At 38.3% G+C, this 122531-nt stretch overlaps 6 protein-coding genes across 11 annotated transcripts; 3 read left to right on the top strand and 3 right to left on the bottom strand.

Annotated features, from left to right (window-relative positions):
- Nucleotides 1-25362: 25362 nt before the first annotated feature.
- shisa9b (shisa family member 9b) lies at nucleotides 25363-41866 on the bottom strand. The gene is made up of 4 exons (XM_039824968.1): nucleotides 41051-41866; nucleotides 37913-38019; nucleotides 28843-28983; nucleotides 25363-26546 (listed from the first exon to the last, which is right to left on the bottom strand). Exons 1-4 carry the CDS (start codon nucleotides 41554-41556, stop codon nucleotides 26164-26166), a joined length of 1137 nt encoding a protein of 378 aa, XP_039680902.1. The 5' UTR covers nucleotides 41557-41866; the 3' UTR covers nucleotides 25363-26163.
- Nucleotides 41867-45004: 3138 nt separating this feature from the next.
- mrtfbb (myocardin related transcription factor Bb) lies at nucleotides 45005-89837 on the top strand. Of its 4 annotated transcripts, XM_039824966.1 has the most exons (15): nucleotides 45005-45073; nucleotides 75795-75904; nucleotides 79338-79403; nucleotides 81270-81325; nucleotides 81425-81500; nucleotides 81756-81917; nucleotides 83211-83386; nucleotides 83728-83874; nucleotides 84805-85052; nucleotides 85382-85514; nucleotides 85629-86534; nucleotides 87272-87382; nucleotides 87593-87718; nucleotides 87816-87876; nucleotides 87989-89837. In XM_039824966.1, the coding sequence occupies exons 2-15, from the start codon at nucleotides 75808-75810 to the stop codon at nucleotides 88462-88464; spliced, it is 2841 nt and encodes a 946-aa protein (XP_039680900.1). In that variant the 5' UTR covers nucleotides 45005-45073; nucleotides 75795-75807; the 3' UTR covers nucleotides 88465-89837. The 4 variants fall into 4 exon arrangements, with proteins under 4 accessions (XP_039680900.1, XP_039680901.1, XP_039680899.1 ...); XM_039824967.1 differs by lacking the exon at nucleotides 45005-45073 and having other exon boundaries at nucleotides 75678-75889; XM_039824965.1 differs by lacking the exon at nucleotides 45005-45073 and having other exon boundaries at nucleotides 75678-75904.
- Nucleotides 89838-94537: 4700 nt separating this feature from the next.
- Nucleotides 94538-97038, bottom strand: snrnp25 (small nuclear ribonucleoprotein 25). Its single transcript, XM_039825114.1, has 5 exons — nucleotides 96574-97038; nucleotides 95554-95644; nucleotides 95341-95446; nucleotides 94974-95048; nucleotides 94538-94886 (listed from the first exon to the last, which is right to left on the bottom strand). Exons 1-5 carry the CDS (start codon nucleotides 96781-96783, stop codon nucleotides 94829-94831), a joined length of 540 nt encoding a protein of 179 aa, XP_039681048.1. The 5' UTR covers nucleotides 96784-97038; the 3' UTR covers nucleotides 94538-94828.
- A 206-nt stretch (nucleotides 97039-97244) lies between these two features.
- On the top strand, nucleotides 97245-99300 carry polr3k (polymerase (RNA) III (DNA directed) polypeptide K). The gene is made up of 3 exons (XM_039825115.1): nucleotides 97245-97511; nucleotides 97676-97763; nucleotides 98903-99300. Exons 1-3 carry the CDS (start codon nucleotides 97401-97403, stop codon nucleotides 99028-99030), a joined length of 327 nt encoding a protein of 108 aa, XP_039681049.1. The 5' UTR covers nucleotides 97245-97400; the 3' UTR covers nucleotides 99031-99300.
- A 1-nt stretch (nucleotide 99301) lies between these two features.
- Nucleotides 99302-104950, bottom strand: cdip1 (cell death-inducing p53 target 1). 2 transcript variants are annotated; one of them, XM_039825113.1, is made up of 6 exons: nucleotides 104793-104929; nucleotides 104090-104144; nucleotides 102954-103103; nucleotides 102327-102464; nucleotides 101880-102156; nucleotides 99302-101040 (listed from the first exon to the last, which is right to left on the bottom strand). In XM_039825113.1, exons 3-6 carry the CDS (start codon nucleotides 103027-103029, stop codon nucleotides 100929-100931), a joined length of 603 nt encoding a protein of 200 aa, XP_039681047.1. In that variant the 5' UTR covers nucleotides 103030-103103; nucleotides 104090-104144; nucleotides 104793-104929; the 3' UTR covers nucleotides 99302-100928. The 2 variants fall into 2 exon arrangements, with proteins under 2 accessions (XP_039681047.1, XP_039681046.1); XM_039825112.1 differs by lacking the exon at nucleotides 104090-104144 and having other exon boundaries at nucleotides 104793-104950.
- Nucleotides 104951-109076: 4126 nt separating this feature from the next.
- On the top strand, nucleotides 109077-119874 carry mgrn1b (mahogunin, ring finger 1b). 2 transcript variants are annotated; one of them, XM_039825357.1, is made up of 17 exons: nucleotides 109077-109431; nucleotides 111033-111151; nucleotides 111313-111401; nucleotides 111505-111651; nucleotides 112385-112502; nucleotides 112686-112752; nucleotides 112963-113006; nucleotides 113097-113144; nucleotides 114108-114176; nucleotides 114280-114439; nucleotides 114579-114688; nucleotides 115387-115601; nucleotides 116069-116180; nucleotides 116264-116309; nucleotides 116414-116518; nucleotides 117534-117579; nucleotides 117845-119874. In XM_039825357.1, the coding sequence occupies exons 1-16, from the start codon at nucleotides 109344-109346 to the stop codon at nucleotides 117572-117574; spliced, it is 1578 nt and encodes a 525-aa protein (XP_039681291.1). In that variant the 5' UTR covers nucleotides 109077-109343; the 3' UTR covers nucleotides 117575-117579; nucleotides 117845-119874. The 2 variants fall into 2 exon arrangements, with proteins under 2 accessions (XP_039681291.1, XP_039681290.1); XM_039825356.1 differs by lacking the exon at nucleotides 117534-117579.
- The last annotated feature ends 2657 nt before the right edge of the window (nucleotides 119875-122531 follow it).

Raw genomic sequence — 122531 nt, 5'->3', positions numbered from 1 at the left:
TATGGTAAAGAGATTAGATGAACCCAGTGCACTAGACCTTTGACTGAATTTAAGACTTTTTCTGTTTTCTTCTCTTTTCTTTACCTTTTTAACAAGTGTATTTGACATGGGTAATCTGAGGCAAAATTGTATTTCACTTGTTACCTCAAACATGGAAGTGTATACCTCCTATTAAATATTGTTGGAGATTTAACCATCCACCTGCCATACCTACTTGTTAAATTTAGATAAAACCAACTGTACGCACCTTTCTGCACAATGACATCTGTATGTAAGAGACTTCATAAAAAACAGTGCCATTTCTGTTTCATACACGTATTTGACAGTGCATGATGAGGTCAGTTCCACAAGTCCATTTCCTAATCACATCTATGATTGCAATGCCTAACTTTCTGTTTACCCTTTTTCTTGGTATCTGGGTTCTTTTAGACAACCATGAACTGGTCATGCTCTAAAGGACAACCAAATCCAGATAACAGATGGGTGCTTGCACATGAATTTCATTGCTTGACTTGCTAACACTGGATTCATAACACTATAAAGAAATGTTGAACATATCCTGTTAGTTTGTAATGTCTGTCACTCAAATCTGATCCTCTTCTGCAGTGAATAAGTAGGCAAAATGTAATCAGGTAGGCAGGATACGTGCTATCTTACCTCATGTACAGTAGTTGCCTAGGGTTACACTCACTAGATATACTGGAAATCTCTTTCTAATTGCTTTGTTTTTATATAAAAAGTGATGGTTATGGATCCCATCAGTGTATAGGTTTAAATCTAAAATTCTATATTTTTAGATGCGTAAGTAATGTTTAATTAAATACATTTATATTCAATAATAAATGTGGCACAAATTTGGACAGTACAGTGATTCTCAAATATCCTCTGTATTCCATTAGCATTCATTTGAATATTTTTGTGATTAAACACATTTATGTCACATACCAAAAATAAATACATGTCATATTTATTTTTAATGGCATGTGAATAGTGAAAAAATGTGTCCTCACTGAAACCTTTTTTTTAATATGCACATGTCCTACCAACCATTGCAACCAGTCAATCTCCATTTCACTGATCATGAAGAAAATTGTGATGTACAACATTCTGAGGAAATGGAGGACACTAATGCATTCTAATTTGTATTTCTCTTGCCAGTAGAGAGCACTGCTGGTCTGTTGTCACATTTAGGCCCAGAAGCTTGGTATGCTCTTTACCTTCTAAAAGAATCGCTTTGTTTAATGGTAAATTAGAGTATAACCAGAAGTAATAAACAGATGATTTTAAACAGATCATAAACTGAACTTCAGTATTGTTGAGCTGCTCCTCTCATATTTCTTGATGACTTTGGGCAATGCATATACTGAAGGCTGCAATATGTCAACAATTGAAACAAAGTTTGCCTGTTAAATAAAATTATTTAACAAATAGGGAAATAAAACACTGCAGTTTTTACTGCTGCTTCCGTCAAAAAACTGCCATACCGAATGGCTGCCATAGTGAGTTGTTTCCTGATTGTTCCTCCCCTGACAAACACCTCTAATTGGCTCATTCCCTGGCACTCAATCAGGCACCAAGGTTTCCAGGTTTGTCAGTTGCTGTTGGCTTCCTGAGTGGAGGAGAAGAGTCATAATAGTGAGCGGCAGAGCCTGCCGCTGTGCCTGTAAATGTTTGACTTGGCTGAGCCTTGCTTCTGGAAGGATAATTTTCTCAAATAATTCTGGATACATTTGTGCCTCCTCAGCAGTGAAGAACAGGCCTGAAAGGCATGATGTCAATCTAAATTGGATGGAGGCATGCTGATCAGTGTAAAAACCCATCATGACGTCTCCTTCGCTCTACTGCTCTGCAAATGTCAAGAGAACTATTGACATTAAATGCCAAGGAAGCCTTGTACAAACTTTTAAAATCCAGGTTAATGCGTTTGCTGCTGTTAGGTGTGATTAAACCTGTGGTATGCAATTTATTTTTGGCATTGTTGGGCAAAAAATCCATATTATTCTTTCGGCACATAATAATAATTCAAGTGTTCTGAGAGAAAATGAGACTTCTGCATCTCCTCTTAGCTCTTTTCCGGCTTTAGATAATCTAGCCTTGACGGGAGACTGTGGACAGTCGCATGTCATTTCAGAGAGAGAGCGTTCCTATTGGCTGTGTGCATGGATTGCCTTAGAGCAGGAGAGGAAGAGCTGCAGGAAGAGGTCTCACTCTAATTCTTTTTGCATTCTACCCACTGCGGTTTTTAATCACCTACTGCATCGCTTTTGTGTTGAAAGACATGCTATCGTTATTCGCCTAAGAAATTTGTCTCACAGCCAGGTAGAACACGTGATAAATACATGAAGTATAATAATAATAACCCTTCAACAAGTGTTTGACATATCATGCTAACAAACAAACAAGCAAATGGGTGGATGTTTAAATTTGTCGAGTTGACCTATTAAAAGTAGGCTTAAATCACTCAGACATTATCGCCTTTATTATGTTTTTATGTTATGTTTGTTTGAGTGTTTGTCTAGGCTGCTATCGAAGTACAGTTTACGATCAATGACGTCACATGCTGTTTTGCAGTCAAATTGGTATATCGAATTGATTTGAGACATTTTAAGGTGTATCCATTCATTTTCGCACAGAGGGCCTAATTTACTAACACTAGCGCAGTTTGCGCTGCGTCTGTTTATGCGAGTTCGGTAATAGCGCATGCTATGCTTCCACATTTTGCGTAGTATTTATCAACCCTGACACCCATCAGGCAATCAGTGTCTTTCTCCGCCCACTATAATGTAAATTGCGCTGTAGCAAAGCGGTACATGTGCTATGATATGGCTGAGTGCAGACTGCGATATTCCCACTGCTGATGCTATGACTGTTTGAAATGATCCTGATGCCAATATTTGTAATGTAGCGAGGAGTTTAACAACTGCTGGAATGGGATGTGAACGCTGAGTGGGAGATTCAATTTCATCTTTGATTTCTTCCAGTAACTCTATATTGCATGGCTGCTTAATCTGTAACGCTAAATGATGTTGTGTTCACTGACAAAGTGTGATTCTTGTGTTAAAAATATTTTCAGCCTCGCCTATGTCTTCGTCTTGCTCAAATTACTGTTGCCATTTCACCAGCGGCATAAAGGTCTATGAGGAAACTCGATTGCGGCTGGTTTAGACCTGCTTTTAAGAGGCGGAGAATTTCCCCCGCAGAAAAGAGGCGCGCTCTTACTGACAGTCTTTGTAAATACCACGGAATATATAATTAGGTGCACTTTGCGCTTATTCTCCCACCTTTTGGGTGCAACTCCCACTTTCCCCACGACCCTCCCACGAACGCATATTGAAAGCGCAACTTGTCTCTTCTCGCTCATGTGGCAGACAATCTGCGATTTTACCCAAGTGCGCCCTGTTTGTAAATAGCCCGCATCGGTTACGTCCGTCTTTGCGAGCAATTAGCGCCTGGAAACAGGCGCAAACGGCTTGATAAATCTAGCCCTGAATCGCACAACATTCAAGCAGACATTTGCGAACAAAGTTTTGCTAGACAAAATGGATCGCACCATCTACCAATTCATTATTTATTAGGCCAATAACGTTTCCCTCAGCGTTTATCGCATAAGCCGTATATCGATCAAGATAAAATCCGATTGGACCGAACGTTGTTCCTTTGAGTCGATATTCATGAAATTCAATCGAATTTTACTGTTTCCACAAGGCATTTTTCATTCAATATCACTTAATTCAGATAAAAACGTGTGGATGGAAACATAGCTAGTGAGATAAACCATTACTAAAAAGATCCGCTGAGGTATTACCTATGTATTTTTGTAAAGGATAGACAGCCAAACACCACAGGGCAATCCTAAGTGAACATCGGATAAGAAAATAAAAGCCAGAAGCTGCATGCAGCAAACTGAACGTCGGGATGAACTAGGTCTTTAATCGACAAAACCATAAAGCAACAGATTACTCCTCCTGGGCTGGTGCACCGGGCCTCTGGATGTGCATAATGTTTGACCCTCCTGGTGGTCTTATCTGTTGCACATAACATGGTTCATAGTGGTGCATACAGCCACAGGGGACAGCTGAAGGAAGTACTTTTCTTTTCCCTGCTTTGTTTAACCATAACCCTGTCTTAGTGAGATGTGTGGGGCCTATTAAGGGATGGAGCTCTTTTCTTATTATATCTGCTATTAACCAAGTGGAGACGCTTAATTGATTTAAGTTGTTTTCTTTGTCTTTACAGCTTAAAGTGAGAGCAATCAAGCTTCCACAACCACGCTGAACAGGTTAAATATGAATGTTTTCTTGTCTCACATACACCGACTTTACTTTGCATTGAATGGCAGGCTCAGTCAATACTGCCATCCACTGGCAGACTGTTGGACTGTTTCACCTTCACAGTCATTTAAAAAAAAGAGAAACCTGTCTTGGTTGCGAAAGACTGCTTTAAAACAGGGTTGTCCAGTGTCCTTTCACCCATCGAGGTGATGGTGGTTCAGCGCTGCTCTGAACCCTTCTGCTCAGCCCTTTGACAGCCAAAGACCCTGACACCCCTGCAGTGGCTATTAATAACACTCAGAGCTCCCAGTCAACTCGCTGCTTTTCTAGGAGGAGAGAGAATCCGTTGGCTTTGTCTCGATAACTGGGAACTCAGCCACTGTTTCTTAAATTGATTGTGATCATTGTGACCAGAGCAAATCAATGCAGCTGATGCCCCAATTAGGCATTTTGAATTTCAGTTAGATGTGTGAGCCACATGAAACCAAATCATGTTTGATACTTTACACTCAAACACGAAAGTCTATGGTTAACAATTTTAAAAACGCTTCTGAAATATACAGTATTTTAACTTGATGCTAACCTGAAAACATCGTGACGTTGAAAAGGCTCAGTGTATGTGGTGATGATGCTTTGTATTTACATTTGTTTACATCCACATCAAGGACTATTACTGCCACTGTTCATCGCATCCCCAACCGGCACCGTCAGACACCGCCTACCAAGAGCCTGGGTCTGTCCAAGGTTTCTTCCCAAGAGAGAGTTTTTCCTCGCCACTGTCACACTGCTTGCTCTTGAGGGAATTACTGGAATTGTTGGGGCTTTGTAAATCATAGAGTGGTCTAGACCTACTCTATCTGTAAAGTGTCTCGAGATAACTCGTGTTATGATTTGATACTATAAATAAAATTGAATTGAATTATGTCTTTAAGAATTAAGATACTTCAAATTACAGAATTTAAAAATCAATTTTGTCTGTTTCCTTACATTTCAAAAGGGGAAAGAGGCTTTCTGGATTTAGAATCTTTGGAGCTTGCATCTTAGAGGGTTGAAAAAGGGCGTTAGCAGTTCTTATAGTAATTTAATAAAAGAGCTTTGTAGTTTTTGCACTTTCAATTTTTTTTTATATTTAGTTGAATATTAAATGCTTTCCTTATTTCTAAGATTGTATTTTGTGACTGTGCGGTAGTTTATGTTTATGTAACATTTTTTGTGGCCTTTTATTCTAAAATGTATGTGATTTCAATGTTGCATCCTTTAATGGCTGACCTTTTATGCACATAGTTCTCATTGGATAATTGACAAAGATTCAGCCATTTTGTAGGATATACAGTATATACACATATATTAGGTGTTTTCTATCCATTCTATAAAACGCCCTAATTAAGGCTCTGTGAAAGGTTTTCTTTAAGTGGATAGTGACCATATTTAGTTGACTGTCAAAGGAAAATCTTTTTCCTTATTTAGCTTAATTCAACCTCTATGGAAACACTTTAATTTTTTTCTTTATCGTCCTGTCCTGTGAAGGTGTGCCTAGCAGATTCACCAACATGGATGAAATGTTTGACTTTGGTGAATAGCCTTGAACTCACCCAGACAATATCTGCTTCTAAGGCCTGGAAGAGGACAGGTAAGAAAGAGGCACTTCATGCACTCAAACAAACACCAAAGTCCATCTGAATTAGTTGCCAGGCTTTGAATCAAGGACGAGACCTGGATACCATTGAAAGAAAGAAAGAAAGTAATGCAGCTTATGAATCCCAGGAGAAACTTAGAAAATCCATAGCCTCTTTTAGGACTCTCATTTATTTAATGTTACATGGCCTTAGCATGACAAGCAATCATTTTAATTGAAGAACACAAAGTGTTTTTTTATTTATTTATTCTGCTCTTTACCTGTACTTTTTTGATTGTTTTTTTTATATATCATCATGTGAGAAAATGGTTGGCTTAAATAAAGGCTGACAAGTACAAGGCTACATTCTTATGTTGAGATGCTTTTTAATAGTACTGTGTATAGATGCCTTGCACTTCATCTGAGTGTCATTTTGTAAGGTGAGTATTTCATTTTCCTGTGCAGCTGTGTCCAAGTGAAGGAGTGATCCAATTTTGGAGGAAGTGTCATCCGCATCTTCATATATCTGGGCCAAACAGGAAATGCATATATACATATTAACAGGCTCAGCTGAGGCAAAGTCAGAAAAGCTTCTGTCAAAGCCTGATGACATATTGCATTGTGTAATGTGAGGTGTCAAGCTAGTCTGCCTCTTTGCCATGATGCAGAAGTTTTGAATACATGGTTTGAAAATAGAGCAAATCCTGGTGTTGCAGCTTAGCTGGCAGCAGTTGTAGCTTGAGTTGCATGTAAAATGTAGCCACAGACCTGATGTCTATTTTCTCTTCTTTTATTTTATAAATATGCTCATTCTGCATATCAGATAGTCATGATCCCTAAATCCAGGAGTGACTGCTTGTTTTCTATCTGTCCATATTTTGTATGTTTAGAAATCTTGAATCACTCCTTGATATCAGGAGACGGCTCCCTAAATCACACCCAAACATATTCTGTACTCAGCCGCTGCACATGAGCGTGGACCAGCATGTTTTTGTGCTTAATATCAGTTCTCCAAATGAGCGCGAAATAGCCGCTTTTAAAGTAAGAATTGTAAGAATCGAGTGTAATCTTCTTTGTGACCTTTCAAACAAAGTCCTTGATATTTATCTTTATCCCTTTTGTGGCTTTTCAGTGGAAGGAAGTGTTAGCTGTGTCCCTTTTGTTGTGTCCCTTTTTGTCCTCATATATTGAAAATGCATAACTAATGGTAAAATTATAAAAAAGTATGAAAACTCAGCCACATCTACCATATCAGTGGACTTATCAAACTGGAGTGAGAAAAACACGTGGGACTATCCTTCAGTTGATCCGTTACTTCGCATTTCTGTGTCAAGTTTTCTGGATAAATGAGTATCCCTGACAGTAGGCATTATTTTACTCTTATTTCTTGCAATCCCCAAACAATGAGTGGGCTGCAGTGATACAAAAAAAATATTTCTTAAATGTCTGTTTTTTCATCTGCTGCAAAAATGGACTGCAACTAGCTGGGATTTTAGTTTTCATAGCCCACAAGTGGGATTTAAGCATGGTTCTGCAGTGTTTCCCATAGATTAGAAAGCAAATTGTGGCTGGGGGGTCGGAGGTTGCGTAACAATAAAGTATCAAAAGGAGGAGGATCACGCTGTTGGATTCTGTCCTCTCCTACTTTAATGCCTAACAAATCTATCTCTTTTTCTCCCTGACCCTATCTTTCACTGGTTGAAGCCTGAAAATATTGTAAACAAATTAATAACATAACTAATTACACTGGTCGGACTGTTGAGCTCTGTTTCAGATTGATACCTCCAGTTCAGGCTGGTCCTCATCCTCAACACGTGCCTTTTTTAGTTGTGGAAAATACTTTTCAATACTCATCTGGACATTATTATTATTATTATTATTATTATTATTATTATATGACAACATTATTTATAATACGTTTATTTGATTCACAGCTGCTACATATAGTGTTTTGACCTCGACAACCCAACTGCATTTTAGATTCTAGTTAACTTTCTAAAGCAGGCACAATCGCTTGTTTGCTAAGAGTCGGGTCGGTGATTGTGAATGTGTGATTGTGTAAAGGTGTTCACGAGATAGATCCCAACCTTTCGTGAACTTGTGAATTTCGCCAGCCTTCTTCTCTCCTTTATGGAGACAGATGCTGTGTGCACGGTGGGCTCAATGGTGTTTTAAGCCTCCAACGTCGCCTTCCAGGCAGCTAACCCTCACCTTAACCCTAACTATAACCATTGCCACGCTGCCTGGAAGGTGACGTTGGGGGCTAAAAACACCGCACGGTGGGAGGGGTGTGTGTGTGTTGTGTTTTTTTTGTTTTTTTTTTTTTTTTTTTTTTTTGTGTGTGTGTGTGTGTGTGTGTGTGTGTGTGTGTGTGTGTGTGTGTGTGTGTGTGACATGAATAACGCAATGTGCGTAGTGTTGATAGTGCGGCGCACTGCCACACATTAGTCTATGTGTGGGAAACTCATATCCACATAGCAAGCTGCAAATGCTAAATTAGGCTTGACCATACTAGGCATGTTAGTCAACGCATTCTCCTCCTTGCAATGTGCACTTGTCATGTCATACTGCTGACAGCTTCTGGGTTTGGAATTTCCACTTGCAATAGTCTTGATGCCAAGGTCTATGTGCAAATATTAAAATGGCTCCTAATTTTGTGCCTTGTGTCCTAAACTATATTTTAGCATTACAGCATTTCTTTGGAGAAGAATGAGTGCATTCACCACACTTTACAAGTTCCCAAAAATCTAGTTTATCCAGGTCAATTCTGCCCCCTGACCATTTCATCCCCAATGTACTGTGATCTGTTCTTGTGGAAGAAAAGGACACTGACTATTAAGGGCAACTGCCAGCAAAAAGCACCTTTTCAATCACGTTTTCAGACGTTTGAGCAGCATTTTTTGGGAAACTTGTTTTTCTATGTAGCTTAGTGAAAGTTATGTTCATCTTTTATGTTTTTAGATCATTCAAGGGCAACATGCAAATGCTAAACAATTTCGATACGATACCAGTATCGGTATCCCGCTCTGCCTAAAACGCTGGTACGGTATCGGAATACTGGTTTATGCACCGATCCGATACCACGTAATAAGCCCTAAAAAATCTACGTTAAAGTATTTATTTATGTTCTTTTCATTAAAACTATAAAAGAAAGTTCTGGGCATTCCTTGTTTGCGTTTGTTCATGTTTCACAAAGAGTTTAACCTGAGCCAGACCGACAACAAAGAAAGAAATATATCACATCCATACAGAGATAGTAGTATAAGATGTTAAAAATATGAAATATATATCACTGGTATGGATGTTTGTCGGCCGATACAATTCAGGTCGAATTGGTATCGGAAGCAAAAGTGGTATCGACCATCTCTAGCTAAAGCACAGCGGTACATGTCATGCAAATTATTTAGTTATTGTTGCAGTTCATGTTACATAGATGTAAAACCCAATTCCACAAAACGCTTTAATCTAAAATGAACAAAGCATTTGTCAAGTGCATCTTAGGTAAGCAGGCAAGGTGATGAAAATGGTTATGTGTTATCAGCCTATAGCCCAGGGCTCCTGCTCCACATTTAGGGTAGTAGAGTGAATAAATGTGGATAGAACTGTAGGTCAATAATGAAAAATAACGTTGTACCTTTGGGATTAGGGGAATATTTTGATAATTCCTTTTCTTAGACAGGAATTGTAACATAATATCACTTTGACAAGGTTTTATTCTAAAGTTCTAGAGTCCTTGTTTGGTGATGGACTTTTCTCATAACTTATGAAGAGACTTCACAAACCACAACACAGGCCATCATATTCACTAAAATTGCCCTCCCTTCAGCATTATTTAAATATTTCATAACTGGGCCTCAGCAGCTGAACAAAGCCACATATTTTTCTACTACAGCTCCCCAAACAAAGACAGTTTTAGGACTACTTGTGAGGGAGCAACAACTTTAGAAACTTCTGAAAGCTCAAGGAGGATGTTCAAGTTATAAGAAGGGCCTTAACACACAGTCTTCTTTTTTGTCAGATTTACTTTTCTTTAGATCATGTCGCTCCACAATCTGAATTCACTATAGACGATGGATAAATGAATTATTAACTACTCCAACAGTAGTTTCACTGCAGAAGAGCTCATTTTGGCTGACAACATTGTCCTGTTCCTGCCGTTTGAATACTGCCAACTGTGATGTTATTCCTCTGGGGATATATGTATGAGGCTGCTTCATCATCTTATTTTATTTGGGCTGTAATCATCACCGTTATGTTGCCCTCCTGACTGAGAATGGTTTAATGCAACTCGCTTCTGTCTGTGAGTTTATTGTAGGGGGATATAGCTTTCTCTTTTATATAGGTCAGTCGCATGCAGTAAAACACTTTCGTCACGTTTTAACACTTAGGTAGAAAGATATTTAACATTTTTGATGGTGGTAGGGGCCAGAAATGTTGTCACACAATAACAGTAAAAAGATTCATAGTTCCTCTTTTAACTAGAATATATTACACAATATTAACCTAGTAATGGTGACTTTTTCTCTGTGCATTTTATGAGCGGTCTTGCTGGCAATTATTGAATTGTATTTTAAAATGCGTTTACCTTTGATGTGTCATAGATGTTTATAAACTTGTAAATCAGTGGTGTCCAAACTAATCATGCCAGGAGCCACAAAAGTGTATAGTCCCCGGCCATGAGCCTTTTTATTTAAGAGACTATTGTAATGGGTAAATTTGAAGAACTTTGTGCTAAAAACTGGAATCTGTATTAAATAGATGATTGTATCACTATTAAACCTCACTCACCAGCGTTGCTGCTTTTATCACACACTATTGAAAAGAAGTCAAATGCACATGCTTTGCCTGCAGTTTGATCCTTCAGATCTGTGATTCGCTGTGCATCTATGTTCCTTGCGAGACTGATATAGTTAAGTTCTTGCTGCTTTTCTGGGCAGATAACAGCAGTGAGATACTCCTTTTATAAAGTCACGCTCTGCAAATGGTTTTCCATAATGGGCTATAAATTGAGCCCTTGTTATATTTTGCAGTGTGGTTGACCCGAAAAAAAAATTTTTTTTTTTTTTTTTTTCGTCTTTTTTTTTTTGCGGGCTACGTATTGATTAAACTCAAAAAAAAATAAAAAAAAAAAATTTTTAATTAAAAAAAAAAATTTTAAAAAAAAAAAAAAAAAAATATATAAAAAAAAAAAAAAAAAAAATAAAAAAAAAAAAATAATAATTTTATTAATTAAAAAAAAAAAAAAAATAAAAAAAAAATAAAAATAAAAAAAATTTATTAAAAAAAAAAAAGATAAAAAAAAAAAAAATAAAAAAAAAAAAAAAAAAAAAAAAAAAAAAAATATTAATAAAAAAAAAAAAAAAAAAAAATAAAAAAAAAAAAAAAAATTTAAAAAAAAAATAAAAAAAAATAAAAAAAATAAAAAAAAAAATAAATTAAAAAAAAAAAAAAAAAAAAAAAAAAAAAAAAAAAAAAAAAAAAAAAAAAAAAAAAAAAAAAAAAAAAAAATAAAAAAAAAAAAAAATTAATATAAAAAAATTTATAAAAAATAATTAAAAGAAAAAAATAAAAATAAAAATATATTTAAAAGAGCTTTTGAGAGGCTCACAAAGCAAAGGTGAGAGGCCACTTATGGAATGGATGTGAAAGAAAGAAATGAGATAAAAAGGTGCAGCCAGTCTGAAAGGACAGAGAGACCAAAAATTACAAGCTGAATCTGTGCCTTGAATGACATCATTCATGGCATAGGAAGAAGAGACTGGCAAGAGAATGAAAGGAGAATTAAACAATACATTATGACCTTTTTTTTTTGTCCATCCAGGGCCCAGTTGTTCAAAAGTAATCTGAGCGGATTTCGTCTTTCGGATTGGATGAAATCTATCAAAAGAAAAAAAAGATTCTGAAATCTTGGTCCTGATCTGGATCAAATCGTCAGTATGTGTTGTTCAAAACTTTTCAGAAGGATTGGGATACCTTTTGATCCATTAAATCTGGATAATCCTGATCCCAGCATAAGGGTGGATTCAGGGTGGATTTCAGGAACAAAATGTAATAAAACTGTAACATTTCTAAAATAAGACAACATTCGTATCATGTATTATACAGTATTAATATGTTGCCCCAGATTTGATTCAATGATAAAGTAGACACTAAGCCTTTCAGAACTGTTAAGTAAAATAAATGAGTTTGTCCCTATAAAACAATCCCCCAAACAGTTGTCAATATCACACAAAATAATATATTTATTCTAACTGTCACTGTCAATAATCATCACTGTATATTAATTATCAACAATGATACAACCATCATAGATGAACCAGTGAAAAGTAGTTTCTAACAATTCCATCCCGTATTGCACGTCCAGTCAGTCCTTCATTCTGAGAGAACGCCGGAGTTTGGTTTGTGTCTTCAACAGGTTCAGGTGCATCATAAACATCATCACAGAGAGTAACATTGCGCCTGGTAGCAGCGATGTTGTGCAGGACAATACAGGCCGGTATTATGTGGTGGTGACCCCATGCTGGCTATTCTACCTGTTGTACTTTACATAGCTGATATCTTAACATTATGATATGTACTGTAGGCTACTTTAGAACCCTGGTAATCTGGATTTCGTAATCTTGAAAAATTGTTATCTGGATAAAGGTGATCCAATCTAATTTTCTTTTAAAAACTGGCACAAAAGTAACATGGATTACCTGATCCTGGATATCTAAACATGAGATTTCCAGATCTGGATAATTCTGATCCAGATAAAACTTGTTGAACAACTGGGCCCAGGAGTCTGTATCTGTCAGTTTGCTTGTTGTACTGATATTGATAAAACCAAACGTTTGCAAAGTGCTGAATAGAAATTGGTAGTAAAACACACGTTAAAAATAAACCATATTAACTACAATATAATAGGCCACTGCAGCTCTTTTTCAAGTCACTGATATTTTTGGAATAGTTTGGGATACACTTTCATTTTCTTGTGACCCAAAAGGTTCTTAAACAGGTATTTAACAATCACTGTGGTATATTAAACCAAACTGGATTTACATTTCATCAGCTTGCTCTCTGCCATCACTCACCCTTTCAATGATTTGTTGATTAACTGTGGTCAAACTAAGAGCGCTGCTCTCCACAGTATCTGTAACCAGCATCTGACTCATCAGAGTTCATTTTCAGTTTCAAGCTCCAGCTGTTAAGTATTCTGTAGAGGTGCTCCCCTTGCAGCATTTTCTGTAATCATTTCATATTTACATTTACTCTCATCTTCCTTATTTGGAGGATTTCTACTTGTTGTGTGTTCCAGCAGTTAGCGCCTGAAGAACTTACTGATAGAGACTTGTGTAACAATGTTGGCAATAAGATGTACTGAAAACTCAATTGAAAACTTAATCATGTCTGCTGATGTCTGATGGTGGGACCTAAAGCCACATCGGAAAAGAGAGTTGGGAAATAAAATGGTTACTGTAGACCCATGACCCTCCTCACTTAGCTGTTTAATAAGAATTTGAGACACTTAAGCAATTTCCCTACTAATTAAGATAGTGGCCTAGCCATCTCAAACAGTCAAAGCTTGCTCTTGGCTTTTAGGACTAACTGACATTACTCCTGGTTCATCAAAGGTAATTCTCACAATAACTAACAGTACAATAACATTGTTTTGTGATAATGAAAAAAAATGTGTCAAGCTTCATACTATTTAATAAGTCTTCCCTTAAAGGTGCAATATGTAATACTGACAGCTAGTGTTTAAAATAGTTACTGCAGTACAAATTCAAAATACTGGAGAGAGTCGTCTCCCCCGCCCCCTCCTCCACAGACTCGAAGTTCACGGAGGTTTCCAGGCTGAGACCGGAGCATCCACAACAATGTTGCCTTGTCTCACATAGCCGGACATTACTTAGCAGCACAGCGGAGTAGCTAACATTAGATACTGGCTATATTGACAGTCATAAATGCCCGTGTTCAAGCAGAGCTCTCTACCCGACTGACAGGCACACTTCTTCGGCTTAGAATTACGGTGAGAGCTGCTAAAAATAACAATAGGCTACCTTGCGGTCCTCTACACCCAACTGAACACACTTTATTGGCTTAGAGTTACGGCAACAATCGCTAAACACTCTGCAAACTCACAGTCCTCTCTTCCCGATTTACAGCCCCCCTCTTTTGGCTTCAAATAACACACCGTTGTCGGCTACGACCGCTGAACAGGCTACATGTTGTAAACAGACTTGGCCCGCTTGCTTGGTCCTCCGGTAACGTTAGCAGTTAGGCACCCGGAAGGGGGACAAACGGGTCTGTTGTCCCGGCCCAGTAGGGGCCCAGAACTGGGCCCTCATTAAATTATGGAAGAATTAAAAATCTTTTTTTTAAATAGGCCTATTTGTGGAAAAAAATATGTAGCATAATATTTGAATTACATAAAAGCGTTTTATTTGTTTTCTTCCTAATTGTCCTGGAAATGGTGGTCAAGAACCCCCCCACCCCCAACATAAAAATGGTTTGGCCTCTGATCAAAATTTGATATTGTCACTTGATTTGAAGTTCAGTACGCTCAAAATGTCCGGTCAGCACAAGTCCGGAGCTCGGAAAAGGAAAGAAAAGAGAAGAAGAAAATAGAGGCCTTAGAGATTTTCTAAACAAATATTTAAAAAAAAGTGGTGACGGTGAAGCTGGAACTGTCAACGTAGAGCAAGGTAAGAAACAGCGCAGCCAACGTTTACGAGCCTTGTAACGTAACAGGCCAGCTCTCATGTTAACGTCCATTAGCTCGTATAAAAGCCTGACACAACACGTTCTTTGACAGAAACAGTTGAGTTTGGTAGCTCCATCAGTAAGGATGAGACAGAGAGAGATCCAGCTGCAGTCAGGTGACAGAGAGAGTGATGCGGGAGGGGCCCGCTGCCCCGCAACGGAGGGACAGAGTCAGGCTACCGGTGAGAGAGAAGAGAGAGAGATAGAGAGAGAGTGATGCGGGGGGGCTCGCTGCCCTGTCGGAGAGTCTGAGCAGGATGGATCAGAGACTGATTACACACTTAATTTCAGTGAGAGATGTGAGGAGAGGAAGAGCAAGGGAAAAGGAGAGATCTGGCCGCGAGGGGGGGGCCCATCTAAGATCTCGTCCCGGGCCCAGGCAAGACTGTCAGCTGGCCTGGCAGTTAGGGTTAGCATGGCGGCGTTAGCCAGGACCAGTCGGGATCACTTTACTGGCTGTGTCTCAATTGTTTTTGCGTTTTCCTGTGTAGCCGTGATAAATTAGCCTGAAGCTAATGCTTACCTGTTCAGGAGGAAATTAGCCAACTCTGCATCCTTTTGCGCTCTAAGCTGTCTCCATCTTTCAAATACATCTCCAATATTTACCCGGGGTTTGTTGCGTCTCTGTTTTAGGTCTCTGTTCGTTTGTTTGCTGCTTTCATGGCTCTACTAATGTTACAGCTATAGCGCGCTGGGTTTACGTTTTTACAGGTATATCTTGTAACCCGGCCTTGCTGGGAAACTGGGCAGTTGATAACAACACACAGACCAAAACACAAATAGAAATTCCGTCAAGTAACGGAAAGTTCAAAAGTAGAAAATACTGGCATTAGCATTGTCGTCAGAAAAGATAGTATTTCAACTTAGCATGTTTCCTTAATATCTGATGACACATTGGGGTCATTTTTTGATTTATTACAGTAAATATATTACATTTAAATTGGAATTAAAATTCAATGAAACGGAATAACCCATGGTTGTGAAAATTGTTTCTCTTATTGTCTCTTAATTAAACACAAACTTTATAGCATACAATTGAGGCATTAGTTAAAATGCTCTAAACAAGTGACAGCACCTCTGAGAAAGCCAGCAGCCTCTGATGACCTCTGCATTTTACATTGTATGCAACAAGAATATTTACTATTTACTAGCAAAGAGAAATTAAGCAAAGAAAAAAGCAATATAGTTAAAATGGGACGGGTGAGGAGATATATGCATAATGTGCTTTGATGTGATATATAATTTGTTGACTTGTTGAACTTGAAAATTACATTTGTACCTTGAGAATTCCCTGTGGAATTCCTAATATTTATTTGTGAGCTCTTTTAGAGAGGCAGTGTGATTTCACAAATGGAGCAGGAAATAGTGAAATGTAGGTTCAACCATAACTTAAATTTGAAGGAATACAATGACCTAAGATTTAAGGGGACAATAAGAATAATGCAAGTTGTATTAATATGGTAAATTATGGTAAATTAATAATAATAATAATAATAATAATAATAATGATGATGACGATGATGATGATAATAATGATAATAATGATAATAAATAAATGATGGTAAATATTTCAGCCCAAGTTGTTACAAACTCTATACAAGTGAGAGTTTTGCAGTGATAATACTGTGAAGGTAATCAAAGACTTTAACTCAGGAAGACAGACCCTATCCTAAAATAACAACTTTTCTTCCTGCTTAGAGCAGGAGGGAAGACTTCCTAGAGTCTTTGTCTGCTGTGGAGGCCTTTCTCTGAGGAGCTGCACTTTCCTAATCTCTGTGTGCCTCATTTCAGAAACTCTTAGATTTTGCTCCAAGCTGCTTCGCTTGCTTTTGTAGCATTACAGTGATCTGGGCTATGTTACTCTGCACTGATTTTGAGAATGGATTAATTTGGAGCATTGGCAGCCTATTCTGGCCCTGCTGGTGTCTATTAATGTGAAGTCAATTGCTCCCTTATTAACAATCTAGTTTTACTGCAGTACAGTGGAAATTAGGACCATTGATGTCTTCTTTCCTTTCAAAATGAACATAGTTCCCTGTAGAATTTAGTTTTGTAGTATTTAATTCTTTTTCTTTTCATAAGAAAGGATACACCAGCATAACAGTGTTTGTAGATTGAAGTATGTGTTCATTTTGTTTCTAGTGTGAGTGCATGAAAAGTATCAGTCTTTCAAACACAGACAGACCTCTACCCCTCTTTGGAATCTTAGCTCACAGATAAATACTGAATTCAAATGTAACATATCTTATATTATCATTATTATTATATTATTTCCAGACACACCAGTTACATCTAACTGAAGAATATCATGACTGCACTCAGAGCTGTTGCTTCCAGGACACCCTGTATCTTGTATCTACACAACAGGACTTTTCCAGTAAAATGCTGAAATGTCCCTCATTATCTCAGATGATACTCACATTTTGTGTAGTGTTTCCCACAGATTAGAAAGCAATTTGTGGCGGTATACACTGGTCGGACTGTTCAGCTCTGATACCTCCGGTTCAGGCTAGTCCTTATCCTCAACACGTGCCTTTTTCAGTCGCGGAAAATACTTTTCAATACTCTGATTTAATTTAATAATCTGGATTGAAGCAGCAAACATTCAGTGTAAGAGTAAAAAATGACAACATTATTTATAATACGTTTATTTGATTCACAGCTGCTACATATAGTGTTTTGACCTTGACAACCCAACTGCATTTTTACCGCAAATTTGCGACTAGTTAACTTTCTAAAGCAGGCACAATCGCTTGTTTGCTAAGAGTCGGGTCGGTGATTGTGTAAAGGTCTTCACGAAATAGATCCCAACCTTTCGTGAACTTGTTAATTTCGCCAGCCTTCTTCTCTCCTTTATGGAGACAGATGCTGTGTGTGTGTGTGTGTGTGTGTGTGTGTGTGTGTGTGTGTGTGTGTGTGTGTGTGTGTGTGTGTGTGTGTGTGTGTGTGTGTGTGTGTGTGTGTGTGTGTGTGTGTGTGTGTGTGTGTGTGTGTGTGTGTGTGTGTGTGTGTGTGTGTGTGTGATGGATGTTTTAAGAGAACGGTGTATGTATGTGAGCGAGACACAAGTGACAGAGACGGAGGAGAGCAGGGAAAGGAAATGCAGCGGAACATGTTTTAAATAGCGTTAAAAAAAAACATTAACGCAATGTGCGGCGGCCGATGTTGATAGTGCAGCGCACCACCACACATTAGTCTATGTGTGGGAAACACTGTAGTGGGGAAGTTAGTACTTGTTTTTTCATAAGCAGCAGTTTATGAGGAATGCCTTTGTAGCAGGAACTGCAGCCTGTGACGTTCCAGTTTCTCATGGCCGCAACTAAGAAATCTAGACAGCATGTCATTCAAACCTTCTCACAGGGATCCTATTTTTATTGCAGTCATGGAAAAAACTTGACATAGTCTTTCTATGTTGAGTGCATGGATGAAATAAATGTATAACTGCTTGTGAATTCTTGAGTCAGAACCTAAATCACAATCCACATTTTATGGTCTAATTATGTTAAAACCACCCTGAGCCCCTAAGTGGGTCTGTTTCAAACCAGCAGAACCAGATGTTCTATTAGCCTGTTGTTGGTGAGATAGATGGATGGATGGATGGATGGATAGATAGATAGATAGATAGATAGATAGATAGATAGATAGATAGATAGATAGATAGATAGATAGATAGATAGATAGATAGATAGATAGATAGATAGATTTTTATTGATCCCAAAAAATGGGAAATAACAGTTTTGCAGCAGCAAAATATCAGACACAGCACACATATGGAGTATACATTAAATAATAGGAAACAATATACATGAAATAATAATTAAATACTACACAAGCAATATTTAAAATATATACAATTTGGAAATAAAATGTACAACCGTTTCAATAGCTATAGATAAACTTAATGTGCAAGTTGGGGAGCAAAAATTTACAACTGTTTCACTAGTAACGATAGGATGTAGATAAACCTATTGTGCAAGGTGCATTCAGTGCAGTGATTTATATGAGTCTTATCTCACACTCAGTGATGAAGCGTTAAAAAGTTTAATTGCCTGTGGTAGGAATGATTTCCTGTAGTGACGCTATGTGTGTAAAGTGTTTGTGTGTGTGTGTGTGTGTGTGTGTGTGTGTGTGTGTGTGTGTGTGTGTGTGTGTGTGTGTGTGTGTGTGTGTGTTGTTGTGCGCTGCTGCGCGTGTGGATGCATTATATGAGGAAAATAAGCGATATGTGATAACGTTGTTGAATATCGTGATAATTACTTGCGATACTTAAACAGATATATTAAAGTGTACTCAGTTCTGCCTTTCTGCTGCTTTTAGTATACTGCTAATGATTTACAAGTAGGGATGCACCGAATCCAGGGTTTGGATTCGGCCAAATATTGGGCTTTTTGACGGGGTTCGGTTTCTGACGAACCTTAGAATTTTTTCCACCAAACCCTACTCGGCTGCTGCTCGTTAGCTAACGTTAGCTTTCTAATTTCACCCACCCAACATGCCTTCTGTAGTGGAATAGCTTCGAATGACGACCAAAAACGCTTGTCTTTTACTGTGAACATTTACTGTTCAATATGTTGGAGTTTTACACACAAGAAAGTGAACAACTTAAACTTGACGGACATGTTTTGCATCTAGCGTCTCACGTTCATCTCAGTAAGCTAGCAAGAGTACACAACAGACAAATTCCATGTAGGCTACTTAAAAATAAAAGCACTAAATTACTGTTAAACAAATAAGGTTGTGTACCTTTTCACATATCAGCTGTAAATCAAGTACTGTAAATAATGTAAATCCATGGAATGCCAAATATATTTCAATCGGAAGAGAAACGTGAATGAACGGTCACAGATGTGTGATATTTAAGTCTTGGTAGAAAGTATTTTCGCGCTAAGACTCTACATTTGTAACTGAGGGGCGCCTGCCCTGAGCAGCCGCAAGATATATCCCCCCATGGAGTCCAGTCTGGTGGTGGTGGTGGCTGATGATTCTGATGAGGCTGATGGAGCTCAACTGCAACAGCCGTGACATACATAAAACACATACACATAACACATAACTGCAGCGTGAATGTACTAAAGGCAGAGAGAAATCATATTTAAATAGAGGCAGCAGCAGTATGATAGGCTAACAATGTAGGTATGTCACTGAGCTATTGGATAGATCAGATCAGCTGACGTGACCAGCTTATGAGAACAGCTGATAAGATAATTGACTGCCCCGGACAGGATTGTTAGAAATAATGAGTGAGCATGTGTGTGAAGATTGAGAAATAAAGAAGGCCTAAGCATGCAAAAGTATAGTCTTCCTGACTGAACTTGTGCTATAGCTTCATACTGTACATACTGGTTCTTCAATAATTGAAGGAAAATGTTAATTTTTAATGTGTACCCTACAATGAAGATAAACCAGGGAGAAAAACTCACCGGGGAACCACAGCTGTATTGTGGAGCAGAAGAGATGTCCAAAGGATCCTGGGGCTATGGACAATGTCTTGTGTAAAGTTACACTGTTGCGCTTCTTTTTAATGTAAATTATTGCTTTTTGAAAAGCAGAAATCTGTTCCAACACATTTTAGAAACTTTTATATTAGCAAATCAATAAATGAAATGAACATGAGGTGCCAGGAAGTTGTCCACTCCCAGAAGACTCTGAATTAAAACATGTTGCACACTTAATTTTTTACTCCACTGCATTTGTTTCCCCCTGTATTGGCTCTTTGTTAGTTCATGTGAACAGTACAATCATGCCTTATTTCATGTTTGAAAAAGCACACCACTTTTTTATGTCATTGCTTCAGGATTACGATTTTTCACTCACAAGGACTATATCTGTGGCCCTCTGTCTGAATTAGGTTATTGTGCTGATTTAATTTCCAGAGGGAACCACCCTGGTGGTAGGAAACATCATTTGCTAATTAACAAGAATGTCTCCTGGCGTTTTCAAGAAAATGACAGTGCTCCCAGAGGCTTGTTAAAAGTGAAGTTCTGAGAGAAAGCACAGCTGTAATCTATAGTAACAGGTCCACCTTTGGATTGAATTCTCAAACAAGTGCAAAAGTAGAGTGACAAGCAAAGTGATTCAAATATGCCCTCAGTCAATGGTGTATTGTTCTAAACAACTGAGCTGCCTGACCCCACGGTCCAGGTGCTTCAGCTTTTCAGGTGATTCATTCCTGGTTATTGGCTGTGTAACTACAACAGAAGAATTGAATTGGTCATTAAGTGTGTGTGAATGTGTGCAAATTTGCAAAAATGCAAGAGCAATGCTACTTTCCAAATGAAAAATGTCCTTTCCTATGGTTCAAGTGTTTCAAGAATGTTTCCATTTTTCTCCAAAAACATGTATTTGAAATCCAAATGTCCAATTGAAGGTGAGGTTGTAGCCTGCTAGTGTTATTGTGTTACTGCACTTGAACAACCTGTACAACATGTTGGTGTATGAAAAGTTGTCTTTTTTTCCACTTTACTGAGTTTGTAACACTAAACATCAGGGTCAAGATTACATCTCTAAATATGCATCATAACACAAACATGTAACTACAGTACATGTTTGTGTTAAGCTGCATCTTGCTGCTAAGAATAACAACTACATTGTCTAGTTTCATGTTCAAATTACCACAGAGAGATGATTTTACATGAATTAACCAGGTAACTACGACAAATAGTCAAGGCTTAAGAAAGTCTGGAGAAGACACAGAGTTGTTAAAAATACTTTTAATGTAGACAATGACACTTCACTTCTTACAGCTGGAGCACACTAAAACAGAATGTCCCATAAACTGTAGTATATTATACAGAAGAGGTCCTTTGGCCGCACTCAAGTGCTCTTCCATGTGTTCATGATACCATCTGTGTGGTGCTGAGGGGGCAGCCAATAGAGCAAGTTACAAATTTGTTTTTGTGATTACATGCATCTTCTTTCTTCTTTTTTTGCTGCTGGCACACTAAACCCTACTATCAGCCTAATGTTTCTTTTCCTTTTAGTTAAAAAACAACAACAGGTAAATCAGTTGAACAAACCAATTACAAAATGCTAAAAGCCATAGTAGCTTTACTGACATTGTTTACCTTTCAGCTGGACAGGTAAATGGAGTCCACTAACACTGTGCTACAGTTGCCATTGACTAGTTTCTGTGTACAGGGTATGCTACACTCGGATGGTATATCTAATATATGAAAATAAGACGACATCGTTGGCGTTCCCTAACTTGCAGAAACCTTAAATCACCGTAAAAGGCAGTCATAGAGGTTTTCCACATTTAGAAAATGTTTCATGAACTTTGTACTTTTCCAGACTGCACTGAAATTATATAAAAATACCACAATAAAACGGAATCACTGGTTCAACTATAATGTAATTTACTCCAACAAATTCAGGACACTGGTGACACAGGGATTATATTTTACTGCACAAACAATGTATGGAAAACATTTAAATGCTCAGTGATTTTCCAATAACTGCATGGAGGATGTGAACTGTCAATCACAGAAGTTGTGAATATATTTAACAGGTCATAAACATTCAATGGTAGTCGACTATACAACATTGTTTGCATGAATACAAATATCAGCTGAATTAATAGTCAAGTTTGAATAGTGTGAATAACAGATTTCTTATAATGGTGAAACAGTTGATTAAGTGATAGAACAGTTTGGTGCACTAGATCTACATATTTTGGAAAACAGTGCATAAAGTTGATTGGAAGTGTTGGAATATTAATAGCTACGATTTGGACTTGAGAATACATAAATACACCCCACTTCCCACTTGTGTATCAGCTATGAGTGCAGCCTTGTCCTCGGCTGCTTGAAATAGTCAACCGCATGAGTAAGACTTGCAGGCAGGTGTGAACATCTTTTTACAGTATATTGCTGGCTGGGAAATCAGTGAAACAAATAATCAATTGCACTAGAGAACCGTATTTATTAAAAACATTTGCCAAGTGTGGCATGAATGTCCTTTTTCAATGAGTTCTTGGTAAGGTGCTTTAGCTGAGATCAGAAGTGGTGACCAATATTAAAACATCTGTTTAATAGTTAACTAAAATACCACAACAGCAGATAAATATTGTCATGTAGTAAGTTGCTAGGGTCAATCAAACAAAAAACTGTTTATATGTATTTAGTTGACCCATTTATTTGAGTAGTAATAGTAACAGGCAAATAAAAAAAACAATGTTTACATTATTTCTGACAAGTGTATTAACTGTTAACCTCCAACAATGGACACGTCAACTGCTGTATCACTAGTTTCAGACTGTCCAGTCCAGATACTTTCAATAAATGTGAGCTTTGGAATTAAATCGTATACATTTTTAGTAAAGCTGAGAGTTTAAATATCGTCACACTGAAAATTACTTTATTTGTTGGCATAATGGATAACTAAGATCAATCACAGTCATAATACTGGGACTTCATCTACAGTATATTCTATGATAACCATACACATGCTGGTACTGATGAGAGGCACTATTACACCAATACAACACTGGTTCAACACTCTACTGCTACTTTTCCTATTAATCATGGAAATGTATGTATCAGTAGGATGTCTGTTGGCAGTGACTTGGTTTGAATGCATTTAGAAGGTTTCCTTCAAAATGAGACATCTTTGAAAAGTGGCATTACATTCACAAAATTTAAATGGACTTTTTAATGGATTTAAAGTAATTTTGGTCAACAGTAACACTTTCACAGACTTCAGATTATTCTATATTTCAGAAATACTGAATGATAGACTTAGCTTATAAATCTCTTCAAAATGAATGCAGCGCAGAGCATTTTGGAAACAAACCTGAATAACTTACATTTGGACAACATGTATGTCATATAGTCTTTTTCTTAAATGAATACAGTTATTAATTCAGTGATAGTCATGGCCATCGGCCATGGCCAATTGTGTGTGATCAACTGATATCACTCATGTTTTTTAGTTGGACTTTAGACATTTTGAATGGCAATAAAAATGTAAGTAATATTTTGGAGTTAGATTATAATTTAGAGATTAGGGTCTTAATTTTTAGCTGATAAATCAACTTTAACAAAGTGTGCTTTAAGATCTCAAAACATCAGTTATCCTCATTTAATTGTAACTGTGTTCTTCCTGAAAAACATTTGTGATATACTGAGGACGACTAGATCTTCCATTTTAAATAAATAAATACACAAACAAAATAGCTAGAATTTGGGCTGGCTAAAACTATTCAGGTAATTTATCTTAAATGTCCTGTATCATTCCTGAGTACTGCACTTGATCCAACACCTACATAGCAGTGCCCCCCCTTTTAAATATTAACAGTATACTGTATATAAATTGTCCAGTAAAGCATTTCATCAATAGCCAATTAATCACAGGCCACTCAACCTTGATTAGATACATAAGGAAGGTTTTCTCATTTAGACAAAGTTGATTTAAAATAGAAATGTGCCACTTTTTATGTGGATGATCAGTGTTGATGATAAATTTAGGTTGTATTGAAACAATTTCTCAGTGCGTGCTATATTGACCAAGAATACTGCAGTTCGCAGCTGCAAAATCTGTTCTTCCTGAATCCCATGACGTGACAGTGATGTAGTTGGAGGCAAGGAAGAACTACAGGCTATTTCAGCTTGGATTTTGCCTCCAGGTAGCCAAGGGACGTACTCTAGATGTTGCTTAAAAACAGAACTTCTCTCTTCTCTTTGCTTGTATTGCAAACTTATTGCTACATTTCCAACAGTGAAAATGGTATTCGAAAATATGATTGCAAAGGATGTTATGAACAAGGATACATTTTACAGTGTTTTTGCTATCTCTGATATTCAGCCGTATTTATTTGAGCCACAGTATACGGCCGAAGAAATGCAGTGGAGAGAGGTAGAGATGCGGGGACCCTCCAGAACCTGAGCTGCTGCCAACCGCGTGGGCACTTTTTGTTGGATGCTGTCTCAGACACCAACCCAGTGAGAGCCTGTGTGTGTTACTATGCTATGCAAGTTTTACTCCTCACTTGAGGTGTGCTCGAGATTTCTTCAGGATTCCGTAGATAAACTGGAAAAGACAACAAAGACCAGCACGGTCGAGAGGGCAGATGACCATTAGTCAGTCCCTCCAGGAATTCGCGATTGCAACAATTCACGCAAATTCAACCAATCCCTGTGAATTCGGTGCGACTCACAATTTTGAGCAATCGCAACTTTACGGCAAATTTGTTTCCCATGACTTCAACCAATCACAGCAGTCCCACGTGCCGGACTTTGCGTCAGTGTGTGATGCTGAGAGCCCCAAGCGGGAGTGAGAACGGGTTGAATTTCCTTGTTTCTGATATGAAGACGAGACGTGTGTGACTCGAACATCTCACATTTACCAACAAAACATACAGCGAAAGACATTTCAGACCGTCCTGCCAACTTTTATATATTTTAACATCAATACACTGTACACTGTAATGATTTTTCACTCTAAAGTCGCTGAAAGCTGCTGCTGTTTCAATCTTGTCGGCTATCTGCAGGTGGCGGGGCTGCTCAGTTCCCCCCGCGACTGATGCACGCACACACACACAACACACGGTGGATGCAGGAAAAAACAGAGATGTACAGGATGACCTAAATTGAGGACAGCTACGCTTGTTATTAAGTGCAATGATAATTTAAAGTTCAATAAGTAACGTCAAGCAATTTACAAGCGGTTTATATTTGATTAATTCAATAAATTATTATTTTTTGTCGTAATAATAAAAAATAATTAAATTGATTAGTTGAGTGAGTAGTTTCATAACCTAACGTTATTGTAAGCTATTTTGTTGAATTGCCAATTAGTGAAATGCTGAGTGAATTTAAGTTGGGCTTTTATTGAGAAAGGTAAAAATGGAAGTAGTAAAGCTGTAATGCGCTGCCGTTGACAATGTGGAAAATAAAGAATTGTTGCCGTCTTGGTTTACGCTAGTTCGGACTACGGAGCCTCTGTTTTTTTTATTACCTGCCAAAGTAAAGGCACAACTTGGCTACACTATGTTTTGGCTGGGCGTCAGTAGCATGCACACAATGCATCCTGGTACATGTAGGCACTGCCGACACGGCCCCATGAGCAGAAGAACTCAGCTTTCTCGGTCAACATAGCACACACAGGAATTGACTACATTTACCATCAACACTAATTAGACAAGGTGGAAAATGTTCCTTTTAACAGAAATGATATACTATACTTAAATGTCAAGGTCCATTGATATCTCAGTAAATACTGACAACAGTACTGTAAGTGTCACATGTCTCACCACTATTATATATGAGTTATGTAACTTTTGTTTTAGCAGTTGGATTATTATTATGAATATCAATGACAGCATATTCATCACTGTGCCCTCCTGAGAAACAGTGATTGATACTGAGTTCTTTTACAGTACACTTCACCTTTACGTGGCAACTTAAATGCTGCCCATCACATGCACAACTGCACATACTATAGTCCATGCTGATTTCTTACAACACCACCTACAGTCAGCAGCGACTGCCTTCCCTAAATGCAGACTGCTTTTAAGCCTGGTGCTTAGACAGTCCCTCATACTGTCACTTCTGTCTTGCTGTTGGTGACAAAGTATGGTTGTGGGGGCATGTAGCGAGTGGTGTGCAGCTCCTTCTCTATGATGCAGAGTTTCTTTTGGCCATAGCTCTGTCGGAGTCCCAGCATGTCCTTGCTCTCCCAGGATCTTAGCCGCCCCGGGCTGGCAGCAGTGTTGGAGCTGTAGGACAGCAGCTGGGAGCTGTGGCTCTTGGGGCTTTTGTACTTGTGTCCATTCTGCTTTGCAGACAGCTGTCTAGGTGGGCTGTAAGGATTACTCGGCTCTGGCTCCATATCCACAGCTTCCATGGGAAGGCTGCCCTTGGATGTCATCTCAATCACTTGCCGCCGGTGGCTGTAGAAGCTGTCATTAGCTTTCTCTGCTAACAAATACAGATAAACACATGATAGTTCTTTGTCATGTTTCCCTTCATTGGTCATTGCATTGTGTCCTCCCTTTCCTCTTATTTGTGAAATAAGTATCTAACCCGTTTCAACTCCATCACTCAAAGAATCGGAATCGAGAATCGATAAGATTCTCGATTCCGATAATAGTGTTCACTAAATTGTGGTAGCTTCAAACTATATATCTATGGCTTCACACAACCAGAACATGCTTAAATATTATATATATAATATTACGTAAAATTACATTTAATATAAAAAATGCAAATATATTGTGTGAGAGGTCAGTTAATAATTATACTCCAATTTCACTGAATATTTGTTGATATTCCAGTTTACAAAATTATTTTAGAACAACACTGGGAACTCAGTAAGGCTGAGGTGGTATGCCAGTAGATCACTGCACACAACATCTTGTCTTTTGGTATTTGTCTTGCCATAATCAGCTGCTGTAATTTGCTAAAAAAACAACAACATTGCAGTGGGATTTTATGTCTCCAATCAGGTGCTACAATGTATGAAAACAGTATTCACTTGAGCACTAATTAAGCCGGAGCACACCATGCTCCAGTATTAGTATTTTCTAACATTTTAGAATTTTTTTACCAGATGACCATTAATGTGGTCTCTTCATCAGCAGCAAACTGTGGCTGCGCTCTGGGTCTCACTTCATGGTACAGGAAAGAGATGTAGTGATGCATATCCTTTACAGTAGCTACTTCAGCAAAACCCTAATCAGTGCGGGTAGATGAACACATATATTAGGACCACAGAGGCTCACATGGCTCACCGTGTACAGTATAGTTGCATCTAATCACCACTCCCCAACTCATTTATGTTTTGATTGCTCCTGATTGTCTCCTGTCCCCAGTCTCATTAGCTAAGATTTGCTCTATTTTTATTTTCCCTCGTGATCAGTTTTTTTGACGGTTGTGTGAATCACAAAGAGAGTGAGCTGTTTTATGTGATTGGACATACTACACGCATGCTGATAGCTGTCATCCCTTCCATGGCCACAGCTAATTGATTAATCTATAAAAAGACTCCCGTTTCACTGTGCTAAATAGCATCAAATACAGATCCACAAATACCTTCACTCCACACTTTGATTCTCACATTTATTTCATTTCTTTTTTCTCTGCAAACTTTCAAAAGTTATGCACACAGGCAGAGATGATGGTTGGCCAAAATCAAGGTCAGTTAAATGTAAGACTATTTGTTCTTTGAAATGGCACTGTGATGATTATTTTTGCAACAGAAATCAACATGAAAAGCAGTGGAATATCAATTACTTCACTTTTCACTTTAAGTGAGTTTTAAAAGTAAACTGATAATAAATGTGTTAGGATTTTATATTAAAAAAGGGACCTCTACATTTTGGAGGTGTGCCTGAACATATGTGCTCCACTCCACCGTAACATCACCTGTTGGCTGTTACCAGTTTTTTAATATCAGCTCACAAAACACATACTATTTCCATAATGCACATAAAAGGGGTACTTATTTTACACTACACTTTCCATTTCATTTTATGATTTGCAGGAATGTATTTTTATTGACGTACTTTACAAACAGGCTTTTGAAAAATCATTTAGCATCATCTTGATGAGTGATACTATTTTGGTATTTTCTGTTATTTCTTGTTTCAAATGCCCAGGCATTTATCCTGGCACTTGCTGCAGACTTTCCAAAATTAGCACATGAGAAGGACAACAAACTTGCTTCTATAAATAAACTTTCAGTTCCCCTCTCTGTTGGCAATGATGGACCATGGATTAACTGACAACGATTTCTGTCAGCCAGAGATTTGATGGAGATTCAAACCAACTGGGTTCCTATTTAAAGAAAAATATAATTTTGTGTTGTGTAAATAGGATTCTTGCTGCATCTGAAGTAGATAAATAAAAGACTGAAAAATGGCCAAAGCAATATTGTCTTATATCATTTTAATGCCAAGCTATAAAGAGAGAGATGCACTTATAACTGCAGCTAGCAGAACATTTTAATATCGTGTTTTTTGTCTGTTGAGACAATCAATGTTTTACTCAAAATTAACCACATTTAATTTTACAGGGATTCCATAAAACATTATAAAACTTTTCAGTATAGATTTTTTCCTCATTAACGTATAAATCTAATGATTACTCAGATTAGAGATGATGTTGATCATGGTTCACTCAATTAAACCTTGACACTTCTCTTTACATGATGCAGGGTAACCCTGATTAGTATGTTTTATTTATAGAGGATGTACTTAATCAGATCAAACCTTACCCACAGCCTTGAGCGTGGCATACTTGTTGAGATCCTTGACAGGCGTCTGTTGTTCATAGGGGCTGGTAATGTGTCCCACAGCCGGGTAAAGCTGTGTTATCAAAGTTGATGCTTGAGCCACGTTGTTTATGTGGTTGCTATCTAAAGGAGGGAAAACACAAGTCGTTAATGCAAAAATTCAGTGTTTCTGTTGTTTGCAGCGACAAATTCCCTTTAATCGCTGAGGTAATATGTTCAAATTTGTATATGACCATTTGCGTTAGCTAATACAAGATGTGATGAATTATTTATTGTTTGTTTAAATAAATGATTAAAAAAATACAATTATTCATTTCAACTTGGTTTTCTCTAATGGCGTTTTTCCATTACATGGTACCTGCTCGACTCGCCTCGACTCTACTCACCATTTTTGGTGGGTTTTTTTGCTGCCTCCAGCTTTTGAAACAAAATTTGTCTTCTGGCTATGGCAACAGAGTAAAAAAACAACACACCTTCGACGTTCTGTGTGTGTGTGTCGCGTTAGGTCACGGCAGTTTCCTGCGGCGTCGCTATGACGACCAGCCATTGAGCCTCAGGCATGAGGCGGTACTAAATCTGCAATAGAAAATGGAGGACGGGGCACAGCGGTCGAGCCGAGTAGAGTAGAGTAGAGCAGGTACCATGTCATGGAAAAACACCATAATGGACTGTTACGTTATCCCAGGATATAAATCAGCTTGATGGATGGATGTGAAGATAGAATTGTAGAATAGTAGTGTCACTTTCCCTTAAGTAGGCTTTTCTGGGGACCCAGCTGGAGTGTCATGACTGCTCTTTGTGAAACTGTACTAATCCTACAGTAGACATCTGGTAAATTAAGGGGTGCACAGCAAAGAGACTGGCCCCCTGCCTTCTGGCACGACCGAGCAAACAGATGTTCAGTGTCTTATCTTGAGGAGATTATTGGAACTAACAATTCACAGGAAGACTGCTGCATATGTGTTATATATATCTGAGAGATACATGTTGATAGACCAATAGTTGATGCGGATAGCTTTTATCATTAAAGGACAAATCCGGCGCAAAATGAACCTAGGGGTTAATAACACGTGTACCAAGTCGACCGTTCTCTGGGATATGTTTCCATGCTTATCGAATGTGACCAGTTTTATCGCAAACCGCTTATTAGCTTATAACGCTAGTTGTCGGGGCAAGGGTAAAGTAAAAAGAAATCGCTATTTCTATACCACTAACAAGGCTCAAAGTAGGACCACACTTCAATGGTAGCATAATGAGGGTCACTACATGTAAACCGAAGCATTGAAATTTGTAGGTGTACAGACAGTTTATTAAAAAGATTTGTTTAAGTTTAGAAAGACAGTACCGTTCACGTATACAGGCTGGCGCCATCGTGGGAAAAGAGTCACGACCAGTCGAACGATGTACGCCATGCTTGAGCTACGTTACTGGTTACTGGTTGCATGGCATTCGTCGTTCGACTGGTCGTGACTGTAGCGATTTCTTTTTACTTTACCCTCTGCCCCAACGACTAGCGTTATAAGCTAATTAGCGGTTTGTGATAAGACTGGTCACATTCGATTAGCATGAAAACATATCCCAGAGAACGGTCGACTCGGTTCACGTGTTATTAACCCCTAGGTTCATTTTGCTCCGGATTTGTCCTTTAATTACTTACTCCTTTAAAACTTGTCCTCTTACAAAATCACGATGATGGTTATTTTAAATGTAATCAGGTTGTGAAATCACACTCATTCTGTTGATGTTAATTGTTTCCTTTTAATTTAACCTGACTCAGAGGAGTTATAAACTACTGTATGTCCAGCACCAATAACTTGAATATGAACATAAAAGATGTCCATCAACTCATCACAGCCATTGTTAATGGTTCAAGTTTACAGACTTTAAATTTTGAGTCTACTAGTTCTTGGTCTAGAATGTGTCTGGTAAAAACAGATCATTAATACAGAAAATAGGTTAATTAGGCTCTTATTCCCAACTGGTCAGCAAGAAACTTTATTACTGTGCTAATTAATTTGGAAAGTCTCAAATTATCAATGCTGTCTCATGAAATGATGCAGAGGACAGCTTTGACAATTATTTCACTCCACCACACCTCAAGGAGGTAATGTTATGAGTAAGATCAGATTTTGAGGTAATTTAAGGTGCTACTGTGTTCTTCTTATGATAAGGCTGTATTTATAACAAACTCTTGAAGGCCTTATTATCAACTGAAGTTGAGAAAAACAGCACAGCACTTTCACGTCGTGTACAGATAAGATATTAAACTCAGTGATGGATTTGTCTTCATAAACCCTCATTGAATCTTTTAAAAATGCTTTACTAACAAAAGTAACCAAATTCGCAAAAAATGTAACAGGAAATATCTGCATCGAATCTATTGGTGTTACCTTGTCAGGTTCCTTTCTGGGCTTGTTGACCTGTTTCAGTTTCATACAATACATCGTAAGTGGGCCATGCACACAGGCTCTCATTCAATGTGATCTTGTTCAAGCTAAAAGTCAAATTAGATGTGCTTTCATCTAACCAGGATAATACATGGTTAACACTGCTTTTAAGGAAATCTGGAGTACATACAGTATGTTTGTTAAAAACCAAACAATAAAACATATGGATCAAATGTAGTGTTCTTTCAGATGAGCTCATTAAACCATGGAAAACAATGTATAAATAGGGAGATTAGCCATTAGCATTGTTTGTGGTCACCATTGCACTTATCTTTTTATGGCCTTTAATCGACAGGATAGCTTGAAGACAGGAAATGGGTGAGAGAAGGGGGGGGACATGCAGCAAAGGTCCGCGGGTCGGAATCAAACCCGGGCCGCTGCCAAGGACTCAGCTTACATGGGGTGCACATTCTACTGGGTGAGCCAGAGGTCGCACCCCATTGCACTTATCTGATAATACAGTCAAGGTCAGGGTATCCCATTAAATGCAGAAGCCATGCCACCGAAAGTAAATCATTTAAAATATTATTAATGTACACTGAATGCTTTAGACCAGAGATATTCAACAGGGGGTCTGTGACCCCTAGGTGGTCCTTAAAGTAAGTGCAGGGGGCCTGCCAAATTATGTCTAAAATGTTTTTGAAAGTTTCTTTTTTCAAAAATTCAAATATGTCTGAAAATATACAATAATATGAATCCAACCTATTATTAGGAAAGATAATTTGGCCTTTTTGTGAAAAAAAAATTTAACTTAATTTGCACATTGAAGATAAGCTTATTATAGGTAAAGTAGCCATATGGTAGCCATAGAGGTACGCTTAAGGATTCACTGTGCCTTCCACATGTATTTTTAACATTAAAACATGATATATATGTACAGTAGTAGGTGGTCCCTTCTCTGTCTCTCTTTCAGCTAGGGGGTCCTCGGCCTAAAAAACGTTGAAGACCCTTGCTTTAGCTAAACTATTTCTCTCAATATTGTCAAAAACATTTATTTTTAGTTTAGTTTGAATGTCTCCAGGTCTCAATTTTCCTCTATGTATAGGCTAGTCTAAGATTTCACTGCAGTTAATAAATAAGGACAGTGCTTTTGTGAACATCTGGTGCAACTTTGCTATTTTCAGGATGCCAAACTCAATTTAAACTGAAGTGCTGATATGTACTTTTTTATCTACCTCTTTAGTGTTTATCTGACTGCGTGTTGACAGAGTGTCATTGTGCTTTACTGTTGTCAAAGTCACAGCTTTTATGTCAGCTGCTGGAAAAAAGTAGGACACTTCTGGAGACTTGTAAGGTTAAAGACTCCATGGTTGTTGCGGGAAATAAGCGAGTTAACACTTCAGACACAGACACCACCCTGGAACTCCTAAAAGATTTAAGAGTATTTTGGGAGCTGTATGCCCCAAAATAAATGGTACATGGAGAAGGGCATTCTTATTTACAGGCAGCCTACTTTCAAGTTAGTGATGAAAATATTCTTTTATCTCCGAGTCAATGGACCTTTTTCACAGCAGACATTTTTGACTTGTCATAGTAGAAAAAGCACAGCTGAAATTGATAACCTTAACGATGGCTCAATTCCATCAAGTGTCCCAGTAAGCTGTTTCAGTGAGTCAGCATGAACAATACCAGGGCCTCTCCTAAGTGGAATGCAGCCATCATTAATGGTTTTGAATAAACCTGTGCTTTTCCTACTGTGACATGTCAACATGTCTGCCGTGAAAAAGGTCTATATCTTTCCATTTCTGTCAGACTCCTGAAACTCAAACACTACATTCAAATTGTATGTGTGCATTATTCATTGTTTTCAGTTGATCTAAGTTATACTTAAACATATGTACATTGTTTGATAAAACATATTTTCAGACACATAAATTAACCTAATTATTAATTAAGTAAGAATAATTGATTTACATCATTTGTGGACAAGCTTTTATGTGAAAAAAAATCTAAATGTATAAAACATATTTCAAAGTGTGCACATAAAATACTTTATTTTTGTGGTGATGCCATTATTATAAAGCAATTAGAGTACAGAGTTCATTATTAAGTTGATTACTTTCAGGGACGGACTGACAATCTGTGCGTTCTGGAAAAGTCCAGAACGGCCGTCCAACCAACGGCCGTCGGCACAAAAAAGTCTATTAAAGTGATATTAACAGCCAACAGCAGGGGGCGCAAATACAATCACTTATATGCTACGTGTAAAAATAAAACTGAAGAAGAAGAGTCGGCCTACATCATTATACGTGAGTTAATTTCACATCAGCATTACTGGTAAGTGCGAGGAGCAGGAAACTTATAGGCTGCCTTTATCCCTATCTTAGCGAATTGCATGTTGTCAGCTCAACATGAGTGTGCATCATGATTATGTAAATGATCGTGCCATTTAGTGCTGTCAAACTTAACGTATTTAATAATTTCTGTTAGGTTAATTTGAAACATTAAACGCGTTAGAAATGAATCGCGGGTTGACCACGATTTCACTTGGTTGTATATGAGAGGTTGTAGTGAGCTCAGTTTTGCTGCTAGGATGAAGACTGGTATTAAATTAAACGGGAAAACATCAGGCATACATTGGTACCACTCTAAACGTGCTAACAAACAGGGAAGGGGGCTAAATAATTCACCAAATGTAACCACAAGTTTAACCAAAAACTCCTAGCTTGCACTTTCTGTCTGTCTTCCATCAGAGTGCAGTTTTTCCTTGTCTTTCATATTTGCGTTTACTATTGTGGAACTGGCAAAGACCTGGTGGTTGGTTGTGAAAGCTTCACAGACAACATTGATAGGGCCTAGTCATTTTCATCATTTCACAGCCTTAATATGAATCAAAAGTGTAATATGGCATTGAGAAAATATTAAATAGGTTATTCAATGCTAATTCTTTAACACAAAGTAACACATGTTATATACATTTATATTTGAATAGTTATAGTATATAATAACTAACACACTCAGTGTAGTTTTGGTATAGGCCTACAATATATCTAATCCCCATGTTAAGGTACAGCAAGTAGCCTACTTTATCTCTGAAAGTGTTGTCAGTAATACTCTGTACTGTTTACAAGTTTGTGTAATGTGGGGTTTCTGTAGCCAGTGACATTTCATTATTTGTATTTTATTTTCAATGCAGATGTATTGTACATTTTTTGTTTTTATTTGAAGGCTGAGGCTTCATTAATAAACACAACGCCATCATCATTTGAGATGTTACTTGCTGTGAATACCTTGTCTGATAGGCTACAGTATTGTGGCATAGTATCAGGACATCCTGGCTAGTGTCTGTCGCGCACGACTACGGGCAAATGGCCGGATGATGGGCCTATTTGAGAGAAAGTCCAGGGCTGTTTTTTAGCCCCAGTCTGTCCCTGATTACTTTGAAAGAGTAATTCATGCTGTTTGAAAATACGGTAATAGTTTGTTAACATAAAATTAACAAGTTCATACAGCATGTCATTCTTCTTCTTTAATTGTAATGACCACAGACACATTTCCTGACCAGTGTCAGATTTTTTACCCAAACAGCATTAAAAGTATCATAAGAAAGATGAGAATATGAATTCTAAATTAACCCGTATTTGTTTATATAAGAGGAATAATGACTTATACACATATTTCTTCACACAGGTCCCCACATTAAAGTGAGGGGACAAATTACGTTTGCACACTTGGTAAAATGTTAAACTATTGAAATAATAAGTTGAATTGGTCAGTAAAGTGAAAATGGAAGGTAAAAATCTAATTTTAACATAGTCACTTTCTCATTTCACAAACTATCAGTAGTGAAATAGTCTATATTGACGACGTCTCATTTAAGGGATAGTTCCGGTTCCGCCGGATGCCCCTCATTTTCGGGCCGGATGTCCCTTACCTTCCGCTTTCTAAACTCTGGTCGATTCGGGACACATCCTCCGAGCTAGAACTGACAATCAAAATTATATTTATCTCTTTTTTTTGAGTAAAATTCTCATCACACACTCCACAGCCATTTTATTCCAGAGCTCGCCTCCCTACGTGCACATGTTGCACCAAAACAAGTTCCTTCCCGAGGCTATTTTGCAGAGGCACCGTTGCTGCATCTGGCACTTGGCTCCGCCCAAGACGATTGTGATTGGTTTAAAGAAATGCCAATAAAAAGAGCATGTTTTTCTCCTGTCCAGGAATGCTGTGTGGACTAGCCAGACCTTCCTCCGCAGCGCTGTGCAAATAGGTCTGGCAATGCGAGACTAGGAGTGAAACAACTCCTGTGTCTCCATCCAAAAAAATGTCAGGCTCTCTTTATTGTCAGTTTGTAATTATCTCCTTAAAGATTTGAGGCTTCATTATACAGTTCAGAGTACAGTATATGGCAGGTGGAAAATAGAACCATAGGCAGACTCTACGTTTGGTAGCAATTTCTCAGCTGCTGTCAGAGGTAATGCTGCTGAAATACATTTCTATCTGGCAGTGAGGAAATGGACTGTCACAGAGACCTTGTTCTCTCTGGTTGACTGCCTGGAGTAAAAAGAGGCCACACTTCACAATTACCCCATGTGTGCACATGGCCAGCAGGACATGAACATGATAGTACTGGTAGCCAAAGTAGAAGCCCATCTCACAAAAACTGTAACACTGGTGTCTTGAGGAGAATGAGAGCTCATAGACCAGTCAAACAGATTTTTGTTATCTTTGACAGGCAATAACATACAGTGACTAATATAGCAAGGGCATAGTCACACCTGCCACTAGAAAGCACATCTGGGGAGGACAAGTACAGGACGGATCCATGTGGCAAGAAATATCACCTCACCCCTTGTAACCTTGTAAGGATTGCTGTCAAGAAAACTACAATCATCCCTGTGCTGTCACCAACTCTATTACCCAGAACCCCTCCCATACATCCCTGTAAGATACAGCAGCCAGCACATTGTGCCCTGTCTCTCCATGTCCAAGGTCACCAAACAATTGAAAGCTACATCATTCTTTTCTTCAGTGTAGTAATATATGAATTAAATAGCAAATTTTCAACTTGAATAAAACATAAATCTTTTAACATTTATACTGTAAAAGTGCTTGTCTAAGGTGTTTCACAGCAACTAGTGCAGCCCATCAACTGGGAGTTATCCATCATACAAAAGTAATCTTCTAAAATTATAATACTGTACATAGTATACCAAAGATAGCATACAGTATCTCTTTCAGAAGATCAGTCCTAACGTGTTGGCTGTTTTTTAATGAAATGACAATTATTCTGTGAGGAGGCAAGGTAGGAAAGAAAGCGCTCTGATTTTAGAATGATTAATTATTATCATGTCAGTGCTGACACCTTACCTCAGCTCATTTTAGGGAGTAAAAAAAATAAGCTCAGTTAAAACAAAAATTACAGCTAGCTCTTAAAATAGAATGTCTGAGGTTAGTTATGTTTTGAAGTTTAAATTGCATTTCTCACTTCAGTAATATTTATAGTAAATGTGATAGGATGGTAAAATGTCAATACAAAGTTGAAAGGTGACATAAAGCACAGCCTTGTGGCAGTAATGGTAAAAGATCACATTTAGGTTTAAGTTAAACAGCACATGTAGAAAACTGTCAGTCTGTCTTTACTGCCTGGAAATTTAGGGTTTAAGATCATTTATGCTTGTAATTTTGCAAAATCTGAGATTTGTTTTGCATGTAGACATTGTGGATTGCATTTTCTTGATTTGTAATAAAAGTTTGCATTTATTTAAATTATAAAATTACATTTAAATTAATTACAGACAGTCGGTTCATTAAAAATGCTTAAATATTTGCGCCACTAAAGCCTGGCTATGTATGATGAGGTCATTTGAAATAGGCAGTCATCTGCCATGTACAGTGTGCCAACAACAGGCCGGTTTTCATTCCAACCACAGATTACACCAGGTGTTTTCACTAATTAGCAAACCTTCCAAACTACTCAGCAAAATCACCTCCTAAACTCATTGATATTGATTTGCATCTGCACTCAAATGTGACATTTTGAGAAGCATCTAGAATACGGGATATCAGTAGATCACTTAATGTAAATTATTAATTTTCTAATTCTTTTTATACTGGAACTGAAGACTAAATCATAACCTGGCTCAATTAATTATTTTGTTGATTCGTTGGCCTCTAACTTCAACTGTACAGAATGTAAGGTGTAATTCTTACTTATTCTTCACTATACAGCATTGTATACCTAATCAGTAGTTTATCCTCAATTTAGCCAAATAACTTAGCATATTTTAAAACTTTTTTTTTTGTAATATGAGATGCCATTTCCCATAATTATACAGCTTGCGGGGTGATCTTTATTGACTGGAGCTGTCAAGGCAGTAAGCAGGTTAGCATTAATAAGAAATCTTTTCTGTCGGTGCACATCTGTGTGGGTGTGTGTTGGTGTTGATGACCTACAGAATGAGCATGGAATATAATGTGTGAGGCCATTGCATACAGTAAGTATTGGCTAAGAAGCAGAGCTCTAGGTTGTCGGTGGTAATTAGTGTATATAGTGATTGCTGAGGGCATGACTAATTGCTTCACCAGCAGGATTGTGGAGGGGGGGGCTTTTTTGTAGGTATATTGCTAAGTGTTGTTGTGCTGCTGATGTCAGTACTTACGGAGACTGTTAACTGTGACTCTGGTTTGTATGTTCTCATAGTGCTGGCCAAGTCCAATGTCGTCCGTATGTTCTGAGGCAGGATGGCGGATAACATGTGCAAGAGCTCTGGAAAGATGAAGAACAATCTCAGAGAGGACATTTTTCAGTAAAAAACAAGTACAGATTAAGTGCGGGCCATCAGTGCAACTAGTCCTCCTAAAAGACAAATTAAAGTGTTTGTCTGTGTCCCATGAAATAACCCATGTGACAGTTTGAAAAACAAATGATAGGAGCATATTTTATCTGCCACCTCAAAGTCTACACAGGTTATGTATTTGGTTAAGGTTGGAGAAAGATTATCTTCATAGTAAACAAAAATCAGGAGACAGGAACACAAACTGCGGCAGGCCCAGACCGGACCGGGAAATCCTCCAGTACTCCCGATGGCCTATCCAGTCAATTGGCCTGGAGTGTCAGACCAGTGTTAACCCTTAAAGGACCACGGGACCGTTTGCGATTATGGTGTAGGGTATATGAATATGTGTGCATATTTGGATGCACACATTTGGATGTGGATCCCTGGAGTTGCATAAATTGGGTTTGACTGGAAAGCTAAGACTCCTGTGTATCATGTTAGTCCTCATAGTAGCCATTTCATTGTTGTGAATCATTTAAAATGACCTGTTGTGAACTCTAGGATTAACCCAGCTTCATGAATTTTTGTCTCATGTCAAAGTCACATGCTTTATAAGGCAATCCATGATTTAAATAGTTTAACATTTAAGCAGAAAAGTCTGAGATATCCTTGACCTTATAGTATGGGTCAAACTCAAAAAACTGGATCCTAAATTTCTTGCTACTAAATAGTCTTTCTTTAGACCCTTTCTGCCTCATAAATCACCATATCTGTCATTCTCCGCATCTGAAGTTATTAACGCAGAGTTTCTGTTAAAAACGTCTCTACCCCAATTCGACATAGCCCGCATGACATCACCATGACATCACCATGACATCATCGCAGTTATTTTCTCAAACTGGACACATCTTCCTCCAAAGCCACAGACAACATTATACAACTGTTTTTGAAGGCTTTCAGAGTGTCACTTCTCATAAATGCCCCTTAAAAGTTTGACCCTGTCGACTTGCCTGCACTCGCACAAAAATTCATATTGAAACCGTGTTCTTTTCTTTGGTAAGAGAGGTCAGGGGACATAATTAATAAAACGTTTCTCATACCAGAGGGGTTGCTAACTAGTGGCTATTGGTAGGACTGTCACAGCAATGGTGGTTGGACAACTGAGCGAAGCGTGGTATTCAGATGAGGTTGACTACCAAGTGAGTTGGGCCAGCCACTGTAGTTAAACCTGAGCAGATACAATGATGATATAAGGCTGGGTCATGCTTCATTTGCTTGCGGGATTGTAGGATTTAAAGGCAGCTTACTGTACGTCAGGTTAGGGTGTCGCTTGTCAGAGGGCTCAGTAGATTTATGACGGCACAGCCTGATACCCACTGCAGGGCCTAATGATGGGTCAAAACATCATTTAACATGAATACTGGGCTTCCATCACACATTGTACTTCGCAGCACCACACCCAACAGGGAATTACTGGAATTGTTGGGTCTTTGTAAATTATAGAGTGTGGTCTAGACCTACTCTATCTGTAAAGTGTCCTCTTGTTATGATTTGATACTATAAATAAAATTGAATTGAACCCAATTGGTTGTGGGTGACCAAAAGTGTGCTATGTCGCACCTTTAGCTACACTCACCCAACAGTGTTGTCAGAGTGTACCGATCCAAACCCTGAGTACACTTCTAGTGCACTGCAAAAATAAGACTTTGAACTGGTTTTTCTTTCAATCCACAGAGAACAGCTGCAGCAAGTCATGTTTATCTGAAATTACTTTCTCAAACTCTAAGTGCTGACTCACTGAGATAAATAGTTAAGATATAGTTAAGATAGTTAAGTTTTTTTTTTTTTTTAGGCTGCATACAGTAATACATTTCAGGACTTAAGTTGATTATGATAGCTATTGTCAGTATGTCCTAAGGCCTGTTAACTTCAAAATCATTTTTGGCTTAAGTTCAGCACCATCCAGTTACTGTGTAATTAACTTTTGTCACAGGTGTCAGCTCAGATTCAAGTAACATTGTCTATATTAAAAACTCTATGCTGCTTCGGAATCCACCTTATCTAAATTACAGTGTACAAGTTAACTGATTATGGTACAGTGTCAACAACACAACACAACACAACAGTCTGTGAACACAACATGCATCTGTTTTGAAGGAGGAGAACTAGCTGGTTCTTTCACAGAAAATCAATGACAAGGCAGTGCCTCCTCAGGCAGACATTGTTAAGCCTAAAATCAGTCACTTGAGGAGAGAGTAATAAGCCTCTCTGCGTGCATATGTGTGATGTGTTTAAGGAACTTTGTGTACTAACTATCTGCAAGTGTTAGATGCTCACAAACACGTCTGCCATATGCAATTTTGTGCAATTCTTTAACATTTTTGCATATATTTTAAACCAAAAGTCAGCACATGGCGCCTTTTTAACAAACTATATATATTGTATATGTTAGTGATACATTACAGAATTTAATTTGCAGAAAAAAAAATATATCTTTACCAAAACAGTGCAACAGTGGCCCTTATGCTTGGTTTCAATTGTAACATGCTGAAGATAAATAGACATATTAATTGCCCAGCCCAAACTAGAATGTAACCATTTTTGGTGTTAACCATCTTCACTTTCTGAATTATATTTGGACAAAAAAAAAAAGGCGCACCTGTAACACATGTCACAACATCACTGGCAATAGTCTGACAATTTTAAGTTAAAGTCACAGGCCAAGGACAATGCAATAAACATAAACAGCACACTTTTGTCTGTTACACTGACTAAAATGTGCTTGTGACTTACTGTTAGGCAGACAGGATGTGCAACGATGCTAAGTGTCATCAAACTTGTCTCCAACTGGAGGAAATTGATGTTAAACTGAAATGTGTTACAACTGAATCCATCACTCTACGTGCAGTTAAACTTCTTTTTCATGGTGTTAGTTGTATATACTAAACAACGTGTTACTTTGTGACTTGTTTTTGATCAAATTGTTTTGCACACACGATCATTGGTCAAATGATGACCTACCTTGACATATTTTCGCGGTGCGGACGGTGCATCTTTTCCAAACCCAGCTTGGTGAAAATTCCTATCAGTGCCATTATGGCCACGACCCCGCATATGACATACACAATGATGTTGGTTTTATCCTTCGCGGTGTCCAGCGACACGTCCACTTTTGGTGGTCTTCCTGTCATCACCCACGGCGGGGTGTCGTAGTTTTTACAGGTGGTCTGGTCCAGCCGGGAGCTTTTAAACGCGCAGCAGAACCTGAAGCCACAGGTGCCGCAGCAGTACAGGTAGCTGCCCGTCCTGCACACGAACGGCGGATCCCACTGGCCCATCACGTCGTAGTAGCCGCGGCACTTGTCCTCAATGTGCGGGCTCTCCGTGACTCCGCTATCCCCTTCCTTTGAGTCGTTAAACCCGGTCACCAGCATGAAGTCGTCGACGGTCTGACCCGGCTCGCCCTCCGCGTTGCACACCATAACTTTCACCAGAAGGTAACCGAGGAGCAGCTCAGTGCCCCGCATCGTTGCTCACTTTTTTCCCCGCTCTTGACGCCCTGAGAAGCTAAGCCCGGACGCATCTTCCGAAGAGACGAGACACAGCCATGCGTAAATTTATTTAGGCTGATTCCAACTTCCATGCGTAAAAGCACAGTGTGCCCCTGTACTGTTCACTCCTTGGAAAACGAACGGTTTTGTGAAAAGGTATGTTATAGTTCAGGCTCTTTCCAAAGGGCAGTCTACTTTAGTAAATAGTTGGAGAGGTGTAGCATCACTACAGCGGTGCACCTGTCTGTACTGGAGGGTGTCAGACGCCTCTGAGGCTGCTTCACTCCACAGAGCCCGTCACACACACACACACAAGAGAGAGAGAGAGAGAGAGAGAGAGAGAATCATGGGGGGAGAGAGAGAGAGAGAGCTCTAGTAGCTCTAATTACAACACTTACATGCAGCCATTATTGTGTTGAGTCTTAAAATTAGTTGCAATCCTTCATCGAGAGTCACTTCTAAATTGATTGAAGGGGCTTTAATAAAGGCACTAGCAATAACTTACATTATTTATTTCAATTGTTATATCTTTAAACATGTTAACATGTACATGGGAGTAAAGAAATACACAATGTAATTTAAAGAGTTAATGATTGTGTTTTTGAAATAATTATGGCTGTGAATTTCACTAATGGCACACATGAGTAATGAATAAGCATTGTTTGTATATATATATCTTAGAATATATTTTGCTTGAGAAAATGATTTCTGTCCATTCAAATGTCCTTATAGGTACATAGAAAAACATCTTAAAAACTCTTTGCCACATTATATTCATGCTTTCAAGATGACCAACCTTTCTGATGATTTTTGTGTCCCCCTGCCCTTTCAACACTTTTTGATCAATGACAAATTTATCTCATTTTACAAGTTGTCACTTCCTAGAATTAAAAGTTTTAATTCAAGCTGTAACCCTTCTGTTAAATATCACCTCTCCCACACAGTTGTAACACAAGTGATATCTAAGCAAACCCACAACAAGAATAGGTCTGTAGAGGATGAATCTTTGCAATTCTTTAGAAGGGTCAAATCAAATATCCAGAACATAAGCATAAAATACAGGATTATATTATGATGTGTGTGGACACACAGTATGGCAACTCATGATAGCCACTGCATGGCGTTCAAAAACCTGTGTTGGTCAAATTTAACATAAATGTACTCTCGCCCTGGTCTGAATAGATGACACATACTACACCAACTGGTACAACTGCTCACAGGCTTTGAATCTTGTTGTTTTAGGAAGTAAAATACAGCCCGAATATTATAACTGCTGTTAGGATGTTTCTATGTAACCATTATGATCTGGATTAGAGTTCGATTAACCTTACAATTGTCGTCTAAAATGTACAGTAATCATATGCAGAGCATTTTATTCCAGTGTTGTTTTTATTTCATGTGTCAACCATGCACCCTCAGCCATTAATTATTGGTCATTTACAAACAGTAACAGATGATGAAGGGGCCTTGACAAGCACGGATCTGCAAAAAAAAGCTAGTTGGCTATTTATTTTTAGAGAAACCTTTTTATCTAAAATTATGATTAGTTGAGGAAGGCTCTCCATCTGCCACTTGAGAAATCTCACTCTTTTTTTTCTTTGATGTTGAATTGTCTTAGCCATGGGAGGCTACTTTTATTTACAATCGTCAGGGGAGTTTTTGCTTGTCTTGTCTTTGTGCTTCTTAAAAGATATTTATAAATAGTTTGCACAGCACCCAACAAAGAAACTTCAGAGTTCCTTTAAAGTGAAAACACTTCAGCTTTATTAGGACCAGAGAAACACCAGACGATGTAATTTCATTTCAGTGTTCGATCAGGAAATGGTGAATAACTGCCAAGTGAAACAAACACATTAATGCTTTGTTGCTGTTTATACCCTCCACCAGTTGGTATGCTCACTGTGGAGCTGCTTAGTGTCATTGACACCCTCTGAAACAATGTTGATGAGTCACTATTTTAATATTATGATGAGTCATACAGTGAAGTTAACAAAACCTTTGTTCTTTGCAGCTTCATCATGTGGATGTTGTTTTTGTTATACACCCTTACACAAAAACAACAAAAAACAGACTTGAAAAATGGTCCCAATAATCTTTCATCTTATTTTCAACTCCACTTGAAAAGATTTACTTGGCATGGCGCACCAATAAAAATTACCAGCACTGAAATAAAAGGGCTGTAGCTGCTGGGGTCATGTTTTTGAAACAGGAACAGGTGACATATTTCTGCAGGACTCTTCTAAAACTACAGTAATCAAATGTACAGGCATAAAGTTCAGCCTCTTGCGCGACAGGGTTGCCGCATGACAACGGCATGACTCTTGCAGGTACACCTTTGCCAAACTTTTAGTGGTGCAAGTCATTCTATGCCATGCTTTGGGTGGGAGCAGGTGGGCAGGCGAGAGTGTTGTAATTCTGCTCAGACAGGGAGAGAGCCTGATTAACTGCTCACACAGAGGGGAGTTTATGAGTAATCCCTCTGTTACATTTGAGCAATGCAACTGTCACCTGGATCGGCTCAGGCCTGAGACTGTTCCACTGTGTTGGAAAAGAAATCCATAAACCACCTCTATGGATACTGTGACATCAGTGTCTTAGGATAACTTTTCTTCTACATTGAAGAAAATGTAAAAACATAAATATGTTATGGTCTTCTTGACCAAAAATATTTAAATAAGAAATCCCAATTATCATGGTGCATTTAATATATTTAATTACATACACAATTTTCTAAGAGGCAAGATATACAGTATACACCTTTTAAGATTGCTAAAGATGATGCATTTTTTCTCTATTATATTCTTTAGTCCAGTCAAAACAAAAATTAAAAAAATAAATGAGCAGTAAATCGCATTTACATCCAGTGTTATCAGCAGTGTGACAGTATGCTAAAGTGGTTTTGATGCTGCTTCTTAAAAGTGGAAAAAAGCTGCATATTTATACTTAAGCTTTTCTGTGACAACGGTTTTGATCTATACTTGAACTGCTCCTGTTACATCTGTTCCATCCAGTCTAGTCCAATCCTGCTCATTAGGGCTCTATAGTTATCTGTTCTTTTGAAGCAACTGCTTCTACATGTCATTTTAACATTAAGGGGAATCAGATTTCAAAAGTGTGCTTTCCAGAATAAGATTTTCACTGGACAAAATCCACATTTGCTTCCTTCAATATTAATACCCAATCCTGCTGTACAAGAGATAACTAGTAGTTATTTGATTGCTGAGTACAGCACCATGATGTTTCCAACAAAGATCAAAGTAGTAATAAAATAAGTACATGTTATAAATCCATAGATAACCACATTAATCCTTTAATTAAAGAAAACATCAAAATCCAACAAAAATACAGTGTATTAATATTTACAAATATAGACATATACTGTACAAATATTAGCGTTCTTTTCTTTTCAATTCTTTTGTTACAGTGTTACGGCCTCTGCTCACAGCTGGAGGAGTGATTCATGACGCCGTGGCTTGAAGCTCTCCGCTTCAAGGTGAGACACAAACAAATGAACATAACCTTCTGAATTGACATGCTCAACTTTGTGGTTTCTTTTTTCTCTTGATACTGCATGTACTGCTATGAGACAACAAGATAAATACTATTATGAATAGAGAGGAATAATACTTTGTTGTCAAGCCAGAGAAAAAGCTACAGTCTTCTTGCACAGGACTGATTTAAGACAGTAGGGTGGATTACATCAACTTTATCACATTACTAAAATGTTGTCATCAAAATGAGGCTGCAACCACCAGAGACTCCAGACTGTGCCCGGCCAAGCCTCCTGTAAAACCACAAATCCACAATTTGTTGTATGGATTAAACAAACAAGATATAACATGTTAATTAGTGAGCTGTATTTTGTTGGGGCAGAGGCAGGCTAACTTTTTCCACTTTGTATACTAGGCTAACCTAATATAATAATGTATCAATCTTCTCAGCTAACTCTCGGAAAGAAGTGAATAAGCGAATCCCCCCAAAATGTCAAACTATTCCTTCAAATCTTAACAGTGTGGAGCTCTTTATTGAATTGATCAAAATAAATGGTATTTTGGTTAGGCAGATGCTCGCTCCAGAGTTTACTTACTGCTAAAGCATGCAATGACTTATGTATCTCCAGTGCACCTGCTTTCAGCAGCATGATAATAGTAAGAGCAAAACATCTGAAGGTTTACCTCAATCATCGAGGAGCTATAACATCTAAAGAAAAATCACTGGACAAATATTTTAGATATTTAGCAGTTAATCTGAAAGGCTTCTTCGGTTCATTGTGGGGAATATTATCAGTATTTATCCCCATGATGCAACCACATAGTTAAAGGGGCTGTACTCAACATTCAGATCATTAACATTAGCAGTCAACAAATATTTGCTATGTAAAGATACAGCGCTCAGCATAAGAGAATACACCCATGCTAAAGTTGACTTAAAAGAGGAATAAAAAATCATCTTTTGGAAATTGATCATGCCTTAATTAAAAAAATGAGGAAAATCCAACCTTTAAGGACACCAATTTTCTTTGTGAATGAATGTATCATAAATAAATAAATGTTCTTCCTTAAAATACAGGGGCATAAGTAAGTACACCCCTATGTTAAATTCCCATAGAGGCAGGCAGATTTTTATTTTTAAGGCCAGTTATTTCATGGATCCAAGATACTCTGCATCCTGATAGAGTTCCCTTGGCCTTTGGAATTAAAATAGCCCATGCCAATCTCTAGTTATGGTGAAGGGTATGTGATGATGTGGGGCTATTTTAATTGGCCACGATCCCGCATATTTCCAAAAGATTTTTTTATTCCTCTTTTTAGTCAACTAGCATGGGTGTATTCACTTATGCTGAGCACTGTGGAGTAAGCCTTGGTTAATTGCCAGTGTGCTTGTGTTAATTTTACTTTTGTCCTAGTTACAGCAGATACTAGGGTTAATATGGAAAACATAGTGAAAAAAATGACACCCAACTACAGTATTCTGTATAAACTTTGAGGGCTGCACCATAGTGCAGCTGACAGTTTGTCACTGTATGAGACCAGGGGTTGGGAGTACCTCCAAAAACCAGACCAGTTTCACACCATGCGACTGGTTTTATTAATGTAGGATGACAGTGAAGAATTGGCCTGGAAGATGGAGCGACACACTTTTCCATTACTATAGATAGCTGAGAACACTGAGACTAAAACTGGTGAGATATTCAACATCTCAAACACATCAAGCTGAGCCTTTAAGTAATTTGTAGTCAAAGTAGGCCAGTCAGTGGTGACTGTTCGTTAGTGTTCAATCGCTGCTTCTCAGCGTCTGACATTTTTTCTGTTAAATCTTCTTGTTCATTTTCCAGGCTGAGGAGTGCAGAGTGTTGTCATGGTAACATAATATAGCCAGGATGACCATGAGTGAGACAGACCTGATAGCACACTGTCCTGTGTAAAGTATTTCATGACCCGACACTACAGCTGCAGGATATTACTTTGAGATTTCCTACATATGAAAAAGATGCTGAAGTGAGACAGTAGTATGAGCTTCAAGGTCACTACTCTATTGGAAACTGGCTTTTTGAAGATTGTCATTGCCCTGAGATGTCTTTTTAATAAATGTAAATGTTGCTCAAGCTGTTAAATGTGAATTTGGCAGAGCAGCATAATTCTGAGCTTGGGTCGTCTTCACTGAAGTCACTGCTGTCAAAGAAAAAGCAAAAATGCTCATTTCTTTTTTTTGTTTCCAATGTTTCTTCTGAAAATGTAGTTCAAGCTGGCTGATGAAATGCATAATTTGGTTTTTGTGTAGACCAAACCAATCAATAGATGGACTGGCAGCTCACAATGGTCCAAAGCATTTTTCAGATTTATCACTGATAGCTTTCTGTGGTCGAACCTTTGAAATTGAGCGTGTGAAATCTTTTAGAGAAGTCTTCTCAAAGCAGGAAGAAGCTGATTAGTTCAGTGCCCAGCTCAAGGGTTTAAGATGAAGTGAACTTTTGTGTTTAGATGATGCACATTCTTAGGAGGAACTTTTGAAAATGTACTCATATTGCAGGAGTAGCACAGAACTTAGTTTTGAAGATTTTAATGCATGTTGTCATGAGCAGATTAGTGTTCAACCTCTCATGATGTTTCAGATGCTGTAATTGTTATATTTTTTTCTGCAGCTCTTTTAAGATTTAATTGTCTGACAAACCCAAACACATTGGTCACTCTCAGCCCCATACATGTAGACAGGCTGCTCTGTCTAACAAGAAAAAAAAAAAATTCAAAACAGAAACAGTTGAACTGCTTATTATTCTGACAACGACAATAGAGAAAGACTTCATAATATCTGACTCCTCTATAGCTGGAAATAGTCACCGGAAAAACTTCAAACTCTTTCTGAGTTTAAAGTTGTTGTTAAAAAGAACATGAGGAGTTATTTTTCTAAAAATGGCTATTTTAGAAACATGTCTCTTCTCCTCTCCTCTCTTCATTTATGTAATGTTTTGTCTGTAGGTCAGTGTATTTCTGCTATTGTGGTCAAGTCTCTACTTAGAAAAGACATCTCTGATGCCAACAGGACAAGTCTGAATCACACTAAAAATAACAGTGGAGCATATTGACCGAGAGCTGGGCAGAAAATACTCATTGATCACATATCAATCATCATGTTGAATTTCTCCTTTTAACCCTTAACAAATTAGACTTTACAGACATTTGAATCTAATTTATTTAAATATACACTATACAGCGTACTTATTGTGAATGTCTTTTAGTAGCATTGATGCAGAAATAAATTAAATAAATTGTGCATAATTAAAATCTGAGAAAACAGAAGCTGGAACCACAAAAGGTTAGCACTACTTGAATCTACTGTTATATTTAGGTGCAAAAAGTACAACATCTCAGACAAACAATACATGCAATGTATGATATATGATGCATCAGGATCAAACATGTAGTAAACTGTTGCACCTAAAGTCTAAAAGACAAAAAGAGTCCACAAAACAATAAAACACAAAAAATTAGGATACTTTACTTCAGCAAAAATAAAAGAGAAATAATAATATAATAAAAATAATAATATAATACACAAAAATCCAAATAAGGCTGATGCTATGGTTGTGGGGAATCTGACGTTCTGGTCTAAAGATCATTTTAAAGGGCTGCTACTACACACACAGGGCAGCTGATGAAGTGCAAATGCCTAGTGGAATATAACAGAGATAATTCTATTAGTCTCCTAATCTTCTCGCAAAATGCAAGATTCATCAGCTACCCAGCATTTGTCATAGAAAAACCCTTGAAGAAATGTGCGTGTCTGTTGAAAGTCAGGTCATCCTGATCCACAGAGAGCAGTGGAAGCAGTGACGCCTGGCAGTACCTAACAGCCCATACAGGACCCCATCAGAGGCTCCTTTCATTTCCCTCAGTCAGCTGCAGAGCAACACGGTGGCCAGTATCATGCCAAAGTCTCCAGTGGAATGCCAGGCTCATTATAGCGGGATGAGAGTTCACTTCTGCTCTAACTATGTGAGCTTCACAGGAGATAATGAGCCTCCTGACCACTGGGAGTAAATGCTTGTCTGGCTGCTTCAGTCTGTCTACGTCTAGCAGGGGAGTTTTACTCCTTGCTGTTTTTCTTACGCTCTCCTGAATTCCATCATCATACTTTGTGATGCATGTCAACTTGCAAATCACCCTTAACTTGCTAGTTTCATAGCTTTCACATTTGTGTTGAATATGTCGTATGTACTGTACGTATGTTAAATATAATACCGTGATTGCATGTTATTTGATTACAGCGTAGTTTGACTAAAAGCAAACATTTGACATTTTGGGAATTGTGCGTTTTCACTTTCAGACAGGGAGTTAGATGAGAAGATTGATGCCACACTTCTGAATATCTGTCCATTAAATATGAGACTAGGACAGCCTGCATCTGGTCAGTTTAGCTTAGCATAAATACTGAAAACAGGAAAACAGCTAACCTGGCTGTGGAGTCTCACTGTCTTAACAAAATTGGCCTTCTAGCACCTAAAAAGCTCACTACTAATGTTTGTTTAAAAACCGAAGTGTAACAATTGACAAGTCGCTGTTTTACTGTACAGTTGGTTATGTGCCGGATAATTTCTTGGCTCCGAGCAGCTGCCAGGCAACCAGCAGAGACTCAAGGAAGTTTGTCGCAACCAGGCAATAGTCAAGCACATACATAACAACCTGTAAAACGGCGAATTGTTGTTATCACACTTTGTTTTTTGTACGAATTAAACAAACAAGATCTAACATGTTAATTAGTGAGCTTTAGAGGTGCTGCTAGGTGGATTTTGTTAGCTTTCCTATAGTTTCCTATGCTAAGCTGGCTGTAGCTTCATATGTAACGGATATATGTGCGATTGGTTTATCTTCTAATCTAACTCTCTGCCAGAAAGTGAATAAAAAGTGTAGCCAAAATTTTAAACTATTCCTTTCAACACTTGAAATGTTCACTCCAAGGAAGGAACTTGCATGTCAATAAAAAAAAAAGAAAAGATATTTAAATTCAAGGATTGCACTGCTACTTTTAGTGAAGAATTCTTTTTTTTTTTTAGATCGTTTTTTTTACAGGGAGAGATATGATGGGAATCACTGTCTGGATTCAAACCTGTGACATCAATGTAACTACATGGTATACAGCTTAAACCACTAACCCAGGATACCCTGCTGACACTTATTTGAAAGTTCAGCAGAACAAAACGATGTACAATCGTAGCTTTACTGTGGAGACTTTTTCTTCCATTTCAAGAATCACCGCTGTAGGTGGTTATTTTCAGATGTCATTGAGTATTCACCTTGCCTTTCTAAAACACTCTTGCTGAAGGCGATGCATTATGTGTGAGAGACCCAGATATGTGGGTCTGTGGGGGGGCCGTAATGCTTTTGGTGCTGGGAACATTAGCTGCTCGGAGGGGAAAAAAAACTGTGGACCTGCCACAGCAGAGATATCCAGAATTGGGCTGCCAGCCTTGGCACACATCCCAGAGAATTGTGACTTAACTTTAGCAATAATTTTTGAATGTCTGTCCAGTCCGCTCCCAGGTGAGCCAACCCACAAAACACCCATTACTATGTTTACAGAGCTTGTGGCTTCTTTGATTATTTTTAGCGGCTTTCAAAGCACAAGCGTAAGAGGCAAAGTCATACTCGAAACATTTTGATACGAATAGAAAACAATTGTCACAAAAAAACAGGCACTGTGTTGCTTAAGGGACAGAGATGTTTATTAAGTGATAATAAACTCATAACTTTCATATGAACAATAATAGTCCAAACGTTAAAGGCTACATTATTTCAGAACTAAATCTCATCAGCAAAAAACATAGAAATATGTTATAATTCTATTAATAAAATAATAATAAAAAAATTGACTACTGTTTAAGGACAGGAGATAAACATTGTTAATGTTTAAATAATCTATAAGTAGAAGTTCCCTTTAACACAGAACATTTAATATTTGCTCATTTCACTGTCGTTGGCTTCTGCTAGTTCACTGTGTTGATAATGTGACCTTGACTGGTGTCCTTTAAGAGTCTACTGTGTGCTGTTCAGGAGAAGTGGAGACCTCAGTCTAGAAAAGTGAAGAGGACATCGGTAAGAGCTTTAGCTGCATGGCTCTCCTGTGCAATGTAATATGAAACACTATTCGATTAGGCCTATTTTCAGCCCACACATTTCGCTGGAGCAAAGCTGATCTCCCTAACATGCACTCTGGATGGATTGGCAGGAGTGACACATACACATACATACACACACACACACACACACACACACACACACACACACACACATTTTCTAAATTTGACCTTTTGAGGGAAAGTCTCAGGTCTGCCCATCCTCATCTGCAATGATTATGTGAAAGCATTCCGTTACATTAACACACAATGAGCTGATACATCAGCTCATTGTGTGTTAATGTGACGGAATGTTTTCTGTCAGTCTCCTTAGTTTGCGTAATTCGTGGAATAGCAGTTTGAAGGCAATCATCAGATAAAAATTGTCACTAATTTCGCAGATTTGTCTTTCGTAATTCAAGAATGTACGTTGTCATGTTGAGTTACAATATGTTAACTTGTTTTAATGAGCTGGTGGTGCTGCCACAACATTTGTGACTATTTTGACAACATGATCAAGCTGCCCAATTTGTGTGAGGGCCAGAAGACTTTTCCATTTACGACAAATTGTGCTTTTATTCGCCTGAGCTTCTGTCAAAGCTGTATGTTACCACAGCTAGGATGGACATTTATTGCTGCTGTTCACTTTCTTTCTGCAAATTTACTTTCCCCAAGTCGTATATCTCTCCACGCTGTTCCGTCTGTCCAATATTTTCACAGCTTTATTGCTTAAGTCGTTTGGTGGAGCAGAATTGAAACTGACAACTGTCTCCATCACAGCTATACATTTTATGTTTATGGAACTTGTTTTCTGACAGCCTCAGATATTTATTTGACATCACACTCAAACAACACATGCAGATTTAAAAAGCTAGTGATCAAGTATGAGTCTTTCTGTGTTGTTGTATTATTGGCATTTATACCCACAGAGTCCACTGTCTCCTTGTTCACTGAAATATGAAAACTTGAATTACAAATTCACAATACATTTTTATCTTTTTAAGTATCTACTCTATTACAGTATGTAACAAAAAGTCACGTACTAGAGGATGTCTATTTTTTTTACCATATGATGACAAATATATTATGTATTGATAGTGATGGTTAATATTGGTTAGTATTATAGTTGTGATTATCTGGAATCAGCTAGACGGGTCTAAAAAGTAACAAACTGAAGCCTCATTGCAGAACTTGAAGAATAATTTACACACTTTGAAAAGTGAACTCAAATCTGGGTCAGTCCATCTTTGCTGGACAAAACTGCAGCACACTGTCATTTGATGTGTTTGTAATTAGAGCTTAAACAAAGGTAAATTAATGGAATAGTAAATCAATAAATAATAACTAGCAACTATTTTGATAAATGATTCACCGTTGAGAGGTGGAATACCTTTTAGGAAAACATATTGGGTTCTGGGAAATTGTAATTGATTTTTTTCATAATTTTCAGATATTTTATACACAAAATGATTCAATAAAGAAAAGAATTGCCAACTTAATTGATAATAAAAATATAGGTTAGTTGCAGATCTACTTTTAATTACAGTTGTTTGTGTTGATTTTAATATACTGTTGTACCCAGGGCTCCTCGGAAAGCGGTATTGACAATGATTATACTGACTAGTCAATTAAATTCAATTAAATACAAACTACCGGTGAGCAAAAGCAAATAACTCAGAAAAGTTCTTGTAATTTGACAAATACCCCCAAATAGCTTCTTGATTACAATGTGAGTTAGTCCTTTTGTGTCAAAGTTGGGTTATTATGGAAACACTAATGGACAACTACAAACTAAATGCTATAGATGGAAAAAAAAATGAAAAGGCTAATGAGCTTTTCAGCTACAGTACCCAGGGGGATTTCATATCAACTCTTCAACTGTTATCTATTTAAAACAAATGTCATGCTTCTCCAGATGATAGGGCTCAGAAGCATTTGTGGCTCCAGTGAAATTTTTGCCAGATGACAGTGTCCCACATCTCAAATTGTTCTGACATTTATATTCAGTGAGAGTCCAGTCGAGGCTGGGTTATTTGTATGGGCTTTAATCACTGCTGCGGACTCCGACTTAACTGCAGTCACACTGAGAGAGCAACATACTGTTTGGAAAAGAAATGACTTATGAGTAATTAAGTTACTCCTTTAATTAGGATTGGTCGGCTACTCTTAAAACTAAATTCACAATATGCCTCCTATCCTATCTGACATGTAATACTAATCAGTCATACTGCATTCATAACTTTTGTCATTACATGTTTATTAGGTGCATGGAAAAAACACTTGTGTCTTTCTACATTTCTTATTGAATTCTTAGTGATATTTCTTACTAAAATAAGACAAAGGAAATTGAGCACTTGGGCTTATGAGATAATTGTTAAGAGAAAATGTGAGAGCATACCTTTGGACAAAGCAACAGGACAAATGATTGCAGTATTAGTTGAAAGGTTTACCAGTATATGTTTGAGGATAAGGTTTATTGCACTTGCATATGTGTCCAACCTACTGCAACCATATTTGACAGCTCGCTCTCTACGGTCATTTTACAGTATGTATGTAAATCTACTGACTGTTCCACACACCCGGCTTAAGACCTGTGGCGATCATCTTTCGAGTCAGTAGCACCAAGACTGTGGCATGCTCTGCCTTCTCCCTTATGTTCTGCTGATTCTGTGGACTCTTTTAAAAATCAGTTAAAGACCTACCTTTTTAAACAGGCTTTTGGTTGACCTGTCTGCACTTTATTCTTTATGTATAAACTGTGTATTGTGTTTTTATGTATCATCTTGTATTTATGTTTCATGGAAAGCACTTTGTGATTTTTTTTATCTGTGATAAGCGCTCTATAAATACATTTTACTTACTTACTTGTTGCCTGATGCAACAAGCAAGTAAAGAGTTGATTTCAAATTAATATAGTGCATTTATTTTTACAGTTTATGATTTCCCATCAGAACTCCAGATTCCCTCCACCAAGGACTTTATGTTTTCAGTTCTGTTTACTTATTTCTTTGTTTGCAGGACACCAAAAAAACAAAACTGAATTTGATGTTTTTCAAGGAATTTTAATGAACATTTAGGCCTCCGACCAAAGAACAAGTTTAGTCTTAGTCAAATTCAAGTTCTTTACAAAATAATGTTTCACAAATTTAGCAAATTCCATATTTTTAGGCATTGAGAAGTTATTTGTATGTTTTAGATTTTGTCATATTTTCCATTTGGTGGCCAAATTCTTATGACCTTTGTGCAACAAAATTTGAATGACAGACATATGAACTCTAAGCATTATTATTATTAACAGCTGAACATCTAACGCTTATACCCTCACTTTCATTTTTAAACTCTGCTGGGCCCCCAGGTAATCATGATGCCCCAAGCAGCCCCTTAATTAGATTTATTGAGACACTCAAGGACGCAGAAAGTTGTACAGATTCATTACTTGGGCTTTGTGTTTGATGTAGTGAAGCAGCAAAGTCTGCTAAGAGGAACCCCTCTAAAAGACAAGAGTCACACTGACTTAAATACAGTACTTCAGTGAAACTTTTATTCATCCTCTTAGAAATGAGTGAAATAAATGTAAATTTACCAACCATTGTTTTAATATAGTTGGACATTTGGGAACAGATAACATCCTGCAGAATCATGATGGATTCACTCGCAACGATTTGCCTCCAAGGGAGATAATCACTGACTAATATTATCACACTCTTGTAGCTTCATACTTAGCTCTATATTTGGACAGATCTGACGGAGGGCACATGGACTGAGAAGATTTTAAAATTATCACTGTGTAGTACTGAAGCAACACTTCAGATATCATTTTAACTTCCCAGATTCAAAGGAGCCAAGTGACAAGCTGCAACAAGCTTACCTCCACTGCCCCCTTGTGTCTGAGATTAAATTCAGGCTAGTATCTGGTTCCTACTTTAAAAGGATAAGTAGGTAAAGTATAAAGTTTTAATAATTGAATCTTATATCATCATTTGTCTATGCAAAGCAGCTTTAAGGTTAGAGGTAAAGATTTTTTTTTTAATAATTGCTTGAGATTTACTTGAGGAAGATTAGATTCTTAAAAGCCAAACTGGACTATATTAAAATATAACTACACAAAAGTTTTATTGTCACACTATCAATCCTCCACTTATATACTCAGCCTTCCAGTCTGCTAATTCCATCTGTGAAACCTCTTCAGAAATCCTCTGTGAAAGAGCAAGGTGTTTGTTATACATAATGAAAAGTATAATTACAGTATTTGGTGTTGTGACATATTTGTACTCCTAATCCATTGCCTGTTTTTAATAGATTGTGTCTTAGATGTAAAGAAATCTACTTGGTCCCCTACTGCTAGTGCAATTAATTTGGTGTGCAGACTGTCTGGCAGCCCATCTTGGCTAGACTTGCCAGTTTGAACATTAGATTATACTTGTGCAGAAGTTTGGAGTGCAGTTTGGCCAACATGCTACGTAGACAGAAACGCCACAGCTGGTAATTTATGCTAGTGGTGTGCAATACTGCAAAATTTGGTATCGATCCGACACCAAGTAAATACAGGGCCAGTATCACCGATACAGATACGATACCGATACTGATACTTTTTTAATAATTAAGGTGGATTCATCATCAAATTGCTAAATCTGAATGAATTGTCATGACCTTTAAGTGGTTCTGTGATTTTTCCTTTGGATTATTAATAAGTTAAAGCGCCCATATTATGCTCATTTTCAGGTTCATAACTGTATTTTAATGTTGTACCAGAATAGGTTTACATGGTTTAATTTTCAAAAAACACCATATTGTTGTTGTACTGCACAGCTCTCTCTCACTGCTGCAGATCCTCTTTTCACCTGGTTTCTGTTTTAGCTACAGAGTGAGACCTCTTTTCATCTTCTTCTTCACTACTATCTTTGATTGCACTCGCACATGCGCAGTAGCTCAGATGTAGAGCATGTCAGCTAGCTAACTCTAGAGACCGTAAAAGAAAGCTGTTTCTTCAACTTTGGTCAGTTACAAGGCAGGATTAGCTGGGAGACTTCTAAATGAGGGCGCACATGTAAGTAGTTCTTTTGTAGATTATGGTGAACTTGTGTGTGTTGTAGCAGTGCTTTGCTATTGAGAACGACGTAGCATGCTAGCGTTAGCGTTAGCCGCCAAGAACCGCCCTTCAATAGCTACTATTGGCTGGGCGTCCATGCTTACGCAAAGTAACGTAACCTGATTTGTTCAGGTCATATCCCGACCAATCGGCTATCCTAACCTTAACCACTCAAGGTCAAATGCCTAACCCCAACCAATTGGGATTCGTAATTTTGCTGCCGGGCCTGACTGGTGTCTTGCTTGTTTGTCCGGCACCACTGAGTCATGTGACAGTACAACATCAAATCACAAGAGGGGGGGGGAGCATAGACATTATATAGAATGGACCAACAGATCCCGTTGCTCTGGACGGAGACCAGTGAAGGATATTAGAAGCACTTTCCGGTGAGCGCTGAGCGTTACTCCGCAGCCTCCAACTGAGCTTGAAGACGTAGATGTGACGTGAGCAACCTGTCTGAAAGTTGGAAGTCTTCTGGTAACTGTGCCAAGAGAAATCTCAATCATTCCGAATCTTGCGGAGACGGAGAGCGTAGGTATATGTAAGGAGATAAGGAGATAACATAAGCACAGGCTCATTATTGCTAACTAACATGCTAGTTAACATTAGTAATTAAAGGTCCCATGGCATGAAAATTTCACTTTATGAGGTTTTTTAACATTAATATGAGTTCCCCCAGCCTGCCTATGGTCCCCCAGTGGCTAGAAATTGTGATAGGTGTAAACCGAGCCCTGGGTATCCTGCTCGGCCTTTGAGAAAATGAAAGCTCAGATGGGCCAATCTGGAATCTTGCTCCTTATGAGGTCATAAGGACCAAGGTTACCTCCCCTTTCTCTGCTTTGACCACCCAGAGAATTTGGCCCACCCATTAGAAAGAGAGACATCATGGCTTTCAAACGAGCAAAGTGGCAGTTGGTCAAGGCCACACCCCCAACATCCACCTTGCAACCCCCCCTCTCTCCTCCTCAATAGCTACAGACACAGAAATGGCACATACTAAGGAAAGCTCATTGTGGGACTGACTCTAGTGGCTGTAATTTTGCACCAAGGCTGAATTATGGGAAAGAGACTTCAGATACAGTATTAGGGGATCACTAAGGTCTATATAAAAGCATCCAAAGAGCACCATGTCATGGGACCTTTAAACTTAAACAGTTAATATAAGTCGAAACTGCCTGCGAGCTTCTCCTGTATTATATGGTAATTCCTCTACTATGCGACAGAAAGTTGCGTGGTTATGACACAATCGTTAACCTATTTTTACAAAAATGTCTGCTACGGAGCCATAACATGAGATACAAGGTAATGCAGCCTTTTATACATTGTTGTGTTTCTCTAGAAATAAACAATGGACAAATAGAGTCTTTAAACACTTCAGATGTAAAGTTATTCGCTGTCAAAATGAATGGCAGTCAATGGGATGCTAACGGGGGGTGAGCGCTTGTTAACATCAAAATGGCGCCATAAGAGCTACGCTAGCCAGACGCTCGCTTACACCCTTGGGGAGGAGGAGCTAAGTGTGCCTGCTCTGCGCTGTGACAGGAGCGGCACTTGAAAGCAGCGACACTTAAACAGACAGATCTTATTACACTTGTATTGATCAATATCAATACCAACGTTGGTATGGATATTATCAATATTTGGATCGATCCACCCACCACTAATTTATGTCATCCTCTTTAGGGCGATAGGCCGGAGTTATTCTGATATTTTCCTACACACAGCAGATGACAGTACATGATTTCTCAGCATTCTAATTTAAATATCAAAATTAAAAATGTGTTTGGCCACTTGCTTGCTTTTGTGGTTATAGTTTATCTGATTGGTAGAGGAGCTAATAGGTAACAGCTGCTTTTGATTTCTGTCCTCAATTAATTCTGCATAAATAATGTCACCACCATTTGCTTAAGCCTCTGTCATTATGTGTCTCTGAGGAGGAGAATTATGTATCTTGAATAAAAACAGGGCAGAGATAATGGCTACCACCTAACTCCTCTTGTCACTTTTTGGAGTGGAATGGAAAATATCTATGGGTTTACATTACATTGGAAAATGGAAGAAGGCTAGCCTAGAAATCTAGACACACCCTATTGGCAGCAAATGTAATTTGCAGCCAGGGGTTTGGCTTGTCAGGCTAGAAGAAGGCACCTATAATTGTCCCTTATTATTACACTAGATGGCAGTGTAATCCATGTCTTCCTGATATACCTGTATACGTACAGTATAATAAAAACTTGATCATGCTGAGCTCTTAGTGCCCCCCTCTGCGGAGACTCTCACAAGCAATGTTGGCTAGCTTGTAGTGCTGGACATAATTAGACCAGTGCTGATCACTCTCTCTGTGATAGTCCAGCAATACAAGCTTTTCAATGTTCCTGCAGCAGGTGAAGTTGCTTGATTGTTTGTGACAATTCGATATTGATAAATGTGAATAATACTGTATGTCCTGCTGTGTGCCAGGTCTTTTATTTTCCCTGGTAAGTACAGCCTACATTTAAGGAGCATAACAGAGTTATTTTTTTTTGTTTGTGTTAGTTCAACATTAAGAGTGGTGTGTTATAACTTCCAGGACTCAGAGAGGCTTTTAGAAATGTGCTTTTTTTTCAAGTTTGAAACCACAAGAAGTGGGAATAAAACATCATAAACATATTTGTCACTAGTTGGGGGAAAGGAGAGTTTCAGGGGCCCTAACCCAGGGGCCAACAATGTGCTCCTGTACAGTTTTGTACAGTAAATCCTGCATTGGGTCTCGTCAAGGCACCCATGGATGCATGCAGTACAGAAGGTTTTGAAATATAAACCAACTTGGATTAAGAAGAACTACGGTCCCAGGAACCCTTGGCCTTTGTAGCCTATGATGCATTTGCCGTGTGGGATCTGCAGTTTACCGCTTCAGGCCTGAGTAAATACTGCAGCCATTCCAGGCATAACTGTGAATGGTGGAGGAAGGAAATGTCTTTTAATCAGGGTAACTTCATTGTTTCTCATAGCTGAGGCAGGAAGTAAATTGGTTGCAAGGAGATGACAGTAGATGAATAGAGGGAGCATTTCTTTCCAATTTTGCAATGAAATGCAGCTCAGACAGTGTAATGTATCATATTTTATCCTGCATGCGTAATCAATAGGACATTGTTTGACATTTTTATAATACATTTCAGCTGGGAAGCACATTTGTGTGATGATCAATGTGACTTAATGCTGCCTTTACTGTATATGCTGCATTATGCATTGTCCATTAGAAAACAACACTACACTTATATTCCTGGCATTTATAGAGCAGTTAATGCTTCCCTTGTGGTCTGGACTGTGTTCTGGCAGCCTGCTGTTCTGACTGTCTGTCTCTCCTGAGGCCATGGCTACACTGTTATTGTTACCTGTTATTCCAATGAGCAAATGTTATTCCTAAACTTTTTCTGGGGACACAAAAATGGTATGCATACCACTTGGCCGTGTTGATGGGGAGTATATTGTTGGTGAGAAAATGTTCAAATTTAAGATTTTGGAAACAGTGGAGGGCATCTGCGTGCTGGAGTATAGCTTCTGAAATTAAGATCCACTCATGTCTCCAAAGTGTTTTAGTTGCACAACAAAATTGTGTCCTAATAACCCAAACTGAATAAGGTAGAGGTTTTCACTTTCCATGGAAAAGTGATGTGGTGCCAAATGTTGGCACCTCGCCTCTTTGTAAGCCTGATGCATTAACACTGATTTGGATTATTCACATTTCAGGAACTCCCAAACAGTTTTTCTGATGATATCAGTCTGTGACTATGCCAAAGGCTAAAACCAGGTTTCTGCTAATGTCATTAGAATTAAAAGCACATACATCTAATGCAATGTGAAGACTATGACATGGAGTAAGATGCTTTCCCTTTGAGTCAGCAGAGATGCGAGCCTGTGATTGTATTACATAAAGTATAACATATCTTAGCAGTCCACTAAGCAGTCCTACAATTTTAATGCAAAACTCTACTTGAGTTACTTAACTCTTAGAGACCCACCATAGACCCATCTTTTTTAGGGGGGGGGGGGGATTGGGCATCTTTAGGAGGAGATAGTATATACCCAATGATAAGTTGGGGATGCTGCTCAGCGCAGTGTGTCAAGTTCTTCTAGTTATAAATATGTAATAAACATTGACTACGTTTACAAGCTGTCAAAATTCGGGTTATGGTCGGGTTAAGGTCACTATTCGGGTTTCTGAAACATTCGGAATAACCCGTTTACATGTGTGAGCAGAGAGAGTTACTCCTACATGGAATTTGTAATCAATTGGCAATATCCCGGACAGCGTGCGCGACGCCACGGTTAAGCGTCTGGGCCGTATACCGGACAACCTTAAGACCGCAATAACTTTTCGGTCACCTTCTTATAAATCTCACTATCTCCGGTACTTTCTGCCGTCAAAAGACATTATATTCATGGTTTTCACGACACTAATGAAGAAATTGGTTTCCTCCTCGCTCCAAAAGTGTGGTGCTGTGCTGCATATATATATATATATATACAGTATATATATATATATATATATGTATATATATATATATGTATGTGTATATGTATGTGTGTGTATATATATATATATGTGTATATGTATGTGTGTGTATATATATATATGTGTATGTGTATGTGTGTATATATATGTGTGTGTGTAGTGTGTATATATATATGTGTATGTGTATATATATATATACATACACACACACATATATATATACACATCTATATATATACATATATAGATATACACATCTATATATTATGTATATATATATATATGTATATATATATATGTGTGTGTATATATATATATATATGTGTGTATATATATATATATGTGTGTATATATATATATATGTGTATATATATATATATATATGTATATATATATATAAACTATATTATTATAGTATATAATTATTATTATTATAACTATGTTTTCTGGCGCATACAAAGAGTTCCTCTACTCAAAAGACCAAGACTCCTTGCGAATAGAACATGCACAGAACACAAATCAATGTTCCTTTTGATGGGGATATGCCGATACGGCGTTTACATGACCAAAATTTCGGGTTAGAAAGGGTAACCCAGGTAGCATATTCGGGTTTTTGCCGGTGTTTACATGGCCGTGCACGACCGGGTTATTGCTAATATTCCGGTTTTGAACGGGTTATTGGCTGCATGTAAACGTAGTCATTGTGTTTTGTGAGTGTATAAGGGCTTAGAACATTATGATGGAAGTATATGATGGCTATTATCATGCTCAATTATGTCTCATAAGCCATTTTGGGTTGATACCATTTGCCACATGAGTTTTGTACCATTTGACCATTATACACATGGGTGTAAACTTTAACCATTTTTCAGGATCCCTCCAAATACCACATTAAGACCTTGAGGAACACCAGAGAAAAATCCCTCCTGTGATTTGGTATCAAAAACTTGACATTTGGAGATTTCTGCAAGAATTGCATTTTATTGGTGACTGGCTGGGGAGCACTTCTGTTCTGGAAACTGCTAAGAAACCCCCTTATTGTCAGTATACCTATGAAAGCCACTCTGAATGCCCTCAGTCTCTATTTGTAAAGTTGTCTGTGGTTGTAAAGTTTCTTAAGGCTGTGATTTATTCTAGAGGTCACACCAGGTCATTTTACATAGTGGGGTCACGTTTCAAAAAATGGTCTATTGGGACTAACATAAATCATGAATAAAATGGGGCTCATGGATTCAAGAAGATTCTCAGCTTTCCAATTATACCCAGTTTATGTGTTTCCAAGACTGTTTAGGAACCCCAGTATGCAGAAATATTTTAAATGCATAATTTTTACATGAAAATAACACTTCATGCGAAAATGGCATGTTTTTTTTGCCAAAAACGCCTGGGATTAGCATGAAATGGGCATGTCTTTAAAGGCTCGTGGGTACCTTTCATTTACTGTAGATATCTTGAGGTGAGAGGTCAAGGGGCCCTTTTGAAAATGGCCATGCCCGTTTTTCCATCGCCAAAATTGTGCGAAAAAAATTGTGCAAAAACTGTGGAGCATTATTTAGCCACCTTTAGCATGACAAGATTGGTACGTTTAATATGATACCAATATCTTCACTCTAGCTTCAAATGTAATGTTGGCTGAGATCACAACCAAGAGTGCAGTATAAAACATGATCATTCAGAGAGGATGGGGCTTTGTTTTGACTCGAAACCGTTTGCAGCCATGAATAATATAATTGTAAAAGTAAGTTTTATCTATTTTCTTGATGCTGCCACCCACAAATCATACAGTATCACTGTCACTCGGTTTAAGAATCCACTGTGATACCAGATAAAAACACAGAGGCCCTGTCTGGCTCCTAGAACAACACCACGAGTTGCAGCATGCCAGTGAGAAAACAAGGTTATTTCTGTCTGTGGTCGACCCGTAACCAACCCCCTGCCAAGCACACTGCCGGTTGGGTCCAACCAGGAGGTGAGAGGGGAGGGCTTGTGTTATGTGCAACTGCTCTGAGTAACAGCCACTCAAGGGATAATTAGACATATGGGAAAGTTATGGTTGTTGAAATCAGGGAATGTTAGAGGGGAAGTGTGAAGGAGTTGCTCGCCAATCACTGTAGTTGTCCAGATTGTGGGGACACCGTTATAAATGGTTAGAACATTAGAAACGGAAAATATAAAACATTTTCTTGTTCAGCTGCTTGTTCTGGCTATACAATTAGCTATTTTTAGCAGCATAGTCTGCGCCTGCTTTATAGTGCTGAGTTAACCGCTGGTTAATGTGAAACATTTTTCATGATGGCAAGGTTTTTGCACATCCTTTTTAAAATGTTTCCCCATAATATTCTTTATAGTTCTGTACACTCATTTTAAATACTTTTAAAACAACTGTTATCTTGTGCTATTTTCCTCCTGTTCCAACCTGAAACCAGATACACTTTACGATGGCTCAGTCAGGCTACCTCTGTACAGTTTAACTTCACAAACACAGATGCACATTATCATAGACACACTTTCTTTGCCTTCTTGTCCGCAGTATACAATATAGTTCATATTGTATGTATAAATGTTAATCATAAAAAAAATAAACACAAAAACGAAAAAGCTAGAGTAATATTGGTGCTGTAGCTGTTATATATATATATATATATATATATATATATATATATATATATATATATATATATATATATATATATATATATATATATATATATATATATATATATATATATATATATATATATATAATAAGCTTTGCTATACTTGGTCAAGGATATGGTGAGTTTAGAAGAACATTTGGGAAATAAAATCTTTGAGTTTTAATTACTTTAGTTTGTCTGAGTGTAAAAGAATTAACATACAGATGAGAAATCAATCATAAGTATGGGATGTTTCTCAATAAAATGCTACAATAAATGCATCCATATGATGTTGTGGCATGACTCTGTTATCTTGTCAGGATGCATTGCACCATTGTGTTTTAGTCATAGGAATGGTAAATCATCTAGTGAATTTCCATGGTATTTGGATATCATGGAAAAACAGCATTCTTGAAAGCCTCAGCTTCTCGAATAATTGTTGTAAATATTGACTGATTAGTAATCTTGGTGAAACAGTTGACAGTATCATTACTTGCCAATATTTAAACGTGGGAAGGAATGTCTTTGATTGCCCATGGTTTATCCAAAAAATAGCAAATACAAATGATATATGGTTGCATGTGTGTTAAAGTGCACGCTTAAATGTAATTACAGTTTGCCTTTGGGCAGCTGTGAGTATGTTTACTTTTTAGTAAGTGTGTGCAATTAGTTGTTTTTGGTGATGTTAATGTGGCCCAAGCTGCCACATGCCTGTCTTTTTAGCCTCCCGTGGCAACTGCATGTAGCACAGCTTCAAAGCAAACTGCAGGCCTACAGGGATTTCCCTTTGGCTTTCCCACCATCTGCAGAGGCCTTCATGGGATGTGATGATTGTTAGTGCTGTGGAATATCCTCTTTTACTGCAAACTATTTCAACACATGCAATCTCTCTCAACATTATTGAATAAGCTCATATTTATGATTTTAAATCATATACTTTTTATATCCATTTTCAGGCTAATGATCAGGCACCAGCTGGCATACAGAACAATTTGACTTGCATTCCATCATTAAAGCACATTCTTGGTTTATATTGTCTTTGACTAAATTTAGGTCCAGGTGTAATATGATACACCTAATGCCTTTACTGAAGATAATGCCATGGCAGCCACCCAGAATTTTCACTACCATGATAAATAACTCTACTCTAAGGCTTGAAATGTCAGTGTTTTATAACCCTGCAATCAGTCATGCACAGCCCAACACCTGATCCTCTGAGAACTAGTTTGATTAACAGATTCATATTTTGATTAAACTGAACATCTGTCTTTGGTGTACAAGCAGCACATGTTAAAAAACGTGCTTGCGATCTTATTCAGTCTGACATCTTGATTCCGATAGGGCCAGAAATGAGCTGTGTGTTATGGAAGGAGCTGTCTGCTTTGCATACCTGCACCCAAAATTACTCCAAATGTGCGTCTTATCCTGACCTTCCCTGGGATTCTTTCTGGAACCACCCCAGTGAAAATCCACTAGGAATTTGACGCAGTCTGGGTTTTATAGGAAATACCTATATCAGCTGAAAAGGGCTGTATGGATGACTCCCTCATCACAGTGCACCTAAACTTGATTACAGTGTGCTCATCAGCAGGCACCATCAGAAAAGAACAAGGTTACTCCCGAAGCCTTTAAGTGGTATGAAATCGGCTTATGGTCCTTCAAGAGTGTTTTTGACCTTCAGTGATGTGATGTAAGTTAAAGGGGTGATAGAATGCAAAACCGATTTTACCCTGTCATAGTTGAAAAACGACAGTTTGGAGGGTAAATAGGACATACATAGAACCTCAAAATCCCATTGACACCTCTTTCCTCTGCAAATCTCACAATTTGAAACTGCCTCTGAAAATGGGCGAATCTGAACAAAGCTAAAAGTTGACGTCAACATCCCAAATCCTTCTCATTTGGCTCTACCTTCTATCTTTGTAACGCCCCCAAATTTACATAGGCCACTAACTGATCTGAGGTCAGTTAGTCTTCTAAATCTCGTTCGTGCAAATCTCAGAAATGTTATACATTGTTCATCTGCTGTTGCATTACTAAATTCACTTATGAGACTTTTTTATGCGAGAAATCAACTATATAAAGCTCAAATATGGGCCGTTTTACAAAAATTGATGGCTAATTGCAAATTTAGTAAGACTGTTTCAGTGTTCAGGAGCTCCGCAGTTTGCCGTGACAGCGGCACAGTGCCTGCCCGGATCGCTGGCTTTCTGCCTGGACTGTCAGACTCCGCTACACGCTGGCTGGAGCTTTCTCAGGAGATACGGAATACTAGCCCAGAGAAAATGAGTAGATACTGACAATTGAGCGGGACATGTGGATTTAAATCAGTGGTGCAGTGGACTCGCAATGGGCGGTGTGCAGAAGCTGCCTGCCAGCAGTGGTTCACAGTACGTTAACTTTTTTTTCAAACATGGATCCTCAGCGATCAGTGCCGAAAGCATAGGGGTGTGTGTGCGCGGCACACAGGAGGATAGACTGTAACGAAACTCTGTATCTGGTGCTTTGTACAGTAAGATTAGTTGATGAGTTTAAAGTTTGAAGCCAGCGGCATAGCGGGCATGCCTGGACATGTCTGTAGTTTGCAACTAGGGATGCACGATATTGGATTTTGGCCGATACCGATACCGATGTGTATATACACATTTTCCCCCTGATATACTGTTCACTTTAATTCTACTGAAGATAAATCCAAGTATCTCTCCTGTACTACCTTTAACTTATTACAGTCATGTGTTGTAGATAAGGCAATACACAAGACCAACAACATTTGATTCTACCATAAATGTATCATTTTACAAATGTAGACAGACATTCACCCCTGAAAAATAGTTAAATTATTTAACTTGGAGGAGAATAAATTATATGCCAGTGCCACATTTTATTTTTAAGTTCAGACTTCAAACTTCAGTCCTTAGGAGTAAAGTAAATAAAAATAAATTTTCAAAAGAAAAATTTAACTCATCTCCTACTTGAACAGGTCTGCCAAATGCCTTACATCAGAGGCAACGCTAAACAGCCGTTCACTGTCAACACATAGCACGACATGCACTCGTTCTCTTTCTATTTTCCATTTCACAAACGTATTATCAAATGCAGATGGAATTGCAGATGCTGTGTGAGAACCGGAGCATTCCTGTGAGTGTAGGTCGGACAGCTTTTTTAAGGGTGAAGTCTTCGTCTATCCACTGGGCAGTGAGGCTCAACATGCTAACAGGACTCACGCTTGATGTCCAAACGTCCGCTGTCCGTGGTAAAGCTAATGTGACTAGCGCCGCGAGGAGCTTTTCAATGTGACTGGCGACAACACTCTGAAGTTCAGATAATGGCACATCAGAAAAGTAGCGCCGGCTAGGCATAGCATACCACAGCTCCACCACGCTCAACGGCTGGTTATCAAGAGGAATACATTCAAAATTCAACTTTTACCTTTGGGATGTCGCTGCTGTATTTTCTAGCTTTGTCAAAGGACTGAAGTAGAGGCTGCTGATGAGTTTTTGCCGGCGTTTTTTCTTCTTACTTTTCTCGGTGCTGCTCAGGATGACGGCTCTTGAGATGCGTAATCATATTTGTAGTGTGGAACACGCCTCTTCGCATCACTTGTGCTTTACAAGTACTGCATATAGCAAGTTTGTTATCTGTTTTACATTCGAAATACCTCCACACAGCCGACATGTTGAAAGTTTAAGTTGCTGGCGCTCATGTGGGCATAATAAACAAGACACCCTATCGGCATGGCTCATCGGCAGAAATATTCATATCTGCCGATGCCGATGATGACCATTTTAAGCTTTTATCGGCCGATACCGATGTCGTGCCGATATCATCGTGCATCCCTATTTGCAACGCTAACGGACAGTGTGAAGAAAGCTGCCACTGAGGAAAAAAGTGTGTGTGTGTGTGTTTGTGTCTGTCTGTCTGTCTGTGTGTGTGTGCATTGTTAAGTCCAACCAGTCAGCGTGCAGCTCATCGAAATATTCATCAGAAGACCATATAAGGCAAAAAAGCTCTCGTTTCAGTCCAGTCCCATTTAACAGTGTAGCATTAGGGCCAAAAAAACAGCAAAAGAGTCATTTTCAGCCCAACCAATGTTACATACCCTATTAGGAGACCTTAAGGAACAGTGTGAAATACCCAATATAACCATTCTATCACCCCTTTAAAAGTCAGTGTTTATTACACTGTACTGTACTGTGAGCAAAAATAAGCTGAAAATGAAGTCCCTACATGGGACTTGATATTAATGAGTGCTTTGATGTTCAAATAAACTTGATCTGGGAAAAAGAAAGTGTGGATTTTGGCTCTGAAGAAAACTTTGGCACCGAGGGTCAAGAGTCTAATGAGATTGTCGTTATCACAGTGATGGGGTTAGAGTGCACTTTCTCAGCAGGACAGGACAGTAGGATGGTATACCAGCACAATTTAGCTGACATCACTGGGATAAATAGCTAAATAACTGCAGGAAACATAATGGGCTTTTGTTTGTGTATTTGCTGTGCTTTTTATCCTTCGCTTTGCAAAGGAAACATCATATAAGAATCACTTCTATTTCAGTGAGCTGTCATGGATGGATGAAAAAGACAGGATGTGAAGTTACAAAAGAGTATTGCATTGTCCATATTGCTCTAAAATAGTGTGTGAAAGAGCCATTATAGCATTAAATAGACTGCAAAACAAAGGAAACACTTTTTGTCATAAAAAAGGGGACAAGATAAAACGTTTTGATGGAGTGAATGTGTTTTACATTCAGTTTTTTAAGGGTTGCATCAAGCTGTCAGTAAAATCACAGGTGAGAAGTACAAAGTCCGGAAATTGAAGCATTTTAACAACACAATACAACAGCTTATAAAAGCTATCAATTCAAAATAATGTCAAAGAGTATCCTGTTGACTCAACCTTCCTAAAGTCAGTAACATTCAGTTCCTGATAGTTTAACTCCACTTAGTTCTTTTAGTCAATCATGGGCCAGACAAATTATACATACAAATCAAAATCACAAGAAATCTCTTCGTCTTACAGGAATGAGTGAACTACATATGCTCTAAAATTGCATCAGCTTAAACTTTATGAATATAAAGAGCAACTTAAATCTAAATGAATCACTAGTATTATCTGTTTATGCGGAAAAAAACAACTGTTTTGTTAGAAATGCCTTCAGGGCAGAAGTGTTGGTAAAATGTAAAGTAGAATAAATAGTAATTTTTGTCATCCACTTGAACAATCTGCAACCAAACTAATTTGTACAAACCTTATTTAATCTCAGATATTTGTTGTAGCTCTAGTGTGGCCTTTGGCATGGTGCTGTCATGACTTTGAGTGCTACTTTACTTAACACTGTATCTAAAAGCCGGGACACACAGGGCCGAAAATCGGCCGTTGGACAGTCTGGCGAGGTCGGTGACTTGAATCTGTTCGGTGTGTCCCGTGCCGTCGTCAGTCTGCAGGGCTGTCAGCGTTCATTTTGGGCCGACCTGACATGTTCAGTCGGCGGCAGGGCAGTCGGGACTCACCCGGAAATGGGGAGCGGAATGAGCGTGACTACAGTCTCTCAAAATCTGACAAAAATCTTTTAAACTGACCTTTGTTGAGCTGAAATGAAGACAGATTCAGCAACTGCATGGCCTATTTCTCGCTTAAAATGTTTTCAGAAACATTTTTCAACTATTTTAGTACAATATGAGATCGTATTCTGAATGAGCCGCCGTTCTTCGACAGTCTGGCTTTGAATTTCCGGAGAAAACAAACCCATGTGACGCGTTCGTCCAATTAGCTGCCGGTTTTCATTTCTTGGGCAACAATACAGAGTAGCGCCGCCTGCTGCTATGGAGACGTATTACGTTTCTCAAGTCTGTGTCGCCTCAGTGTGTCCCGAGGCAGTTTTTTGGACCTCAGGGACCCGACTGATCATCTCGACTGGCTTTTCTGTCGACGGTTGGCCGTCTGGCTGGTGTGTCCCGGCTATAAGATGAAATGATGTATCTAAGATGAAATGATGTAGAACAGTGAATAAAATGGCTGCAGTTATTCTTTACCGTCAGTGAAATAAATGGAAACACACCTGGCAATCATACAGTAATCAATATTCCTTTCATGCCCTGGTATAACAGCCTTGATGTTGGGAACGAGAGTATGGAGTTCACATTGACAGCACAGCATTGAAGGCTGGCATTACTCCTATTTGAGATTCAAGGCTCATGGTACACATGTCCCTACAGTACAATACCAACACTGCAGTGTACACCAACATTACAGCTGTTATCATGTTTAGGTTTTTGTTCCCTAATGCTAGGTCATTCATTCTACTATATTAATTAATTACTACCAAACGTTAGTTTAACTTCTCATCATTTGAAGGAGTTATTGTTAAGAACCATGTAACACAGCTGAATCATCATTGACAATCTTCCATTGTGGTAATGGGAGAGATGAGAATGACGTTTTCTACCCTTGGGGAATGTGCGGCTCCAAATTACAGCGATTCTCATCTAGAGGGGGAGGCCTAGAATGAAATTGTGCAATGTTTGGCTCTGTGTCACAGAAATTACTCATCCCACTGTCACTACGCCTAAGTTTTTCACATGAACACAAAACAAACTATAAGTATGCAGTACAGTAGAGTATATATAGGAACTTGATCACTTTGTTTTTCCATGCGCTACTTTATATGGGCAATTCATATCCATGTACGTATTTATTTTAAATAAACTCCCCATCATGCAAGTAATATTGATTTTTGCTCCCCGTGCAGAATCACAGCTTCTGGATGATCAGGAGTTGTGTTCCATTGACATCCAAAAGGGTCTCGCTCCCTACGGCCTCTGCTGCCTCAAGGAGTGCCGAATCAGTGAGCAGACATAAACAGGGCCGAATCAGTGACCAAAACATCAGTTTGATAGCACATACTGTTGACCATTTAAGAGCAAGGCCACTCTGGGAAAACAAACTCTTTTGAGTGATTTGTTTGTGGAATGATGTTAGGAATTAGATCAAATTGCTTTTGGAAGCCAACACATAATCACACACAGTTATTACTGAAATCAAAGATTATTTCTTGGGAACATGGATTTATTATGCGTCTACAGCAAAAACAAAATTGCATTATCGGTCATTGAAATATTTTACCTTTGATTTAAAGTAACAAATATTTATTTAAAGTACTTTTTTCCATCTCCAAGTATCCTGGTTCTCACTGAGCTAGCCATAAATGATCACTCTTAAAAATGACATATAATGAATTAGGATTAATTATTAATAATGTGGCTTACGCATTTCTGGTAGAGCATGTGTCAATGCTCTTCATGGCACGTACACTTTACACAACTGAGACTTTTAAATCAATGTATTAACTGCTTAGAGTGACTTGATTTGTTTCAGCTGTGTTCATCCTGTAAATTCACAGTTCCCTTTTAGCTCTTGTTGTCTGCTGGTACAAATATGTAGGTACACAGGAAGGTGACAAGAGTTGAAATTTGGGGGATCAATTTTGTGTGTAGGAGGGATATAGAAATGCACTCACCTAAAGGATTATTAGGAACATCCTACCAATACCGTATTTGACCCCCTTTCACCTTCACTACTGCCTTAATTCTTCGTGGCATTGATTCAACAAGGTGTTGGAAGCATTCTTTAGAAATGTTGGCCCATATTGATAGGATAGCATCTTGCAGTTGATGGAGATTTGTGGGATGCACATCCAGGGCACAAAGCTCCCGTTCCACCACATCCCAACGATGTTCTATTGGGTCGAGATCTGGTGACTGTGGGGGCCATTTTAGTACAGTGAACTCATTGTCATGTTCAAGAAACCAATTTGAAATGATTCAAGCTTTGTGACATGGTGCATTATTGTGCTGGAAGTAGCCATCAGAGGATGGGTACATGGTGGTCATAAAGGGATGGACATGGTCAGAAACAATGCTCAGGTAGGCTGTGGCATTTAAACGATGCCCAATTGGTACTAAGGGGCCTAAAGTGTGCCAAGAAAACATCCCCCACACCATTACACCACCACCACCAGCCTGCACAATGGTAACAAGGCATGATAGATCCATGTTCTCATTCTGTTTATGCCAAATTCTGACTCTACCATCTGAATGTCTCAACAGAAATCGAGACCCATCAGATCAGGCAACATTTTTCCAGTCTTCAACTGTCCAATTTTGGTGAGCTTGTGCAAATTGTAGCCTCATTTTGCTATTTTTAGTGGAGATGAGTGGTACCCGGTGGGGTCTTCTGCTGGTGTAGCCCATCCACCTCAAGGTTGTGCGTGTTGTGGCTTCACAAATGCTTTGCTGTATACCTCGGTTGTAACAAGTGGTTATTTGAGTCAAAGTTGATCTTCTATCAGCTGGAATCAGTCGGCCCATTCTCCTCTGACCTCTAGCATCAACAAGGCATTTTCGCCCCCCAGGACTGCAGCATACTGGATGTTTTTCCTTTTTCAGACCATTCTTTGTAAACCCTTGAAATGGTTGTGCGTGAAAATCCCAGCAACTGAGCAGATTGTGAAATACTCAAACCAGCCTGTCTGGCACCAACAACCATGCCACGCTCAAAGTTGCTTAGATCACCTTTCTTTCCCATTCTGACATTCAGTTTGGAGTTCAGGAGATTGTCTAGACCTGGACCGCACCCCTAAATGCATTGAAGCAGCTGCCATGTGATTGGTTGATTAGATAATTTAATTAAGGTGAAATTTAACAGGTGTTCCTAATAATCCTTTAGGTGGGTGTATATTTCACTGTAAGTGACACAGAAAATGTGGTAAAACAGTACTGATATTCTGAGGAACTAGTTTTGTGATTATAGCAGCAACATGTCTTTAAAATTGTGATAGTAATTACCCAATACCCCTTTTCTCTGTCTCTCTTAAACACTTTTTATTATCCTTCCCTTGTATTGTCAGTATTTTATAGGAACTTTAGCACATATGTACAAATACTACACTGTAATTTGTGGGCTATAATGTAAGTTTTACCGTGTTTTTTTCCACATCCCTATTCAGGTTCAGTTTAGGAACTCTTGTGTGTGTTTTTTTTGTTTGCTTTTGTTCTGTTTGTTTTAGGCTGGTTTAAAAGTGTTGTGTGTTATGTGTAGGTTACTTTATGACGTGGTTTGGAATAAAACCAAACCCAAGCCCTACAATCAAACTCTGTTGTGGAGTAAACAACCAAGACTGCCTAATAAGGAGGGACTCAGTTGTGCGGTTCATTTGGGGTGTGAAAGCAAAGTGGACCAACCACATAATTTTATGATAGCAGATATGTGATTTTAGCATGATTTAAAAACGCTAAACTACTATTTAATCCTGTCCAAAAAGATAGTGGTGTGTGTTATATTCTTCACTGTTTCACGTTACTAGATATAACAATGATAACCCGGACTACGACGGAATATTAACTGTTTATTAGTCCAACAGCATGTCTTTACAGCAGCATGGCTAACACCAACAACGGAAGCTAAAGTTACCCACAATCCATCAGGTGTATCTAAACTACAGATCTTATAGTGGCCCAAAATACTCAGAAGTGTGCTCAGTGGGTAAATCTTGAGATGCACTAAACAAATAAATGCTAGTGCTCTTGAAGAAAAATAGGGTTGAAATCTTCAAGCATTTGGTGATTGTGACCTACTGACTGACAGTTCCTCATTAAAAAGTGAGTGAACAGTAGAGACCACACAGTACTGTACCTAAATATCATAGTAAAAGAAGCCTCTTTTGCTTCCTATTTCTACCTGGTCAGCATTATTTATAAAATGTTTTTGAGTTGCAGTCTCGACTAATAAGGATCATAATAAGTTATTTTTTCAGGAGCACTTTGTAACCACCAGAGAAGATACAGTAAATACACAAAATAGGGGCAGCCCTTTACAACATGACTTGCTGTCAGTCATCATCAGTGTAGCACTGATGATGCAGGACGACAGTCATCAAAACTGTCCAATGGATGAGTTGTCTTTCTGTCCATATGGCACTGTGTTTACGGCTCTTGGTTAAGTCAATGGATGATTTTTTTCCTTGGTCCGGCCAAAATGAACAGAGCTACAGGTGTGAAAGCACTCTTGATCTTCTCATACTTGTTGGAACATTTCATTTTATTTAAAGTGTCAAATCATAATAGAAGTTATCTCAGAACACTTTAGAGATAGAGTAGGTCTAGACTATACTATAATTTACAAAGACCCAACAATTCCTCCCAAGAGCAATCACTTGGTGCAACAGGGGTGAGGAACTTCCTTTTAACAGGCTGAAACCTCAGGCAGAGCCAGGCTCTTGGTGGGCCACCATCTGCTGCTGCCAGTCGGGACACAGAGACACTGATACAGATGTACAGAAATATGATTGATAATAATTATAGCAGTTGGTATGATGATCAGTGGCAGTTATAGTAACAATAAGGATAATAGAGCTATGACAGTAATAGTAGTAGCTGCGCGTAGCAGGGCATCGAGAGGACCACGGCAGCAGCTGCAACCCGATTTACGGTGCCACCCCAATCCAAGGAAATCTGTGAGGCAAGAAAACATAAGGACTCTGTGTCCGGGGAATAGGCTCCCTGGAACTAAGTTAGTAACAAGCACTAATGAGACATGAATGCACACAGATGAAAAGAGAGAAGAGCTCAGTGTGTTATAGGAAGTTCACCGGCAGTCTAAAACAATAGCAGCATAACTAAGAGCTAACTAAGGCAAACCTGAGCCAGCCTACAAATGGTCGATGTGATTTGATGTGAAGTTGTACAATTGTATCTTTCTTCAACACAAACCTGCATCATGAATCAAACACTGCTCAGTGACTGCAACTGTTACTCATATGTTTTCACTCTATTCTAAATGAGTAATCAGTAATGAAAAACAGCTGGCCAGTGGGAAGCAGATGTTTAATGAGTGTGATAAGCATTAAGCTAAAATGGCTATTAATAGTCAATGCAGTGACATTGTTATAGTGCTAAAAAGATCTTAATTGATCTGAATACAGTCTAGAGAGGGTTTATATTTTCAAATATGTTTTTGTGTGAATGGAAAACATATTGAATGAATACTCATTGTGGGTTAAGACAAGACATTAGACTTTTAAATTGTTACTGAAAATGAGAAACAGCATTGTTCGGGATTTGGATTGGAATTTGAGAGCCTACAGCTGACTTTGATGCAGGAGCGAGGTTTTGATTGTGGGACAAAACAGGTGTAAGAGGCATTCATTAAATCTGTTGTTTTGTTTCTGTGGCCAACATACTTGCGAGATGGAAATTCAAAAGAATTCTGAGTATTTACGGACGGTGTGACATGTGGAAAGATGTTTTTCCACATACCAAATGCTCCAGCTATGCTCCAATATTTTTAATGGTCTTGTTCATCATTATTCAGTCCTAGCGTTGAGCTGTCATAACATATTGTGCCGGACTGTACCAGTACCCTTTTACTTGATCAACTCCATGTCCTCCACAGCATCCTGTGTCTCTGCAGCTTCACCTTGAGATCAGATCCTCTGTGGGATCAGACGCCGGCTCTTTAGCGTTGACATATTTTCTAACCAGCCTTCCTGGATACACTGAGACACACGAAACTCACCACAATTAGTTTAATTCCCTTTTTATCTCATTTCCTGTTGGTGCGTTTTGTAGTCATGGATGGCATCTAACCACCATTGTAAGCCACAACTAAGTATGTTTTAGTATGAGCCACTGCATTTGCTCCTCTTGGATTTTTACACACCTCTTCTGTTTAGTTTGATGTTTTCTCATCATGAATAAATAGTTACATACAAGCTGGAGTTGCTTAATACAATAGCTAAGATGAAATTGAAATTTGCTGCTATAAATCAATGGTGTTGCAATGGAAAACAACAATGAAAACAATAGTCATGTACAAACAAAACTCACTAATGATTAAAGAATGTTTAAAGATAAGCTTCCCTGTCCCTGAGGACCCAGCGTGTCTGTTCTTGTCATTGTTATCTAGTGCTACAAACATTTCTGGAGAAAAAAAACACCCATGCTGTTTCTCATGGAGATGTGCCCATTTGAAATTCCCAAGAGCTTGTTTTGATCAACCATGTATTGGTTACTAGTAAAAGAGTTGGTCCCCTGATGGTGATTCAAATGAGAATATCAAAAGTTCCCCAGTGTTTTGTGCCATAGTATGATGAGCCCCCTGTGAGTAGAGCAAAATGACCTAGCGAGGGTTAACATGAGCAGCGCTGTGTTCCCTCCTCCTGACATTGACTGAGCACACACACAGACTCTCTCTCTTACATACACACACACTTTCTTCGCTGAGGCCAGCACAGAGCCAGAGAGGAGGGACTGTTTGCAGCTCTGAGAGCCAGCTGTTGTTCGCTCAGAACTAAGTCTATTCTCTCCCTGACTCCCTCGTTCTCTACAGGCCTCATCACTCCATGGGACTCCAGACCTGGCCGCCAAGCCAACCGCTCTCCTCTATGGCCTGCCTTGGTGTGGAGACCCCTTCCATCTGCAGGGGTAAATTCAAATCAGGTGCTTTTTCTTTTCATTGTCTAACCTGCATGCTTTTCATTGTTTTATTGGTATGTCTACATAAAATAAGTTGAGTTTTTTACTTGTGTTAATTTTTTACTGATGCTGGCTGAACTGGCAGGGGGGTTGTAGTGACGTAGATGCAGCCCCAACAGGAAATGACAGGGCAACAGTCATCACAATGACTCATGCCAAGTAGCCTATCATTCTTACAGCAGAGCCTATTGTGTTCAGATGGATCATAAATCAAAGTTGCTGTAGAAAAACAAGAGTCTCCTGGTTTCCTGTTCATAAGCATGAATTCACACCTGTAATGTAAGTACACACCCTGAGCTTCATTTAGATGAAGGGCAATAACCATATGTGCTGCTGAGCGAGATTCTGATCATTATTTGCACATTTTTAATTTTTTCTTGTTTGCATTCATCATCAGCAAATGTATTTAGATTAGACCAGGCTTTGAGTAACATGTTTTTTTTATGTTACTGGTGTTGAGGTTCTACACTATCTTATTGTAACATCTGTGAAGTCACATTTGATGAAAAATACCCAGGTCCATGAGGTGTCTTGGGTGCATTTTGAGATAGAAGAGAATGCATTACAACATTCTCATGGCAAAAGTGCATAATACTGGATATGTATAGCATGCAGGAAGTAGCAAAGCGTAAGCAAAATGTAAATTCCTTTCTGTAAGGGCCATCACGCACAAGTTTGCAGATTTAACATTTTATTTATATTCCATGTCAATAAATTAGTATTCATGACCTGACTAAATATAACTCTTTAACCCAAACCCAGACCAGTTTACCAACACAGCCTCTGTGGACACGCCCACTCGTGGGGAAGGAAACTCATGTTTTCTCATCACTTTGAGTCTGGCTTTATTTTAGGCCCTTTTGCTTTGGGAAAATACCACCCCACCGGGATACAAATTCAGAAAGTCATTGACTAGCCATATCAGCATTTCATGTAGACATTCATTTTCAACTTAGAAAATCCAGTGTTCAACAGCTGCATTTTACCTTCTATACCGTCATTACACAACAATCACCTAATTCTCACTGCTTAAGCCTTGCTGATACATTTCTGCTTTGTTGAACTAATTTAGGATAAAATGAGTAATGTTATAGTTTAATTTAGCTTCATCTTCTGCCTGAAGATGGTCTAGTACCGAAACATTGCTTACTATTAAACTTTATAAATTTTTTGCAAGTTAGACAGTGTGCCGGAGTTTGCGTTGCAACTTTTGACCTGTTTCTCCCCCTCTGACGCACATTGTAGATGTGTGAAGTATTTTCTGTACTGATTGTTTCATTTAAAAACATGTCAGCTGGTATGTTTATAGACATTTTAAATAATCACAAGCTGATTATACAATACAAAAAAAAATAGTTTCTTACAATACAAGACAAAGTCTACACAAATGCCTTTTTTGATAAACCCATGTAATCTGTATATTCATAGTTTAGTCTATCTCTTGTTATAGATGCCTCAATCTTTGCTAAAATGGGATTCTGTTTAAAGTCTTTGGTATTTATAACAGTAAAGTCAACATAACCCAGTGTCAGTTTGTTTCTACACTAACTTTGGCTTTGTCTGGGCAAAGAGTATCTGAAGCCACACCAAACTGATTTTTTTTATTTGTACGGTTTCTAAAAAAAAAAAAAAAGAAAAGTCAAATAAAATAAAAGGTCTAATAGGAGACCTCCAGGGAGGATTTGCTGAGAACAACATGGGTCTGAGATTAGAGATTACATCAGTAGACAGGGATTTCAGCAGAGCCTTCTCTCTGTGTTTCTCCACAACCTCTGTTGTGTACGCTCTGCTGGTGAGCAGGAGTAGAGCCAGTTTGCATCATGGAGAGGTTAGCCAGGGTTCAGGTTGAACACAAGATGACACAGAGTGAGGAGGACCCCGGGCATGAGGTGTACCCCAATACTGATGCTCAAATTAAACTCTTTATTCTCTTGTGGCGCTGGAAGGCAGCTTTTGATGTTATTGATATGCAGCATTATGCACTCATAAATTGTCTTGCCTGTGGCATTTATTCCAAGTCACAGTGGATATTAATATTGAGACAAACTGTCTCAGGCTGACCATAACCCCCCTGGCCTGGGTTTGTAATAGGAAACACAGCAGGCGGGGCAGGCACACTGTGTTCTCTGCCCCAGAGTTGATGGGCTGCTGTGAGAGTAGACTCGGCCTCCCACCCTTTGCCTCAGCACTTGTCACTCTGTGTTCCTTTGCCCACCAGTGAAAGCCCGTGAACGTCCCCTCGGCTCTGCATACAACTGGAGACCCCACCCCTTTAACTACCCCTAAATTTCATGGTTCCCAGGCCTTGTTCTCACAGCTGCCCAGTTTATTTTTGCTAGAGTGAGTCACAGAGGCTTGTTCAGACCCAGCGCCTTTCCCAGGAGAATTGAGCAGGTCTGTGTGTGTGTGTGTGTGTGTGTGTGTGTGTGTGTGTGTGTGTGTTTGTGTGTGTGTGTGTGTGTGTGTGTGTGTGTGTGTGTGTGTGTGTGTGTGTGTGTGTGTGTGTGTGTGTGTGTGTGTGTGTGGGAGTAGCCGTTTCCCCTGAGCCACTGAGTAGCTCTAGCAAAGCCAGCTTCACTTCACTACAGTGGTTATGATAAGGGACTCATGTACCTCACACCGCCGCTTCATTCGTCACCATCACCCATTCCCTTACTCTTCAAACAACATTTTCTGCACAGAGTGGTGTTATTCAACTGAAATAATATGGCCACGCTCATTGTTTATAAATGTTTAAACTGGGATCTTACTACAGTTTATATTAATGGGAAAATAACACTGAGGATCGTCCAAGTATATGTGGGGCCTCTATGTAAGAGTCAACAATTTCTGCTGGATGATAATCATGTCTTTGATGTGCTACAATAACATAACTGATCACTACTTATCCACCCAAAGCAAGATTACATTTTAAAAACAATTTATTAAATAGACAAAACTCACTTGGCTTTTGCTTATGTCATGACCAGTTTTGCGCATTATCGTGACTGCAGCCCAAACATTAATCCCTCTTTTACCTGGTTTTATTCTGTGCTGTAGTTACTTTGTTTGACTTCTCTGTGTCTTTGCATGCCACATAGATATTGACACTCAATGGGAAGGCTCTTGGCCAATCGCATTGCACTGTTCGAAAGAAGCTGTTATAAAACTTGTGGTAATCTTAACAACCCTAGTTAAAACCATACAGGAAGTGAATAGGATGTCTGTGGTGGTGAACAGGGTTTACGGTTGGGCCTTTCGGCTTGCGTATTAATTGAGAAATAAGAAGTGCTTTGTTTTATTTGAAGTCTTGAAGGTTTCACAGTTAAAGCCAGAGATGGTTGTTAGTTGACTCAGCGGACTTGGCTCTGAATGGTAAAAGTTTAACTCTGACCTCTGTGTCTCTGCACTCTCACAGTCCTCCAGCTCTGTCTGCAGCAGAGGAGAACTCGGGAGCAGCTTGTGGAGCAAGGCATCATGCCGCGTGAGTATTTATATCACACACTAAGAAAACTCACACCTTGTGCTTTGAAAAAGAAATTTAGGTTAATTGAGTAGCATCTATGAAAATTATGACAGTCAAGAAGAAAGTAACCCAGAGTGCCTTTCTTTCTGAAAACTATCCTCTACTTTTTTGTCATTACTGACATTATTTTGTTGCTCTTACAAACATAGGATCAGAGATGAAATTCAATTTTTTCTACATCTAACTAACCACAGGATCTTCATTAACCAAACTTCTTCATGTCTTTTGGAGGGCATATTTTATGTCAATAAAACAATGTGACCCATGTAAATAACATTGTTATTTGTGATTATGCTCTTTTAAGTGTATTCACAGCAACATGTACAGTATTTCTGCATTAGTTGCATTTAAGGTGATGATATTGGTGCTCATACTGGTCTGTCAAAGGTTATAAAGATTACACTTGCAATCTTTTGCACATATTAAACAGCTTTATTAGGGGAAGTTTTATGTTATGTATGTGTGTATGTATGTAGTCGCGTAATTGTACTCATGTAAACATAGCCAATGATGAAAATGACTCAAAGATTTATTGCAGATAAGGAAGGACACCAGTGCCATAACAGAAAGAACTAGCTCCTACTTTATACCGTTCATCCTTTGATGTGACAAAAGTGGAGCAGAGGAATATGTGACAGAGTCATGCTGATAGCTGGAAAGGTAGAAAGAAAAAAAGACAAAACGTCTTCTCTTTGTCCTGATCTCTATTGAGAAGCCTCCTGCAGTCAGGCTTTCAGCTCCTCTCTGGCTCCACGCAGCCACATGAGTCAACGACTGAGCCTTCAGTGGAGGTCAGTGGCCTGGCCAAGCGTGGCTTGCACACAAACCTCCCAGGCCATTCTCCACTAAAGCACTCTGCTGCTCCCACACTTATAGGCTTATGGTCGGTATGCAGTGAGGTTTAGGTGACGAGCAGGAATGTTTTGCTTCGCTCCTCTGACACACTCCTGAGAACGCCCCCCTGCCAGTGTGTCTTAAGCCAAACAGCGCTGGTCATAGCAGAGGTGACTACTCAGTGTGAGACACACCCTGCTTTAAGCAGGACAAGTTTATTCTGCGAGATCAAAGAGTAACTCTGCAACAATCCCTCTGCTTGAGTCAGTAAAGCCGGTACTTCCTGTTTGACTCCCATGAGCTCCTGCTTATAAAATATGACACTTGTGCAAAACAAGATAGACAAAAACATGGAAATAATTATATGAAAGATGAATTACACTGTACTCGAGTCAGTGTGCTAAGTGGCTGATGTCATATTCAGGGTAACTACTTACAGCATGGTAGAAATGCTGATGACTGATTACTTATGTGCAGTTTATATTAATTTGTGTATTTTCCTCTTGTACTTCAGGCCAATTGATACTGTCCCTCAATTTCACTAAGTGAATTACAAACATTTATGTCAAAATGACATCATGATTAAGTACATTATAGTAGGTGTACACTTAGCATTGTTCATTCTCTACAGGGCTGTATCCTTAATAGTATTTTTTTAGGAATTAACTTTGATAACCTGCTTCCATTAGTCCTAAGTCCATCACAAAGAGTTTTTACAGTAGAAATATTGTGTAGTTCACATTATTCCACATATGTTGTTACAGCTTTCTGTTGTTTTGGAGATCACTCTTATCAATAGGTGGTTTGCTAATTAAACTCTGTCATAATTGCAAAAATAACCAAAATAAAATGACATGAGGGAATAGCAAGAAGGAGACCTTAAATAAATAGTCTCTTATTTTAAAATGGAAGGAGAACCGAATGCTTCTGTGTAGCAATATGGTATATTGACCAAAAAGTTATGGATTTTGTTGATTCACCTTTTCACAGCTCTGAAAACACCTGCTGCCTTTCATGAGCAGATTCGCAGCCTGGAGAGAGCCAGGGTAAGCCTAATGGCATTACACTGCAGCTCATGATTTTATGTATCTAAATCTAGATTATGCATCCCAAAATATATTTACTTTATTTAATGTTTTTAACAGACTGGGAGCTTTTTAAAGCACAAACTCTGCAGCAGACCTGAGCGCTCTGAGCTGGTCCGTATGCACATCCTACAAGGTAATCTTCCTCCTGTGTGTTCTTACTGTGTAATGGTGTCTAGATAACAGAGATGAATAAGGTGCTTATTCATCCAATCACACTGATTGCCTGTTTAAATTTGTTTTACAAAGTTAGAACCAAATAAATGTCTTTGAGGTTGCCAGAAGTTTGTGAGGTCTGGCTGAGCCTGCAGTGAGTCACCCTGACAAAGCAGTTAAGAGGCTGACTGATGCTGGCCGTATCACAGCTAGTGATACACTGTGTATTTATCAGAGACACAGGCTGAACCCTCCCTGCAGGCCACACAGATGAAGCTGAAGAGGGCCAGACTGGCTGATGATCTCAATGAGAAGATTGCCCAGCGGCCTGGACCCATGGAGCTAGTGGAGAAGAACATACTGCCTGTTGACTCTGGCGTCGAAGAAGACATAGATGGTAGATATTTTATAAATGCCATTATATCCACAATATTAAAAAAAAAATGTTTTAGGCCTCTTTGGTACATCACCTACAGTTCACCACTTACAGTGACAGCCAGAGAGTTAAGTCAAGCCAGCATTGCAGCACATCAGGCACATGTTTTAGCCATTATTGATGTTATTACACCTGTGTTTGAGAGGCCACACTGAAATATCTCAACAACTGTGTAATGGATTACTATGAAATGTACACACATTCATGGAGGCTGGTGGATGAAGCCTGCTGACTTTGGTGATACCCTGACTTTTCCTCTAGCACCACCATGAAGTTGGCATTTTTATATATTAGTGAAATATCTCAACAACTATTGGATGGATTGCCGTGAAATTTGGTACCAATGAGCTCACTCTCAAGATGAATTGTAATTAATATGTCAACTCCCTGACTTTTCATCTAGCACTACCATCAAGTCATAATATAAATGTGTCCAACACTTTGGTTTATGATCAAAGACCTGCAAAACCAGTGACATTCCCATTAGCCTCAGCTGTTCTTTGTGTTTAGTGCTAATTAGCAAATGTTAGCACGCTAAAACTAAGATGGAGGAACTTGGTAAACATTATACATGCTAAGCATTAGCATGTTAGCTGTAATTGTAAAGTAAAGCCTCACAGAGTATGGCGGTAGACTCTGTCTCTACTGTATTGGCATGTGTACATTCAAGTGATGGCTTCTTTACTCTGTAGTCACTGATAACTCAAGATTTCCTTTTGTAATCATAAACAGTATATAGTATGTATATACTGTACTATATGCACTGATAGCATTCACTGTACATCTAAAGGCTCTGACACACCAACCCGATAGTCGGCCGTCGTACAGTCTGCCCAGGTCGGTGACTCTAATCTGTTCGGTGTGTTATGTGCCGTCGTCAGTCGGAGAAGCCGTCGGCATCCATTTTGGCCAATTTGACTTGTTGAATCGGCCAGTGGGCAGTCGGACTCAAGGACCAATCTGATTGGTGGAGTGCTAGCCCTTGACTAGCGAATCAGTGCTTCTACCACAAGAAGAAGCCTGAGAGCTGACAACGCGAGTATCTTCTTATTACCAGCCATCGTATTTTCGCCGCCTGCTGTTATGGAGACGTATTACGTCTCGCGCACGCGCAGAACAAGTCACCGTCGCGCTTCGGTGTGTTCCGAGGCATTTTTTTGACCTTGGGGAGCCGACTGATAAGTCCGACTGCCTTTTCTGCCGACGGTCGGGTTGGTGTAAAGTAAAATAATAAGCTGTACTTGCTTATGTTAGATGTTGGCCCCACAGGTGGTGAGGCAAACTGCTCTAAGCCACCAGACATTTACAACTTTGATGAGGACAGCGGTGATGCCTTATCACCACAACAGCCTGCCAGCCAAAAATCTCCCCCCTCCACCTCTGCCTCTCCAAGGGAGTATGGAGGGACTGAGGCCACTTCTCCCATACAGGTACACCAATACCTTGACCTATTACAATTTATAAAACATGAACTTTCAATGTCAACACAAAACTAGCCTTCTTGACAAGTAATCTAATCTAGCAGAGTTTTAAAATTTGTTTAATTTATAATTATTTCATTATTTTATTTACTATATGCACACACAGTGTACTATCAGAGTATAATGTATTTATCATTTGTAGAAACTTTTAATGTTATCAACCTGTTTTTGGTTATATAATTCCAGTTGAGGTGCTTTTCTTTTTCTTGCGGGATGTTGATTAACAGGCGTAGCTTCACTGTTTTTACTGAACAGATTATGTGGTGTCTTTCTGTCTCTGCTTTTCTTAGCACTCCCCACCACCAAACTCACAGTCCACATCAGATGTAGTCAGCCTTGTATCCACCAGTGAGCAACAAAGCAACCAACAAGCATCTACAACTAAGCCAATCACCACCGGTGTCCCCAGTATCACACCGGGGCCACTTCTTGTGAAGGTGAGCTTCAGTTGTTTTTTAATAGCTCCAAGTTTGACCAAAGTCATGTGAAAGTGTTCTAGTAGGAGTATTGATTTTTCTATAAATGATGAGTTAATTTAAGCAGTTTATTTACTTACAGTCTTCTAACGTTTACAACCAGTTGACATGAAATTGACCTCTGCGACTGAGCTCTCTCATTTTGTTTTGGTTTTGTTTCCTTTGGAAATGTGACGAGAGATGTGATGTCAGAAGACACAGAGTCTGTGTTTTGTCATACTGAAGTCATATCAGTTTTAGGTTAAACTAAAAGTCAGCATTCAGCCAAGTTAAACGTAGTTCAAAGAACAAGAAGGTTTAAAGTAATTTCCCAAATCCTTTGGCTAAAATCTGTGCCAGCCGCAGTTTGTCTTTAATTATAGTCAAATGACAGGCTGGCCTTCCTCATTCAGGTTATGTAAAATGTAGGCCAAAACTTAAAGGATGGGAGTGAAGCAAAAACTTTATCATAATCCAGTTATCCTCTGAGCATACGATGAACTCTTCCTTTCTTGGTATACAATAGGAGAATAAGTTTGACAAATTGGAAGGGCGTGTGCTTGCTTATCCCAGCTTGAGTTTCTGGTTTCATAGCTAGAACATGCTGCTCTTATGCCAAGCCGTTTTCATGTGTATCCTGTAACTGCAGGTGGTAAAACAATAAAGGTCACATTTTCCACTACCCGTTTCCTCATCCTGCAGTTCTCCTCGGGTGTCAGAACAATGTTCTACCTTAATGCTTCAAGCTTTAAAAGTCCAGTATCAGTTCCAAGTCTTGCAGTGTTGGCACTGGCAATGCTAACTGTATTCCCTGATAAACTGGACTGAGATCAGTCACAGGAATCAAATATCTTCCAGATGGTCCTCTCAACTTTTACATGCCCCTATTCTGTGTTGTGTTGTGTTCTGCAGCAAAGCCTGCCCAAGCTACCAGGCGATAAAAGCCGCAGCAAAAAAAGCAAAGAACCCAAACCACGGGTGAAAAGGTTAAAGTACCATCAGTACATCCCCCCGGACCAGAAGCAGGAGCACAATGAAGTGCTAATGGACTCCGCTTACGCCCATCTCCTGCAGCAGCAGCAGCAGTTCCTGCAGCTTCAGATCTTAAACCAGCAACAGCAGCAGTACAACTACCAGGCCGTCCTGCCTGCCACACTCAAGTATGTCTCAATTTACCACAAAAAAAGGATTTAGGCTGATAACTTTGTATTGAGTGGATTACTTAATCTACTGAAACAACTCTAAAGTAAAAATGTTGCTTCCTTTTAAAGTTAAGTTATATGAATATTGAGTGAACCGAATCAAAAGTTTAAACCTGGTTTTACAGAGAGTAATAACACTTTAACCACAGCTGCTGTTTGTCTCAAATACTTTACATTTCCTGCCCACGGCTTCCTAAACAGAAGCTGTTGATGGTGAAAAATAGATAATATTTTAGGTTCCCTCTCAAATCTGTACTCCCTTTTTGCTTCCTGCCTTATTACAACAGACCAACAACTGAGGTACAAACCAGCTGTTCCACTGTTCTAAGTGGAAACACTGCGTCTACCCCTGTGCAGCCCCGCCACACTCAGACGAACCGCAAGCCGGATCATTTACCAGCTAATCTGGATGAGATGAAGGTGACACGTTGCTGCCTGCACACAGTCTGACTATATGCACCTCATGCATGCTGCAGGGGAGAACAAGCTAAATGTAAGCTAAAGGTATTTTATACTAATCTGTTATCTTTACAGGTTGCTGAGCTAAAAATGGAACTAAAACTCAGATCCTTGCCTGTTTCTGGGACTAAGACAGATCTGATAGAGAGGCTAAAGTTGTACCAGGAGAACTCTAGCATCCAGACTGCTACTGCCATTGAGACAACAGCCATCACAGCAGCCTCACAGTCTGAAAACAAAAAGTTATCCCCGCCTGTGTCCCCTATATCCTCCAAGGTGTCCCGTCTGGGCATAGAGGACAGTAGTATGGCAGACAGCCCGACCAAGCTTTCAAATGCTCTTTCTCCAACTCACACTGCTTCCTGTGTGAACTCCCCACAGAGAGCTCCACAGGAGAAGTGTCCCACAGAGACGAGGTCCTATGAGAAGGACTCTGAGAAGGACAAACGTCTCCACGAGAAGGAGCGTCAGATTGAGGAGTTGAAGAGGAAGCTGAAGCAGGAGCAGAGGCTGGTGGAGGAGCTGAAGCTGCAGCTGGAGGTGGAGAAGAGGAGTCAGCAAGCAGATTCCCCGCCACAGCTCAGCCCTCTTGCTCCCATCCAGGTCAAAGAGGAAAACAGGACCTTATCAAACTGTTCAGCGTCTTGTGGTTCTCCTGGTGTGCCAGTGTTGGTCAAACAAGAGGATGTGGCAGATCAGAGCCACTTAGCTCCTCAAAATAAGTTCATCATCAGCCACCAGACTATTAAGCAGCCTGAAACCTTGCAGACAATCCCGGCTGGAGCTCAGATCCTACTGCCTGCATCCCGTCCTGCCTCAGCAGTCACTATCCAGCTCCCTGCCAACAGCATTAAATTACACACTACTGTTAGCAGCGCAGCCCCAGGCCTCATCCAGACCCCTGGACAGGTGCCACAGAAAATAGAGGCCTCAGCAGCAGTACAACAGCAATGCAGCACTCAGACTCAGCCACTGACAAAGGTAAAAAAAAAACACACACACTTATGCTTGCACAGGCTGCCTCGGTCCGTCTCTTTATTAGTCATCACTATCAGTTGTGATTTACTAGTAGTTTTGGATTTCTTTAAAATTTGATTTGTATGCTATCATCTATATGTGTGTGCACCTGAAATCATACATTCTGTTTTCTATGCAGTAAATTTGGGTTAGGTTGCTAATCATACATCTGGTGCAGTGTTTTCGATGGCACTGGCTAATCGCACATGACAAGTTTTTTTACATTGTTGACGCTCCATCATGGGTAATGTATCTTTCTTGTTGCCACAGTAATAACAGGCCTCAGCTGGGTGCTGAAATACTTCCCTATTCACATCAAAAGAAGGCTTGTGGAAACTTGGGTTACTGGAGCAGGCGCTGAGTGAAGGCTGACAGTAGTGCCCTGACTGCCCTCTGTCGTCCCTCTACCAGCCAGAATTAGCAACAGAAACCACAACTCAATACTAACTGAGGAGAACACTTATGAGCTACGCTGCATAGTGCTGATAGAGGGCCCCATAAAATTCAACTAAAGTAACATTGTTAAAAAGCAGGGAGTGCAGAACAATCTTCATTTAGGTTGCCCACAATTCCCAGTTGTTGTCCCTCAAAAGACCTTGATTACTGTTGGTAAAGTGTCTGTTGCTGTTGTTGTTCTGTGATGGCATAAATGCAGTTATTCATGTATGCCTCCATGCTGACCTGTTAAAATTTCTCTGCAGACTTGGAGGATGGGTAGTACAGCACAAAGCTTACTCCACACATGCCCAGTGAGTGGATGTCCTGTGAGAGCCTCCTCTAGCCAAAGTGTTCCTAAAGATCCTTCAATTAAGGTAGAGGATGATCCTTTAGTGTCTCTTACTTTATCTTTGTTTTTGCTTTGTTTTTCTCTAAAGCACGTAATAACTACTGTTTTAAAAAGTGCTTAGCCCTGGTTTATTTACTAATTTGGACAGTGTCAACTGCATTTGACTGATTGTTTGTATCAGATATATTCTGTTTTTCATTTGGAGTAAGGGACTGTTGTCTTTACCTATCAACAGTCTCCCTGTACCAGCCAGCCAACTTTGAACTTGCCAAAATTCACAAATCATGTGTCAAAGTGTAAAGACCCACCCCGCTACGAGGATGCAGTTAAACAGACACGCAGCATGCTAACAGCTGTTCAGGTGACAAATACTGTAAATACACGGTTTAGTACAGTATATCCCTTAAATTGATACTATAGCCACTTTAACATTTACTGGCATTTGTATTTCTCTACAGGGCCCCACTGCAGCTAGTCAGCAGATGGATGACTTGTTTGATGTGTTAATTGAGAGTGGTGGTGAGAAATACTGCAACTTTTCCTTCATGGCGGCACTGGTCAAATAAGACGTAAAGTAGGCTGCATGTGATTATTGGATTCTCATACTGATCTTTCTGTACTTGTTTTTCAGAGATCTCACCCTTCATCAGACAGGATCCTCCTAGCCTGGACAAGCCTCTTCCTGTGACAGCCAGTGTCACCACCCTTCCCATCAACACAGTTTTATCCCGCCCTCCACCCGTGGTTCAAGTGGCCCAGCTGCCTGCAGCACATCTTAGCCCCTCAGCCAGCTTGGCAACCCTAACCACTGACACCCAGCTGGAAACCCTCCTGGATGGCAGGTTGGGTGCTCACAGCGAGCCACAAACACTGAAGCTGATGGAGGAGCTACACTCACCTGTGGTTACCATGGAGGTGGACTTTAATGAAAACACGTTGCCCTCTGCTTTGAGTTTGAACAGCACCAACGTGGACAATATGGATTGGCTGGACCTTACCCTGTCTGTGCCAGCAGAGGGGGTCAACCCTTTGGACATGTCAGCACCAGTGGGCGTCTTCTCCTCTGACTTCCTGGACTCACATGAACTGCACTTGAACTGGGACTGACTACCAAGGAGAATTCATACACCTATCACACAGTTTCAGATAAACTTACTTTTTTATGCAAGAGGGGATGGCTTTTGTGGGAAAATAAGGGCTTTTGGAGGTTGGATCAGCCCTGTTTTACTTTCTGGCCATATAAATCGGCTCAGTAATAATCTAATTGTGCTGCATCAGTTTAGAAGTCCATGCATTGCTTTTCCTTTTTCCATCTTTAAACCCTCTGATTGTACAGGGAGACTTACATAAAGTAGGACTGGTACTGGCAGATTGAGCTGACAGTGGAAGTAGCTTTTTAAATTTCAATCCAGTTATGTCACATATTTGTCATCAATCTGTTCTCATGTTATTGCTTTCTCTTTGTCCTCTGATCATAATGAATGTACAGTGTTATATTGACCATGGTAATAACCCAAAAAGCAAGAAAATGTCCCAATGCTGGTTAAAGAACTAATGGACAAACACGGCATGTAGCTGGTGGCTGTCATGTAGTTCACACCACCCTGTCTTGGAATGATTGTCACTATCAAAACAGATTGTAAACACACAACTGCTAAACGTGCCCTGTGTATATGTAAACTGTGAAGCATAAATCAGACATTTAACTGAATTGAGAGTGTGTATATGATAATATAATAAGAGAACACTGAGTTATCATAGTGTAAAACCAGCCTGACTTTAAACTGTATTTACTGTACTACAAAATATTCAATATTGTTCTCAACCAGTTCTGACAATATTTCTAGCACTGTGCAGATCAGCCAAATCTTTAATCCGGCATCTCCAGTGTGCATCTGTACACTGTGTAAAACATACTGCACATGCTTTTGTAAGAATGCTGTGCTCCGTCAAAATGTTTTTAAATTGTTCTTGGAACATCATTCAGTGACTCTTAGAGGGTTATATATTATTGAATTATACTTAGCTTGGTTTTTGTAACAGACATATACGTACACATCCTACAACGAATAACAACATCCATAAGTATGAACCACTGCTCATTTCATACTGAAATAACATTCATGCATTACAGTTTATTTGTACTGTAGTGACATCTGCTGGCCACATCCAAATCTAATCAGCCTGAGCAAGCAAAGTCTGTAGTCTGATGTTTGTTATTTGTTTTAGCAAAATATGATATAAAGAAGAAAAAACTTCAGTGTCAAAGAAACCACTATACACAACATGATGCACCACAGCAGGATAGTTTCTGGACAGTGGGGTGGGTGTGTTTAAACATAAAGGTCTGTTTTATTTTGTTGAATTATTCGGGATTCACTGTCTGCCTCTGCAGGTTATCTGGAGCATTGCTGACAAACTCATCTGAATGTTGAGGAAAGTTTTGTAAAAAAGGACTTAAAAAGAAGACTGGTCATTTTTATTGTTTTCCTGTCAGCACATTATTGCCTCATTTGACACTCCAAATTTCACCCTTTAAAAGGAATGTGCTGGAATAAGACATATTTTGTCTTGACTATAGGCTACTAGTATAACTCAACACCAAGAGACATTGCATGCAATGTTTGTAGACCATCTCTTTTGAAACTTTGTCTAAACTGGAGTTTAGCCAACCAAATACCTGCCTCCTCAACTCCTGACCGACTAAACTTATTAAAGATCTCTGGCCATTTCTGGGACCTACAATGTTGAATATTGTTAATTTATCACTTACAACTGGCATTGTCCCCACTAGCTTTAAGACTGCTGTGGTCAAACCTCTATTCAAATAAACCACAACTTGATCCAGGGTCTATGAATAATTATCAATCTATAACCATTCTTTTCAAAAGTACTAGAAAGAGTTGTCTCAGAAACTTTCAACCCACATATTAAACAATAATCGTTTTGACCTTACCGCCATTTTTCATCTTCAAAAATCTTCTGTGGCTGATGTAGGATTTGATTCTAAAATGTGACCGGTCTGGCCCTAAAAAGGCCAGACTTAATCTGACTCCAATTCTGTGGTCACTGAATAGTGTTCGTTTACTGGTAGATCAGAGTAAATAGACTCAGGATTCAAAATAAGACTCAAGGTTCGTCCAGTTAAAGTTAATAACAAGCTTTAGTGAATGATATTGCAAAATACAATAAACTTGTGCACAAGGATCAGATTACTTCAAGACAAAATAGCCTATCGCTAAAACCTAGCAAACAGGCAGAGTTTCCCCCGGCATCTGATGCCGGCTAACCCAGAACCTTCACTTTTTATCCACTTTCTCTGCTTCATCCATGGTGCTGTTATCAGTTGGATATAGTCCAGATCTTCTGGCTGCAGCCGGCTAACGATATGTAACACACTGTATGAAAACATGACCCCGACTTCTCAGCTCAAAAAGACAAGCCACCATTGTTGGATTAGAACACCTGTGTCTTTAATCTCCTGCAAATTTAAGGAGTTTCCTGAGAGCCAGGTCATTTTCCATACTTTGTGTCACAAATCACGCGCTTGCAAAACACTGACCATTGTTGTCTCACCCTGTTCATCTGGGAAAGGAATCCTCCTTTTGGTTCAAGTTATTAATTAATTATCTTTTTCGAGCAACTGCTGCATCTTCAATTTTAATAATGTCTTATCCTTTCCCAAGACCAGATGGCTTCCTCATGGCCCAGAAGAACAGGGAGAGAGAATTATAAGTTAATATTATAACTTATTATTTAATTATTACAGGCCTTGTGTAGCTGTTGCAGTTATCCTTCTGGCCAGTCGGGTTCAGTCTCAATGAATCTATTAAGCTTAGTAGTGCTATAGTTCATTTGTCCTGCCGAAGAGGATACGCTAAACATTCTGAAAACTATTGCATCTCTCTAACCCTGTTTGTCTGTTGTCCCACAAGCACATGCATATCCAAGCTGTACGCCGCTTTCTCACTCTCTCTTTTTCTCCCTAGCCTCTCCTCCTTGTCCTCTCTTTTCACTCAGGCTTCTCTGTTTTGGACCATGGGCTGTCCTGGGACCTCTCTCCCTCCCCTGGCTGTCGGTGCCTCATTTCAAATGTTGTGGATATGGATCTTCATCCTCCAGGAGATTCAGCTTTTCCTATTGCCTCTCACTATGCCCCATGTGCATATTGTCCTCATCTCTCTCTCCCTGCTGTTTCTTCCATTTTTTTAGTTAGTTAATTCTTCCAAGTTATTTTTGGGAAGTTTTACCTCATCCAAATCGAGGGTCTAAGGATAGGGTGTGCCATGCTGAACAGATTGTGAATTCCCTGAGGCATATTTGTGATTTGTGATGGGCTATATAAATTAACTTGACTTGACTTCAAATGCCATGTTTTACACATGGTATTTATGTTACCATTGATAAAAATATAGCAGTAGTTTTGAAAACAGTATGCCATTAACCATTTAGTGGTTATAATTTAACAAATATACAAGGAAAGGCTTTAATTGTGTATTTTAGTTGAACAAACAGCTCACTGCATTTGTAAGCCTTAATAGAGAACTGAATGTTTACATGATTTCAATCATTTTACAGATTTCAAGACCTACAGTATATTTGAGTCATATAGATCAGATTTTCTATTTCAGTGAAATATCAATTTAAATATACAGAAACATCCTAATATAATATACATCTACATAGTATATACAAGATATAGACTATATTAGGTAACACCATATTTTCCTTCTGACATGTGCTCCATTAAAACCAAAGTCGATTAGGATGATCGTGAACACAAACAGATAAACTCTGCAAGGGAGCCATTCTGACGCTCTTTCAGTCTGAGCTTCAAGTTCTCACCAGCTTCTTTTCTCTCAGAGCTTTTTAATAGTTGTGATAAACGCTCGGCACTTAGGACATCGGTGTGTGGTAGATTTGAACCTATCGAGACAGAAGGGAATGAGGCAACAACCAGCCACGCAACTGCAAAAGAAGGAACAGGAACAACATTAAATATGGAAACATATGCCAGTGACTGTAACATCAACTGCACAAATACAAACAGGCCCAACAAGGTGTGATTATATTCTCATGCAAATACTTCACCAGGATGGAGGAAAAGGTTTCATACCCAATCAAAGCTGTCATAAAACACACCAGCCAGGTGACACTGCTGACAGAGGTAAAGTCTCTGTTGTGATGAACTGCCGACACTCTGGACACTGTGTCCTGCATGGACAAGGTGGAAGCTTTTCCACGTCCAGAATCACTGAAGGGGCTGTTTAGAACAGGAAGACTCTTGGTCAAATTTTGGTCAAATTTCAGTTTTCAATTTCAGTCACAATGTGTTTTAAATAAAAGAGAGAATATGAAAACAAAATCTCATAGAGTACAAAGTATCAGATAACAGTTCACCAACTTGCCCTAAAACAGCATAAATGCATTATTGTACTTTTGTTGGCTGTGCAAGCACAAAAGTCCAGCAAACGTGAAATGGCATATGACCTGCAGTCCAGTTAATGAATGAGGAACTTGATCTGATGAAGCTTAAAAAATGCTACATTGATAAAGGACTGTGACAGCACTGTGACTTGGTGCATATCTTAGAAGACAAAAACTGAATAGTTAAAATGAGCATTTGTGCATTACCGACTCACCAGGGATAGCAGGTGGAGCCTCAACATAGAAAATATTGAATCCAGGAACACCAGTCGTCTGACTGGAGGTGAAACTGACCTCTAACAAAGAAGAATAAAGGTGGTTACAAAACCAAAGTATGATGGTGCAATGATTTGCTATGGTACGGTAAATGTGGACTTGCCTTTATTGTTATTCTTCTCTTTGGCATTGAGGATGCTGTCAAGGTTATTTTGGAGCTCTGCCTTCCTTTCTGTTAGTTGTTTCAGTTTGTCATCAATGCTGTCAATCTCATGCTGTTTTGAGACTGCCTCCTCTGGTAGAAGGAGACAGCAGAGGCAAATATACTGTATAATATGCAAAAGACGGGGTAGCTTATTTCATGTCATGTAAATGCAAATATCTGTCTCCATTTCTTGAATCACCTGTTTGTCCAAATTCAGAACGATTCCTCAACTCCTGAAATATGCACTGGACTTTTTTCCTTTCCAGAAGTTGTTGTCTCTTGAGTGAAATATATTTCAACTCTTGAGATATCTTCTTCACCTCACTGTCTGAAGAGGTCATGGTAGATGCTAAAAAGATACAGGGAATTGTTGGATTGTTTTTATCCTATCTGATATTTTATTTACTGTATGTTTATACTTGTTTGGTGTACAAAATGTTCCATACTGTAAATTAAAGCAGAAATAGCAATGTAGTGTATGTACAGAATACAATAGAATTCCAGAATTGTTTGCTGTATCTAGGAAAAACAATTTACAGGTATCATTTGCATACTTCTCCCCCATTTTTTATATGAAAGATGGCAGACAAAAAGTACATAATACATAGACCCATTGTTGTGATGCCTGCAGTCATCCATTTATAGCTGAAGAATTTTGATGAAACAGTGAGTGAATGGTCAACAAAGTTGTTATGCATCTCTGAAATGCCATCAAAGGTTGACAGAGACAAAAAAAGTGCTCACTCACTGTTCACTCTAACTTTACTACATTTCATATTGAGTCCTAGATTAAATTAATACTTTAAAAAGACATTTAAGGTGGTTGGTAATACAATATACTATACTACTATAATATTAAGTCAAACACTGCCTTTCCTGCAACAAAAAGACAGTTGAAAAAAACTAATTCTGGTTTGAGCAAGCAATGGTACCAACAGTAATACAAAAATATTAAAATAATTAACTTGTAGATAAAAAAACTAATTAGTTTTCGAAGCAACACAAATCTTAAGCTTATAACTGCACTATACTCACTACTACACCGTAACAAGTCAAAAACAGGACTCAAACATATTAACTACTGACTTCAATAAGTCCCATTTAAACTGTATTAAAGAGAATATTAAATTAAAGAGAAACCATACATATTACCGTATGTCCTCAGCTGCTCCCAGTGTATCCTCTACAGGTAACATTCAAACTAGGTCAACAAGGGCATGTTGTGTTAACTTCTACCAGGAAATATTCAAATCGTCGGATTACAACTGCCCTCTCTGGAAAATGTTACATAATGCTCTTTTTAAGATTCAGAGAAAACACACAAAAGCAAAATACTGAAATATATATATTTTAATGTTTGCAAACAACTATACAAGATCACTGTAAATTGGTAGTAAAAGGGGGGATAAACATCTCGTACTCCAGATATCTTATTTACATGTAGCCTCTTTGAGAAGCATGCTCAGTTTGTAAAATGTACAAAAATATGTCAAAACTGCCCTAAAACACTTAAAGTAAAAGAAGTCATACAATCATGAATACTTTGTAAAAGTTATTTCAAGTTTTTCGAGGCAGGCAGCACCAGTACACACTCCAGGAACTGATGTTTTTTCCTATGACATTTCACTTTTTCCTGAGTCTCTTCATGAACGTCACTTCATCTCTGTTCCTGATCCCGTAGCTAAAGATATAAAGAAATACAAACAGTCAAACAGTGCTGATGATAACAGCATCACAAGTGAAGGAGGTGATTATGTTATGCACTTACTCTTTGAGCCTCATCTTGTCATCTTCAAGCTTTTCCCCTTGAAATACTAAATGATAAGTTCTCCAAACATATCTCCTTTAAAAGAAAGAAAGCTTGCGTCAGCTATTTACTTATACACTATTAGTAGAGCGTAGACCCTGCTCACCCCAGCGTCACTTCGCTGTTCAGCTTTTAAATATTACAAAAATAAGGTCACAGATTATGTAACTTTTGCTTCACAGTCTTGACAAAACTGCGGCAACAGCAATTCTCTCTTATTAATACAATTGCTAATATTTTATTTATTTATATTTTGCAGCAATATATGTGGGGAGAGCATAACATACTGTAACAAATTTGATGTTCATGTGTCTGTGAGTGTATATACCAGCTGACATGTTTCACTCCGCCTTCACGTTGTTGTTTCAGCTCCATGAATCTGCGAATGGCCTTCTTCAGGTCAAGGACAGTGGCATTTTGGACCACCACTATGGCTTAGGGAGGAATTTTTATTTATTTTTTTAAATAACGGTTAATATATTATTTACATAAAATAAATTCATAAAAATACAACTACAAGTTGATTGTACTTTTCACTTACGCATAATCTCGCCATCTGCCTTTAAAACCCTCACAGTCATCGCCTGGCCGTACTCCAAAGCAATCTGAGAATTTACTTCCTCCAGAGTCACCTAAAGACAAAGATGATCAGGTTTCAGGAAAATGTACAGGACTTCTTTAATCTATCAGTACAGATTCTAACAAATGCAATTCACAATTGAAACACAGTTTGCCCAGTAACCAACAGAATGACACTCAGTCATGGTGTTGTACTGTAAATAAAAAGGTTAACCTGTAAAACAACGGTTAACTTTGAACTTTAGTTTAGTAAATTATGTTAAATTACAAATAGTGCTGAAACAATCATTCAATCGATTGATTGGTCAATAGACAATTGTCAACAATTTTGATGATTAAGTAATCATTGTCACCTTCGGCTCTAGGAGTTTGTTAATAGGAATTCTGAACTATTATCTGGCATTTTTATATACTAAATCAAAACCGACTATATCACTAATAGTGATAATAGAATAATCACTAATAAAAAAATAACAGCCCAAAATGCAATCAATTACAATAAAAGTTAAAAAAGGAATTGATTTCAGGTTGTTTTTTTTGCCTTTTTTTCTGTACTTTTAAGATCCTATTCTGAAAGTTACATCTGTTTTATAGCACTTACTATAATGTATTAGCCTAAATTTTTTTTTTTTTAAACATTCTGCAAAGAAAGTCTATAGCTCTATCAGACAGACATGAGATGAGGGGAGTCATCTTAGACTTTGAGGTTTGTTTTGGCTCGGACATTCACTGTGAAGCGTGGGAACTTAATTTAATCAAGCAAATCCAAACCAGATAAATGGAATTGTAACTGGTACGCTTAAGTTGAGATATATTTAAAAAAACGATTAAAGAAAACAGGATGTATTCCATCAGGAGTATAAATGGACTGCAGGTAAATGTGATATTTCTGTGATTTAATAGTAACAATTTTACAAAATATCGTTATGACATGTTGCTTTTACATCACAGGATATAAAGTGTCAGATCAAATCAAACCAACCTGAATTGGCAGATCACAAAGTAAAGGGTCCTGCACAAGTTGAGCAAGTCCCTCCTCGAAAATATCCAGGATCTCTGAGTGAGGAAGAGCCTCCTCGTCTTCGTCATCTGCGTCTAAAGCTGCCATCTCTGTCAGGTTCTCGTTTTCCACCTCTTCAACCTTTACAGACAGTCCTCCTCCATCAGTGTCCTGACTCAGCTCCTCCATCATCGGGCATTCAACAAACAGCAGCCCGGTTTGCCACAAACAGCAGCCCGGTTTGCCAGGTGGGTAGTGTTAAAACTACTAAAATAAACTAAATAAAAAGACTATACATTTACTTTAAGACTCAGATTTAACAAATACAGCTGACAAAATGTTTAACTGGAAACTATTTCGCTGCAAAAAGCAGGCAAAAAGCCATGAAGTAAACAAAAAAATGTGTACAGTATATACCGAACCGGAAGGCAACTGTAGCTCAGAACAAATGGTTGGTTCCCCTACGTGGACGTACATTCAGACATCACTTTAGTTTAGTACAACCAAAGAGGTGGTACAACAGCCAAAATGTTAGGTCATTCAATGTTATTCATTAGTGATAGTATTTGTGAATGTGGTCGATAAATTAATATAAACAACCACTGTTTCTCTTTATATTTCGTTTCCCACCGATCGGTAAAAAGTGTAGCACCTGCTTTCATCAGCCACTTCCGCTGCTCCACATGCACCAAACTGTGTACGCCACGGAGGCTTGTTGGAACAGTTTACTAGCTGGGTGAAATAGAGTACTCCTATTGAGTTAGTTGTTTTAGTTTGTAGCTGTTAGCTACATATATATCCCGGGTAACATGCTTCTTTTTTGTCCAACTTGCGGAAATGTTTTAATTGTTGAGGAAGGACAGAAGTGCATGAGATTCGCCTGCAACACCTGTCCGTATGTACACAACATCACAAGAAAGGTGAGTTATGTTGAGATTAAATCTCGGCACACATTTAGTCACGTCTCAGTTTTATTTTAAATCAGTGTTACTGTCTACGCTTTGTATTTTAGAGAAAGAATCTGCTAACCCTGTATTGCATTTGGCTATAGTCTTTGTGTTTGACATAGTTTTCTTTTCTACAGGTAAATAGCAGAAAGTATCCCAAGCTGAAAGAGGTGGATGATGTTCTTGGTGGCGCTGCAGCTTGGGAAAACGTGGACTCAACTGCTGGTAAGTAACATTAAAAACAACTTGTGGTGTAGACTTCACTTTATTACTGTGTCAAAGGCTAGTAATCATGGGTCTCTTGTCTTGATACATTTGAAGCAAGAGTCAACTCCAAAACCCTCCATTGTGCTATGTGCTGTATGTTGTTATTCAGAAAGTTGCACTGGTGCTCACTCAATGTCGCCCTACCGTCTATGCTAAACACCCTTTACACAATTTGTTGTGCTACAAAATTATGTTTATATTTTTCTGAGATCTGTACAGTATTTTCTAATTGACACTGATGGAATAAGCAAATTGTGTTTAAGAGATGTGTGCACGTCGGTCTGCTGTCTACCTATAAAATTATGTTAAAGTTTTCATGATTTACACATATGATATTAGGTGTGTCTTGCAGTATATTGCAGAATCACCTGTGTTGCCATGCTATCACCATCATCATGGGCAACATGTAGTAATAACATTTTTAAATTCATCATTTTATTTAATAATCGCTGGATTCAGGGTGTCCTTTTATTTTAAGCCTTAAGTTAAACTCACGTTCAACACTAATCTCATTTTATGAATTTAAACTTATCTAGCTCCTAAAATTAGTTGAGATCCTCCATCATTTTTTAAATGTAAAAGGTTTGTTTTTAACTAACTGATGATTGTTCAAAACTTGAAGCATAAAATGTTAAATTCTGATCAAATTTCTCACTATTGCAAACACTAATGCCAAAAGGGGTGTGCATTATTCTGCATGCACTGTTTTAGTTTAACATAACTTAAAATAAAATTATTTCTATTTAGGATCATTTTCAAGTCTATAGTAGCACATCAAATTGTACAATGTTTTTTCACAGCACTTCATATAGCGCTCTATTATTATTATTACACTGTTTAACTTTCTAGTAAAATTTTAGCACCAATGAATCACTCAGATTCCTTGAATGTCTGTTATACTTGGCAAATCTTTACTAGAATAAATAAAGGCTGTGCACGCACACATATTTGGATTTGTTTTTCTTGGAGATGATTCTTGTATTAATTTGGTGAGCTTTTACACCTGTATTGTCTCAGGCATAATCTTTTTCAAAGTATAACAGCTCCAGGATGTCTTGTGTTTCCAAACTGACATTTACTACTTGTTATGTTTACAGAAACCTGTCCCAAGTGTGGGCATCTTCGGGCATATTTCATGCAGATTCAGACCAGATCAGCTGATGAACCTATGACAACTTTCTACAAATGCTGCAATGCTCAGTGTGGACACCGATGGAGAGACTGAAACCTTTGCACTTTGAAAATTGTAACGTATTTAATACTTCTGTGGCAAAGATACTCCCATCATATCAATTTTGAGCCCATATTTCATTCCAACATGCTTGTGTAGTTATGGGCGTTCTTCTGTCTAGGCTCTGCAGTTTCTTTTCTCTGCATAGGCCCAGTTGAAGGAACTTGAATTTCTTTTTGTGTTTGCAGATGATATTTACATACAGTATTATCTTTGCAGGCATAGTTCGTTTTCCAAAAAAACATTAAAATACTTTAAGGAAAAGTCATGTTCTGATTTTTATTGATAAAATAGTACCTGTGTACAACAGTCAAACAAATTTTGACTTACATAGTTGTACATATCACAGACATTTAGAGAGCAATGCAGACCGGCATTATCCACAACAATGGCATACAGTACTTTGTATTAAAACTTCAATGCAATCCTTCAACTCAAAATTCACTTTCTTGCACAGCTTAGCTAGCCTCAAGAAGAAAAGTAATCAAATGCACAGAGTCAAGGAACTAGCCAGTGAGAATTATTTGTTTTGATGTGTGGCTCATGCAGACAAACTGCACTCTGTGAGTAATGGTGAACGGCAGATGGGGCATGCTGTGGTGGGCATACTATGGTCGTCTTATTGTTAGTAATCTCAACGGAATCACAATGTCATTTTGCAAGATGTCTGATACAATCATTCATTTGAAGCATATTCCTAGCAGAGGTCACTATTTAGTATTAGTCAATATAGACAACTGTATTTATTATCTAACATGCATCTGAGCAATGCGGGTAATCTTAAAGGGCTGATGCCATATTAGGAGGGTTACAGGCTAAACACTGTTATGTCATGATGATGATGGTGCCACCACTGTAATTTGTATGCCAACATACTTGCCGGGAGACGGGACACAAGATTGCTAAAATGGAATTCAGTGCGTCTCTATCAGTAACCGTAAAACTGTCAGCTCTACTTTAATTCTACTTAAATTATACACTGCTTTTACTCATGAGATGATACTCTTAGTCCTCAAAGCCCAAATCTCTGACAGCTGAGGTTGATAGTTTCTATCAATGAATCGGGGGGGTGGGGAATTTAATTCCAACTTAAAGTGCAAACATTGGCTTCATTATTAAACTAAAGTACATCATGGACAGGGGCAGTAACTGTAAATCACTGAACATTTAGTGACTACTGACTAAAGCCCAGAAGATTAATAAATATAGCAAGTAACATCAATCGTAGGCATTCCCAAATAAGCAAATACAGCAGTTTATCGAGCTGAAAATGGTTCATTAGTTTGCTCACATTCAAAAAGGGATAATGATAAAAAGGAAAAAACTAGGTCCGTTAGAACAAAATGATTACACATGGACAAAAATGTTCACAGTTCTCAATATTGTTAAAATAGTGGATAAAATATTTGAAATAAATAGGGGAAAAAAACAAGAATGTTAACCCAGCATGACTGACTTCAGTAAGTTTGCTTCTCAGCAAGATTCACAGATGAATTCAAATAAATAAAGTGACCATTTTCACAGCTTTCTCTAACTGAAGGCTGTCTATCTATCCAGATTTATTTTCCCTGTTAAAATACGTAACATCACAGGCCTTTTCTCCAGGTTTCCATACAGGATCAGATGCACCTTCTGCCTATCCATCTCCGTGGATGTGTTAGTGCCCGTGAGATTTGTACATTTCAAATGCATGTTTATACATGAAAGAATTATGCTTAAATATATATACAGTAACTATTCTGTGAACTAATGAGAAAACCGCACTTACAATTTAAGAGGGCTACACAACACTTTGCAAAAATGGGGGAGGGGGAAGCCTGTCACTACCAGCAGGAGGAGCTGTGAGTTTGTGTTTGCATGTACATATCTCTGTAGCGTACAGCTGTCGGTGGTTAGCATATACGCTTGTATGTGTAAATGTAGCCCTTACAGTAAGGGCAGGTGTGTGTCACATCCTTGAGGTCATCAATCAGACAGGGAACCAAGCAGCAGCCGAGATCACACCTGAAAATTGGGAACAGACACAAAATATGTTGCAAATTTGAACACCTGCGCATGATTATATAGTGCCAAAATAAGAAGTTCAACGGAAGAACAAACTTTGTCTGAACATGGGAGACATCTGGAGTCAACATTGCTCCTGTGACAAGGGCAACTTAACATCGCCCATGTGTTCTCTGTGTGCCTGGGGTCAAGCAACGTCGGCTTGTTTAACCTGATTTGAATGAAGTGAAGATGCGTAGCTATCGGCATCCTACTCAAATAGGTCACAGACAGGTCTGTATGCAAATTATGCAGATGAATAATACAAGATAAATGAGCTGACAGAATCAAGAACATGTTGGTGAAATTCTTGTAATCCAGATGTTTGCATATTTTGTCTTTAACAGTACCTTTTATATTTGCATGTCAAACCATAAACAGGTGTACTTGCTTTGCATATAGACATGTTGCTGAGAACAGGGTGTGAGAGTGAAATATGACGATGATGGATAGTATTTTTGTACATTTGAGTTTTTATCAAGTTAGATTTCAATATATAAAAACACAATGATGTGTCTTATGACCAACTTAAAGCTCTGAATCATGAATCAGTTAACTCTTTTAGCATTATCTTTAATGGAAAATATACAATATAAGACGTTTAAAGACTTTTACATGCAGAGGCCCAGCCTTGAAAATCTCAATTCTTAGACCCGTTTAAAGAAGCCCTGTGTATTTTAGAACTGCTGTCTTATGTGTGTGATGCATATTTATAAAGAAAAGGATGGGAATCCTTCCCGCAATGCTACAAAACCCACCACAACCAACTGTTATTTGACCTTAATCAGTCTATTACTTACCCTACAAAGAAGCAGAAGAGGCAGAAGAGTGTGTTCATGAGGCCGACATCGTGGGAGATGCGGGTGATGATTGCCTGCTGACAGTGCGGACAGACAGTCTGCACCGGTGTGGTCTGGAACATTTCCCCCTGCAGTACGGTCACAGTGGTGGCTGCTCCTGGAGGAGCCAGGACGGTCGCTGTGTGACCTTCCATGTGGACAAAGTGACTGGGACCAGGGCCCATCTGTCCTGGCATCGGGTGAGGATAGTGACCGGGCGGAGGTGGGTAAAGGCCACCTGTACAGATGAAAATTTTTATATATAATATAATAAATATGCATTTAGACAAAGATTAACTTTTCTGAGAATCATGTCAAGTGGCCAAAAGACATGACTCTAAACGAAAAAGCTAATGTTTGACCACTTTATACACTAATCATATTTTATGGCAGTGCGTCTGTCAGCACCTTGAGGCATAGGCATGGGCATGGGCCCTTCTCCAGGAACATGTGGGGGAAGGAAGCCTGGGTGTGGGCCCTCGTAGGGTGGAGGACCGTAGTCTGGAGGCAAGGGTTGTCCCTGTATAGGGGCATTTCTTATAGGAACTGTTGCAGAAAGATAACACAAAGAAAAAAAGAAAATAGCATTGGAGAGAGGTGTCCATAGGTTTGAGTCAGAGTCATCAAAATTCATACTGCAATAATTAATCTTACATTCAGGAAGATAATATACAATTGCACTTTCTATTAACACTTTTGCAGTTATGGGTGTTGTGGTTTTAGATACATTCAAGCTGCTTTACCAGCAACTAAGTGTTGGACTAATGTCAATAGAGACGTTGACTGAAATTAGTGCTGCACTGTAGTGTCTGGAGCTTCTCAAGTTAATATTTCAGTCTCAAATCAACATGAAACCATACTTCAACAGGTTAGGTTAGTGAATCAGAAGTCCACTTTTTAACAAACACCGACTATTTTTAAATCTCCATGGTGAGTTTGCTAAAGTTCATAATGATTAAAATGTGGTCACACACTGAGTGCATCTGTGAGTGCATATTAACATTCACCACAATCCTGCATGTTTAGTTGTATTACCAGGTTGTCCATTTTTCTCTTCAATGAGTGGAGCACTGGGACCTCCGGGGTACGGAGGGGGAGGATCACTGGACATGTTGGCCGGATGTCTGTATAGGGAAAGGGGTTGGACACAGTGCTCCCCTCACAACTCTACTGTGGACTTTTATTCTGTGAAGAAGAAGAAAAAAGAAAACGCCCAGTTTGAGTCCCATGGCTCATTACTCTCTGACACCGACTTATCCCAAGTCATAAAATGTTCCAACAACAGTCAGAGAGGCTAATGAAGTACTATCTTGGCGTAACTGCTGAGGTCAGTCTGCACATTAACTGCAAGTTTCAGAACAACTGAGTAAAATGCAGCTGAGTTTTAAGCAACTTTGTGATGGAAAACAGTGACTGACAGTGTTTCTGTTTTTTTGTTGCTCCATGTTTATTGGGGCACTGGATGATACTGCGTACTGAGTGATCAAAATAATAATATAAAGCTTTTCAAAACTGCTCTTTTAAAATGCTTTATAAAAACGGACAAAAAACAAGTGCATTTAATTAAGTGAGCTGTACCAAAATAATTAGTGTTATTAGTTATTAGTGAAATTGTAAAAAGGTGAATATTATCCTGCTATGGTAGCACGCTTACAATCAGGTTTTATGTAAAACACACCCTTGCACCGCCTGTTTGTGTAAGCTTGATTAATTGATATAAAAAAAAAAAAGTTAGTTTTGTGGTACTCTCGCATTGCCAGACCTTCCTCCACAGCGCTGCGGAGGAGGAAAGTCTGGCAATAGTTTGGTGGGAACTATGAATTTCATTTTATTTTGTCATGAGACAGGATGATGCAAGTAAAATCAGTTGACAACACAAAGTTATGAGTGAGTGAGTCTGAATGGACTAAATACAGAAATAAAACAACACAAGTGAGAACTCTCCAGTCCTGTCTCAGGGCTTAAGTTTAGGTAGGAAGCGGGACTTTTCTCTGTGTAGTCTCTCTCTAGTGGTTCTATGTGGTGGTTACTGAGGCAATTCAGTGTGGGTGCAACCCCCACCAACACATTGCACAATACATGTAATGGTAAAATGTCCCCCTGACAAATATTAATATGTACAACTGTCAACATATTCACAAAGAACTGGCTAATAGGGAAGGAAAATATACCTGCTACTGGGAAAAGAAAGATTCCACCTGAGGAATCTGGTAAATGTGCCACAACCTGTAATATGATGAAAATGTAAAAGATGCATAACAATAATAACAATAACAATGTTACTTTAGTGGCTGTGGTGCATACATGTGGCTGCTTCTCAGCTAACCAACTAACGTTAGCTATCTGATTTTTTTTTTAATCCTTCCCCAGATAATCCAGCTCAAAGCTACTTGAACAACTAACCATGGATAACTTGGTTACGTAATGGAGGTTAGCAACGAAGCACTAATGTTAACATAAGTTGGGGAGCGTATCTAAAACAAGTAACTTATCTGTAATTATTATTATCGTTGACACGGTAGCTAACGCGGAGTAGTGCGCGTGAGTTAGCCTTACTAGGGTTGGCAGATCGCGGACACATTTATCTAGCTACCTGGCGCATAAATAGGTTGAGAAACGACTGACAGTGAGATTGTTTGTGCTCAGCTGGTAACTTGGAAGATAAGGGTGTGTTTGTTCAGCCAAAGCAAAGCATGTTTGCTAGCTGTCGTTAGCTAGCGTCGCCATTCTAGGCACAGAAACAGACTGAATTTAATGATGCCCCGAAACATGCAAATGAATGAACTAAATATTTATAGCATTGTGAAACACTGTTTCTCATCGCGACTGTAATGATGCAACTGTCAGTGAGCTGAAAGACAAATGAACAGATACCTGGTTTTGTGAGAAACTCAGCCTGCCCGCGGTGTCACTGAAGCTTTGGACGTTAGCAGCTCGATCCTCTTGATGAGAGTCAACATCCGGTGAGACGGATTTACACTCGACGTCATTGATTTTCACAAGCAGGGAATTTGTAAACACCTCTGTACAAATGTGTATCATAACGTTACTCTACTCCAAGAAACCCTTAGATTGAACATACATAAAAGTTAAGGTAACGTTAGAGACAAGTGTTTTTGATTGATTGGTCTGCTGAAACCGTACGTCAAATTCTTTGATTCAAACCACTTAATGTGAATTAATTCGCCTAGGCTACGTATTACCTTGTAAAGTAAACGTGCTCCATGGCTGTAATCAATAAATATCAAATTAATAAATCTATTTCTTTTGAAAGTATTATACGGACATTTTAGTATGATATCGTGTCTGCCTTGACCATGGTCGACCACGTCACATTCATTACCATGATTTAAAGTTTAAACCAATGCATTTCATGTGATTTTTGCATTACAATTGCAGGGAATTACAGCGGGTATAAGTTAGCAGCAGGTTTGATATTCGCAGGATATTCGTTTTCGACCTACCCCCATTCAGTGTCTTCAATAAAATTCCACTACATTACTAGTGTAGTATGTTGAGGACAGCTTAGGACACTTTGTCAAAAAAAAATCACAATGGTATTTGTTGTCGCTACCGATTTACAAGCGAAAACAGCACTTCAATCTATGTTCCGGCTGTTGGCTGAGTTAGGGACCGTCTACAAATTACATTACTCAGGCTGGTGACATAGACTACTGGGATTCTTTCAGGAAAGAAACAACAAAAATCACCAAAAGTACATTTTTTCATTCTGATTGCTGTAGTATTAAGCGTAAGCTTTTACTTATTACAGTTATATAACACATATAGTGAACAGGATGAAAAAAGTTTAAAATATTCACAAAAATCACCAAAAGTACATTTTCATTCTGATTGCTGTGTATTGCTTATGGTAACTTTACTTACTACAGTATATTTTTGACATATCACATTATAGTGAAACAGGAAGGAAATAAAAGTTTAAAATATTCACCAAAAATCAACCAAAAGACATTTTCTCATTCTGATTGCTGTAGTAGCTGCCAATGGTTGACTGCTAGTTACTACACATCATATTTTTGTCATATGTCACATTATAGTGAAACAGGATGGAATTAAAAGATTAAAATTATCACCAAAAATCAACCAAAAGACATTTTCTCATTCTGATTGCTGTAGTAGCTGCCAATGGTGGACTGCTAGTTACTACAGGTCACATTTTTGTCATATGTCACATTATAGTGAAACAGGAAGGAATTAAAAGTTTAAAATGATCACCAAAAATCAACCAAAAGATATTTTCTCATTCTGATTGCTGTAGTAACACTTAGCCAAAAAATTTATTTTTTATAGTGGGCTACTACTTTACTACAGGATAATATTTATTAGAAATATGACCTGTAGTAACTAACAATCCACCATGGCAGCTACTACAGCAATCAGAATGAGAAAAAATACTTTTGTTGATTTTTAGTGAATATTTTAAACTTTTAATTCCATCCCCGCTTCACTATAATGTGTGCACATATATCAAAATGTGACCTGTAGTAAGTAGTAGCCTGCCATTGGCAAGTACTCCAGCAATCAAGAAAGAGAAAATGTCTTTGGTTGATTTTTGGTGATAATTTTAATCTTTTAATTCCATCCTGTTTCACTATAATGTGACATATGAGAAAAATATGACCTGTAGTAAGCAAAGGCTTACCATTGGCAAGTACTACAGCAATCAGAATGAGAAAATGTACTTTTGTTGATTTTTAGTGAATATTTTAAACTTTTAATTCCATCCCGTTTCACTATAATGTGACATATGAGAAAAATATGACCTGTAGTAAGTAAAGGCTTACCATTGGCAAGTACTACAGCAATCAGAATGAGAAAATGTACTTTTGGTGATTTTTGGTGATTTCTTTCCTGAAAGAATCCCAGTAGTCTATGTCACCAGCCTGAGTAATGTAATTTGTAGACGGTCCCTAACTCAGCCAACAGCCGGAACATAGATTGAAGTGCTGTTTTCGCTTGTAAATCGGTAGCGACAACAAATACCATTGTGATTTTTTTTTGACAAAGTGTCCTACGCTGTCCTCAACATATATAAAGAAAAAAAAAGAATTAAATAAAATATACATAATATATATCCTGCAAACCTGTTTGTCTCGAAATTCATGCCTGTTTAATAATAATATTTTTTTGTAGTTTTTGTAAAACAGAACAAGAGTCGTTAACCCATCTTTTTTATGGTCGTTCATTTTGTATTGCATTCTGGAAAAACTTTGAAGATTATATGGTATCTAAAACAAAACATTCAATCACACTTGAAGGGAAACATATTATTACCTATTTCGAATGTAAAGCTAGAAAGTTATGTCATATTGTAAATGTATTTATTTTATTAGGTAAGTTTCATATCCATAAAGCAAAATTCTGACTATTCCAGGTTGAATTTGACATGTACTTTGAGTCTCTTAAGTTGGTATCCAATAAAAAAGCTATATTAAATATCTGATGTCTACTTAAATTTCTTTGTTTAGCTCCTGCTGCTGTCTATATTATTAACGTTTAAGTAAAGTTTGAAAGACTGTCTCTTTTGTAACTTTGTATTCGTTATTTCTTTCTGTTTAGATTATTACTTTCATATTTATTTTTATATTATATTATTTGTACATATGTTTGTCTTATTTATCTGTGATGACTAAATATTTGTAAATAAGAAATAATGTTTAAAAAAGAAGAAGAAAAAAAAGTGATTTAAATTGCATTCAAATGTATTCACTGGAAGTGTTAGCATGATTTCGTGATTGAGTGAGGATAGTTCTCCAGCACCTAAGCACAGCCCAACCGAGCCCAACTCAATACGAGAGTTCACTGCCCTTCAGTGGTCACGGTGATTAAAACAATTGGGTCGGTATTTATAAAAAAATAATTAATTAATCATATTGATAAACATACCACATATTATACGTGATGATATTAATAATGATTACGGTATTATTATTTATATTTCTGTTTGGTTATTTTATTTTTGAAATAATCACCGGAAATCTTTAACGTCTACATTGACGCCATTTTGATTAAATGTTTTGAAGTTCCTCCATGTGACCACTAGAGGGCAGTAAACACCAGTGATTCTGAGAACACTCAGGTCAAACATTCACATAGGCCTACCCATAGATATAGAACAATATGGGCCATCATACTAGCTAACACTAGAGAGGGTAGACTTAATTGTCTCTACTACAACAACAACAACAGAAAGCGTTATTTAAAACAGCTATATTAATTCAATAATTACTAATTTTAATGTTATTGTTGTTATTTTTCTCTAATAATGAGTTTTACATATTAATAATAGAGTAAGCCAACGCCTCCTAGTGTTGCTCTCCATAGTGTCAAGACAAACAATAACACTTCAGATAAAAACGATAAAATAAAACAAAAACACTGTGGTTTTTCTACTATTCTGTCTAGCTCCAAAACATTCACAAAGCAATTCAATTCAATTCAATGTTATTTATAGTATAAAATCATAACAAGACTTATCTCAGGACACTTTACAGATAGAGTATGTCTAGACCACACTCTATAATTTACAAAGTCCCAACAATTGCAAGGATGCACGCAGATGGAAAGAGAGAGAAGAGAGAAACTCAGTGCGTCAAAGGATGTCCCCCGGCAGTCTAAAACTATAACAGCATAACTAATAAGAGAGACAGGTTAAGGAGGAGCCTGGTCGGGCTAGAACTCTCCCCTGCCGGATTGTGTTGTACTGGCCTGCTCTTTTTTGTGGTGCAGGAGTTAATACTGTTTGACAACAGTGTATACTACAGATAATATACAGTCTATGAATAATACTGAAAGTACTACATGACGCCTATTGATACCTCTAAAGATTAAACATAATTAACATTGATTTACTTATTTTTTTTCTATTGTGCACATTCTTTCTATGTAGCCTATTTAGTGGGTTATGCTAGCCTATCACATATTAGGATAATGTAATTGTATGGAGAAAACAAAATTAAACAGCTCCAACAGTTGGTAATTGTTAATTTTGCTCTACTATTATTTTTACTTATCTACTTTGTCCCTATAAATTTGATCGACGCCTTTGCCTTGACCCCTTCCCCTCCTGACCTCCTCCCCGCCCGCCGGGCGGTCCCAACACTCAGAGCGAACGCCCTGAATTTCTGGAACACTTGGAGACAGCCAATCAGGTTGACTCCCTGCTACGTTAGCACAGCCCTGGCAAAAACAACAGTCCCCGTCTCAATTTGTTTCCTGTTAGCATTCGCAGCGTAGCCACTGATCAAACTGACCGTGTAAAATGTTAAATTAACGAAAGCGTTTGCACTTGGTTGATGCAATCTTTGTTTTGGCGTTAGTGTACGTTTTAAGGCAGAGCTAATCGGAGCTGTGACGCGCCTTGCTAGCTTACTGTAGCTAACATCGGCGACCCAACAGAGAAAGATGGGGTCTATCCTGAGTCGCAGAATCGCTGGTGTTGAGGATATCGATATCCAGGCCAACTCGGCCTATCGATTTCCCCCGAAATCTGGTAAGTGATCGGCATTTTCTTTTAGATGATCCAGATTCCCCATAAATACAGATCTTCTACCTTTGTATATAAATATATAAGACAAAAATATATTATTGTACTGTTACATAATTATTGGAAACATATAGCGTTAGCGTTATGAGCATAATAGACGTGACTGTCTGGGTCAGACGTTGTTCAGAACATCTTGTGATATTTACAGTAGTTTATGTATTGAACGTCGGGCTACTGGCAAAGACTGTCACAGTAATGCAATTTGGTGTAACGTTATGTTTATTGCAGCGTTGTGATCATAAAGCATGAAGCATTGTATGGCCAACATAAAAACGGAATGTACAAAGTGTTTTATTTACATTAAATTGAAGCTACAAGAGCTGAGAAACAAATTATGCTGATACCCAGAGACATGTCAACAAAAGATTTTCAGCTTCCATAAATAAATCTTTAAGGCATATTTTCTTGCTAGTGTGCTATTTCGAAGGTATTTAAAATAAGTAACGTTGCGTCTCACGTGTTTATTACACTTTCACTTTATTATTACGTTACCTTCAAACAGTAAAAACAGACTGATTCAGAATCATGAAATCTCACCCAGTTTTAAACCAATAAAAACACTACGCATGTTATTGTCAACTGGCCATATGATCTCCTGCATCTCAGTAACGTACACACCGTGGTGAGAATGGTTACTCTTAATCTTATTTTCTTGTTTGTGTGGTTGAAATGACTACACATAAACAAAACTATCTTGTTTATATATATATATATATATATATATATATATATATATATATATATATATATATATATATATATATATACACAGAAAAATTATGTTCGTGGAACAACACTTATATGTAGAGATAATTAACAGTGGCATATGGTGTTGTGTGGCTTGCTGATATACCTCCGTTTTATGTATTGATTCCATTTGGTCAACCAAGCAGCCTTTATCCCTTGTGTGGTCCTTCGGGTCCCAGTGACCCGAAGGACAACACAAGGATTATGTACTTCCCTTTACTTTGTTGAGAATTGCTCTCTAAACCCTGTTTCTTGTAAAGTAAGTAAGTAAAGTTTATTTCTAGAACACATTTAAACACAGTTTAAGCTGGCCAAAATGCTGTACAAACAAGAACTAAGGTGCTGTATTAACCCTTGTTTAGAGAGCAATTCTCAACAAAGTAAACGGAAGTACATAATCCTTGTGTTGTCCTTCGGGTCACTGGGACCCGAAGGACAACACAAGGGTTATATAACATCCACTACAAAAAGCAAAGAAGAAAACCTGAAAAGATAATGTTATCACTACCCATCTGAAGTTGTTTTGGCTACTGTTGCTCTGCCTCTGAAATGACTGCATTATTAAACATGAGCTCAAACATGTTGCCCAAAAGAGTCTTATTACACTTCAGCCAACAATTTGTACAGCTAAATCATTTTTTTTTTTTACAGACAGATTATTTGCAGAAACTGTCTCTAAATTGAGTTATTGTTTACATTGACACAGACAGAGAGGTCCCCTTATTAAGAAATTTCAAAAAGAAAGAAAATGATGTTGCTTGCAGTGCCTTTATTATTCATGTTTTTTCTCTTGCCATCAGGTAATTATTTTGCGAGCCACTTCTTCATGGGAGGAGAGAAATTCGACACACCACATCCAGAGGGATACCTTTTTGGAGAAAACATGGACCTGAATTTTCTTGGAAATAGGCCAGTCCAGGTGAAAACAGATGTTTCTTCATCCCAGTTGTTTTAATCATCTGAGAATTCAGTACAGTATATTTTCCACAGTTTTTACTACAGTGCAGTTTTACATTCATTGTCAGTAATAGGATTAGTCAAACCATGTCGATCAAATATCCATATTGCTGTTTTCACTAGTTTCCATATGTGACGCCTGCACCCCATGAGCCTGTGAAAACCCTGAGGAGTCTGGTCAACATTAGAAAGGACTCTCTGCGTTTGGTCAGGTAAAGATAGCATGGCAATAATTACAATACAAATCACAGTAAAAGTAAATAACTGTTTTAAAGATTGTGCCGACCTAAAGTTTGTCAAACCTCTTGATTGTAGGTATAAAGATGACTCTGACAATCCGGTGGAGGAAGGTGGAAAACCAAAGGTTCAGTATAGTGTGGAGTTCACCTTTGATGCTGATGCTCGAGTGGCCATCACCCTCTACTGCCAAGCATTTGAGGAGTTTGCCAATGGGATGGCAGTGTAAGGATTTGATGTCAGAACTTGTTTTTTTTATTGGGCTAAGTCAGATGAAGCCATAGCTATTAGTAACACCAAAGATGAACTGCTACGTAAAAATTAACTTCTTATCTAATCTGTTATTATTTAAATGTATATGTCACATCTAAATCTATTTCTGAAACTAACATAGAGCACATATATATCTGCTGGTGAGAGGATGAGCTGTTTAGAATTGAACCATATAAACAGATAATGTAACTAACACAGCAGCATCATATTAGTGGAAATCCTTGTGGCAGAGACATTTCAATTCTGTTTTATGTGTAGTGAGATTCAAGCCTTAGAGCACAAAGACTAGAATAGATACGGTGGGTCCTTAGCAACCTCCAGTCGCCATGGATACTGCTGATAAGACTTAGAAAGATGCAGATGAAAGTAATAGTTTGTACTGAAGTAATTGTGTTATGATGAGATGAGACAGAAAGATGATACATTTTTCCAGAATCAAAAAAAATCTGATATTGCTACTGTTGTGCTATGCTATTTAGTTCTCTTTATTTTAATTTGGTCTAGGGACACTAAAGCATGTATTGACTACTTAAAGATGACCGCCAGTAGGCTTTCTTTACTGATAAATATCTAAATGTCAACTTTTGCTGCTGCCCAGTTAAAAAGAACAGAGAGCACAGTCCATCTAGGATTCCTTCGTCCCCCTGCACACTGATCATTTTTCTCTGTAACATACTGTGTGCAGGTACAGCCCAAAGAATCCATCACTGGTCTCTGAAACTGTGCATTACAAGCGAGGGGTGAGCCAACAGTTCTCCATGCCATCTTTCAAATTAGATTTCTGCGAGTGGAAAGAAGAAGATGTAAGTATGTGCAGCAGTTAGTGGACTTTGTTGATGGATCGCACATCACAACAACACATTGTCTCCATTGGTGTTGGTTTATGTCTTTAAATGTCCTATTCTTACACTTACACAGCACAAGTTTAGTCTGGGGTCTACATCAGTGCATTGGATAATAAAATTTATGAATCTTTCCCTTTAAAGCTGAACTTTGACCTTGACCGAGGAGTGTTTCCCATGGTAATCCAAGCTGTGGTTGATGAAGGGGACGGTATGTTACTAAAGCTGCATAACAGTCAGGACTATTAAGACTGGCTGTGCAAACATAAAGGCATATTTATGAAATAGTAACATTATATAGTAGTTCAACAGTCATAAGGAATTACACTAATGCGGTCAGAGTTAGCAGTTGATTTGTAAGCTTAAATATACATTTGGGTCAACATTTGTATTAACCTAAATATTTTGTGTTCTTTTCAAGATTGCCTTGGACATGCTCACGTCCTTTTGGCAGCCTTTGAAAGAGTATGTATGCATCTAAATAAAAGTAAATAGTTTAATTCTGTGTAAAACAAGTTTTTATATGAGCTAAAACATGTTTGTTTGTTTTTCCAGCACGTTGATGGCAGTTTCTCCGTCAAGCCTCTCAAGCAGAAGCAAATTGTAGGTTTATGAAAGTTCTTATTTCAATTATTAATCATATCAATATTAATTAGCAAATTATTCAGTGGGATGCATAGTGGAATGTCCTCACTTTGCTTTAATCAATTAGTAATTTTTAAATCACCCTAAGGCTACATTTACACTGCTATGTTTTGGTTTTTAAGCAGAGTTTTGAGCCAAAAGCGATCTCAGAAGTGAATTGTTTTCATCTCCAGTAGAAGAACTAATCTCCATTTAAACTAACACGCCCAAACCGCATGTCTTATCAACATTCTCGTATACTGGGCATACGTGTGCCGGGGTAAACAGGAGGCAGCATGTATACTTCACACATTTCTGGAAGTTGCCATGTTAACCTTAGTAAGTCTCATAGAACGAGATGTCATGACCCAATCAGGCAGTGAAATGTTGGCGTCAGTGTTGGTGTTGCCAAAGGTCTCCGTTTGTGGCCCAACACAACCCCGGAGATTCCAAACCAAAACCTGGTCAGAAGTGTTTTTTCACAGTGTGAATGTAAGGTGTAAATGTAGCAAAAGATATTTGTTTTAAACCACAACATAGCAATGTAACTGTAAATGTAGCCAAGTCATTAAATTGTGAAGCATATACTTTATGAGCTACAGCATGTTGTCAATGCAATGCAGGATATTTTACACAGAGCATCCTGCAGCTTTTGAAAAAACTAAGCCACAAAAATCTGTGCCAAGACCCTTGGGAGTCTGGTAATAACACAAATCTCTGAAGTAGATGTTGAATGTAAACTTTCAGGGACCTCAAAGTAATTTGACATCTTTGCCTCCCGGTGAAATATATGAATAACTTTTGTGTATCACTGTTCACATTCTTATCTATAAGAAAAAAAACAGTGAAGAGTATATGTTCTACGTTTAGCTTCTTCTACTCCCCTGGACATTGTGTGTGGGACATGGGTTTCTCAAAAGATAATTTATGTATTTTTTTCAGGTGGACCGTGTGAGCTACCTCTTACAGGAGATCTATGGGATTGAGAACAAAAACAACCAAGAAACAAAGGTTTCAGTAAAAATGTTACCGTATGCACAGAAGACAAAACTGTAAAAGTCACTTCATTTTTTATTTGTGTGACTTTTGATTTGATTTTGTTTTATTTTTCCAGCCATCTGACGATGAGAACAGCGACAACAGCAACGAGTGTGTTGTCTGTCTGTCCGACCTGCGAGATACACTCATCCTGCCCTGCAGACATCTGTGTCTCTGCAACTCCTGCGCAGACACTCTGCGTTATCAGGCCAACAATTGTCCGATCTGCAGACTGCGTAAGAAGTGTTACATTATTCTAATAAAGTTCTGCTCTTAAAGGAGCTTTATCAATGCTATTTGAAGAGTGGTCAACGTTGAATGTAATACATTTACTTTATTATTGTTTTTAATTTGAGCCTGTGTTCGTCTAAACAGCCTTCAGAGCCTTGCTGCAGATCAGAGCTGTGAGGAAAAAGCCTGGTGCTCTTTCCCCTGTGTCCTTCAGCCCTGTTCTGGCTCAGACTATGGACCATGACGAGCACTCTGTAAGTCTCATGTACATCTGTGTGTAATCAGATATAATTGGCTAAGATGTGGAGCAACATCAAGGGGAAACGGCATGAATCTGGGCCACATAACATATATTTTTTTATCTTTACTGTGATATGAACTTCTGCTCTAAAAACATTGCAAATGTAAGTAAAAAAAAAAGTCCATTCCTACCTTAACATGTTTCAAACTGATAGCTTAATAAAAAAGTCAAAAGGGAGAATGTGATTTAGATTTATACCAACTTTTATTGGGCATAAAGTTGGTATGCTGTGGCTAAGTGAACACCTCCATGTAATAATCCTGCCTTAAACTACTTCAGAGTTAAAGCCTTGTTGGTTCCAGGATGATGAAAGCAAGGCACAAGGCTGCTGAATGGCTTTGTTAAGCAGCAGAACAGAGATGTACATGCAATGTTGGATTAGTCACATTTTTGCTACACAAACTTTGGTCAAACATCTAGATTTTGTAGTTCTTTTTTTTTGATTTTTTTCTCATATTGCCACTGCAGCGTTGTAAGGCATGTTATCCAGCAACTATTTGGTGTAAATGTATACTGTGTATTAGCACAGACTGATAGCTACGGCTCTGACACCTAAACTGGTAAAAGCCCATCTATGAATGAAATATATGCAGCCATTTGTTGATCAACAGTGCATTGTTACCACAAGTCCTTGTCTATGTCTCTTTGCAGAGCACAGACTCTGTTCCTCCCGGCTTTGAACCCATCTCACTGTTAGAGGCTTTGAATGGTCTGCGGTCAGTTTCTCCTGCCATCCCATCGGCACCCCTCTACGATGAAATCAACTTCTCAGGGGGTGTGGGCGGTGACAGCAGACAGCTGAGCTCCCCAGAGCATTTAAGTGATGGGAGTCTGCAGAAAGGCAAAGTCAGCAAGTCACCTGACAGGTATGTTTACACATACATGCCCATGAAAACATTACTGTAAGACATCAGGTTAGGACAGGAAATTAGATAATATATTTGTATGTGTAACATTAATCGCAAACATCACTTTACATTAGGCTTGGTCAGTAATCAGATTTACACTGTAACCTTTTTCATACAAGGATGTGGTGTTCAGTTATTTTCCACATTATTAAATTACTGTGACTAATGCAGATTTTCTTCCATATGGGACAGTTTAGTCGTGACATAATTGTAGAATGCAGCTTCTTCATGATGCTGGCCTAAAGCCAGTTGTTTTTTAAATTTATTTTAAAGTCTACAACATCTGGAGGCCATTATCATTTCTTTTGAAAGGTAGACGTGTAATTGTGAAATAAGTCGATGTAGGTAACTGTGGTTGATTGAATTACCTTTCCTACTTGTATTTTTCTGTGTTCATTAATCTTTTGCCGTGTCCCCCAATCCAGTACCCTTAGGTCTCCATCGTCTCCCATCCAGGAAGAAGATGAGGAGAAGCTGTCTGAGATGTCTGATGCTCAGCCTCACACACTGCTGTCCAGCAGCCCCGCCCCCACTGACGTAAGCCGCTACTTCACCACCTGACATTTAAACTCTGCTGCAAACAAAAGCTTTAACCAGATCTTTTTCTTTCTTTCTTCCAGGCCACAGCAACCGAGGACGTGGCAGAATCCTTGTCTCCAGATGACGGTGAGTTTTCTCAGTGAACAGTTAATTATGTGACACTGGGAAAAGATTTGTTGGCTTTGATAATTAGATTCATTGACATTTACGTACTCTCTTGGGTGACCCAGAGGACAGGATGCATTCTGGAGGAGACATCCTACAGGACTGCAGCAGTGAACACAGCAGCTTGACCAAAACAGAGAGCGACCCACCGGGCGACTTGTCTCTCCCAGGTGACACATTCTCTGCCAGGAACAGAGAAGAAATATTAGACTGTGAAGAATAATGTTTAATTATCCTGCAAACAAGAAAGAAAAGGAAAGAAGCAGAATATGTTTTGTATATGTAATCTCTTAAGGCTCTGACACACCAACCAGACGGCTGACCTTCGTCAGAAAAGGCAGTTGGACTGACTGCCTCCCTGAGTTGGTCAAAAAAGTGCCTCGGAACACACCGAAGCGACGCTGACTTGAGTGTACGTTCTGCGTGTGCGCGAGACGTAAAACGTCTCCATAACAGCAGGCGGCGCTAATCTGTATTGTCACCCAAAAAATGAAAACCGGCAGCTGATTGGACGAACGTGTCACGTGGGTCTGGCTGCTCCCGGATTTTACAACCGAGCACAATGGCGGTTCGTTCGGAATACGATCTCATATTTTACGAAGATAGTTCACGAAACGTGTTTCTGAAAACATTTTAAACGAGAAATAGGCCATGCAGTTGCTGAATCTGTCTTCATTTCAGATCAACAAAGGTCAGTTTAAAAGATTTTCATCAGATTTTGAGAGGCGTTAGTCAGGCTCATCCCGCTCGTCATTTCCGTGTGAGCACTCCACCGATCAGATTGGCCATTGAGTCCGACTGCCCGCCTTCCGATTCAACGTGTCAAATCGGCCCGAATGAAGGCCGACGGCTCCTCCGACTGACGACAGCACGGAACACACCGAACAGACCCAAGTCACTGACCTCGCCAGACTGTCGACGGCCGATAATCGTGTTGGTGTGTCAGGGCCTTTACAGTGTACAGTAGACCTCTACTTTCTGATGACAGCTTAGAGCAAATCATCTGGTTCTTGCTTATTTTTGACTCCTTTCTAGTTCTGGTTCTCTAACGTTTCTCTTCTTAAATCCAAGACTTGTGGCTGTGATTCCCTGTGCTTTTGCATCTAACCTGTGTGCTGCTGTGCTTCTCTGTTTCCTAACACTCTTTATGTTCCCTGCTGTCCTGTCCCTTCGCACTTTGGGCAGCTCTTGGTCCTGATTCCTGCTCTATTGGTATGGAGGAATAACTGTGGTATGTAGGTTTTCCTGTCTGCTCTGCTTCTCTGTGTATGAGCTTTACTGCTCTTACTGAATCATATTCTCCATAAATAGATCTAATGTTATCTACCACAGATAGAAAAACAAAAGATCCGGCGGGTATCATCAAGTGAATTTCCAGTGATAGGCCTATTTTATCATGAATGACTACTGTTTCTTAACACGTCTGTATTTATGTGAAGTCTGACTGGAAACTTTGAGACGTTGAAGTAGCTTATCTGTTGCTTCTTCCTCTCCAGGTTCATCAGAATCAACAGAAAGCCTGAAAAGTCAGAGCACAAACTGCTCCAGCCAGCCTCTCCTGTGTCCCACGAGCAGCCTTCATATGGAAGACGAGCACCTCAACCCCTGACTCTGATCCAGCGTTTTCCATCCCATCCCATCCATCAGGACAGATTTTTTTGTTACAAAGATCATCCAGTCCCGCTATTCCTTTTACCCTCCAGCCCAGTCTTCTGCTTCAGTGATCAGAGCCAATGATGGCTCTTAAAGGAAGTACACCAGGATAAGGGAGGACTCTGTTTATTCCATCAATGTCTCTGAAATTAGAAAAGAAAATTGACTCCTGCAAAGATGTTCTTGGTACCTTACTCTATGACTGATGTTTAACCCTTGTGTTGTCTTCCCTTCAACCTTGAAAACACTTTTTTCCAACGTTTTTTTCCGTTTTTTTTTTTTGCTTTTTCCATCGTTTTAAATTGTTAAATTTTTCTTCTACACATTTTCAGCGCTTATTTCTATGTCCCATATTTTCTGATATAAAACAAAAATTGAAAACGGGTCAATGTGACCCGAAGTCAACTCAAGGGTTAAAAAATCATATATTGTTTTCCCAGCTTTGAAGACATTTCATTAACTGTCAGATGGTGTTCAGTTGTGTCTTGGCCAGAGTTGTGGTCTAGTAATATGGATTCCAGAGATATTTTACTACCTGTCGTGGTGGTTTTAAGCACACTTATTTTAAATTAACTCTCTATCAATTGCTTAACACTAAATTCAGAAGAATTTATAAATACAGTTTGTGTCTAGATATTGTATTCATCTGTGAAATACATTAATGACTTGAAAACATATTTTTACAGTAAGGTTGATTTGGGTTATGAGCAGAAATTTGAAAACATATTACATATCTGTATGTCTATTTGAAGTGATTTTGCACTCAAATCGTTTATAATCCATTCCTTATAACAATAGTTTATGATGAGATTAAGTTGTCTGCAGTCTTAAACATCTACATGTCACTTTTTTTTAATTATTTCTAACGATGTGATATCTATGTATCATAACTGTACTAGAATACTGTGTAGTTACTTTCAAAATTGTATACTTGCATATTACATAAAAAAGATCCTGATATTAAAATAATGAATTCATTTAACATGCACATTATTTAAGACTTGGATAATCGATAAGAGCTACCTATTCACGTCCTTACAGCTAAACTCAAAGATAGCTAAAGCCTGCAACAAGCATAGACGCTCCAGCTACATGTATGGTGACTCAGTATGGCACAGTAAGTGTGCCTGTCGTAGATGTGGCAGATATCTTTACAGTCTTTTTGTGGCAATGCCAGTGTCTGCTTATGTTATGTAGCTGCAAAAAAAAGGGGGTCCGGTGTTTGCGTGGCTGTAACATCTTTACATAACTTGGTCCTGTATGTGTAGCGCCATGCATATAGATCTCTGTGCCTTGAATTAATATGGCTGCCTGCTTGTTGCATTGGACATTAGTGTTCTTATAAATGCTACAATATACAACACTTTTCAGCGCATAGACAGGATATTTGATTCTGATGTACAAAGCCTTTTTTTATATCATGCTACTGGAAAAATGTATCTTGTCATTGTTATTGCAATATAAAATCGAACTGTTCGTTTACTATGTTATGACCATGTATCCATTATGCATTTAATCTGAGGTTCAAGCAGATTCTCTTAATGTATGTTTGATTGGAAGGATGACATCCAATGGAATTACAATGCAAACATTGCATTTTAAAAATTGGGCTAGCATTTGCATGTGAATTTGTAGATGCTTGAACCTCACTGCTTTTAAGCGACATTGTTATTTTGTATTTCCCCCCTCCTCTTCTGTGCCATTTCAACTTGACACTGTGCCTTCCTGATCCTGTTCTGACTACTGTTGACCTGGTATCCAGGATAACTCCACAGTAGGTGGTTTGTGGCTCTCTGTAAAATCAATACCTGTCTTTCCTTGTGTGTATAGCAGCATGTGTGTAACAATAAAGAACAAAGATCCAGTACTTCAACTACCAGTTTTCTAATCCACAATACCTGGTTACTACTAAAAATTACTTGTACACTTTATTTTTCTGCAAATTAGTATGTAATATGTTGCAATATTGACTGCAATGATGGTATATGGTGAAAATATTGACTTTGGCTTAAGTTTGAACGTAGGGCCTAAAGTATAATGACATAGTGTCATTGCTCTGAGATTAATAGGACTCTCTAAAATGAGTAATACTACACGGATTTTTTTTTGACATACTATACTATCACTTTTTTCGACGTAGTGTACTATGACTTTTTTCGACATGCTATAATATGACTTCTTTCAACATGCTATACTGTACATTGACTTTTTTTATCACGACTTTTCTCACCATGCTGTACTTTAATAAAATTTTTCGACATACAATACTATGAATTTTTTTTCGACATGCTATACATGACTTTCTTAACACTTACTATAATATTACTTTTTATAATTTTTTCAACATACAATACTATGACTTTTTTGACAAATACTATATACTGTGATGACATTTTAAAGTAATTTTTCGATTTCCTATAATCAACATACTATACTATGACGTCTGTATCAGTTTTTTGACATACTACACTATGACTTTTTTGACATACTATACTTAGACTTTTTTATCACTTTTTCTACATGCTATACTATGACTTTTTTCGACATGTCACTTTTTTTTTACATTCTATACCATGACATTTTTATCACTTTTTCAACATGCTATACTTATTTAATACTTATAGAATAGCATATCGAAAAAAGTGATAGTAAAGTGATAGTATATTATGTTGAAAAAAGTGATAAAAAAAAAGTATAGCATGTCAAAAAAAAGTGATAAAAAAGTCTAGTATAGCATGTCGGAAAAGGTGATAAAAACGTCATAGTATAGTATTTTGAAAAAAGTGATAAAAAGTCATAGTTTGTCAAAAAACGTTTTTAAAAAAGTCATAATATAGTATGTCGAAAACAGTCATAGTAAAGTATGTTGAAAAAAGTCATAGTATAGTATGTCGAAAAAAGTGATAAAAACGTCATAGCTGAAAAAATCTTTGTATGGTATGTCTGAAAAAGTGATTAAAAGTCATATTATAGTACTTCGGAAAAAGTGGTAAAATAGTCATGGTATAGTATGTCGAAAAATTCATAGTATAGTTTGTAGAAAACACTGATAAAAACGTCATAGTATAGTATTTCGAAAAAAGTGATAAAAAGTAATATTATAGTATGTCAAAAACAGTCATAGTATAGTATGTCAAAAAAAGTCATAGTATAGTATGTCAAAAAAAGTGATAAAACGTCATAGCTGAAAAAATCATTGTATAGTATGTCTGAAAAAGTGATTAAAAGTCATATTATAGTACGTCGAATAAAAGTGGTAAAATAGTCATGGTATAGTATGTCGAAAAATTCATAGTATAATTTGTAGAAAACAGTGATAAAAACGTCATAGTATAGTATTTCGAAAACAGGGATAAAAAGTCATATTATAGTATGTCGAAAAAAGTGATTAAAAAGTCATAGTATTGTATGTTGAAAAAAGTGATAAAAAGTCATAGTATTGTATGTCGAAAAAAATCATAGAATAGTATGTTGAAAAAAGTGATAAAAAAAAGTCATAGTATACTTTTTCGAAAAAAATGTCATCAAAATGTCATAAAAAGAGATAGTACAGTATGTCATAAAACATGAGATAAATAAGTCATAGTATAGTTAGTCTATATCCACGACGTTCCACTTCTGGGATTGCTCCAGTGCTGCAGGAAATTTTGCCAGATACATGTCTTTTCGCCGATGTCTCTTTCCTTCTGCTTTCTTTGTGTTGGAATTTTAAACTCCGGTTGATTTATGAGGACTCTGGTTAACTGCTCCTCAGATCCCTGCATGGTAAATTGAGACAGCTAGTTAGACTATCTGTCTAATCTGAGTTTTCTCTCGCATGACTAAAACAACTTATGAACGAACACGTTCCACCAAAACAAGTTCCTTCCCAAGGCTATTTTGCAGCGGCTCCGTGCAGATCTTAGTGCCGCCCATGACGATTGTGATTGGTTTAAAGTAATGGCAATAAACTAAAGCAAGTTTTTCTCCCATCCAGGAATGCTGTGTGGACTCGCCAGACCCTCCTTCGCAGCGCCTTGGAGGATGGTCTGGCAAAGCGAGACTATAGTATAGTATGTAATAAAACATAACATAAAAAGTCATACTATAGTAAGTCATAAAAATTTCATAAAAAGAGATAGTACAGTATTTCATAAAACATTACATAAAAAGTCATAGTATAATATGTCATAAAAAGTCAGAGTATGTCATAAAACATGACAAAAAACGGTATAGTATGTCATAAAACATATAAATAAGTCATTGTATGGCATTTAATAAAAAAATGACATAGAAAGTATTAGTATAGTATGTCATAAAAGATTACATAAAAAGTCATAATATAGTATTTCATAAAATGTGACAAAAAGTCATAGTATAGTAAGTCATAAAAAATGACATGAAAAGTATTAGTATAGTATGTCAAAAAATGACATCAAAAGTCATAGTATAGTATGTTATGAAAAATGACAAAAAGTCATAGTATAGTATGTCATAAAAAGTCATAGTATAGTATTTCATAAAAAATGACATTAAAAGTCATAGTATAGT

This window comes from Perca fluviatilis, chromosome 15, assembly GCF_010015445.1.
Source record: "Perca fluviatilis chromosome 15, GENO_Pfluv_1.0, whole genome shotgun sequence".
NCBI lineage: Eukaryota > Metazoa > Chordata > Actinopteri > Perciformes > Percidae > Perca > Perca fluviatilis.
This window is presented reverse-complemented; position numbering and strand designations above follow the sequence as displayed.

What these genes read in the sequence shown, in the direction of transcription:
- mrtfbb (XM_039824966.1), top strand. Translation starts at nt 75,808, where the DNA reads ATGGGACTCCAGACCTGGCCGCCAAGCCAACCGCTCTCCTCTATGGCC. An exon ending in GCATGCTAACAGCTGTTCAG is followed by an intron (nt 87,719 to 87,815) that starts GTGACAAATACT and finishes ATTTCTCTACAG; the next exon opens with GGCCCCACTGCAGCTAGTCA. An exon ending in TGTGTTAATTGAGAGTGGTG is followed by an intron (nt 87,877 to 87,988) that starts GTGAGAAATACT and finishes CTTGTTTTTCAG; the next exon opens with AGATCTCACCCTTCATCAGA.
- mgrn1b (XM_039825356.1), top strand. Translation starts at nt 109,344, where the DNA reads ATGGGGTCTATCCTGAGTCGCAGAATCGCTGGTGTTGAGGATATCGAT. An exon ending in GTCAGCAAGTCACCTGACAG is followed by an intron (nt 115,602 to 116,068) that starts GTATGTTTACAC and finishes CCCCCAATCCAG; the next exon opens with TACCCTTAGGTCTCCATCGT. An exon ending in GGGCGACTTGTCTCTCCCAG is followed by an intron (nt 116,519 to 117,844) that starts GTGACACATTCT and finishes CTTCCTCTCCAG; the next exon opens with GTTCATCAGAATCAACAGAA.
- snrnp25 (XM_039825114.1), bottom strand. Translation starts at nt 96,783, where the DNA reads ATGATGGAGGAGCTGAGTCAGGACACTGATGGAGGAGGACTGTCTGTA. An exon ending in GGAGTGAAACATGTCAGCTG is followed by an intron (nt 95,049 to 95,340) that starts GTATATACACTC and finishes TTTCTTTTAAAG; the next exon opens with GAGATATGTTTGGAGAACTT. An exon ending in GACAAGATGAGGCTCAAAGA is followed by an intron (nt 94,887 to 94,973) that starts GTAAGTGCATAA and finishes TTATATCTTTAG; the next exon opens with CTACGGGATCAGGAACAGAG.
- cdip1 (XM_039825112.1), bottom strand. Translation starts at nt 103,029, where the DNA reads ATGTCCAGTGATCCTCCCCCTCCGTACCCCGGAGGTCCCAGTGCTCCA. An exon ending in AGAGAAAAATGGACAACCTG is followed by an intron (nt 102,465 to 102,953) that starts GTAATACAACTA and finishes TTTCTGCAACAG; the next exon opens with TTCCTATAAGAAATGCCCCT. An exon ending in CTCTTCTGCTTCTTTGTAGG is followed by an intron (nt 101,041 to 101,879) that starts GTAAGTAATAGA and finishes CCCAATTTTCAG; the next exon opens with GTGTGATCTCGGCTGCTGCT.
- shisa9b (XM_039824968.1), bottom strand. Translation starts at nt 41,556, where the DNA reads ATGCGGGGCACTGAGCTGCTCCTCGGTTACCTTCTGGTGAAAGTTATG. An exon ending in CACCGCGAAAATATGTCAAG is followed by an intron (nt 38,020 to 41,050) that starts GTAGGTCATCAT and finishes TCATCTTTCCAG; the next exon opens with AGCTCTTGCACATGTTATCC. An exon ending in AGTCACAGTTAACAGTCTCC is followed by an intron (nt 28,984 to 37,912) that starts GTAAGTACTGAC and finishes TCCCTCCTTTAG; the next exon opens with ATAGCAACCACATAAACAAC.
- polr3k (XM_039825115.1), top strand. Translation starts at nt 97,401, where the DNA reads ATGCTTCTTTTTTGTCCAACTTGCGGAAATGTTTTAATTGTTGAGGAA. An exon ending in TACACAACATCACAAGAAAG is followed by an intron (nt 97,512 to 97,675) that starts GTGAGTTATGTT and finishes TCTTTTCTACAG; the next exon opens with GTAAATAGCAGAAAGTATCC. An exon ending in AAACGTGGACTCAACTGCTG is followed by an intron (nt 97,764 to 98,902) that starts GTAAGTAACATT and finishes TTATGTTTACAG; the next exon opens with AAACCTGTCCCAAGTGTGGG.